Here is a 144,179-nt window from a genome sequence, read left to right as displayed (position 1 = left end):
AAAGGCCAATGACTTTATTGGTCTGTATTTGGATAGGGTGCTGCTGCCATCATTCACCAGCAGCAGATTGGTACTGTGTTGAGTAAATTGCCCACATTGGCTGCCTTCAACAGAAACCTGCCAATAAGGTTGCCCTGGGCTCCCCCACTCAACAAAGAAGCAGCCATTTGTCACTTTGGTTAATTGAGTGTTAATAGTCACTGCTTTTTGGCCACCACAGGTAATCAATATATCACCTTCTTTGTAGAATCAAGTTTACAAATCTGACAATTTCAGTTTCTTGGTTTTTCTCTCTTCAGTTCAGTTCTTCAGATTTCCACATCATTTTTTTTTCTTTACGTTCTCCTGAAATTTAGTATGAATTTATCCTAGGCAACACATCATTGCCTAGAGTTTTGTCTTATATTCACATTTTGTGCAAACTAATTTCCCGTAATATGATGCATTTGTGTATGTTATTTTCAGTATTATATGCACTCTTTACTCCATAATATGTATTACTGCACACATTAGTTTACTAGAGAACTGCATTGCAAAATTCAGAGAACAGTGAATTCTGGATGACTTTATTTTGGTTTGTGTATTGTTTTGGAATGTGCACATTAGGTAAGTTCACGTTTAAATGTGCACTGAATTGAATTTCTCCCCCATCCCAGCAGATTCCTATGTACACATCTAAAGAAAAAGAAAATGTATACTTCGGACCATTGGAAACATTCATATTCCCCAAATGATGTTTCTACTCACACATCCTGCCTGCCGGGTTTTTTCTACATGCTGAATTCCAGATTCAGGATATGTTGCAAACAGAATTAAGGGCAGGAGCTGCAGGGTTAGATATGGGATTTTCTTGGCCTCCATTGAGACTTGTTTTTCTGCATTGCTTGCGTGCTCACTTTAGCTGAATACAGTTTGTTCCAGAAAGCAAAAGTACCATTTCTGCATCTAGAAAAGTGATTTACAAAATATATTGTGGTCATTCTCACTCTGTTATTTGGGGGCCATTTCCATGGAATTCAGCCTTTTTTCCAGTAACAGCATATAATTTACTTTTTGTTTAGGAAGGACTTCCAGTCATGCATGTATTGAACAAGCAAAGAATATAGCAGACAAAAATAAGTACTTTCCAAACACAACAGTATTTATATAGAAGGTCTGCAGAAAAGTGAAGTAACTATGTGCAAGATTCCAGAAATCCTGCTGGGCAGTACTAGCCTCAAGTAGATATAGCAAAAATAAAAGTAGTCCTGTCAGAAAAGCAGAGACTTGATATTATTTAAATGCACTGCCTCTACCTTGACAACCAGGTCCTTTCCCCTTACAATATGCATATGTTACAGCAGTTGTGTTAAGTTGCCAGAATGTGGTAATTTTACCTCCACACCAAACAGTATGAGAAATCTGTTCACCTTTCGCAGTGGGTAGCATTGCAGCTGGGCATCCAGGTCACCACAGTGATCCAGCGTAGAGCCGAGAAGTCGACACGCCCTCTCGTGCTGACCCCGGACATGCCACCAGCACTGGGCAGGGCCTCCGGGGCCCCACAAGCCAATCAGCACCAGGAATAGGTGTGCCCATGGGAAATTTAACCATGCCAGGGGGCTCTCCTCTTTCGTCTTTCGCCGGATCTCCCAACCCACCTGCTCTCTTTTTATGCTTTGCTGTGACAAACCTAGACAGCATCTTAAAAAGTAGAGACATCACCTTGCCAACAAAGGTCCGTATAGTAAAAGCTATGGTTTTCCCAGTAGTGATGTATGGAAGTGAGAGCTGGACCATAAAGAAGGCTAATCGCCGAAGAATTGATGCTTTTGAATTATGGTGCTGGAGGAGACTCTTGAGAGACCCATGGACTGCAAGAAGATCAAACCTCTCCATTCTTAAGGAAATCAGCCCTGAGTGCTCACTGGAAGGACAGATCGTGAAGCTGAGGCTCCAATACTTTGGCCACCTCATGAGAAGAGAAGACTCCCTGGAAAAGACCTTGATGTTGGGAAAGTTGGAGGGCACAAGGAGAAGGGGACGACAGAGGACGAGATGGTTGGACAGTGTTCTCGAAGCTACCAGCGTGAGTTTGACCAAACTGTGGGAGGCAATGGAAGACAGGCGTGCCTGGCGTGCTCTGGTCCATGGGGTCATGAAGAGTCGGACACAACTAAACGACTAAACAAAAACAAATGACACGACCTTACTATGGAGAAAAGTTGGCCACCATTTTGTGGAGCCGGGTAGGATTTTTGTCCACTTGGCATCAGCCATTTGGTTTTCACCTACCTCATAAAAATCGTCACAACTTTGTGAAGTTAGGCAATGGGCCAAGCCTTTGTTTGGTTGGAAGGGAGGTTGTAACCTCCACCTGCCCCTCTTCATTAAGGGTATCCTGCTAAAAGGATCTGGGGGTGTGGATCCTGTCCGATGCCCGGACATGGGCTAGGGCCATGCCACAACCCCAACAGGGACCCCTCAGGGTGCCTCTATTTGATGTAACTCATAGGGCTCCCCCTATTGGTGGTTTACCCTTAGATGGACTCCCTGCAGATGGGCAGGAGTCAAGATATAGCCTGGCACCACCCAATGCCTAAGCCAGACCACTCGCATCTGTAACCAATAAAGCTGTGGCCTATTTGATCCCATAAACCTAAATACTCATGTCCATGTGTTTATTAATCACTAGGGAACTATGGGTCATGGGGCCTTGGCATGCAAGATAACTTGTAACTTCTTGCTTTAAGTCAATATACATCAGAAACAATTATGATCGTGTGTGTGTGTGTGTGTGTGTGTGTGTGTGTACACCACTGAGTCAAGGGAGTGCAAAATTGAGAAGATCTATAAAGTGGACGTGGGTGGCGCTGTGGGTTAAACCACAGAGCCTAGGACTTGCCGATCAGAAGGTTGATGGTTCGAATCCCCGTGACGGGGTGAGCGCCTGTTCCTCGCTCCCTGCTCCTGCCAACCTAACAGTTCGAAAGCACGTCAAAGTGCAAGTAGATAAATAGGTACCGCTCCGGCGGGAAGGTAAACGGCGTTTCCATACGCTGCTCTGGTTTGCCAAAAGTGGCTTAGTCATGCTGGCCACATGACCCAGAAGCTGTACGCCGGCTCCCTCGACCAATAAAGCGAGATGAGCGCCGGAACCCCAGAGTCGGTCACGATTGGACCTAATGGTCAGTGGTCCCTTTACCTTTACCTTTATAACTGAGAAGATCAGATTTTGGCTTCACACAGGGCACCATATTACCAAACACTACCAAACTGCCCTGCTGTCAGGTTCAATTTAAGTAGAAACAGAGTAGGCTATGTAAACTTGGCCTGTCACTTAGTGCTAAGGTAGGTTCATCTCTGCTTCTGACCACATTTCTGGTTGTTCCTTCAGACCATCACTTAAAGGAGTTTTACTCTCACAACTACCAGAGATACTTGGGATGAGCACTGGTTAATCATTCATAAATATTTTGTATATTTCTTCATTCAGACTCCGTTTCACGATCACCTAAACACATTTAACCCAGTTTTTAAAATGCAGGACACAGATTCCCATTGACTGGGGGGGGGGGGGAAAGCCCATCTACAAAAGCAGATGAACCATGAAGCAGCTTTCGCTGTGCCTTTTGCTGTAAAACAGACTGCTAGCTTTATGATTTGAACATTAACCATCCTTTGCAGAGGCTCATTTGGAAAATCCTGTCAGACAAAATGTTAGGCACCATGCACAGGAAACCACTATCATAATCAAAGGATTGTACCATGTTGGAGACAGATGCAAAACAGAACAGGTCCAATGTTGTTTAATGTTGCCATGTGAAAAAAGGAAGCCTAATGTATTGCCTATCCATTATAAATCCCTTCATCCCATTCCAAAAATAAAAGAAAAAGTGTTGGTTTACATTTCTTCAGTATTGCCCGACAAAGGAAGGGCCATAGCTTAGTGGTAGACCATGTGCTTTGTATTAATAGGCCTTGCCTTTGATCCTAGGCATCTCCTTGTAGGGCTGGGGAGGATGGATATCTGAAATTCTGAAAAGCTGCTGCCTGTCAGTTTAGACTGTTCTAAGCTAGGCGGGCCAATGGTCCTACTTGACACAGCCCTTTGGGTTTGGCTACATCACTAAGGGCAAAGTCAACTGAAAAGTAAGGTTCTTCCCAGTTCATTTGAATAGGCAATCTCAACCAATCAGGGATCATGTAGTGAATAAAATAACATCATTGTCACTGCAATTGCCAGATTTGGATATTTGAAAATATCATTGAGAGCAAACAAAAGCCATTTGAAGAGGCGGCAAAAGAAAGGAGTGAAAATGGACAAACATATTTATTATTAAATGGCAAATGGCAAGCTGTTACCGAAATAAATGTGTACGTATGACTATCTAGTCTCTTTTCTACATATTTTCAGTCTAGCCATTTCATTCATTGATTCTAAAGCCACAGAACCTTCACACACACACACACACACACACACCACTCCTTTCGGCCATTCATTTTGTGCTTGGCTGTGGGAGAATGAAAGCTATTTTAATGTCTCAAAATAACTCTGGTGTGAATGTACAATTTAATGTGTGAAATGGCATAAATAATGCAGTATGAAAAAACTGTCTCTACCTTAGAGTTGCAACTACACTGAATTATTAATCTTCTTAGATCTTGTTAGCAGAGCTGTTAAATGTATTTTTGGGGTCTCTCACTTAATTGTTCATATTTAATTAATACAAGAGCTTTTTTACTTCTTTTAAAGAGGTCATGAGGGTCTTGCAACATGGCCTGGCCAAGCTTAGTTAATCAAACACATTCTTTAAAAAAGATACACCCCATGAACCTAATTATATACAGCGGATTTGTTAAATAGCCACTTGTTTCCAGGGAAACAATAGTACATTATTGTGATTAACAGAACAGTATTTTTACAATTTAAGTGTCAAAACGTTTCCGCTTCTGCCATCATCAGCTGCTCTGATAAAAATGAAAAGGCATAATTTTATTTTTATTAGGTGATGAAGGCAGAAGCCAAAATATTTCGACACATAAATAAAAATTTTCTGTTTTGTTAATCACAGCAACATATATATTATTTGAGTGATTAATCAAAGCCTAAAAGGGAACCACAGCAAGCTTGCCTGAAGTACAGTTTGACACTCCCACACCCCCACAGATATCTATGTCTATTGCTTTGCATGTGTGGCAAATAAGCTATTGTATATTTCTGTGATCTGCTCACAGAAGTGGATAGTAAAGCTATAGTTTAGGGCCCCACTCTCTTGGGGGCCCAAAAAAATTATGAGTCTTTGTAAATTGTGTTTCTAAAGGAAATTTTGTTATTGCCAAATGCCAATGTGTTTGCATTATTAAGTTTGTTATGAATAAAATTCAAGTTAGAGCTTAATAATTATTTCACTATTAATATACTTCTTCTTAATTGTATTTCAGTTCAGCAATTACTTTGATAAAATACATATTTTGTTATGTGCAAATGGCTTTAGGTACTTATTCTGTCCATAAATTACCATATAGCATATATTCAGCACAAAAAAGCAACAATTTGTTGTTGACAAAGGACAGCTGGACATATAAAGGGCCCCCTTACGTTCAGTAGCTTAGGGCCTCATCAAACCTAAATCTGGCCCTGAAGGGGAGACTTGGTGGCAAGGCTGACGCGACACACTACATATGTGGGGAGCCTCAGGCCATGGGACCAAATGCACCCTTCTCAGCCTCTTATTCCTGCCCCCAGGATTCTCTCCAGACCGCACCTTCTCATGAAGCCACACCCCTAAGTGCTCCTGCTCCATACCCACCTGAAGTGCTTTTGCCTGCCTGGAATGCATCCTTGGACTGACAGTTCACCTTGCTTAATTTGAATGGAGTTGGAGAGCTATACATACATACATGTACCAACCTCTGACTTTTGTGCAGCTCAAATGTAGCCCACAAAGATAAGAGCCATATTAATTGCACCTCCTACCTCTGCTAGTACAACCTGTTCTGTGACCTGGTATCTTTACAAAGTGCACTGAACTGCTATTGCTCAGTATTATCAGCTGGTAAGAATTTGGGGCATTGTACAATGGTGGGTACATTGTACAAGCTTTGGAGTTAAAGAGTGGGACTCAGTTCAACATAGGACTGCCATCTGGGGAAGCAGACCCATCTTCTCTGCAACGTTTAATTCCACCTAAAGGTGGAATCCTTTGCAAACCTGAAGCTAAGGATGGACTGAGCAATTAATGCCACTCCATTTCAGTCTTTCTGACATTCAGTCACAGCTCTTTTCTGTTCCACTCCATGTCCTTGTGTGCTTTTCCTTCTTGTTTTGTCCCAGTGTACACATTTTGTGCACAATTTTTACAAAAAATATGCACTTCTAAGTAAAATACATGCCTTTCAATGCATTCCCCAGAAGAATACGCATTTAGTATATATATATTACAGCAAAATACATATTTATATGTGCCCTTCCTGTGCATCAAAAATGGATTGCAAAATCCAGAAATGTTTAATCCAGCTGGGAGTTGCATTCCAGTCTGAAGCAAGTTTGGGAGTGTCAGATTGGGTTGGTTTGGTGTGAAAAGCCCATTACTCTCCGAGCCCTACCTTAGCAATTATTACCTGAGTATTTGACAGGATAAGTGTACATGCAGATATGCACAATGAAACTGCATAAACAGAATTTTAAGATAACCTAGCTTTTGCATCATGAATGCCCATAGACATTTGCATGCTTTATATCCTAATTCACCTTCTGTTGCATTACAGTTCTTAATTCCAGTTTTTCCCAACGGGATTGAAGAGGAAAAAACTAAGGTACAGTGGTACCTCTGGTTACGAACTTAATTCGTTCCGGAGGTCCGTTCTTAACCTGAAACCGTTCTTAACCTGAGGTACCACTTTAGCTAATGGGGCCTCCCGATGCCACTGTGCCGCGGGCACACAATTTCTGTTCTTATCCTGCGGTAAAGTTCTTAACCCGAGGTACTACTTCCAGGTTAGCAGAGTCTGTAACCCAAACTGTTTGTAACCCGAGGTGTTTGTAACCTGAGGTTACCTGAGGTGTAATTATATCCATAACCCAAGTTACTGACTCTGGCAAAACGTTGAGCTACTTGACTCTTAAACGTTTAAAATAATATTATGCTTGGTTTAGAAGAAGAAGAATTTGGATTTGATATCCCGCCTTTCACTCCCTTTAAGGAGTCTCAAAGTGGCTAACTTTCTCCTTTCCCTTCCTCCCCCACAACAAACACTCTGTGAGGTGAGTGGGGCTGAGAGACTTCAAAGAAGTGTGACCGGCCCAAGGTCACCCAGCAGCTGCATGTGGAGGAGCGGAGACGCGAACCCGGTTCCCCAGATTACGAGACTACTGCTCTTAACCACTACACCACACTGGCTCTTTATGGAAGCATTAAAAAATAGCAAGACATCTTGGAACAATGTTTTAAATCTAGCATGTGTTTTTTCTCGTTGTTTGAAATCCCAGATTAGAAACTCCTTGGTTTCTGGAAAAGAATGTAACATTTTTTTTCACAAAGTCTGTGGCATTTCAAAATGATGCTGTTGTGAACTACAAGACAAAAGAAATGCTGGCTACCATCCCAAATGCTTTCCATGCTGGCAGAGAACTGCATGTGGAATGTCTTCTAGTGGGACAACTTGCTGAGCCTTCCCTGCTGGCATGCTGTAATGCAATAGTGATTAATGTGTGCATCTGTGATGCCCCAAACCACAACCTTATAGTGAAAGGGAGACTCACACTAGGAAATTGTTTTCAAGGCCAAGCCTTGGCTTGAGAAGCAGGAAATCAAGATATTAATCAATTAAACGAGCTATCACCACATCCTACTGTGTTAGGCCTTGCGAGAAAGACTGTGAGATACTGAGAGCATCTTTGCCAGATACCATTACTTCTCTTCAAGGATAGATTGGAACAAAACACTGAAGGCTCCTCTTCCACACAGGGAAATACAATATATTCTTCAGCTAGGTTTATGTCACCAAGTCACTTTTGCTGCTAAGGCTGCAGTCATATACACACTTACCTAAGAGTAAGCCCCATTAAACTCAACAGGGTTTTTTAATAGGCATGTAAGGAATTCCACTGTAAGAGGCAGAAGTAAAACTAGTGTCAGAGATTAATTTTCATAAGGGCTCACCAGTGTTATACTCCAGAATCTGATCTGGTTCAGGGTAGTTGGAGAGTCACTGGATAAAGGTGGATGACAGAATGAGTACCATAAGCATCTTCCTTGCTCTTGGAATTAAAAGACATTAATTTGGATGAAGGCAAGCTTTAACCACAGAAACTAACGTTTTCATGAATTAACATAACAGAGTCATTTATTCATGTGCAATACACCAAAAAATGCATGCATGCTCAGCTCTAAAAGGTTGCTTGTGTATATCAGGGGCAGTCAACCTTTTTATACCTACCGCCCACTAATGCATCTTTCTTGATGGTAAAATTTTGTTACCGCCCACCAATGCTCGATGAAAGGAGGATTCAGTTTGTGCCGTAGAACCCTCTACTGCCCACCTAGAATCCTGGGCAGTAGGGACAGGTTGACAACCCCTAGTGTATATTGTGTACATGGGTATAATAGTCTGGTTTGTTGTGAGGGAGAGTCTTATTAGAACCTGTGGTGTTATCTTTGCTGATACACAACTGGACTATTAGTATTGGTTTTTCAGCATATCTGAAATATGTATTGGTTGCCTGGCACTTGAACAGATGGTAATATGAGTGGGATATCTTGCACTGTAACACATTACTTAAAATAAAACAGAAGCCTGTTTTCCACATTGTGGCAGATGCAGGCATAACATTTTCCAGCGATGCTGGGCGTGGGTATCTCAGTTTACTGACTGATTTACGAAAGGAAAAAATCATGTTTATTCTCTTTTCAGGTAGTCCTATGAAATGCGACTATAATTACAAGGCAAGGCAAATGCAGACAGTTGCAGACTGACATCACCTCTTCTTTCTGTAGCTTCCAACAAAATACTAAGAGTACAATTTTTCAGATCCAATTGCACAAACATACCCATGCCAGTTCTCTCTCCCCGTGTTCCCAACCCAAATGGGATTACCGAAAGCACCTTAATCAAGGCAAGCATTTCACATAACCATTTAATGAAAAGCATGGCAATCACCTGCTCTGTAGAATGTCAGGCATAAATAGCAACACCCCAACTTCAGTATATTCAGTATCTCTAAAAATATACACAGAGTCCCTTGATTCAACAGTCTCCATGTGACTATGGATATACCAGAACTATTGAGTTCATATTAGGACATAGTGCTGAACTTAATGTGTCAGCAATGTTTTGTTGTGTATTAATTTTAGTAGCCAGGCTGATGTCTGGATAGTATACTGTCTGAAATATAAATCAACAAGTTCCTTCCGCTGTGGATTTACTAGGTGGACTTGCCACATAATCCTAACCCTCTGCCCTCCTCACATTGTTGGTGGGTGAGGGGGATATTAGGGTTGGTGAGAAATGTCATTCAGTTGGCATTTCCCAATCCATTGCACAAACTGCAGCTGATCACACTTTTCTGAATTTTGTGAAGCAGTCCTTCAATGAATAAAAATGTGCAAAAAATACGATTAGGGTAAAGCATAAAATAATTTTGCTGTTTTGTTCTTTTTTTGTAAAGTGCTTTGAGGTTTTCTACAGTCAAACAGTGTATAATTTTTATGAAATCAATCAATCAATTGCACAGTCCCTCATTCCATACACAGACGTAGAAACTTTCTCCAATCCCTTTTATGCATGTGTGAATGCAGCGCTCCCTGGACCTCACTGCTGTTCACTCTCTTGCATGGACTTACACTACCGGTCAGAAGTCCTGGGCAGGGGTTGACTGCCACTGGTGGACAGCAGCTAGCTCAAAACTGGTTGGAAATGGGAGGAAGCTTTCATTTTCATCATGTGGGAAGGAGGTGCAGAAACCCCCACTGAGAGACCTACAGTACTCTGAGGTACATCAAATTCTGAGCTTCCATTTCCATGCATCTCCTATGGCAAATCAGCATGCTGATCTCATTGAAAATGGCTGTTCATCTCACTGCAAATACATTTCCCTTCAGAACCCAAATGCTAAGCTCTCTTGAATTCAAATGCATCACTGAGTTGTTATAGAGTCATAAAAGGCTATTGCAAGGGGTTTCCCTTAAAAACAGTCCAGAAACTGCAGCTGGTTAAAAATAGGAGTGCAAAATAGTTAACTGGGACCAAGCATTTTGATCATATTGTGCTAGTGCTTCACCAGATGAGCTGGCCCTCAATTTCCGGGCCCAACTTAAAGTGCAGTTTTTAACCCATAAACCATTTTGAGACTAGACTACCTGAATGATTGCTTATACCCATATATGCCTCCCAGGACCTTAAGATTCTATTCTGTTCTGGGTGTCCCCACCAAGTGGAAAAAGGCATGAGAGGGCCTTTCCAGTCACTGCACCCCAACTGCAGAAGAACCTTCCCACAGAGACTAAACCTGGATCTTTTGGGAGAGGTTCACCTGGCGCTTTCTTAATGGGCTTTTTGATCTTTGCAATTCTCCAACCAGACAATATGTTCAAAGATGTGCATATTAGAGGAAAGAGTGCATACAAATGCATGTGTTAGTGAAAATGACATACATATTTGCATACAAAAAACGTGTATATGGGTGAAATTTGCACTAAAATGCCAATGAAATTTCATGAAGACATTTTTTTAAAAATCTGTGAACTGATGCAGAACTATGAAGAATGGAACTTATGACTGGAAAAATGAGAAACTAAAAGGAACCAATTTCTCCAGTGCTTCTCATATCTCTGACCAAGTTCCTATACTCTGGAAATCACTTAGCACTGCCCCAGCCTAACAGATACAGATACAGATCTCGAATCATTTGTTCTTTATGTTTTGTCCTGCCAAGAAATTTACAGGAACAGCGTGCTCCTTAAGTGTTCCCTGAAGCTAAGCAGAAGAACTGAAGACAAGGAAGTAGGGAGCAATGACCCCAAGTCTATAGCCAGAAATGATGATAACTGCTTTTAAATTTGAGCCTGCTCCTGCTGAGGTCACCACCAGCATGTCATAAGGATTCCAGTATCTCGTTCATAGATCTTTCCGGCAAAGTCTGCATGGATTTTCCATTCCAACGAAACCTTTTCCATATGTATTCCTCTGCAGGAATCATTCCAAACCACTTTCATTAGAGGGGAATATATTGTGTTAAAACAGCCCTTGTGTCAGTTTCCCCTGAAGCAGGATTTGAGCCTCTTATATTGAGCCCACATCACAGGAATGTGGGACATACCTCAAGCATCTTACATTGGTTACGCTACAGCAAGCTTTCTCCAGAGCTGCAGGAGGTGAATTGCAACGCTTGTGAACAGCTCCATTTTTAAAGCTTTCTGTTTTGTAGTGCCTACAACACAAGATCACCTTTTAATCAATGCTTGGAGAACAAGTAATATGCTGCCAAGTAATATCTTTTGTAAATGCATGAGGTTGCTTGAGAGGCAAATTGTAAAAACATGAGCACTGCAAATTCCACGTGTTTACTCTTTTTGGGGGAGGGGGACCAGAACTGTTTCCCCTACACAAACATCATGCGCCCCACCAGCTCCTCTCTTGATAGGTAAAGGGACCCCTGACCATTAAGTCCAGTCGTGACCGACTCTGGGGTTGTGGCGCTCTCTTTATTGGCCGAGGGAGCCGGCATACAGCTTCTGGGTCATGTGGCCAGCATGACTAAGCCGCTTCTGGCGAACCAGAGCAGCGCATGAAAACGCCATTTACCTTCCTGCCAGAGCGGTACCTATTTATCTACTAACACTTTGACATGCTTTCGAACTGCTAGGTTGGCAGGAGCAGGGACCGAGCAACGGGAGCTCACCCCGTCGCGGGGATTCGAACTACCGACCTTCTGACCGGCAAGTCCTAGGCTCCGTGGTTTAACCCACAGCGCTACCCGCGTCCCTTCCTCTCTTGATAGACCACGCATTAAATGCAGATGTCAGAAAGAGGAAATCTATATGCATAGAACTGTCTGTGTGGAGATTTACATGGGACTGAGAAACTTAGGTTATTGGGCTACCCAATTGCATGGTAGCCTATGTATTAAGAACATAAGAAGAGCTTTGCTGGATCAGGCCAAAGGCCCATCATAGGCCAGCATCCTATTCTCACATTGGCCAACCAGATGCCTATGGGGAGGCAACAAGCAGAACCGAAGTGCAGCAGTATTCTCCTTACTTGCCTCCTCACTTGCCATTCTCAGCAACTGGGACACAAAGATATACAGCCTTTGGCTGTGGCGGAGAATATAGTGATCCTTCATGTTGAAAATCTCCATTTAGTGTGCACAGTTGGGTGCACCCTTGCTGGTTACGTAAACCAGCCTTGCTAGTTGCATAAACCAAGGCAATGCATATAGACCTTAACCACATGTTGAATATTCTCAAAGGGGTTGAGCAAAAGGATGTCAAACATACAAAGTTATATACATGTCAGTTTAGTTTATCCTTGGGCTGTTAGGCTTCTGAATGGAAAATAATATAGTGCAACTGACTTTCGGGGTTGGTGTGTTGTGTGACAAGCAAACAGAGTGCAATGAGATTGAGTGTTTGGGGCGGGAGGCTCGGTTAATTTCATTGTACACAGGATGTACATTGACAATACAGTGGTGCCCCGCAAGACGAATGCCTCGCAAGATGAAAAACCCGCTAGACGAAAGGGTTTTCCGTTTTTCGATGCGCTTCGCAAGACGAATTTCCCTATGGGCTTGCTTCGCAAAACGAAAGTCTTGCGAGTCTTGCGATTTTTTTCGCTTTCCCCCCACTTTTTCTAAGCCGCTAAACCGCTAATAGCCTTTTAGCCGCTAAGCTCCTAAGCCTTTAATAGCCGCTAATCCACTAAACCGCTAATAGCGCTAATCCGCTAAGCCGCTAATAGGGTTGCTTCGCAAGACAAAAAAACCGCTAGACGAAGAGACTCGTGGAACGGATTAATTTCGTCTTGCGAGGCACCACTGTAAAGGTATTATTATAATATTATTATTATTGCCGTCCTCTTTTCAATGTCAAACAATTATTTCATGCCACTCCATTCTACAAGGCTAATGCCTGTTTTCCATGAAAATGCATTTGAGGGGGGGAACTACAACAACCCATGAGGTAGACTGAAACATAGGCCTCCTATTAATAAAGTGTGGTCTAGCCAGCAACTAACATAGCTTTGTATGCATAATTCTATATTACCATCTCTTACTATAGATCAAAATAAGCTGTAATGCTTGGTTTCAAAGCAGTAGCCAATGTGCTGAGGGCCACCCACTGTTTCCAATTAACTGATGAGAGACCTTAAGAGGAAACTGCCTCAGGGATGACCATATAATTTGATGCTGGTGGTACCTTTTTGGATGAGCATACATATTATGCTTCTCCCCAAACTAAAATGTGATCAGGTTTATGTTACATCTGCCAAGGTTCGGTAATGAGACAGAAGAAAGCTTAAGAGGCTCAGTAATAAGAAGAACTACTATCTTTCATTTGTAGTCCTTTTCCTTTTAAAATAAATGTAACATGAACTGTGCAAGATGTGTGAACATACAAAGCAGAATAAGCTCACATCATTTTAGCGTTCGGTTATGTACATATGTACATGCAGGAGCTTTCTACATTTCTAGTGAGGTGCTTATGTGAAACACAACCTTACACACTGAAGCAATAAAACCAACTGTTCAAGACTCCAAAATGATGAAGCTCTGGCCATATGGCTTGTTATGCCAGAACAATGTGGGTCAGGGTGTGGTACACCAGGGGGGCATGGGATTACAATGATGGGACATTATAGATGTATGCTAACATGTATGATTCCAGTATCCTCAGCTTTACGGTACCTAAAGTTTCATGTTTTTTTAAATACTATTTTCTAGTTGTGCCGAATATTTTCCCTACAACCGTGATACTGGCCACATCTGGCCAGTTTGTGCAAAAGTTTTATCTATAGGCATGCAGTTCTGATAATCCCAAGCATGCCTTTTGATGGACACAATGTAATATGAACCAGGTAACAATAAATATATGTTAGACTACAATCCTATGGTCCCAGTGTGTTGGAGATATGATTTTCTGAATCTCTGTCTCTCTCAGGGTGTAGAGAGATGTACAAACTTGCAAGCCTCTTCTCTGATGCCACAGAAGGGGCCATGGCCAGTGTTTATCTAGCATTGAAGCTCCAATGTTGGAGAGGGCAGAAAAGAGGTTTTCAGCAGTGCGTTGGGTGAAGCTGGGAAACCACAGGCTCGAAAGCTCTCCTATTCCAAAATGCCCCCCGTAACTGAGGACAAATTATGGAGCTTGTGTAGCTTATCAATGCGAGCCAAATTGTTTTTTATAAATAAAAGCTCCCAGATTACGGCTGGGGATTCCACACAACCCACCCTGCTGGATTTTAATAGAGTGGTTCCTCAACTTTCATCTCTTTCTCTCTCTTCCCCAGGAGATACTTCTGCTTTTCAATTGGTTGAAAAAATTGCCACTGAAGTCAGTGCACTCCTTGCTAAAACTCTAGTGTCTGATAACACTAGATTTGTCCACATGAGCCCCAAGATAGTTAGGACTATTTGAGTGTCTGAGTGTATGTGTTTATATGACCTTTAAAAACTGGACTAAATTAGACAGCCCTATAACATTTATTGCTAGCCAATCTATGGTTAAATGTTATCCAAAGAGCATTATTTTAAGTACTCATAGAAGCACACCCCATCTGATGCTAACTGTTCCAGCTGATCAAATGTGTCAAAATCAGATGTGACAATTCCCCCCCCCCCCATCTTTTCCACCTAGAAAATTAATTGGGCTGTGTGTCATCTATCACAGTCTCCACTAAGCTATGATACTTTGATCAACAGTCACATGGTTCATTAGTGGAGAGAAGTCTAGATTGACTTGCTGTCATGGTTTTTTATTTAAGGTACACATAATAAGAGGCTATTCTCCTAACAAAACTGCATTGAAGTCAGGAAAGCAGTTCAGCTTAGCCTTAGAAAATTGCTTATTAGCTCTCTCTAATTGGAATAACTCACAGCCTGAGAAGATTTATCTTTCTGGCCTACATTTCATCTTCGATGTGTGCATTTTATTATTTTATCAATCTTCATAAATTTATAATAGCCTGGTTAAAAAGAAAAGTTTTCTAAACTAAACCCATTTCACTAACAACTCTTCAAAGACTTGTTCAGGTGTCACAAATGTGCTTCAGCCTTTTCTTTCTTAAAGCTAGCAAAATCTATATGAAACAGAGAAAACATTTATATTTTAATTAATTATGCCTCCTTAGTCATAGTATTACATGGGGGGAAATAATAACATTTTGTCATTACTGATTTTGAAGCAGTAATGGCTGGCAGGGCAGTACAGGCTGTGTTACTAATCTGCCGTCCCACCCAGTGCCTTGCATCACTGCTGCTTACAGTGAGGAAGAGGAGAAGGTGAAAGGGAGTATGAACTGGGTGTGGAAGGAAACTGATGCTAGCCAGTAAACTGAACTCCAGAAAAATGCAAGAAAAACAGCACTGAGGTATACAGCCTGAGCTAGTATGTGGAGGGGATTCAATCACATATCAACAAATTCCTGTTCAGTTAAACAGCAAACTTTGTACTAACAAATCAGGTTGAATACTCAATAAATGCTCATCTAGAGGTGACCTTAGTCCAGGCATAACCACTCAGTAGAGAAACTATACAATTAAAGATTTTTCATTCATTCATTCATTCATTCATCATCTTCTTCTTGGGTTTTTGGACCAAAGCTAACAATTTGACAGTTAGTACAGATTAAGGAAAAACTACTGTCTAAAATGTATAAATTATTACTGGAATGTGAAACAAAGGAAAAGCTGGCTAAAGCTTCAATGCACCACTGGGCAATGGACATAGGGCATAATATAGAACTATTCCTCTGGGAGAAACTTTGGAAGAACGATTTGAAATTTATTGTTTGCTACACTTTGAAAGAGAACTACAAGAAAATGATTCATAGATGACACTTAACCCCGAGCAGATTGGCTAAGTGGTATAAAGTAGAATCAGATTTGTGTCGGAAATGTAAAGAAATGGAAGGAACTCTTTTCATATTTGGTGAGCATGTAGAAAGGTTAAAGAATATTGGGAAATGATATATAATGAGATAAAAAATCTTTAAAACAACCCTCCCCCCCCCAAAAAAAAAAGAACCAGAGACATTTTTGTTAGGAATTGTTCAGACAGAGGTCCCCAGGTGTCAGAAAAACTTATTTATGTATGCAACAGCGGTGGCTCAGATTTTGTTAGCCCAGGTAAGGAGGATTTGCATCTTAAGATAATAGAATATACAGAGTTAGCTGGTCTAACGAATAGAATAAGAGAGAAGAAGAACAGGTATTTAAAGAGGAGTGGAAGCTTTTTGCTGAGTATATGGAATATGATTGTGTACAGTTGAAAATGCTGGCAGTATTAATTCAACAGTAAAATAAATGTTGGAGTGATGTAAGATAGGGGAACTGAATTAGATGGTTATAGCAAAATATGCAGGAATGGTGGGTAAGCTAAATGAACCATGGAAGGGGAAGGAGGGAAGTCACTGAATGTATGGTATATTGAATTATGTTTAATTTGAGATATAAAACTGAAAACTTAATAACATCTCTCTCTCACTGTCTCTCTCTGTCTCTCTCTCAGATTTTTCCTTCATTGAGCTTGGCTCAGTTGATAAGTCGTAGCATTAAAAACAAAATTCTCTAGGTGGCATATACTGTAAAATAGAGAAAATTAAAACATACCATACAACTCAATAAAGCCATAAATCAATAAAACCCCATTCAGCAGCCATAAAATCAGCCATAAAATCCAACAGACAGACACAAATCAAAACACCAGCAACCAATCCAACAAAACACAGCCCACCTACAAAAGCTAAAAACTGCCCAAATTAACATTATTCTACAGATTAAAATAAAATAAAAATAATAGCAATGATATTAAAGAGGTAGTAGAGAAGTTAAAAGACAGGTGGCGGAGTCATCATCTGGTGCAAAAACCCTCAAAACACTGAAGTCTCTCTGGGAGAATGAGATGCTGAGATGACCAGTGATGGTAGGTAATTTGCAAAAGGGAAGACATATGTGGGGGCGGGTTGATAGCCAGGGTGACATGACAAATCCAGAGCTTGCTACATCATCAACAGCTAGCTGTTATTGTTGTGTTTTTATTGTTGTGATGTACACTGCTTAGAACACATTGTTATATTTAGTACAAATTTAATAAATGAATGGCTTTTATACTTTTACAGGTAAAGTATAAAAAAAATATTTAGGGAAATACTAGGGAAACCCCCAAATTAAGGTAGAATAGCCTTGGCTTAATGTAACTGCACTTCATTCTTCCCATCCATATGGTTTAGAAGGACCATAGCTCAATGGGCTTGATGGTAGAGCATCTGTCTTGTATGAAGAAGGTCCAAACTTCAACCTCTGGTGCTGCCAGGTAAGGCTGGGAAAAGTTCCTGCATGACACCTTGGACAGCTGCTGACAGTCATAGAATCATAGCATTGGAAGGGACTCTGAGGATCATCTAGTCCAGTGTTTCCCAAACTTGAGTCTCCAGCTGTAGTTTTGGACTACAACTTTCATCATCCCTGTCCATTGGTCCTGCTAGCTAGGGATGATGGGAATTGTAGTTCACAAACAGCTGGATACCCATGTTTGAGAAACACTGATCTAGTCCAACCCCCTGCAATGTAGGAATATGCAGCTGTTCCTTATGGGGACTGAACTTGCAACCTTGGCGTTATCAGCACCATGCTTCAACCAGCTGAGCTATGCAGAGTAGGCAAAACTGAACTAGATGGACCAATAAGAACATAAGAAAAGGCTGCTAGATTAGGCCAAAGGCCTATCTAAACCAGCACTCTGTTCTCACAGTGGCCAAGTAGATTCCCATGGAAGGTCCCATGGTGTTCAGTAGTATTTACTTCTAGGTAAGTGGGTACAGGACTTCAGGTTTAAATAGACCCTTCCATCTGGTCTAGCTGTGGTGTTATTATGTTTTTGTATTACGTGGAATACCCAGTGTGGCCTCTTTTAGTTTAGTTTAGTGTTTTTTTTTACTTTGAGCTCACATTCCTATTTCTAAATCTCGAATGACAATTTGATATCCAAGAAGCATAAGGACATGAAATGAGCTCTGGTGCATCAGAACAAAGGTCCAACATGTCACCATAACTGACAAGGTGTCTGTAGGAAGTCATAGGCAGAACCTGAGTGTTCCTGTCCTTTCCCTTCCCATGATCCCTAGCAAATGGTATTCAGAGACAAATTCTCCATATACAGTTTTGAGACATACTTCACCATTATTAAGTGTAGCACAGTGATTCCTCATAATGAATATATTTCCAGATCTGAGTAGGACTGTCAATGCCTCATTAAATAATAAAAATTATTTCTCTTCTAGTACCAAATCTATGTTAATTTGAATCTTCATCTTATGTAGATGTATTGCCTTCATTATTCTTCTTAGAAAGGAGAAATGGGAGTTGCAGTGGAATCTGTTTCACTCAGATTTGGTCACATGCATAATCCCCTGAGCTTGGTAGGGATAAAGAAGTTGGGTAGGGGGAGAAGTTCACCTCCTTAAATTTTTCTTCCTTTAACTTTGGATTGAAGCTATGCTTAGCCTTGAGAGCTTGTCTTTTAGCATTATGACTAATAGCCTTATATGGTATAATGCAATTGGCTGGTATTTTACACATTTTTGGCAAGGTTAGCTGTTTTCCCTAAGCAAAGATTAAATCATTTATACATACATCAGATCATTCTGAAATGTTGGATTTCAGAACCATCAAGTGGGAAACATAGACCAGTTAGAGGATTGACAGATGACATTCTTTAACCTCCCCTTGAGTGAAGTAAAAATACGTGTAGCCCATCAGTTTCCATGGCTAGTCCCAATGTCATTCTCAAGTAACAACAAACATGCTATTCAACTGAGTTCCATATCTTCTCATTCTATTGCCAGAAGAAACACACACTCTCTCTAAAACTCCAGTATGAGCTCTCCCTCCCTCCCTCCCTCCCTCCCTCCCTCACACACGCAGAGTGCAGTCTCACACATTTCTACTTAGAAGTGGACATGGGATGCAGGTGGCGCTGTGGTCTAAAGCACTGAGCCTCTTGGGCTTGCCAATCAGAAAGTCGGCTGTTAGAATCCCCATGAAGGGGTGAGCTCCTGTTGCTTTGTCCCAGCTCCTGTCAACCTAGCAGTTCAAAAGCATGCCAGTGCAAGTCAATAAATAGGTACCACTGTGGCAGGAAGGTAAATGGCATTTCTGTGTGCTCTGGCACTCATCACGGTGTTCCATTGCACCAGTAGCAATTTAGTCATGCTGGCCACATGATCCAGAAAGCTGTCTGCGGACAAACACCAGTTCCCTAGGCCTGAAAGCAAGATGAGCGCTACAACCCCGTAGTTGCCTTTGAGTGGACTTAACCATCCAGGGGTCCTTTACCTTTTTTTTTATCTTAGAAGTAAATTTCATTGACCTCAGTATGCAGCTCCTTCCTTAAATGAAGCTCATACTCTTCCAATTATTTCAACTCATCTTAACATACACTTAAATGTGTGAGTTGAACGCTGAATCATTAAGAACATAGGAAGAACCTGTTGCAATGAGTCCGAGGGAACGGGGGCAATTGGCAGACCCCCAGCTGGCTCCAGCCCACCGGCCGGCAGCCGGTCAAACTCCAGTCCTCTGTTCTGCATCAAAAAGTGTGACTCAGAGCTTCAGAAGCTGAGCACGCAAGCCAGCAGAGATAACAAACTCCTCGCAACGCAAGGGCGGACAGAGGCATATGTAAAGCATATTTACAAGCAGTTTATTCAGCATAGATCAAGACAAAGAAAACATGTCTGCTCTCCTTCATGTCTAAGAGCAAAAAGCATAACGCAAAATCTATACACAAACGGAAGTTCCCAGCAAGCTGTGCTGGAATGTAAACAGACATGTGACATACACCTCTACACATCTGTTTATGTGGAACAGAACCTGATGGGTCAGTTGAAATGACTTATTGAGTTCAGCATCATGGTCTCACATTGGCCAAATAATTGACTACAGGAAGACTGCAAACATAGCCTGAGTGTAACAGCCCGCTCCTCATCTTGTGATTCCCAGCCACAGGCATTTAGACTGTCTCTGACAGTGGAGGCAGAGCATAGTCATCCCTGCTAGTAGTCCCTGATAACTTTATTTTCCATGAATTTGTCTAAACCTTTTTTAAAGCCAGCCAAATTTGGACAATACATATTGTACACTGTAATATCTGAGCCAGCCCAGCTGTCCTTTCTCACTGAAGGCCTGATGTTGTGGTGTTGGGTTCCAAAGCATGAACTATTCATCTGAAATGGAAACTTCTTCTGCGCTCTGGACAAAGATGACATTTTGGGTGGAACAAGTTGCCACATACACATTTGTGGATCAAACGCTGCTGGAAGTCAGTAATCACTGGGTGCCGCTTTTTGGATTGTACACTGACCTCAGAATTATTTCCTCTCTGGGTGAGTCACAAAATGTCATAGCTGAGGTAAGTTTCCTGACCAAGCTGAATACATCACGGAGTGCCCTCTGAATTATCTGTACTTAACTTACCAGCTACTGCGCACGAGGTTGCCGCCAATCTTTTTATTTTCCTTCCAAATTGATAGTCCATCATTTCCAAAGACGTGAACATAAGGGTGGGGTTCCATGCATTCAAATGTAGAAAGGACAGCAAGATCTTCAAATCACTGGGTGACAGATGGTGGACATTTGTCCTTACAACCTTGTAGTAGAAGACTCTTAGCGTCCATAAGGTCTCAGAGACTCACTTGTTCATCTGTTAGTCCCCATGCCACCGGAATATAATTTAAGAGTGTGGGAACACCAGCTTATATGAACATAATTTGTGTAACGTAATTTGAAAGGGATATACTACAATAAACTGAAGTGTCCAAACCTTTTGAAAAGATTCTCCTTAGAATCAAGTTATAATGGGTAGTGGTTTTTTTTTATCTCAGAAACCTTCCACCTTGGACTAGATTATCCTCAGGGTCCTTTCCAGCTCTGCAATTCTAGGATGGAAAGGCAAGTTAGAAATAGACCTAAGGTGGGTCTAGAAATAGAACCAAAATAGGCTATTCTGTGCATTAGCAGATGCTCACTTGAAGTCCACAGTCCTTAAATATAATGGCAGCATCAATAAGAACTGAAGAGTCCTGTGGCACCTTAAAGACTAACACATTTATTATAGTATGAGCATTGATTGATTGCCTTCCCCTTCACCAGATGCATGAATCATTATCCTGAGTTACCAGTATATACTGTACTGGTAAGCTTATTGACACTTGCAGTATGTGGAGATAGATGATAGATAGATAGATAGATAGATAGATAGATAGATAGATAGATAGATAGAGATAGATAGATAGATGATAGACAGACAGACAGACAGACAGATACAGTGGTACCTCGGGTTAAGAACTTAATTCGTTCCGGAGGTCCATTCTTAACCTGAAACTGTTCTTAACCTGAAGTACCACTTTAGCTAATGGGGGCTCCCGCTGCCGCTGCGCCGCTGCTTTGCGATTTGTGTTCTCATCCTGAAGCAAAGTTCTTAACCCGAGGTACTATTTCTGGGTTAGCGGAGTCTGTAATCTGAAGCGTCTGTAACCCGATGTACCACTGCAGATGATAGATAGATGATAGATAGATGATAGATAGATAATTCAAATAACAGGAGATAGGATTGAACATACTGATGAATTCTAATTCAGCTGTTTCACGTGGCAGTCTCAATAAGTGTCAATAAATGCCATCCTCAAAGCAAAAGGGAAGAGATGGGATATTTCATATCTGCCTGCAGTGGCTCTTTATAGTATATTTTCAGCTTAGTTGTTGCCCTACCGCTACTAAAACTTTATCCTGGAGAGACTGAGACAGAGAGAAAGATTGCAGAGATAAAGCAATAATATAACATGCCTATTTTTTTCCATATTCCTGTATCGTGTAGCATGAGTTTGAACACTGACTGCAGATTTAGTCTCTTTTGTGCCAAAACAGCATGTTTGAAATCCTCTGGAGAAGCCCCAGGCGCCCAACTGCTGCATGATTGATCAAATTAGCCTTCTGATAAATAGCAAAGGGGAGGCCTGCCAATAGCTTTAGACATTCCATTGCCCACAAAATATGCTGCTACAGCTCTGCGCATCTTTATTTATGCTCTCGTAGCAATGGATGCAAGCCAAAATAGATAAGCAATGGGTAGAGAGAATATTTTTTCGGCTGTGTGGATCCAAATCAAAGTTCACCTTATGCACATATACGAAATACAGCGGTATCTTGGTAGTCAAACAGCTTAGTTGTCGAACAAATTGGCTCCCGGACATTTCAAACCTGGAAGTGAGTGTTCTGATTTGCAAACGTTTTTTGGAAGCCGAACATCTGGCGTGGCTTCCGATTGAGTGCAGGAAGCTCCTGCTGCCAATCGGAAGCCTTGCCTTGGTTTTTGAAGTGTTCCAGGAGTCGAACGAACTCCCAGAATGGATTAAATTCGAGAACCAAGGTACCACTGTACTACAAAATGGTCATCATGGCCTGATGAACAGAAAGTCTCTCTCTCCTCACAGTTCTTCGTCTGGAGCAGCTCCCAAGTCTCTGTGCAGGTTTTTGCAACACCAGCCCATAATGCTTAGAGGAGGCAGTGGTGGAGCACATTCCTTGCATGTAGAAAATCCCTGTTTCATTTACTGGCACCTCCAGTCCAGCTTGAAAAGACCCCTGTCTGAACCCTAGAGAATCACTGCAAGTCAGTGTATGCAATATGAGCCAGATGAACCATTGTTCTGGGTATAATGCTTTCCCATCAGTGTTTTATGGGAAAGATGATATATTGTTTCTAACAGAGAAGAAGTTACAACATAAAATAATGCAAGAAGGTGGGGAAAGGAGCTGCAGAGTTATTTCAACAGCCTCTGTGCTTAGTGGGTATAAATCAACATATGGTGACATTTCCCATGATCAAAATGTAACCCTCAAAACCATCCAATACTTTTATACCTTTGACTAGCACACTTTTTGATCAATTCATCAAAGGGACTAAAATGATATTTGCACCTCTTTAACGAATCACATAGCTCTCCATATGTCCGATCACTGCAGCTCTAAAATGGTTGCAGATGAGCACCACGAGTGGTTTGAAAAAGGCTCTGTTCCACTACAAGTCCTTCAAATATGGCCTGTGCGGTAAAAGATTCAGTGACTATTCTCTAGATGTTTTAGGATTTCAGAGGTGCTAACGTATACATTGCAATTTTTAGAAAAATAAAACCAGACAATAAACTTGTTAACATGAAACTCGCTTGATATATTGTCAAGCTCAAGGCTTTTCTAACAAAAGCTGTTAGGAAAGCAAAACAAAGGGAAAGAGCGCCATAAATCCTCTATTTATAAAACTGTTTAGTGACACTGAATGGGACTCCAGCGATTTTGCAACAATGCCATCAGACACAACAACGTCTTCTTTTACATTCAGCTGCACACATCCCCCCCCCCATGGCATAAAAGTGACATAGTTTGTTTCGAAGAAAAGACGTGAGCTGCCATTATACTTGTGCATTGGGGAGAGTATTACCACTCTGGTTTATATAATTAAGAATTCTTTGTATTTGGATTAATTTGTATAATTTCTCAAGGTATTGCTTGGTTTGTGGGTGGAAGAAGAAGAAGAAGAAGAAGGAGGAGGAGGAGGAGGAGGAGGAGGAGGAGGAGGAGGAGGAGGAGTTTGGATTTGATATTCCGCTTTATCACTACCCTAAGGAGTCTCAAAGTGGCTAACATTCTCCTTTCCCCTCCTCCCCCACAACAAACACACAGGTGAGTGAGGCTGAGAGACTTCAAATAAATGTGACTAGCCCAAGGTCACCCAGCAGCTGCATGTGGAGGAGCAGAGACACGAACCCAGTTCACCAGATTACGAGTCTACCGCTCTTAACCACTACACCACACTGGCTCTCAGTAAGATTGCTTCAGTAATGGTTTGTCTCATGGTTTATTTCAGTACTGTAATTCCACACGTCCAGGCTGATGGGTGGGTGATGTTTGCAAGCCTGAGGTCATGCTTCACCTGAAATATTGCCCCAGGTTCTCAAGCGTAGTGATAGGCACGAATTCAGGAATATCGGGATGTGAGGTCTTCCAGTTTGAAAAGCCTTGGGACAGACTTGTTCATAGTAAGATTCCCAACCCCCATCTACACTCTACACCACCTCTACAGATTCTCCTAGGTTGGAGCATGGTGCTGATAAAGCCAAGGTTGCAGGTTTGATCCCCATATGGGAGGTATTCCTGCATTGCAGGGGATTGGACTACATGATCCGCAGGGTCTCTTCCAGTTCTACAATTCTATGATTCTATGAGCACAAGAAGAATAAAAAAGCTTTGCTTTCGGAAAAGAAGCAGGTAAGTGGTGCTAGGGAGAGATTATTAGTGGCAAGTGAGACCTGTTTAAGGGCTTCATTCTTAGCTAGAAACAATACTACTGAGTATACTACAGGAGCAGCTGGGGATTTTGGGACTGTAGTTCCCTCCATCAGTAAGCTCAATTCAGAACACAAAATAAAAATAAAAACCCATGGTATCTAGCTGAAAGCTATGACTACTGAGAATGCTCAGGACCATTAATTCCTGCAAACAAGAAAGCAGCAAGAAATCTCCTGACTCTAGCAGCCCTTTCCTGTTGCTGATGACAATCTCACACTTCTCAAGTGTGTTTTTTGTTTTGGGTTTTTTTCTGCTGGTACTGGAAGAAAAGGAAAAGTGGAGCATATCACCCATTTGTCTTTCTCAGAAAAAAACCAGCAAAGGCCAGATATATTTTCTTCAAGCATTCTCTATGAAATCTCAGAGGAAATGGAATTTCAAAGTGAACAGGGGAAAATCTCACTCATAACTACTCGAGGAAGTGTCAGGTTTGTGAATATTCTGTCTGGCCCGTCCAAGAAACACTGTGGATGTGCCATTTCAAAAGCAGTGTTCTCAAACCTGACAACCATCCTCCAATGTCCATTTGAACCCTTACAGAAGTAGTAGCTCGATAATGTGGTGCCATCCATATATTTTTGGAGTCGGAGGCACAAACACCCTCTAGACCTGTTTCCACAATTACATTTTCTAGAAGGGCCTCAGAGCCACAAGATTCAATATGGCACCATGCCACTGTGGAGCCATTCCGGAAGTGTGACTGGCTGCTTTCTTCCTGCCACACTTCCTGGAACTACACAGTAGTCTGAAGCCATTGAAGTGGAAGGAGTGGGAATAGAGGGACTTGTGCAACTGTAAGCAGCTGGAGGGACACAGGTGGGTTAAACCACAGAGCCTAGGACTTGCTGATCAGAAGGTTGGCGGTTCAAATCCCCGCGACAGGGTGAGCTCCCGTTGCTCGGCCCCTGCTCCTGCCAATCTAGCAGTTCGAAAGCACGTCAAAGTGCAAGTAGATAAATAGGTACCGCTCCAGTGGGAAGGTAAAGAGCATTTGTGTGTGCTGCTCTGGTTCGCCAGAAGTGGCTTAGTCATGCTGGCACATGACCCGGAAGCTATACGCCGGCTCCCTTGGCCAATAAAGGGAGATGAGCGCCCCAAACCCAGAGTCATTCAGGGGTCCCTTTACATTTACCTTAAGCAGCAAGAACCCTTGACTTTAAAGTTTTTTTCAAAAAGTGCAAAATGAAAATCAGCCGCCTCAGAAACTCAGCACCAACCCTCACCTAGAGTGGTGGGCAGCATGCCGAAACTTCTATAAGAGGTTTTCAATAAAAGTTAGGAAATGGGAAAATATCCTTCTTCACTGTCTGGTAAGAACAGGGGGAGGGTGTCCTTTCCCCCTTTTTTTCTGATGGGCGAAAGAAACAGGGGGCCTGCAGAAAGCTGTGGGTGGGGCGGGGGATTGAGAATTGATTTCTCTCTTCTTTTTTGCTTACCAGAATGAAAAGGGGATTCATTCTCTTTCCCTTTTAACCAGGATCTGGACAGCATCTTGCCTGGTAGGGAGCTATTTTGCATGATTAAACACATCATTTATGTAAAATAACTTATTTCTGCAAACCCATATCAATAATGGCCCTGCATTTAATTTTCCAAGACAGAATAAATGAGCACTTCTGTAACTATGAAAAGAACTAAGCTTATGAAAATGATCCAAGAAGATACAGAACTGCTAGACTATTTTGTAATCTTTATTGGTATATGGGTTTTTCCCCCTGTTTATTGATAGCTGTTTAAAACTGTATAGCATAAATCTGTATCTTTTGTCTCCTGAATTGACTTGGTTACCAGGGGAAACTATTTTCTCCCTAACCAGTAAGAAGCTCTGTTGCTCCCAGGTTGACTGTAATGTTCTGTCTTTTTCAGGGATCAAAGTTTCATGGTTCAGGATAGACAAATCTCACCATTTCAGTTTCTTTCAGTTTCTCATTTTTCCAATCCACATCAGTTTGTAATTTTTAGAGTGAATTTCCCTAATAAAATGATTTGTGTGTGCAACTTTGCCTAATTTTTAACACAATTTTCCCTGGCACAATTCAATTTTTCACCAATGAATGCTTTCAATGCTTAACTTCCCAAAATCTGTTCATTACTTGACTGGAGGATCTTATCACAAAATTTGGAGAATTGTGAATTTTGAAGGATAGCTGTCTTTCGGATCACATATTGTTTAGACTCAGCAATGAATATTAGGTATATTCATATGAAAATGCAAATCAAACTTAATTTCTCCCCAATCCCCACTATTAACAGACTAAGACTGGTCCTTAATATAATAATAACCTTTATGGGCTGGAAATAGAGGCAAAAGAATCAGAAGCAGTCAGAGTTTTAGTTTTGTGACAAGTTAAGTAAAACTAGGCAGAGCACACAATAATATGGTTTTCAGGGTTAAACACAGAAATCATGGGTTTACATGGAATACCCTAATTAGATCTTTCAATGCAGAAACACGTGTACATTTAATTGAGTTTCATCCCAGCATGCCTCAAAATAAATTGGGTTTAAAAAAGCAAACTTGCTGATTTTCACAGGGGGGAAATGGTAGTTACGTTATTGCTCATTATACTGTATGTCAGCGGTTTGGAAGCTCATTCTGAGTGACTGAAAATAGAAATTACGCTCTGCAACTTTACTTCATCAAGCATATTGGATTTGAAAACCATATGCTTCAAGCTTTGGAATACTGGTATTTTCTATTATTGTCAATCCATGAATAAGGGCTGAAGTTCTCCAAAATGAATAAATCAAAAGGGAAAATCAAGCAAGGCTCTCCTTTTACATAGTGTACTGAGGATTGAAGAGAATGAATTTTCTGAAGAACTGAAACTTTGATTGATAAAAGAAAAACAGAACTTACTTTTCCCTTTGTACATTTTCCTTATGCAACTTGCTGTGCTTTCACTGAGTTCTCCTACTGAAATTGTCTTTTAATGTTCTCTAATAATGTATAGAGGGAGAAACACTTTTCTATTCCACTACTGTAAATCATGGTACATGGGTGCATACATGTGATAGCCATATAACACAATCCTTTTCATATCTTCTCAGAGGTCCATTTGACTGAGTTTAATGCGGCCTCCTGGGATGTGTGTACAGAATTGCAGCCTTAGTTTTACTTGGGAATAAGTCCCATTGAATGGAAGACTTGGGACCTAATTATGTTAACTTAAGAAAGTCTGTAGAGGGAAGGTTTCCTGTCCCCTCATCTTCCTTGCAGCCCTGAAAAGCCTCTCTGAAGGGCAGAAGAGATGATGGGAGACCCTTTTTTGGAGAATTTTCTTAAATTAACCCATCTTAGGGTCCAAGGCATCACTGCTTGGTTCTAAGTAGAAATGTATAGTCGCATTGCACCGTTAAGAAGCAGGTATAAATCTGCAATCATTTTCAAAGGATTCGTCCAATGAAATTATGGTTGTTGTTTCCACTGATTAGAAGGCTATTCAGTCCTCTTTATAAGAACAAAATATAAAACAGAATGGATCTTCAATTTTACAAGGGGCATACATATCTATGTCTAAAACATGGGAATGGCCAGGATTTATATTAGGAGGGGGCAGGACTTTTGTTGTGGATGGGGCAGAACCAAACTATCTGTGATGTGATTGGTCAGTTAGTTAACTGATTTTACTTGTTTTGGTGAGGTCAACTGCATCTAAACTACGTCTAAAGATGTAACCTGGTTGGGAGAACTAACATTCCAGGATCATGATTAGGATGGTTAGCAAGCAGAGACTGCTGAGAGTCAAAGAATGTACATTTGTCTCAGAGTAAGACACAATGATCTACAGAGCATATATCTTTTCAGTGTATGCTATACCTATCTTTATTGGAAAAAAAGAAAGAATTGTGTTTCTGTCAGTAGTTTTCTTTTTAAAAATCAATTTAGACATCAGCTTTGTAGGATGAGCATTATGATCTTAGTACTTCAAAAACCTCAGATGAGTTTCAGAGGGAAACAGAATTAACTGTGATCAAAAAAGTGAAATACCTGGGGGTCAATTTGTCTTCCAAAAATTTGAATTTATTCAAGGACAACTATGAAAAATGTTGGTTAGAAGTTAAGAAGGACTTAGAAATTTGGTCAAGACTGAAACTTTCCTTGTTGGGTAGAATTGCAGTGGTAAAAATGAATGTATTGCCAAAGATGTTGTTTTTGTTTCAAACACTACAGATTGTGGACAGAGTGGAATGTTTTGGTAAATGGCAGAAGGATATCTCGAAGTTTGTTTGGCAGGGCAAAAAGCCCCGAATAAAATTTAAAATACTAACTGATGCAAAAGAAAGAGGGGGGTTTGCCCTGCCAGACTTAAAGTTATATTATGAAGCTGCAGCCTTCTGCTGGATGAAAGATTGGTTACTTTTAGAGAACACTGATGTCCTGGATCTGGAAGGGTTTAATAACTCTTTAGGATGGCATGCATATTTGTGGTACGACAAGGTAAAGACTCATAAAATGTTCAAAAACCATATTGTCAGGAAAGCAATATTTATGGTCTGGACAAAATACAAAGACTTACTAGAAGGTAAGACCCCGAGGTGGCTATCACCAGTGGAGGCCAAGGCTCGAAAAAAACCCAATATGGAGGCCGGTTGGCTGAAATATGGGGAAATAATAGAAAAAGTTGGTGAAAACTGGAGGTTACAGAGCTATGAAAAATTAAAGCATAAGGTGCAAGATTGGTTTCATTATGCTCAAATTCAAGAGGTTTTTAAGTTGGATAAAAAAACAGGTTTCCAGGTGGAAAAATCGAAACTAGAGACAGAACTGTTAGAACCAAAAACTAAGGTTCTTTCGAGAATGTATAACTTGCTGTTAAATGGAACACTCAGGATGAGACAGTCAAATCAGCCATGATAAAATGGGCTCAAGACATTGGGTACAACATTATGTTTGAAGACTGGGAAAGGTTATGGACCACTGGTATGAAATTTACGGCATGTAGTGCCTTGAAAGAAAATATTATGAAAATGATTTACAGGTGGTACATGACCCCAGTCAAGCTTGCTAAAATATACCATTTGTCTGATAATAAATGTTGGAAATGTAAGGAGGCTGAAGGGACATTCTTTCACCTCTGGTGGACCTGTCCAAAAGTGAAGGCCTTCTGGGAAATGATTTATAATGAATTAAAAAAGGTATTTAAGTATACCTTTCCCAAGAAACCAGAGGCCTTCCTTCTGGGCATTGTTGGCCAGAAAGTGTTAAAGAAGGATAGAACATTTTTTATGTATGCAACAACAGCAGCAAGGATACTTATCGCAAAGCACTGGAAGACACAAGAATTGCCCACACTGGAAGAATGGCATATGCAACTGACGGACTATATGGAACTGGCCGAAATGACTGGCAGAATCCGAGACTTGGGAGAAGAGAAGATGGAGGAGGACTGGAAAAAATTTAAGGACTATTTAGAAAAACATTATAAGTTATATGAATGTTAAGAAATTGCATGATTTGGAAAATATAGCTCCAGCAGTAAGATTTGGTATATTGGAAATTAAGATATGATTATGAAAGGATTAAAGTTTAAAATAACATGGTATTTATATCAGGGTAAAAGTAAATGGATAATAAGTATTTTGAACCCAAAAGAGATTTATTTGAAAACACAAACAACACATGAAACAAGGTATTAATTTGCTGACATTTTTATTGTAAAGAAAGCATGGTGAGGAAGATGTGGGGAAGTCCAATTGGTTATGAAAAATGTACTGGAAAGTTGGATTTCTTTTATTCTTATTTTCTTCTTTCTTCTTTCGCTATCTTGTTGGATATCTGACTTTATATCTGTATTTGGAAAAGAAGCAATAAAAATATTTTTTTAAAAAAAACCTCTGTTGCCTGCCATAGATAACAGCTCGATGAAAAGAGATATTTTGGTATTGTCTATGATGTGTTGTGCCCATTATATAAAAAACGCAAGCCCTCTAGCAATGAAATGCCATGCTCCTTCATTCCACAATGTTAGATCATCATATCATTCCGATTCCCTCATTTTCCTTTGTGAAAATGTCATGGACTCCTTAACTGTCAATCCTCCATACTAATAGCAAGCTCATTATTGGAACACAGGTCCTTGTGTAGCCAAACGATGCCATCCATGCAAGAAAGGGAGGCATCACCATGTCTGCAAGAACTGCTGAGGTACAAAAAGATACTGAGGGGCTGGGGAGCCTAAGTGGAACACCCAAAAGGGAGTGAGAAAGAATGTACCACCTTCAGTATCAGGTGATGAATACCAGTTGCATTTGCAAGGAGTGTGCAAATGGTCAGGGATAATGAGAGTTGAAGCCCAGCAACTTCTGGGTGGCTACAGGTCCTGCCCAACAAGATACGTATAGGGAATATGACTATGTTCTACAGCCACAGTCAGAGGTAGCATGCCTTTGAATGCCAGAGCCCCAAGTCTCAAGAACTATTGACCCATACACCACTAATCCTCTGCCACCAATCAGGTTCTCCCCAGTAAATCACTTAGTCTCAGTCGGGTTCTCAAGTTAACAACAAAGATTGTAGTTTATTGCAAACACAAATAAACTTTGAATGCATTAGAAACGCTGTTACCCTTTACTCTCTTAGTCTTGTTTTATCCTGTCTCTAACTCTTCTACCTCCCCTCACACAAGAACCAACTACACTAACTGTCTCTCTATTTCCAAGTGTCTTCCAACTGCTTTCCCAACTGCTTTTCCCAACTGTCTAAAGCTCTGGCTAAGACTTTTTAAAAACAGGTAGGCTCCACCTCTGGCTTTTCTATTGGTCTACCTATTAACCCTTTCTTTCCCCCTGTACAGACATTTCCAAAAGAACGGGCAAACACCACAGCCAGTTGCAGGGAATAGCAGGTAGAGACAGTACTGTAGTGCTCAGGGCTTCAATGGGCACCTGGTTGGCCACTGTGAAAACAGCATGATGGACTAGATGGGCTTTTGATCTGATCCAGTAGGACTCGTCTTGCCTATTAAGAACATAAGAAATGCCCAGCCCACAAGAGGCTCTTGTGCCACTTTTTCCTAGCTTCTGGCTGACTGTGAAAGGAAATTCCAAGAACAGCAGAAACTCCTGAGTATATCAACTGCAGTTCAGATTGTAGGTAAAGCAGATGTCAAATACAATATGAAAGCCAATTTGTAAATGATGTTAAATAAATGTGAGCTAAGCAAATAACTTAACATCACTTTGTATAGAGCAAGGTTCAGAGAGGGTTCAAATTCAAATATTTGTTATGGGAGCTGAATAACTGGCTTTTTTGTGAATCGTTTTAGTTATATTCCACATGCCATTCATCAGCTCTTTAGCTAACACATATTTACCAAACCCCAACTGTAAACTGACCCGTTCTTTTACTCTGGCTTTCACATGGAAGTGACTTGAGTGAGGTGGTAGGGTGACCTTCAGCTTGTTCAACAAGCTTACTTATATTGAATGCAAACACGCCATTCTGCAGCAATTTTTCATGAAAAAAATAAGGTTCTTCAGATGAAAAGATGGTTGCCTAGTGGTAATAACAACTGTGAGAGCTGAGTATTCTGAATATACAAAATACTGGAGTTGGGTTCTGAGGATAGCTTCATATGTAATAAGCAGCAGCAACTAGAAGCAAGTCACCCTGCTGTTAGATTTACCCACTTTTACCAGCTGCACACACTTTAAGTCATAACAGGCTAGAAACTGGCCCATAAAACCCTGGGATCCCTTATTTATTAGCCACCTCCCTGGTCAGATGAACCCCACTCACCATACCTCCATCATGCCAGTAAAGGTAAAGGGGAACCCTGATCATTAGGTCCAGTCATGGCCGACTCTGGGGTTGCGCCGCTCATCTGGCTTTATTGGCCAAGGGAGCCGGCGTACAGCTTCCGGGTCATGTGGCCAGCATGACTAAGCCACTTCTGGTGAACCAGAGCAGCGCATGGAAACACCGTTTACCTTCCCGCCAGAGCGGTACCTATTTATCTATCTATTTGCACTTTGACGTGCTTTTGAACTGCAAGGTTGGCAGGAGCAGGGACCGAGCAACAGGAGCTCACCCCGTCGCTGGGATTCGAACCACTGACCTTCTGATCAGCAAGTCCTAGGCTCTGTGGTTTAACCCACAGCGTCACCTGCGCCAGTAGCAAGCTTCAATTTATTGGCTCTCATCCAGTCCTTTCTGACCACATCAACAAGTTAGTTAATCACAGCTAAGAAGTGAAGACTAGATGGCATATCTCCAGGGGGATGTTTGCTCTCTGTAAGAGGGCTGTGCAACAAAAGACTGAATGTTTAAAGTGATGGCCACACCATACATTGAAAGCTCTGTAGCTGCCATGTTTTCCCTTAAGGAATTCTGGGAACTGTAGTTTGCCCCTGTAATGGCCTAGGACTCGGGCTTGGACTCAGAACCAGAGGAGACTCAGTCTGCACCAGATCCTTTGCCTCAGGCATCACCTGAATCAAGTCTGGGGCCTGATCCTGAAGAGTCCCAGTCTGCATATGTTCCCCTGCAACAAACACCAGCTGGGCCGAGTCAGGGGCCTGAGCCTGCCCTGGCTCCAGATGCAGGGATTACCTCGTTGCCTTCAGCTGGGCCATCACTTACAGCTACTGGTTTGGTCAGTAGTGAGGCATCCCTGGGTCTAGTAACCCACCAACATCTCCCGAGCTGCAGAAACTAAGGTCTGAGAGAAGGAGAGACCTGAGTACTTGCAGGAGGAGTGCTTGCCTTCGGGCAAAACAGGGAGGTGAGTCACTGGGGGATCAGAACCAGCTGCTACCCTGACAATCATAAAAGGCTGTCGGACCCCACCGCAGGTTGTGGGAGCAACATTGCTGTATGCTAGCTTCTGCCTAAGATCTTTTACCTGTCCTTGCCTGGTTTCCTGCCTTGTGTCCTGCCTTGGCCCTGTCAGACTGACCTTTGGATTCTGGACCAGTCCTGGACTGCGTTTCACAAGTTACCCCAGGCCCAAAACAGCCCCTCACAGAGCTACAATTTCCAATAAACTTAACAAACTACAATTCCAATAATTCTTTGGAGAAGCCGCGTGCTTTGAATTTCTGGTGTGTGGCTGTATCTGGGCAGTTCACTGACTTTAGGAGGGAACAATTGGAAGCAAATGGAGACTAGTATACACAAAGATCAAGGAAGGAGTCTAACCTCAAACAGAAGTCACAACAGAAATAACTGAAATGAAGTTTACAGCTTAATACACATCAAACCAGAGGGTTGTTGTTTTCTGTCACTAACTTGGGCTGCACCCAGTGTAAGTAGCAGAAGGGGGTTATTACAAGCCAGAGAAAAAAATCCTAAATATATGTTGGGCTTCTTCTCTCTGCATAAATGGTGCCTGGCATGCCCTGAACCATCAGTTTGTGTGTCAAACCTATTATTGAAATGTGGATAATCTCATCTGATAAAACGTGTTGGGCTCTTCAGATGGAATGTACAGTTGGAATTGTAGGAAGCTGTGGCCCATGTAGCTCAGTATTTCTCTATATCACAGATGGGGAACTTTTCCAACCCAAACTTTTTCAACTGATTTCCCCTCTGGGTAAATTTCTGAGGGCCACATGCCAGGTATTCCGTCCTGAGACTTCTCTTATCAGTCTGGATAATATTAGACAAAACTCCAGAAAGCTCTCATACATAGATTTATTGAAGATAATTAAGGCACATGTAGAAATATTACTCACATTCCAGTAGGCTGTTCTTTGGCACAAAAGTGGGTGGAGCAACAAATGAAATGTTTATCTTTGCCCACTTGGCTGGTTTCTGTGTGTGTGCGCACGCCCACCCACCCACCCACCCACCCACCCATTTCTATTCTCTATCCATACATGCAAGAGGCTTGATTAGAGCTGAAGGAGACAGTCCAGCCAAGCAAAAACACTCAGAATGCCAAGCAGTACTAGTGAGGAGAGTTCTGAGGGCCAGGTGGAAAGACCCAAGGGCCATATTCCTCAACTGCCTGGTGATGCAAGGGATGGAACTTGTAACCTTCTGCATACAAAACACTTGCTCCACCACAGAGCTATGACTTTACAGTTCCAAACTGTATCAAAGAATAAAATGCCTGGTATCAAAGAAGTTCCATCAAATTGTATAAACAGGAAGAAGCTGGGGGTCATTTTTTATTTTATTTTTACAATGGGGGGGGGGGAATCAATTTATTTTTCAGAGTCATACTGGCAATGAACTGGCCTGGTGAAATGAAAAAGTTGAAATGTCTCCAGGTTTCTGTTTAGACTCTTTCTGCCTTTCAGGGCACAAGATATTTATTTCAAAGTAAACATGCTGGTGCTTTTTTGCTAACAACAGCCAAGTTATAAAGAATATTACCGGAAATTCTTCTGGCTGAAGTGAACAAAGTCTGGAAAAACTGGGTTGTAACTGGGTTGTAACAATTATGACAAATTTATCTATTTGAAATGAAAAGCTTGCCTGGGTTATTCCTTGCCTATTGTCATGGTCACCCTGACCCTGCAAGATTGGTAATATTTATTCTAAGGTGACCTAGAGGCTACAAGAGGACACGATCCTAAATGCTTCCAATATGACACAATGTTAACTTGATAGAGAAAAGCCCACTGTTATTATGAGAATGGTGAGAGTGAACATATTTTAGTCCTACTGTAACCAGGGCAGGATTTGGGTTTGATGAGGCCCTAATCAACTGAAGGTAATGGGGCCCTTTATATGTCCAGCTATCCTTTGTCAACAACAAATTGTCACTGTTTTTTTGTGTTGAATATATACTATATGGTAATTTATGGACCTAATAGGTATCTAAAGCCACTTGCACATAACAAAATATGTATTTTATCAAATTTGTTTTTTTTTATCTTATATTTGGGAAATGTACATCCAGGATTTTTTCTTTATTTTGGGGGGTGGGGGCAAGAGAGTGGGGCCCTAAGGTATAGCTTGTTTAGCTTATACATAAATCCAGCACTGACTGTAACATTGACTTTACTCGTACTGAATTTTCTTTTCTTTTATTTTTCTATAGATATGGGAAACAGCCAAACATGACGAATAAAAGGGATCTACTCAAGTGACAGTACTGTTTTCAAGCTAAACTTGCTATCCTATGATCAAAACTACATATTTATGTTGAAACTCTGTTAATAATTGTGTGTGCTAATTCTCCTGGCCCCCATTGGTGGCACACTTTCTCCTCCATGCAGTTTTAAGGAAGCAATCTGAATAACGGCTTCAGCATGGAGGGGAAGTCTTACACATTCTTCATCTTTGGCCTTCTTCCTGATTTCTTGGATAGAGGTCCTATGTAAACTTTCAGGTCAGGTCAGCTTTATCCTGCCTAGAATTTCCCTTCCGGTTACACAGCTGTGTCTTGATTTGTAAAACTCCACTTTCTACTTGCCATTTGTTGCTTTAGACTGGCTAGATTCAATTGTCCCACCCACCCTCCTACGATGCCATTCACAGGAGGGGGCAGTGTGGGAGTGCACTGACTGGTCCCACCCCTTGTGCTGTGCTCCCAAAGGCCTAAACTTCGGCCACAATCTTTCGGAGCGAAAATTCTGCAGCAGGGCAGTCTGCTCTGGATGTCTTGGTTCCCAATACAATTTAGAACCCTGCCACATTCTGAATTGGTTGCAGTTTCATAGTCACCTTCAAAGGTAGCCCCACGAAGAGCACATTGCAGTAGTCCAAGCGGGAGATAGTCAGAGCATGTACCACTCTGGCAAGACAGTGCACAGGCAGGTAGAGTCTCAGCCGGATGAAGCTGGTAGGCAGCCGCCCTGGGGATGCAGATATTGGGTACACCCAGTGGTGTCTGTTCCCTATTGGGACTGGTGGAGTGGGAAGACCAACAGTAGATGGAACCAGAGTCAACCTATTCTGGTTTTCGACCCATCCTCCTTCTCTCCGTTGAGTTCTACTCAGGCAACACTGGGACTAAGGAGCAGACAGCTGGCAACTGCCTGGACTGCTTATAAGTAAGAAAGCACATGGGTGGGGGTGACTGAGGGCAATCTGTGATTGGTTAGCCAGTGTTTTATTCATTCTAATGGATCAGTCTCTGCTGATATCTACCTCATGCAAATGGAGGAGGAATGGCTCAATAGGGTTAATAGCCTCTCCAGATACTGAGCCCTGGAATTTTTTGTCCATAGTTGTTTATTTTTATGACTTTGTTCTCCATTTTCAGATTGAAAATATTTAATGAACAGCAGGCTATAAATACTGCCAATATATAAATACTGCTTGGATACTGTTGTTGTTGTTGTTTAGTCATTTAGTCGTGTCCGACTCTTCATGACCCCATGGACCAGAGCATGCCAGGCACTCCTGTCTTCCACCGCCTTCCACAGTTTGGTCAGGACTTGGATACTAGACAGTATTAAATAATGACAAAATACACCTGGTCTCAGAGATCTGGCTATGATATCTGACTTTGTCTTATGAAATTTGCTCTAAATTTCATGTGTAGAAAAGTTCCAGGGTTGTTTAAAAGTTTTGCAAGTAAATAAATAAAAATATGACCCTGCCTAAACACCAAGCTCTTCTCAAATAATCACGGAACCATGGATAAAACGTTTAGGGCCATATGGGTGATAAGTTCTTTGAAGACATCTGTTTTATACTAAAGGAAAAAAGTGCAGCTGCAGAAATGCTGAAAAATGAATGTCTTTTTGCTAATGTATACATTGCAATTCAAACATTTGCATGTTGTTAAAATATTTTGAATCTTTCTGCTTGTAGAATAATTACTGTGTACGCCAGAAAACTTAGCCCAAGCACAGACTTTAACAAACTGTGTATTGCATTTGAAATACCAGCCCAGCCATTTGCTTATGCAAAACAGCTACAGTTGCAAGCTTCAAAGAGCTTATGAAAGGATAGCTTCATTAAAATCAATTGCACTGTGATTAGCAGATTGCTAGTTACGTTTCTCACATCTGCAGATAAACCTTTGAAAGCATACAGAAGTAACAGGTTGCTGGATTAGATACTTCATACTTTTGAAGTAAAAAGACAAAACATAATTCATTCCAAGGTTTAAGCCAATGCCAACACTGGTAGCCACAGGAGTTTCATTCCGGTCATCCATTTGCTCATTTTTTGCACTTTGTTTTAAAGAAGGCTTTTTGTTTCAATATGATGCATAAAATATCAGTTTTGCAAAGTCTCCCCAATAAATATCAGACATGTTGTTTCTTCTATTTCATTGGAATTTCCCCACTAAAATAATAGTTGTTGATATATATATCAGATTGAAAACAAACTTTATGGGTAGCTATAAAAGAAACCCCACTTCAAAGGCTTGGCTTTAATTCTCTTGGCTCTTTAGATGTTGCTATTGTATTCCATCCATGCAGGAGGATGAGTCACAAACTACACTATGCATGGGCACTTTTTCTCTCTTGCTGCATTGCCCAGTGCACATGGAAAATGGATCGGCAGAGTCATTCATTATAAAAACAAACCGTCATTTTTGCATGCTAGAATAGACCTTCCTAAAGCAGGCAAACTGGTGCTTGGAACTTCATTTGTAGCAAACCATCCAGATGGACTGGTTCACCACCAGCATGAGATAAAGCAGGCTACGGAGAAAGATGTTGACATGGTACTGGGTTAGTTTCAGAGATTGGCCTCACTGGCCATTTGCCAAGGCCCACGCCTCAGCAGGGAGCCCAAGGCTTAACACTCTCCCCATGGCTCTCTGTGTTTCAGCTCCTTCTCCTTGCTATTTGTGTCCATTCACCTGCGGTCTCCAAGGAGTGACAAGAGCAAGGAGAAGGGTGACGGCCTCCACTTGCTTTGCTGTCTCTTTCTGGTCCATGGGGTGCATTCTGCACAAAGGAAGAACACAGGAAGCTGCCTTATATTGATTCAGACCATTAGTTTGTCTACCTCAGTATTTTCTATGCTGACTTGATCTCCGGGATTTCAGACTGGGACATCACCAACCCTACTGAGCTATTTCAGGGATTGAACCTGGGACCTTATGTATGCAAGGCAGGCACTACAACTGAGCTATGGTTTTTTCTAGAGAGCAAGCAACTTGAAAGAGTCAGAAGTTTAGGAAGATGGCAGCATCTTGGAACCTCCAAAATCAGAAGCAGTACTGTGAACTGATATTTGAACTTTGAGTTTATTATGGCTTGTCTTTCAACACATCGGCTGTATGTAATTCAAGATCAAGGCACTCCAGATCACTTCTGTGTGGTTTGGCACACATTTGTTGTTTGCATATGCCAGGGAAACTTTTCAAAATATACTTCTAAGTACTACTATCAAATCTTGCTATGGATCTCAGATTTCATAGAATTATAGAGTTTGAAGGAATCACAAGGGTCATCTAGTCCAATCCCCTGCAATGCAGGAATCTCAACTGAAGCGTCCATGACAGGTGGCCATCCAACCTCTGCTTAAAAGCCTCCAATGAAAGAGAGTCCGTCATCTCCCAAGGGAGTCTATTCCACTGTCAAACAGCTCTTACTATCAGAAAGTTCTTCCAGATGTTTGCATGTCATTGGGCATGGACAAAAATGTTCATTAACCTAATAGATTCCTAAACTTAAAATTGTGGAATGGAGAAAAGAGAACATCAAGTATCACCTATACCCAATAAGTATGTTTTATTCTAATATCTTTCTGTATATTTCTTTGTTACCTGTACTGCACTTATTAAAAAGCACTGCAGAGAGAGAGGAAAGCATAATTTCAGAGGACTGTATTAAATGCTCCAACTTCCAGCACATAGAAACATTTCAGCATGTCATGTCATAAAGGTGTTTTTCTTTAATGCAATATTTTCACAAGCTGTATTCTGAAGTTCTACAAGCTCATCCATGTTTCATGCAGCTACTGCTACACATAATTAATTGAATTGAGCCCCAACACCCCAGCCTTTTAAGACGGCTTCCAGAGTCCCTGGCTGCATTTGGCTGTATTGTGTGGGCTTGCTATTAAACAAAATTCAACTATTGTAATTCATTAGAATTCTTTCCCTTCTATCCTAGTATCTTTTCACAGCATCTGTCTTCATCACTCATTTTACCAGTGAGAAAAGTGAGGCCCAAGGTCATTAACTGAACTTTGTGATTATTTGGATAGTTCTGAGTGAGTATCCTGCAGCCAAAAACCCAACCCTCTTATCTCCTTCAGTCAACAAACAATCAATCTGGACAATGTAAAAGCAGAAAACATTCTGCTTCAAGAAACTGATAAGCTGCATGAGAAAGTCCAGCCTGTGTAAGGCTGACCACTTACACATCACCTTCCCCAAAGGAAATGCATCACCAAAAAGGAGAAGAAAATATTATGCAAATTTTCATAATAATTGACTGGATTGAAGGGAACAAAGTTGAGGAGGAATGGTGGAGATGCCCCCCCTTTCTCCTGAGGCTTCCAGAGAAGAGGAAGGCAGTATTGAATTACAGCAGTGGTTTGAGGAAGGTCACAGCTCAGAGACAGGAGAACAGAAGAGTTGGGAGGTGTTGGGAGAAGGGAGGGGGACAAAGAGCAAGAGCAGCCGGCTGACACGTTATCACTGGAGAGTATTTTTGACCCCCCTCCTTTCTCCCAAAACACGATATTCATTGAGAGTGCAAGAGCAAAGGACTAAGAGGCAATCACCCACTGGCAGCCACTGTAAGGGGAAGTGATGTTGCTAGGAAGGGAGGAGTTCAGTTGGAGCAACGCCATGAATGGGAGGCAGACTGCATGCCTTTGTCCTCGCTGAGATGACTGAATAAACTCATTAGTAAGAACTCTTCCTTGCTTTTCTCTGTTCCTTGCTGCCACCGGGGGAGGGACAGAATTCCCCGAAACCTCATATTGCCTATGTACATTTGTACAAATTTCAAAATAGTGTCCATCATTTAAATGGTAACACATTGCCTTCATGCGAATTTTAACCCACAAATGATTTCTTGTGGGTTTGAATGCAGAATTACAATTCCATGACAATCCAAGCTAAAAACAGCTGGAGAATAAGGGAGTGTTGACACACCCATAGGGGAATATTTCGGTTTAGTTCACATTTAAAGGCAAAACCTACCTAATTCACATGTTCTAGAACAATGCAGGAATTGAAACACAGCGATCCTTGAAAAGCTGCACTTTTCTGGATTTTGCAATGCAGTTCGCTAGCCATATAAAGTGTGCAAAAATGCATATCCTGAGGCAAAGTGTACAAAAAAACCCTAACATAATTAGTGAAAACAGCATACAAAAATGTATTCTGTTAGGGAAATTGCATTACAATGCAAAAACATGCACATATGTTAAGAAAAATCACACAGAGACATGTATATTAAGAGAAACTGGCACTAAAATGCTGATGAATTTCATGAGGTCTTTAAAAAATGATGTGGAAATGTGAGCTGAACTTTCCTAACAGAAACTGAAATTGACAGGTTTGCCCATTTCTATGGCAGCGCGGACATTTTTTGGTTATGATGTATAATTCCTCCACACTCTTAACAGTAAAAAAACGGTTCAGTCCTGGGTATAATATATTAAGTGGCACATGTCATATTGGAAAAATTACCTGAGGGGGGAAAACTGGGCATTTAAACAGTTGCGGCAACCAAAGATAATGGCTTGCATCTGTTTTTTCTGGGCTTTCGTTCCTGCAACTTGGCTTCAGAACATAGATCTTACACCCGTCGGAGGGAAAAGCCATCTGGCCTAGTCTGACCACCCACTGAGTCGCACTGGTTCCATCGCAAGGCAGAACTGTGATGCGGCCTCACCCTGTCACTCAGGAAAGAGGACCAAAATCTGTGTAGAGGTAGGAAAAGCCTTCTGCAGAACATTTTCCATTGTGAAGGAAGCATTTGTCGTGCACTAATTCAGGAAGAAACAGCTTGCTTAGCGCTTAGGCTGATGCTGACAACTTACTGTGACTTGCAGCAGCCGTGATTTGTTTAGCAGTAATTTACCTCATTGTATTAATATGTGCAAAAGGGGGAGAGGAAAGACATGACTACCAGATGAGCTGCCCCTTTTGCCCATGGCATGCACAATCTTGTTTTCAAAGCAAAAGCCATGCTAAAAAAGACCAGCCTTGTATTCCAAGAAACTCACATAGAACCCACTCCGGAAAATGGTGGCATTGGCAGGACAGTGCCAATTCTGAATGTACAGTGGTACCTCAGGTTAAGTATTTAATTCGTTCCGGAGGTCCGTACTTAACCTGAAACTGTTCTTAACCTGAAGCACCACTTTAGCTAATGGGGCCTCCTGCTGCTGCCACGCCACCGGAGCCCGATTTCTGTTCTCATCCTGAAGCAAAGTTCTTAACCTGAAGCACTATTTCTGGGTTAGCTGAGTCTGTAACCTGAAGCATATGTAACCTGAAGCGTATGTAACCTGAGGTACCACTGTATCGAAATTGTGACTATGAAGCTCATTTGCCTTCAGTCGCAGTAAAGCTCTGCTGGATGAAATATTAATTGCCTCTGGTCTATTTTTGGGGAATCCTGCAACGTGTTTAAGTTGTTACTCTGCTATCTATACGCTGGAATCTGCTCTGGGTCAATACTGAGTAGAATTTCATGACAATTAAGTTAATTAGAATGGAATACATCTTACTTTAAATGGGGAAGATTGTGACAAGGTGATCTGTGTTCCTTCTCAGTTTGCAGGGCCACTCCAAAGAGTCCTGCTGTTCCTTCGTGTGGCACTTTATCTTTATATTTGACTTGGGATTGTCCCCTGGCAGCCCTATAAACAAAAGATTGTCCTCTGCAAAGTAGGGCACATGACCACCCGACTCTTGGCAGAACTCCCTGCCCACTAACCTTTCCCTCAAGTCCCACAGCAAGGCAAATGTAACAAATGTATTTTCCATTCAAGGGTTGTTGTCAAATATTAATTTAAATAATTAAAAACAATCAAAATGTTGCAAATGCATTGAGGGGATAATAATAATAATAAATTTTATTTATATCCCGCCCTCCCCAGCCGGAGCCGGGCTCAGGGCAGCTAACAACAATAAAACAGTACAACATTCTAAAATATTTATAAAAAATATTTATAAATTCTAAAATTTATAATAAATGATTATAAAATTAATTCAAATCAAATTGATGGCAACCATTGGGCTAGAGTTCTGTGAAGATTGCCACAGGAGGGAGTCAGGCTGTGCCCTGACCAAAAGCCTGGTGGAACAGCTCTGTCTTGCAGGCCCTGTGGAAAGATGTCAAGTCCCGCAGGGCCCTGGTCTCTTGTGACAGAGCGTTCCACCAGATTGAAGCTGCAGCAAAAAAAGCCCTGGCTCTAGTTGAGGCCAGCCTAACCTCTCTGTGGCCTGGGACCTTCAAAATGTTTTTGTTTGAAGACCGTAAGATGAGAAATATGGGCTTGTTCCAACAGGCACATTCTGTGACCAAGAAGAGCAACAAATGACCAGACACAACAACAAGTGTTGGGATGAAATCAGGCCAAATCTTCGTTGTTGGCAACAGGCAGAATAAGAACTGGCCTAGCAGTAGGAGCAGGACCAGTTCATCATCCCGCTCATCTCATGCTGGTGGAATGTGATCCGCTGGGGCTGGACAGTGCCAAGCCTGTTCCATGGGCGTTGGCCAGTGTTCAACCCTGTCAAGGTGCAATCCAAACTGGCAAGGTCTCAGTGGACAACGAGGGTGAGGAGACAGAGACCCCCAACCCAAGCTTTCTTATATCTGTCTCCAGCCACAGCAGTTGCTGCAACCTTCCAATAGTTTGACTTCGCCCCCGAAGGCACACTCCTCCATTGTCTCCTGAGACAAACAACAACAATAAGGCTGCAAATCCTAATCCCACTTATTTGGGAGTAAATTCCATGAAATTCAATAGGACTTACTTCTGAGCTGACATGGTTAAGCTTGCACTGTAAGCCAGTAAAATCATATATATGCAAATGTATGATTCCTAATTTTTCAGGAATGTGTGTGTGCCACCTAACCTGCTTTTGTTAAATTCAGTCTGTTAGGAGTCTGAAATCATTGTCAACAACAACAATTGCATATGTTAATTGATTGATACAAAAAAAGTCTCAAAGCAAAGATAAAACACAAATTGATTAAATCAATTAAAAGCCAGAAGATTTTAAAGCAACAAAGAATTCAAAATTCAAAACGCTCATCTAACAACACAAGAAGGGCAGGTTGCACCCCACTCCAATGAAAGGGGAAAGCTGTAGTTGAGGCTTACTTAACCAGCAGAGGTAAATTAGTAAAATGGTTTAACCTAAAAACTGACAATGACGACACCTGGTGTATTTCTCTGGGGAGAGCGTTGCACAAACAGGAGGCTGCTGCTCAAAATTACACATTAGTCTATGGTAATACCCAGAGTAAAAAGTATACACTTTATAAGCTTTTGTTTTCAGGTTACATATTAATTACTGGTTTTAAAACATCTGCACACTTGCTTAGAGGGGATCTGGAGCCACTGGGTGATTTTTGTATGGAAAATGTGCTTTCAGAAAGGGTTTACTTTGTGCAGCCTGAAGCCAAGCAGTTACACTACTAAAAATAAAAGCTAAAGTCTCCAGCTGTCATATGTGTAAAACAGATTTAGGGATGAGTGACTCACTTTCATACAGACTGTAACTTCCCACCTGAACTGTCAACCCATCACGCCATTGGTAAACTTGCCAGATACCAACCAACTTTATACCACCAACCTGTGCTCTCTCTGTATAAGAAAATCAACATGAGAACACAAGAGCCCTGCTGGAAAAGCCCGAAGGCCATTCTAGTCCAGAACCTGTTCTCACAGTGGCAAACCAAATGTCTAGGGAACCCCACAAGCAGGATGAGTGAACCAGAAATAAAGGCAAACATATTTGAACAGTGTACCAGTCTCACTTCAGCAACATCTTAACATTTATAGGTCCATTAGGTCCAGTCATGACCGACTCTGGGGTTGTGGCGCTCATCTCGCTTTATTGGCCGAGGGAGCTGGTGTACAGCTTCCGGGTCATGTGGCCAGCATGACTAAGCCACTTCTGGCAAACCAGAGCAGCTCACAGAAACGCCGTTTACCTATTTATCTACGTGCACTTCGTGCTTTTGCACTGCTAGGTTGGCAGGAGCTGGGACTGAGCAACGGGAGCTGATCCTGTTGCGGGGATTCATACCGCTGACCTTCTGATCGGCAAGTCCTAGGCTCTGTGGTTTAACCCACAGCACCACCCGCGTCCCTCTTAACATTTATGTATGTGCAAATATACACCTTATTTGAAATTTACAGATCTAATTTGCCTTCATTGGTTTCTGTAAGACAAGTGAGTCATGAAAGCAGTTGAGAATATGCCAGGCTGAGAAGGAAGATCTACCCCAAGAGGACTCTTAGATTGATCCAGGATGTCTCTGCAGCTTCTCAGTTGGAACATAAATGGCGGGAATTCTCCGGAAAAAAGAAGGAGGATCTTTCACATATTGAAAAAAGAAAAATTGGACATTATTTGTTTGCAGGAAACCCATGTGACTAGGCTCCATAGGAAAGTACTTATCAACAAAAGACTAGGCCAAGAATTTATTTCATCAGACAAAGTCAAGAAAAGAGGCGTTGTGATTTATGCAAAGGAGAACCTGTCACCGAAATTTCTATTTAAAGATGAACATGGAAGAATTTTGGCAATTGAGATACAAACACAAGGAGAAAAGTTTTTGATAGTAGGAATTTATGCACCGAATGAAGGGAAGTCAGAATTTTACAAGAAGCTGCATGAGATATTGCTGGACTATTTGGACTATTCTAACATCATTTTGATGGGAGATATGAATGGGGTTGTCTCTACTTATATGGATAAGTCGCAAAACCAAAATCTAACCAAAGATGGCAGACTACCTAAAACTTTCTTTGAATTGACTGACAGTATGGATTTGATTGACATTTGGAGGACAAAGAACCCCCTAAGTAAAGAAGGAACATTTTTTTCTGAGGCTCATTTGTCATGGACAAGAATAGACCAAATTTGGACATCTAGAGGACTGGCACCTAAGACTTTAAAAGTGGAAATCTGCCCAAAAACCTGCTCCGACCATAACGCTTTGAAAGTGGAACTGAGACTTACTCCAGCTGGTTCCTTCAGATGGAGAATGAATGACACTCTGTTAAGAGATCAAGAGATTGTGAAAAAGGCCCAAAAAGCTTTAAAAGACTACTTTGAAATAAATTTGAACACTTCGGTGGAAAAGAGAACAATCTGGGACGCAAGTAAAGCTGTAATGAGAGGGTTTCTGATACAACAGAACACGATCAAGAAAAAACTCTGGAATGGAAAAAAGGATAAGATACTAGAGAAGATAAGAGATGGAGAGGAAAAATTGAGACTAAAACCAAAATCTAAAGAGATTCTGAGAGAAATCAAGCTTTATCAAGCACAATATGCGAAATTAATAAATCAGGAAGTGGAATGGAAAATTAAACAAATGAAACAAAGATCTTTTGAATTGGCGAACAAATGTGGGAAACTGCTAGCATGGCAGCTGAAAAGGAGACAAAAATTGAACTTTGTTACCAATCTGGAGGTCGAAGGGAGAAATATACAGAAACCGGAAGAAATAAGAAAGTGTTTCCAGAAATATTTCAAAAAACTTTATACACAAGGGCCTCAGGAAGGGACTGAGATAGACCAATTTTTAAAAGCTAATGGACTACCAAAACTATCTCAAGAAAAGAGAACAATCTTAAATCATCGAATAACACAACAGGAAATCGAGAGTGCCATCCAGAATATGCAACTTGGCAAATCTCCAGGCCCAGATGGACTTACCTCCAAGTACTATAAGACTTTAAAAGATTACTTGACACAACCACTAATGGAGGTTTGCAACCAGATTATGGAGGGGAAGAAGGCACCGGAAACGTGGAAAGAAGCTTTCATCACATTGATTCCTAAATCGGAAACTGAAAAGACTCAACTAAAGAACTACCGTCCCATCTCACTCCTAAATGTGGATTACAAAATCTTTGCAGACATTTTGGCAAACAGGCTTAAAAGAGTGTTAAATGAAGTAATTCACAAGGACCAGGCAGGCTTTCTCCCAGGCAGACATTTGTTTGATAACACGAGGAACATTATTGATATTTTGGAACTTCTGCAAACAAATATCAATACAAAAGCAGTTTTAATTTTTATTGACGCGGAGAAGGCCTTTGACAACATTTCTTGGAAGTTTATGAAGAAAAATTTGGAAGGGATGGGAGTGGGACAGGGGTTCGAAAATGGTATAGAAGCAATCTATTCAGAACAAAAAGCTAAACTGATAGTGAACAATGTGGTGACAGATGAGTTTAAAATTGAAAAAGGAACACGACAGGGGTGTCCCTTATCCCCTCTTTTATTTATTTCAGTCCTGGAGGTGCTTTTGAGCATGATAAGGGAGGACCGGTCGATACAAGGAATACAGGTCGGAGCGAAACAATATAAACTGAAAGCTTTTGCAGATGATTTGGTTTTAACATTACAGGAGCCAGAATCTAGTACAAAAAGAGTTTTAGAACTGATTAATGAGTTTGGTCGGGTGGCGGGATTCAAGTTGAATAAGCAAAAAACCAAGGTTCTGGGTAAAAACTTGACACCTTTAGAAACAGATGAGTTCCAGAAGGAAACAGAATTAACTGTGGTTAAAAAAGTGAAATACCTGGGGGTCAATTTGTCTTCCAAAAATTTGAATTTATTCAAGGACAATTATGAAAAATGTTGGTTAGAAGTTAAAAAGGATTTAGAAATTTGGTCAAGACTGAAACTTTCCTTGTTGGGTAGAATTGCAGCAGTAAAAATGAATGTATTGCCAAAGATGTTGTTCTTGTTTCAAACCCTTCAGATTGTGGACAGAGTGGAATGTTTTGGTAAATGGCAGAAGGATATTTCGAAGTTTGTTTGGCAGGGCAAAAAGCCCCGAATAAAATTTAAAATACTAACTGATGCAAAAGAAAGAGGGGGGTTTGCCCTGCCAGACTTAAGGTTATATTATGAAGCTGCAGCCTTCTGCTGGATGAAAGATTGGTTACTTTTAGAGAACACTGATGTCCTAGATCTGGAAGGGTTCAATAACTCTCTAGGATGGCATGCATATCTATGGTACGACAAGGTAAAGACTCACAAAATGTTCAAAAACCATATTGTCAGAAAAGCAATATTTATGGTCTGGACAAAATACAAAGACTTACTAGAAAGTAAGACCCCGAGGTGGCTATCACCAGTGGAGGCCAAGGCCCGAAAAAACCCCAATATGGAGGCCGGTTGGCTGAAATATGGGGAAATAATAGAAAAAATAGGTGACAATTGGAGGTTACGGAGCTATGAAAAATTAAAGCATAAGGTGCAAGATTGGTTTCATTATGCTCAAATTCAAGAGGTTTTTAAGTTGGACAAAAAAACAGGATTCCAGGTGGAAAAATCGAAATTAGAGACAGAACTGTTAGAACCAAAGACTAAGGTTCTTTCGAGAATGTATAACTTGCTGCTTAAATGGAACACTCAGGATGAGACAGTCAAATCAGCCATGATAAAATGGGCTCAGGACATTGGGTACAACATCATGTTTGAAGACTGGGAAAGGTTATGGACCACCGGTATGAAATTCACGGCATGTAATGCCTTGAAAGAAAATATTATGAAAATGATATATAGGTGGTACATGACCCCAGTCAAGCTTGCTAAAATATACCATTTGTCTGATAATAAATGTTGGAAATGTAAGGAGGCTGAAGGGACATTTTTTCACCTCTGGTGGACATGTCCAAGGGTGAAGGCCTTCTGGGAAATGATCTACAACGAGTTAAAAAAGGTATTTAAGTATACCTTTCCCAAGAAACCAGAGGCCTTCCTTTTGGGCATTGTCGGCCAGAATGTGTTAAAGAAGGATAGAACATTTTTTATGTATGCAACAACAGCAGCAAGAATACTTATCGCAAAGCACTGGAAGACACAAGATTTGCCCACACTGGAGGAGTGGAATATGCAATTGATGGACTATATGGAACTGGCCGAAATGACTGGCAGAATCCGGGATTTGGGAGAAGAAACAATGGAGGAGGGTTGGGAAAAAATTTAAGGACTATTTACAAAAACATTATAAGTTATATGAATGCCAATAATTTGCATGAATTGAAAAATTAAGCTCCAGCAATAAGATTTTGTATATTGGAAATTAAGATATGACTATGAAAGGACTAAAGTTTAAAATAATATTGTGTTTATTTTAGGGCAAAAGTAAATTGATAATAAGTATTTTGAACCCAAAAGAGAATTATTTGAAAGTATCAATAACACATGAAACAAGATATTAATTTGCTGATATTTTTATTGTAAAGAAAGCAGGGTGAGGGAGACGTGGGGAAGTCCAGTCGGTTATGGAAAGATGTAATGGAAAGTTGGATTTCTTTTGTTTTTCTTTTCTTCTTTTCTCTTTTGTTATCTGACATTATATTTATATTTGGAAAAAAGCAATAAAAATATTTTTTAAAAAGAGAGAATATGCCAGGCTGGATTTGAGACATAAGACCTTTTCGCACCTTCACTTGAACATGTGAAAGGGAGCAGGAATGCACCTACTGACCTCAGCCTCAGTCTCTGTGCATTCAGCAGAAAGTGTACAAGAAGGGGTGGCTTCTACATAGCACGTGATTCTGTTTCCCTGGCATACATTCAATATAAGCTACAGTTTTAACCTTTTCACTGCTATTAGGCACTCAGAAATTTTCTGTTATCTTTGTGCCTAAAGGAATAGGGTTGTGCATGTGGTAGAGAATAGCATCAGAGGTTAGGCTGCAGTCCTAGACACACTAGACTGGGAGCTGGTTCCATTGAATTTAGCATTGCTTAATTGTGAGTAGACACACACAGAGCTGTGTTGCTAGCTCCAGCTAATGAAACTCAAAGTCCCTCATGTCTCTACCTCTGCAATGTTAAGTATCGGTATAAGGAACCTGTCACCTATTTCACTGTCATTGTAAAGAAGAGTATAAGATACAGCTGCAAGTCTCCCACATTCAAGCCTGAGACTTCCATCTGATCAGCTAGACTATGCATGCAGGCACCTGCACAGTTATAGCATTATTATTGTGCAGAACAGCCGGAAATAAAGAGCAGCAAAAGAAAAAGTCATTTTCCTGGGAAAGCAGCAAGTGAGTTGAGTGTCTTGCAAAGACTTAAAGCTTAGTTTCTTATCACATGATCTCCAGAGACAGATATTGAAGAGAGTCATTTAAAAGAAATTCCCATCAACTTTCATTCTTCCTTCTTTCACCCTCCAAAGCCATACCCTACAGCCTGTCACGATGAAAAACTGTGATGCCATCTTCTGGGGTCCACACTCCCAGGCAAGGCACATGACCCCTGCAAGATCACAGTCCCGAAAAGTGTTTTTTAAGGGCCAAAATTGCAGTGCTAAATTGTGCTCTCGTGAGGAAAACATGGGGTGTCCTGTTTGTTTTGGGAGCATTGAGGGGTATGCAATGCTGCACCCACATTGCACTGAGCTCCCTACTGTCTTCTCCTCCCTTTCCCTCTCTCAGTAACCAGCATGGTATTGGGTTGCTAAGTCGGCAAAACAGCCCTGCCTATGGAGCCCTACAGCAGCTATTGGTCATCTCCAGATAGGGCTAGAAAAGTCTGTCTGAAACCCTGGAGAGCTGCTGCCAGTTAGGGTGTGTGTGTGTGTGTGTGTGTGTGTGTGTGTGTGTAGGTAAGTAAGTACCGGTAGGTAAGTAAGTAAGTAAGTAAGTAAGTAAGTAAGTAAGTAAGTAAATAAATAAATAAATAAATAAATAAATAAATAAATATACCCCTCCCATCTGGCTAGGTTCCCCCAGTCACTCTGGGCGGCTCCCAACAGAATATTAAGAACACAATAAAACTTCAAACATTAAAAACTTCCCTAAACAGGGCTGCCTTCAGATGTCTTCTAAAAGTCAGATACTAAGCTAGATGAACCAGAACATTGTTCAAGGCAGCTTCCTATGGTCGTATCAGTGCACTAGACTTGCAAAACAGCCTTCTATTAAATGTACCATTTGACTTGAACCAGTGAGAAGCTGCTGAACCTCAGCAATCTGGTTCATTTTAAAAGCCACAGGTAGCATCATCTCTAAATAAGTTCTGCAAGAGAGTTTAGGACTGCGCAGAGTTAGCCACGTATGGCTAAACATTCATTCCAAGACAATGCAAGAGCAGCAGAGAATGCTGCGAGACTGGCCTTTTACTGATTAGCTTGCTAATATGAAAAAAACAAACAGATTTTTAATTAAAGCTAGAGGCTTTGATGGCCAAAGATCACAACCATGAGGTCCCTTTAGTGCAAAAACCAAAGTCCTTTAAAAGAAAAAGGAAACACTTTATCTAGCATAGAGAGAAAACAAGGAGTTTTGAAGTCAGTTCCCTTTTGACACCGAAAAAAGAAAGATAAAAAAATAAACAATCAAAAGCTCTGATGTAGGAGGATTTCTGGCTGGTACACCCAAACCTAGCTGGTTAACGAATAGTTGAAGGAAATTAAGGGTTTTTCCTGTTTGGATGTGGTGGGTAACTCACTCTAGTTAGCTTTTGAAAGGAAGTGAACATTGCTGAATTCCGCCCTATTACCACATTGGAGAAGAGGGAAGGGAGAATCGATGTTTTCTCTTGCTCATCCAGGTGACAATAGAGTATGGCTATTGTCATATCCAAAATGGGCCACTGTATTCCAGCTGTCAATTTCATAACAGCTTGCTACTGGTCCTCCTTTTGAAGGGCAATCTGGTCCAAGTCCAGTTTGATGATGAAGACCATAAGAAGGGAGAGTAGGAGACTTGAAGCTTCTCATCAATAGTTCTCACCTGGACAGCAATCTGAGTAGACACACAGGTTGTCTGGCCATGGTCTTCTCCATTCTGATACAATATACTGTATTTATAGGGGAAGATGCTGCCTTGTGGGATAGGAAAGGATTTGTGTGTTGTTGCCCAGAAATGCTGAGAAATGCTATGTTTCAAAGAAACTGCTGGATCCTTGTCTGCAGGCCTCTAGTTTATATATGTTAAAATTATTTGTCTCCTGCTCCATTTATGAGTCCTTTCCCGGTAATAACATTTTATTTTTTAATAAAAGGAAGAAGAGCGCCTGTTCTCGCTTCCTCGTTAACAGTCTGGTTTCTCAGAAAATGAGCCTGCTCTCCATTTCATTCTGTGTTAAAGGAAATTTAACCTGAATCTTTTTTATTATGTGCTTGCAACTATGTTAATATTTTAACCAGAAAATATTCCACTTCATAATTGCCCATTTAGTGGAGCTATTTAGAAGAGGTTTCTGAAAGCATCTGAATCATTAGAATTTCAGAAATTCATTATCTTTCTTTTATTCGTGCAGCCTTTTATACTGGAGACAATCTGTCCCTAAATCTGCAATCTAGGCCTGGATGAGAGCTGAAAGAAGGTAAAATGAAATCTATGAATCTTTATTCTAATCTCAATATTTTATTAGAACAGATTCTTTCCTCGCTGGGATGCGGTCATCAGTGCCAAAGCTTTGCCAATACATTGCTGTGTTTTCTGTCTCCACCGCTTTTAGGATAATGGTAACTATGGTAAGTACATAAGCAAAGAAGGAGATAGTGGAATTTAATGCCAAGCTTTAAGAACGTCGTCTTCTTCTTCTTCTTCTTCTTCTTCTTCTTCTTCTTCTTCTTCTTCTTCTTCTTCTTCTTCTTCCTCTTTTGCTTTATTAACAATCTCTTATATCATATGACCCATTTCATATAGCATATCTCATATAACATATACCACCAAGCTTTAAGAACTTCAAGAAGTTAACATAATGAAGAACTGCTAATCTTTTGGAAACCTGGGTAGAGTGTTGCATTTCTGGCCAGAAAATTCATAGACTCCATAGAAATGTATAGAAAAGAAACCGCCTAGGCAGCAGTCTTACAGTGCCAGACCATACTTCCATCTATCTTCCATCTGTACTGATAGCAGTAGCTCTCCAGCATTTTAAACTGGGGATATTTGCAACCCCACCTGGAGAATGGCAGGAATTGAACCCAAGACCTTCTGCATGCAAAGGCAATGCACTACCATTGTCTTGGAAGCATAGTACTGTAGAATTGGAAAGGACCACAGGGATCATGTAGTCTAACCCCCTTCCAATGCAGGAATATTTTGCCCAACATGGGGCTCAAACCCACGACCCTGACATCATGAGTCTCATGCTCTGCCAACTGAGCTATCCCACCTTGCAGCTACCTTACTGGCTGACCATTCTAGGGAGTCGCACTTACTTGACTCCTGCTCCATGAACTGACAGAAATTCATTGAGAATTCTATACATATCTATTCCATGGCGGTCATCTGATCCTCGGGGTCACATTCACACCATGCATTTAAGGGACGATGATACTGCTTTAAACAGGAATGGCTCCTCCCTAAGATTTTTAGGAGCTGTAGTTTGTTAAGGGATCTGAGAGTTGTTAGGAGAGCCCTATTCTGCTGCCAGAGCTGTGAGTCCTAAAACAGTATAACAATCCATCTCCCGACACAGAGAGAACTGGAAATGCTATTCCCTGGGGGAATAGGGGGTCTCCTAACAAATTTCAGCTCCCTTAGCAAGCTAAAGCTCTGAGAATTTTTTGGAGGAAGCCACAACTGTTTAAAGTAGTGTCACCATGCTTTGTGGTATGACTTGGTATTATGCTACATACTGCTGCTCTTGGTGGGTTCAAGAAGAAGAAGAAGAGTTTGGATTTGATATCCCACTTTATCAGTACCCTAAGGAGTCTCAAAGCGGCTAACAATCTCCTTTACTTTCCTCCCCCACAACAAACACTCTGTGAGGTGAGTGAGGCTGAGAGACTTCAGAGAAGTGTGACTAGCCCAAGCAGCTGCATGTGGAGGAGCGGGGAAGCGAACCCGGTTCACCAGATTACGAGTCCACCACTCTTAACCACTACACCACACTGGCTCTCAAGCATGGATATGTACATATGGAGCAACATACACAGTTGCCTGCAATTTAGACTCTCCGTGGTGGGGCAGCAGTGAGCTACAACACTTCAAAATCTGCCATTAAACCACTTCCCATTTCATCTACGTGCCCGTACTTTGCTATTCAAGCATTTGCTCATGGATGCTGTCAACTGAATCCTGCATGTAACAACAGATGCCCACAGCTGGTTTGTCAGAGGATGAGAGCTAGCATCTACCAGCTTCCTTCTCCATGCTACTATGCATCCAATAGTTGTATGAAATGACACTTAGAAAACATTTGTGAAAAGTGTTTTTCCAGCTACTCAATTCCTACCTATGGGACTTGCAGTGTTTCATGTTGTTCAAACTTAAAAAGACAGGAAAGAAACTAACTATACTAAGGTGTTTTTTTTATCTGTTGTGGCTCGTCTTCCTTCAGAGGTGTGTATGCAGTGGCGTAGCGTGGGGGGTGCCAGGGGTGCCGGCCGCACCGGGCGCAACATTTGGGGGGGCGCGTTTGGCCGGCCCTCCTCGAGGAAGCAGGAACCCCACTGTCCTCGGACCTCCTCCGAAGGCTGGCGGTGGGGCGGAGAGACCTCCTCCCGCCGCCAGCCTTCAGAAGGCTGCTCCGAAGCCTGGCGGTGGGGTGGAGAGACCTCCCCGCGCCAGCCTTCGGATGGCTGTCCTGAAGACTTGTGGTGGGAGCAGTGGCGTAGCGTGGGGGGTGCAGGGGGGCCTGCTGCACCTGGCGCAACATCTGGGGGGGGCACAGAAGAGACTTGAGTGCTAAAATCCACGGGTTAGGGGGCGCAAATTACTTGCCTTGCCCCGGGTGCTGAGAACCCACGCTACGCCACTGTGTGTATGGCCTCTTCTGTAGAGATTTTTGGAAGGTTTTTTAAAAATTCTTCTTTTCCAAAAGGCTTTTTCCACAGAGTTGTATTGCAAAATACAGCTAATGTGGCTGCCTTATTTAATTTTGATTATTTTGGGACATTCTGTTTATTGCACTACTATAATTTTGTGAGCCACCTTGGATGTGCCATGCCTAAGAAGGCAGCTTATAAATAATGTTTAAATAAATAAAATATAGCAAATAAGATAATCAATAGCAATCTCTTTTTTTGCTGTTTATGTTTCATTCAGTATCTCTCCCTGCAAAATATATTTCGTCCCCACCCCTTCCAATGAAATAATTGAACCTTTGCTAGACATTTAGCTTTATTTGACTCTCTACATCATGCAATTTGCTATTTCTTATTGACAATGGTAATTTGGAATAATTGAGATATTAAGTCTAAATAGATACCAACACAGGAAGTGGGCCTGGATGCCGACTGGCATGGTATTAAATATCTATAGGGAAAGTGAAATGTTTTATATTTAACTCTTTTGTTTCCAATCATTAATTTTTAAATTAATCAGTCTACACCTAACTCAACAAAGGCTTTGTCAGCTTTCAACTGTAGTTCAATGTTGCCCTCTTCTGGATTGACAGAAGGAATAACTAGAATGTTCAAACCCTTTTAAACCTTAATTTAAATTGTAAATGTATGTAGCTTGTAATTTGTGGTTTGTGACACAATAGCTTCAGAGATACTGTGATTACAGTAATCAAATTACTTTAATCCATTTGCTCAAATCTATTATTTCTTTTAATTCCATTACATATTCAATACAGAGGAGCTTCTTATATTTGTGGATTGCTTTAAAAAACATTTTCTGTGGTGGCTAATGGCACATAATTGGAAGCACATAACATTCTGTGGTGATTGCGAATTCAGCTACATTTGAAGGAACTAACGGGGAGACCCAGCCAATAAATTGTTGCTATTATTATTATTATTATTATTATTGAAGCCAAATCAAACTTAGGTGGTCAAACTCAAGGATTCATACCTCACAATTGCTCACTATTTCCAGCAATCATGACCCTAAAATAACTTAGAGCAAGGAACTGTACAGTGGTACCTCGGATTAAGTACTTAATTCGTTCCAGAGGTCCTTTCTTAACCTGAAACTGTTCTTAACCTGAAGCACCACTTTAGCTAATGGGGCCTCCCACTGCCGCCGCGCCACCGGAGCACGATTTCTGTTCTTATCCTGAAGCAAAGTTCTTAACCCAAGGTACTATTTCTGGGTTAGTGGAGTCTGGTAACCTGAAGCATCTGTAACCTGAAGCATATGTAACCCGAGGTACCACTGTACCTTGGATGGTAAAATGTCACATCCATAACTATATAATTAATAGATAAGATAGAAACATAGTTGAAGGAGTGCCCTTCATGAAATCCACCCTCTCCTCAAGCTGAGAAATTGTTGGTTAAAATGTTTCCATTTATCCTACAGGCAAGAATATTGCTCCCATGTTGGATCTCGACACATCAAAGAAGTGTTTCAGTTTAAAGCGTTGTAAATTTAAACAGGGAAAACAGGTAGAGAAAAACAGGACTCCACGTCACCATCTGGTGGCACAATGTTATATCGCACATACAACACATATCAATCGCTTTTTCTCTACCAGTCTAACTGAGTCCTGGTTTATGACATTGCCGCATGGTCCAATCTGGTTGATTTTGTGGAGTCATCAAGAATGATTTCTTTTGTTTTGGCTTTATGTCACTATGTAGCCAAATTTAACTGGTTCTGTGATATTGTGACATCATCACAGTGATCCATAATTGTTTGAGATAATCTTACAAGTAAGTCCTTGTTTCAACTAAGTATTGAATGGGAAAAGCAGCAGCTGTGAATAGTTGGTGTCCAGTGTATCAAAATTAAAAACAAGGGTGTATGTAAAATTTTCTCCAGACATCCACCTTTAAACCCCCAGATTTGATAGGTGATATCCTGTGACGGGCCTGCATTTAATGAAATTAGTTGATGTTCTAAAGGAAGCTCTTAGTAAGGATGAACATGTCAAATTACTTCTGGTCTTTGCCAAATTCACATGAATTCACATATAAATCCATTTCATTTCTGCCTAATCTGTGGGTTTATTTTTATTTTTTAAAAAGAATCTACATGAAAATGCATATTTAAGTAGCACAAGAATATATGCAGATGCATATTTTGAATGCTATACAACTCCCTCATCCCATCAGTGCAAGGATTTCGGCCTGTGTCCATCCTGCACCCTCCCCAAATTTGCCCCAGAAGATTAAAATTGTACCCAAAGGATAATCTAGTCCAACCCCCGGCAATGCAGCAATCACAGCTAAAGAATTCCTGACAGATGACCATTCAATCTCTGTTTAAAAACCTCCAATGAAGGAGAATCCACACACTCTGAGGTGGTCTGTTCCACTGTTGAATAATTCTTACTACCTGAAAGTTCTTCCTAATGTTTAGTTGGAGTCTCCTTCAATGGAATTTTAATCAATCGGTTCAGGTCCTACCATTGAATTGGCATAAAAAAGCTAGAGACATCTTCTTTGTGACAGTCTTTCAGATATTTGAAGATAACTATCATATTACCTTTCAGTCTTCTCTTCTGCAGGCTAAAAGATGCAGCTCCCTCAGCCATTCCTCGCAAGGCTTGGTTTCCAGACCATTGATTATCTTGGTTGCCCTTCTCTGCACACGTTCAATATCCATCTTAAATTGTGGTGCTCAGAATTGGGTACAGTATTCCAGGTGTGGTCTGACCAAGGCAGAATAGAGTGGTATTATGACTCCCTTGATGCAGCCTAGAACAGCATAAACCTTTTTTTTTTTTTTTTTTTGCTGCTGCTGCTGCATCACACTGTTGACTCATGATAAGTGTGTGGTTTAACGAAGACCCCTAGATCCTTTTCACATGTATTACTGTCAATCTAGGGGTCCCCATCTTATATTTATGCTGCTGGCTTTTCCTGCTTAAGTGCAGAACCTTACAATTGCCCTATTGAAATTCATTTTTTTAGTGTTGGCCCAGTTTCCCAGTGTATTAAGGTCATTCTGAATCCTGATTCTATCTTCTAAGGTTGGTAGAACCCCCAGAACAGACTAGGGAGTGGGGTGAGGAGAATAGGGACAAGGGAGTTAGCATTATATTGGATTCCACACTTTATCACAAGATATGCATTTCAAAGCATATTTTATCCCAATACATTTTGATACTGTTTTGAGCTCAAAACAGTATTACAAAATTCAGAAAAGTGCAAAATCACATTATCACATTACTCCAGGAGGTTCAGATCAGGGAACTTAAAATTGGAACTGACAAAAATTGAATTTGTCAGGAATCCCTAATATGTTAATCCCATAGCAAATGTTAACTCCATAGTAAAAGATGAATTGCAGTGATGACTTTACAGTAACTTCTGTGTATGCCATAATCAGGCACCCTCATGTTAAGCTAAGGTAGTGTAATAAACTTCAGAAACAGGCCTTTGAACCAAGCCTGAATGCTGACAGTCATCTTGTGATATGCAAAAATTCACACAGTGTTTCACTGAGCACCATGTTCCGAATGCAAATTCTTAGGCATTTGAGAACTTGAGAACATCTGCAGATCAGTCCACACACTCATTAAGAGAATAGTTATGCTATCCCTTCTAGTGACAATGAACAATTTGGTATGAAGGAATGTCAGTGAGAACAAAAATAGAGCTGAAATCTTTAACCCACACACCCCACCCCCGATTGTGAAAAAGAGAGAACAAAAATACTAAACCAAGAGTCTGAATCACTTTGAGCATTGTTGAACTTCACATCTGCATCCACATCCAAGTTTTACCGCAATATGTAAAGCCAAAACCTCATTCCCATCAATTTTAAATTTTGGGAGAAGCATAGATATGAAATTAGGGAGTTGGAAATGTGTTTTCTAAAGGCTTTCCTTTGAGGAAGATGGGTGTTAAAAATCAAGCGAATAGCCCAGTGCAAACAGGGTCATAGGGGAACCATCCAGGGGAAACATCTGGAAGTAGTAAGGAAGGACACTGAAAAGAAAATCACAAGACAAGGCCAAGTGCTCGGTTGCCAAGGATGAAAACAATGTTAACAGTAAGAGAATTTCCTCCTTCCATCACAAAAGGAAGATTTTGTAACTAATACAGTTGTGTCGCCAAAGAAAGACAGCCCTCTCCTAGCAAATGTGTGCACAGCTGCTTTTAAACAGGGCATTGGAAAAGAACTAGTGGGAGCGGGAGGTGCAGTGCTGGACTTATGTATAAGCTAACCAAGGTATAGCTTAGGGCCCCACTCTCTTGGGGGCCCTCCAAAAAATTAAGAGCACTTCACTATTAATATACTTCCTCCTAATTGTATTTCAGTTCAACAATTACTTTGATAAAATACATATATTGTTATGTGCAAGTGGCTTTAGATACCTATGAGGTCCATAAATTACCATATAGCATATATTCAAAACAAAAACAGCGACAATTTGTTGTTGACAAAGGACAGCTGGACAGATAAAAGGCCCCATTACCTTCAGTAGATTAGGGCCTCATCAAACCAAAATCTGGCCCTGAGGAGATGCATCTTTTAGGGTGCAGTTTGTCTGCAGCAGGCTGTCTTAATTAAATAGAAGGATCGTCATATGGAAGCACCTATACCTCTATCTCAGAAGGTGGGTCTTGCTTTCCTGGAAAGTAGCATGAAAATCCCACATTTGTAAGTGGCGTCCATTGGCAAACTTCCCTCCCCTTGAGGGGTGTGTGAGCTGTGATGCTGCAACAAACACGTTGAAAAAGTTCCTGAGCACAATTGCAGAACCATCTCAAAGTCACCAGAGTAGCATATTTGGCACACAGAAGAAGCTTTTAAAATTCCATAGTGGGTGGAGCGAAACCCTTTTTAGTCTATACAGAAGGATTAAAAAACGAGATGTGATGAAAGAGACAAATGACTTCTATAACCGGCATCTTGAGTCTGATGATCTTCCTTCACAATTTGTTCATGAGCCAGTATTCTTAAGCTTTGTAGGGAACAGATGATATATCAGCTTGCACAAAAGAGGCCAGCTGTAGATTCTGAAGTCAAAGACGCAATTATGTCTACTTCAAATGCACCAGGGATCATTACTATACGGTTCACGAGAGGCCCCTTGTATAACATTTTCAAGAAATCTGGTAATTTAAAAGTTCTGTATACTCCAAAGGGGAAAAAATAGCAGAAGAGTTTAGTTGACAAAGTAGTTCTACTCTTTTCTTTTTTCGCATCTGTTGAGAAAGGCTTGCTTCATCTTTATCAGGCTGACCAAAGCTAGTAATTATTATCTTACCATTTTTTCTTCCTTTCCTCTCCCTTCTTGAACTGGCATAAATGCTCCCATTTAAATGAAATTCACTGTGGAATTTGTTTTGAAGCTGTAAAGCTACAAAATCATGATTTCTGAGAACAGTTCTATGGAGATGATGGCATAAATGTGAAGCACCAGTTATATCTTAACACAAACTATGATTCTCAGGGCAGGATGCCATTTTCTGACTCGCCTCAGGTGGCAAAATGTATTGGGCTGGCCCTGGGTGCAACCACCCTTCCTGACCATTGTCCATGCTTGCTGGGGTCTGATGCCTGGGGGGTGATGCTCAGAACATCTTGGGATCAAAGGGTGAGGAAAGCTGGTGTAGACAGACACATCACAAAGAAAAGAAAAAGATGAAATAATAATAATAATAATAATAATAATAATAATAATAATAATAATAATAATAATAATAATAATAATAATTTTGTTATTTATACCCTGTCCATCTGGCAGGCTGTCTCCAGCCACTCTGAAAAGACAAGATTGTCCATTTTCTCCAAACATTGGGGGTGGAAGATGGGTAACAAAGAACTGGCAAAAAATGAGAAGAAACAGACAACCAGACAGTGTGTATTTGTTTATAGCTCTTACTTTTTGCCAGGGCTTAGTGTCAAAACTAGTGCTTCACTTTCACTGAAAATGTATCTGTTGACTCATTCCTCCCCAGGCTTTGTTTAGATTTGTTACATAAGACATGCTAAATCAATTCTCTGTCATGAGATACATTAATCTGCTGGATGAATCTAACCTGCCCTTTTAAGAAGGGCATGTAAACCAGCTAATCGCCATTGAGGAGCTAATGACTACGTGGAATCCTGCTTTCCATTAGTATGGATTCCAAAAGCAGCTTTTTGTTGTTGTCGTTGTCACAAAAAAAGTGGTTTCTCCCACAGCTGCAAAATTGCTGAACGGCAAAAGGCTGCATTTTCTGTCCTCTTATGACACTGTCTGAAGGATCAGCCATGCCGGTTTCATTTTGCATTTCCAGAAATGGAAATGCTAGCTCAGCTCCCCACAGGAAAATCTTTCCAATCCTTGCTGGTAAAACTGCTTAATATATTCAAATTTACAACTAAAGCAAGATTTTCAACATGCAGCCTAAATCTCTCCCTGCTCCCACCACAGCCACCCCCACCACTCTGTTGGAAAAACAACCTTAGCTGATTCCCTTTACTATCTATAACAAGAAACACAGGATACCTTCACTGCAGAAATATTGTTCTTTGTTCACATGTAGTCTGAGACTTTTTTTAAAAAAAAAACATTTTAAAAATACTGAAAATTGGATATTAACACTGTTGCTGTCTTTGGTTTTTATGTGATTGGTGACTTAGTATCCTAAACCAATTCAGCTTAGCCACATAACCTGGCAACCAGGTGTAAGTTAAGCTAGAAAAAGGGACAATGTGTACCTCAAACTCTATTGTAAAACCTTATTTTCCCCTCCCAGGCTTAGTCTGGCTCAGCCTGAACTGGTGTGCTTTACCCTAGCTTAATTTAAGACAGCATAATTTATGTTCCAAGGATGGTGCTGTGGGTTAAACCACAGAGCCTAGGACTTGCCGATCAGAAGGTCGGCGGTTTGAATCCCCGCGATGGGGTGAGCTCCCATTGCTCGGTCCCAGCTCCTGCCAACCTAGCAGTTCGAAAGCACGTCAAAGTGCAAGTAGATAAATAGGTACCACTCCGGCAGGAAGGTGAACAGCGTTTCTGTGCGCTGCTCTTGCCACATGACCTGGAAGCTGTACACCGGCTCCCTCAGCCAATAAAGCGAGGTGAGCGCTGCAACCCCAGAGTCGGTCACGACTGGACCTAATCGTCAGGGGTCCCTTTACCTTTAATTTATGTTAGTTTCCCATTCTTAGGATTTCCCCCTTAGTGTGCACCCATAGTGCGCACATTGAAATCAGTGGGCATTACTAACTTAATTAATTTCGGTAGTGGCGCCCGCCCTGTGGAACGCCCTCCCATCAGATGTCAAAATGATAAACAACTACCTGACATTCAGAAGACATCTTAACTTCAGGGAAGTTTTTAATGTATGATATTTTAGTGTTTTTTGGTTTCTATGGAAGCCGCCCAGAGTGGCTGGGGAAACCCAGCCAGATGGGCGGGGTACAAATAATAAATTATTATTATTATTATTATTATTATTATTTGAACAAATCTACTATGAATACAACTTAGTTGAATACTAACCCCATATCTGAAAAGGCTAATGTGCAAATCACTCTGTTCTGCCAAGGGGAGTTGTCCTTATGCGTCTGGAGGTAATAGGCACACTTTGTGGCAAAATTTTACAAGTTCTCTTAGCTACACAGCAAATATTGGACATAAAATGTTCATACACAATAACTAAGGCAAACTACTAAACATTTATCAGAACATAACCCTTCTCAGATTATTTCATTCGTAGGTTCCGTCGCCTGTCAGAAGTTCTATCACTCTCCATCACAAGATTTTGTCAGGACCTCCATCTATGATGAAATCGTTACATGTCTCTGGTCTCTGATCGCTTCGGTGCTCCAGTCTCCTGAATTTATATTATTTGGGCATGAGAATTTGGCAGGCAGCCATCTCCCTGTGGTCAGCCAGGGCAGGTACCAATGGCATCATCCCAGGTACATCAAAGGCTTGGCAAACTGCCCTCCCCACTATCAGCATGGAAATCACTGGCTCCTGTCATTCCCGTGGGCTTGATCCTGCAAACCCATGAATTAATCATCAGCCTTGGCATTCATCCCAGATTGACCTCATGTACTAATAATTCAGGTTATGCCACCATCTTATCTTTAAAAATAAGATCACTTTCCATTATACGGCACTTTATACACTGTTATAATTAACCCCTTAAATGATGCAGCCTAAAAGGTCCAACGTGACTAGTAAGCAGATTCAAGGTCTTTCACAGCCCCTAAATAAAGCCTCAAAGAGATAATTGTTGGATATCACATTATCACAGTATCCTACTGGTTATTTCCATACAGCTCTTGCATCATTCAGAAGATGTTTGTGAATTGACTCTGTGAACACATTCATAGTATAGGGTGATGTTATGTTATTGCAGTGGTGGTGATGATACTGAGCCTTATTAGGAACGGTAGTTCTGTTCCAAAACTTATTATAATACTAGAGGTGTCTTTAGTCAGTTCCCTTAAGATAGGAGATTTCTGACTTCACTTGTATTCTAGACAAATAACAGGCTCTTTTAAACAGGGACAGTATTAGATTCTTTAATAAGGCTAAGAATCTCATACCAAGGGAATAGCAAAAGAAAGTGTGAAAGAACTCTGAATAACAAGATGCACAAAACTGACCACCTGAGATTTCTTTTTCGTTTTTGGCTTGGATGTAAACAGAAAAATCTTTGGGGGCCTCCAGCCTGTGGAACAAATTCCATACAGTAGACAGAGTTAATGACTCAGAAGCAGAACTGGGAAGCTCTAGCACCACTCCAAGTTTCAAAATTCACGCCAGTTTTCCAGAAACTTTGTGATGCCTGCAAACCAAGTGTCTGCATACGCATAATTTGCACCTGAAGGCAGCCTTGCCATAATTTACAGCCAACAGTGTAAATATCCCTGATCAAGAACACATCTGGCAGCCCAATGATGCCTATAAACAAAATGTCCTTAGCCAATTTTGCACAGAATCAGTATTTCACACAGAGGAATGTATATACCCCACAGAAACATAATCAAATGGCACGGAGACAATGGCTTATTCCAATTGCACCACGAACCACAGAAATTGGTTTCCAGCACTGGATCCAATCTATCCCTCAAATTTCTAAGAATCCTATTTTTAAAAAAGATTGTGCTATAGTTTCAGATTGAAACTGTGGCATCAATAACAATTCCAGACATTCAGTCCACCCCCCCCCCCAATAATTAGAATTGCATGAAGGAGAGAAAGGACAGGCTGGCTGTTTTGGTGCTCATGTTCCACACATGGTTTTAAATTGCATGGGGAACTGCCATACCCAATGGAGGCCAGAGATGATAATGTAATGGAAGGGTGTGCAGCCACCCTCTTCTTCTCTGAACTCTCTCTAGCACATAAAAAGAATGTTTTAATAATAATAATAATAATAATAATAATAATAATAATAATAATAATTTTATTTATACAGTGGTGCCCCGCAAGACGAATGCCTCGCAAAATGAAAAACTCGCTAGACCAAAGAGTTTTCCGTTTTTGAGTTGCTTTGCAAGACGAATTCCCCTATGGGCTTGCTTCGCAAGACGAAAAACGAAAACGTCTTGCAAGTTTGTTTCCTTTTTCTTAACACCGTTAATACAGTTGTGACTTGACTTCGAGGAGGAACTCATAGAACACGGTGTGGTAGCCTTTTTTGAGGTTTTTGAAGACTTTGGTGATTTTTGAAGATTTTCCAAAACTTCTTTTGAACTTTTAAAACTTTTTTTGGGGGGGTTGGATTTTGGGTTGGGGTGTTTGGAATTCAAGGACTTGGTGTTGGGGAGGGGTTTGCAAGATTCTGGAAGCTTGTGGTTTGTTTTTCTGCATTTTTATGATTTGCTGTGACCATTGGGACACTCTGCTGTTTTTTTAAAAAAATTCTGGATTTGAATTTCTGTGTGGTGGGTGGCTGGGGGAACAGTTGAGGAGGGGTTTGCAAGAATCTGGAAGCTTGTGTGGTTTTTTCTGCATTTTTATGATTTTCTGTGACCATTGGGCCACTCTGCTGTTTTTTTAAAAAAATTCTGGATTTGAATTTCTGTGTGGTGGGTGGCTGGGGGAACAGTTGAGGAGGGGGTTGCAAGAATCTGGAAGCTTGTGTGGTTTTTTTCTGCATTTTTATGATTTTCTGTGACCATTGGGCCACTCTGCTGTTTTTTAAAAAAAATTCTGGATTTGAATTTCTGTGTGGTGGGTGGCTGGGGGAACAGTTGAGGAGGGGTTTGCAAGAATCTGGAAGCTCGTGTGGTTTTTTTCTGCATTTTTATGATTTTCTGTGACCATTGGGCCACTCTGCTGTTTTTTAAAAAAAATTCTGGATTTGAATTTCTGTGTGGTGGGTGGCTGGGGGAACAGTTGAGGAGGGGGTTCTTCAGCAAGAAGCAAAGAGTGGAAGAGGAACCTTCTTCGAGTTGTCCGCCAGAGTCTTAGAAAATGTACTGTACACTTTATTGATTTTTAAATGTTTTTCTGTCATGTTTAGAAACTTAATTTATTGTTCCTTCAATTTTTGAAATGCTCTTTACAGTATGTGTGACTTTAAGGAGCACTTAATAAACTCTTGTTGTACCAAATTTGGCTTTGTTTGGACTTTTTTTGACCATAGGAACGCATTAATTGAATTTCAATGCATTCCTATGGGATTTCGTGCTTCGCAAGACGAAAAATTCGCTAAACAAAAAAACTCGTGGAATGAATTAATTTCGTCTTGCGAGGCACCACTGTATCCCGCCCTCCCCAGTCAGGACTGGGCTCAGGGCAGCTAACATCAAAGTGTATAATACATTAATACATTAATACATTAAAACATAAAGTCAAACAATCAATTAAGATACAGCTTAAAATCACGTTAAGATCAGAATGAAATCAGATGGCAACCCATGAATTATATCTATGGGGTTGAGGCAATTAAGTGCTCACCAACACTTTTAGAGGATGGGGTTGAACTAGATGACCCTCTCCGTCCCTTCCAACTCTACAATTCTGTCACACACACACACACACACACACACACACACACACACACTGCAGGAAAATGCAGTGGAGAAACCACTCTAACCTTAAAAAACTAATGAATATGAACATTGTTAAGTCCCTCTCTGTAAGTAAGACTCTTCTTGACCCAACATTTCAGTTGGGCAATGTACTTGTCAGGAGAAAGAGAACTGATGAGTACAATAGATCGAAAAACCAGATCTAGCCTATGACCTCCATCTCTCCTGCTGATACAAAATAGCCAGGGATTGTATAGTATGGTATGGAGTGAAATACAAAACATTCCAGTTTTGTTTTATAAGGGACCTTCTCTGCACTCTTTCAAATATATGTATTGTGGCAGCACTACTCACTTAATTCCTGACTCTTTTTTCTTTTAAAAAGTTCAGCAGGGATGAATTGGGAAACATGCCAAAAACAATCCCAGTAAAACAGAAATTCTGTTTGAGCAACAGTTCAATTGATGCAGGCATGTACAATGAAATGAGCAACAGCCTCCAACTGAATATTCTCCAGTTGACTGGTGAAATTCCTGGAGAAAAACTCTTTATATCAGCCAGGTTGTAATTTGCAAAAGTGTCACTGACAAGAAGACATGGCCATGATGGTTTATTCCGCTGTTGCTGATATATTGTGAAAACTCTGGCACCTCCTAAAATGAGAAAGACCAGCATTGGACAGACAATGTACAATGTCTACTGAGGCAGTCTTCTCAATATATCAAGGCTTCTGTTATTTTCCAAAGCTAAATGTGGGCCAAAGACATGAATTTTATTCATGTAGTTCAGCCTTCCATGGGCAAGAGAGATGAAGGGAGAGTGAACCTTTTGCCCTGAGTCAAAACTGGGGCTCTCTGTGTCTTCCATGGATTAAGGAAGGGAAGAAGGCTCTCATTGGTACAATCCACTCATTGAGAAGAATAGTTGCACGGAGTCTCTGACTTGGATTGGGACAATGGCAGGAGCAAAGAGTTCAAGATTCCATCCTTCATGTCATGATTTTGAACTGGGAGGCATCCTTGCTAGATATTTGTTGAAAATGAAAACATCAGCCATCAGGCCAGACAATAGGAATAAAAGCACACGTAGTTCGCCCTAGAACTGATGGTCTGTTTGCCTCTTTTTCCATCACCACCACAATGCCTGTGGGAAGACTGAAACTGGGACATGAGTGCAACAGTGAATGCTATTTCTTAATATGTGGAAGTATTTTTTAAAAAGCAATTAAAATACAATTAAAAACCATACAGCATCTAACACCGGGTACTGAAACTGTAACAACAACAACAACAACAACAACAACAACAACAACTTTTATTATTTGTACCCCACCCATCTGATTTGTGACTAGTATGCTCATTTGCCTTCAGTAAATAATACTGGATGAAGCTGATTGCCTCTGAATTATTTTTTGGGACCCTGCACCATGTTTACTCTGCTAACTAAGTGTTGTGACTTGCTCTGGATTGTTATGGAGCAAAACCACGACAGCCTCAGCCACTCTGGGCAGCTTCCAACAAATATAAAAGCATAGTAAAACATCAAACATTAAAAACTTCCCTATTTATTTATTTTTTACAACAGGCAGAAAAAAATCATTAGGAGATCCACCAAGACCCCCAGCAATTTACAAGTGGTCTGTGGGGGCATTTGGGAACCACAGGACTACATGATCTTTGAGGTCCTTTCCCAATTTAGAATTGTAAGCATCTGGAATCCCAACCTCAGAACGTAGCTTGATGGGGTTCCTCTGCCAACAGAAGCTTTTTTAAAAAAACAACAGCTTGCCAATTGCAGTTATCAAGATGAAGGAAAGAGCTTTCTAATGTGCTGTTTTTGAAACCGTGTTTTATGGCTCCAGTCAAAGAATTTTAAAAAGGTAATGGAAATCAGATGATGCACAGTTAACAGCAATTTCCAGGCATGACCCCAAAACTGATACTATTATTTGTTTTACATTGAGCATATTATCTTTGTTGTGGACAGGCTACAATTACTAGTTGTTTATTTTACACTTAACAGAGCTTTTCAGTGCTTGCCATGGTAATTTTTTTAGCAACCACTAAATGAATTAAATTAAGACTATTATTGTGGCATGTTTTGCTTGACGGCTATACCCAGTTTGCATTCTTCCTGGCAAGTTCAAGCTAACCCAAAGGGGTACCAACATTGGTTTTATTTTATTTTATCACACAGCTCAGTTTGATAAAAAGAACTTTGATGTATTTCTTCCCACTGTTAAAGTGATTCACATTAACAGTGGCCACACACACACACACACACACAGAGAGAGAGAGAGAGAGAGAGACTTTCGGCATGTCCAAGGGCTTAGTGAGCATAATTTTGACTATAAAATCCAGAACAGCTACAGAGGGAAATTTTTCAAGATAAAAATCAGTTCAACAGAATATTAAATGTGCACTTCTTTGCATTTGCGCTTAAAAAGACAAATAAACAATGTTGGGAAGTCACTGAAGAAAGACCCAGGCATTTTCTTTGGAAAATTAGATGGACTTTGCCTATGGAACACTGGTTAGAAGACTTCTAGGTCAAGAAGACAGTGGTAGCACACATGATGAGGAAGGACTCTTCCTCAGATTCTGGTCACATCTACACTATACATTTAAAGCACTCTTATATCACTTTAATAGCCAAAACTTCTCCCAAAGAATCTGTAGTTTGTTAAGGGTGCTAAGAGTTGTTGAGAGATCTTTCACAAACTACAGTTGCCAGGGTTTGGAGCTATTTCAATTTTTACCTGTGCTGGACATGCACATGATATCACACAACTATTTGGTCATGATTTGTTTTATGTTCTATTTTGAAGAAAGTTCTGTGAGCAAAGCTTTTGGAACATATTTATGGATCTGGGCAATTTTTGTTCCAAGAGGAGTCAGCTTTTATTCATCCAATTGCTTCAAGCTACACGTTTTTAATATCTGAAATAGTTTTATCCTCATGGAATAAGACCTTCTCATGGTTTATTTCAATGCATCTTAACCTTTAATCCAGAAGCTACCATTTCCTTGATTTGAGCATCTCTGGGCACATGCTTAAAAAATGCCTTAAGTCAAAGCTTTCATATCCTAAAGGTTGTTAAATAGCCAGCTGCCCTAATCTGGTGAATGTAGAGTTTGTCTTTTGGAGGTGTTTCACAAAGTGTAGTTGGAAAAAGATTTGCTGGGGTCATACAGAATGCTGTGCTTTGAAGCAGATGGTTAGACTAGATGGTCTATTGGGCAAAGATCTGGGTTAAAGGAACAACCCATCATCAAATGTTAAAAGAAAAAGCCTCTGACAATTATCTGCAGATCTGAAGTGGACAGAGGGTTACACTTGTCAACCCAACATGCAAAGCAATTGAAAGCAGCGGGCCTAACGTATAAAAAAGACTAATGCCTGTTAAATACTGCAGTCAATGAAATAAGATTATCAAATAGAAAGCAAATGAAAGAGAAATTCCAGTGGAGTTGATTTTAAGCATCAATGACAAATCCGAAGAAGTGTGCTCAAGCCTGGGGAGAAGGAGTTGCTGGCAATAAGCCTGGGAAAATGAGATTAACAAAGAAATTTCTCAAACGGTTGTTAACAAATTTAGCAAGTGAGCCAAAATGCAACTAGAATTAAAATACAGTGTGTTGTATTCAGAATGAGAGCAGTTACTTAGTTCTAAATGGAACCCTAGCCAGTAATCTGGCTGCTGCAATTTGGATCAGTTGATGTTTCCGAGCTGTCTTCAAGGTCAGCCCTTTATAGAGTGTGTCGCTATAATGCAATGTGGAGCACAAGGAGTACAGTGGACAAGTCACCTCTGTCCAAAGGGGACTCTAGCTGGTGAACCAGGCATAGCTGAAAATAGGCACTCCCAACTACTTAGGACACTTTGGTCTCCTGGACTGTGCTGCATCCGGGACTACCAATAGTAATAATAATAATAATTCATTTATATCCCGCCCTCCCCAGCCGAAGCCGGGCTCAGGGCGGGTAACAACAATAAAATAATACAACATTCTAAAATCATTTTATTATAAAATTAATTCAAATCAAATTAATGGCAACCATTGGGCTAGAGTTCTGTGAAGATTGCCAAAGGAGGGAGTCAGGCTGTGCCCTGGCCAAAGGCCAGGCAGAACAGCTCTGTCTTGCAGGCCCTGCGGAAAGATGTCAAGGACCACGGAGCCCTAGTCTCTTGTGACAGAGCATTCCACCAGATCGGAGCCACAGCCGAAAAAGCCCTGGCTCTGGTTGAGGCCAGCCTAACCTCTCCGTGGCCTGGGACCTCCAAGATGTTTTTGTTTGAAGACTGTAAGTTCCTCTGTGGGACATACTAGGAGAGGCGGTCCCGTAGGTACGAGGGTCCTAGGCCGTATAGGGCTTTAAAGGTTAAAACCAGCACCTTAAACCTGATTCTGTACTCCACCGGGAGCCAGTGCAGCTGGTAGAGCACCGGGTGAATGTGATCTCGCAAGCTACAGACCTGCACATTCAAGGATAGTACTACACTATCCAAAACAGACTTGTGTTCCCAACTCATAGACCTGAGAATTTGGAACACACAGCACCTCTGCTTTTCAGGATTCAGCTTCAGTTAATTGACCCACAGCCAGCCCTTCACTGCCCCCAAACCCCGGTCTAGCACCTCACTTGCTTCAGATGGAACAGAAAGATGGTTGAACCTGCGTCCCTCAATAGTCATTTATGGTTACATTCATGATATAGTCATGTTTTTGCTAATGCTCCAGTTACATTTAGCATTCATGTTTATATTTAGTGCGCGGCTTGTTAAAATAGTTTGTCATACATATTGCACTGATCTATTTGCAGACTGAAAATGTATGTGTAACTTTTCCTGCATCCCTAGAAAGGGTTACAGCGCTGCCTCCTCCACAGAAACAGCATCAGGAAGGAAAGTTCCACTCCTACTAATAGATTCAGCAAAATGAATAAGAATCATGCATTTAATTATTTGGTTCTCTGGATCTATCCTCTGTAATAATGAGCTGAAAAAAATTCTCATTACACCGAGCGCTGCATTTTACTACAGGATTTTAATTACTGCAAATCAACATGCAGAGAAAATCTTTAAATATGTAGAAAAAATTGATTGCAATTTCAATATTGTGCTTTTCCCCTCCAGGCTTAGGAAGCCATGCCAAGTCTCAATTGAATTTTAATATATTCTCTCCACTAAAATCATTTGCACAGTTAATTATTGGAAGGAAATCTTTTCAGATGACTACAAACTTTGCCCAATCACCCTATCCAGCAAGAGTGATCAATACATGTAGACTGGATTCTCGCTGAGTGCAGTTCCATAAAAGGGAAAATTGCTGAGTGAAAGAAAAAAGAAAAAAGAAACTTCCACTTACTACACCTCCCGAATTGTGTCCTCTCAGTGCAGTTTCGTGATGGTCTGGTGAAATCTGCTTTATGGACATGCTATGAACCTGTCCCTGTCCCTGGAGCCAATTGCTTGCACAGAGTGGCTTCTTGTTGGCAAGGCTTGGTGAAGACCTAGTGAAAAGTTTGGTGCTTCTGGTCTGTACCGATATAGGCTAAGGCCCAGACTTATGCAGAAACATGGGAAGGGTACTTCACAGCTATCTTGCTGAGGAAACAAAGAGGTCAGTGTTAGTTCTGACAATATCAACAGGAATAGGAGCAACCTCAAGAACACTTTCCTTCTCCTCAGCACATGGCCAGCAGCATGGGAAGATCTTACAATGGAAGAACATGCAGTGGACAGCCTGTTCAGTTATTTTAGAAGAGGGCAACTTATTCCATGGGTGTTTTCAAAATCGAGGTGCTGTTTGTAGTGCCTTTGTTCAATAATTGCACTGCCTTACTTGGATAGGGACAGGCAATGTTGTACAGGGAATAGGGTGTTGGACTGGATCTGCAGAGGCCTAGATTCAAATATACACTCAGCCATAAAGCTCACAGAGTCACCTGTTACCCATTAATCCCCTTCAGAAGGATGAGTTTGGTTTTTTAAAAAAGGAAAATAACTTTTCTCACATAACTTCTCTTGAAGAAGTGTAGGATATACAAATATGATCAACGATTGTTTTCTTTAGAGTCAGACCATGCAGAAATTTAAACTGGAGGCCAGTTTGTGTCTCCAGAAATTTGAGTAACAGATACTCATTACTCTCCTGTGGGAAAACTGGCAAATATTTTCAATACAAATATGTCCTATATAAATAATCTTGCTCTTGGAAAGCTCTCTCAAGAAAAAGTCTAATATAGGAAAGGGGTCAATGGAACTTTGTGGTGGCAAAATTTGGCAGCCTATGAAGAAACTCTATGCCCAAGAAATATATAGAGGATAATATAGAGACTAGCTGACAGGACTTGATTTACATGCATCTCTTCTTCTAGATGTCAAAGCCATTCATTTATTTATGTTTGATATTTGCAGCCAGTTTCATACAGTTGACATTTAAAAAAGCACACACTCCAACAAGGAAGTTTGTTGCTTGTTGTGTGTGAGCTGCATGACAAAACAGAGCATCCCATTGGTCAACTTTTTGGATTTCACAGTCAACTTCCAACTCATAAGATCCCTGGCCTCAGCTAATCCTTATTTGGAGATTTTGTTTTTGTTGATCATCAGTAAACTAAAGGTCAGTCGGTTTTCATCTCCTCCTGTACTTGCATTTTACAACATTGTACTTGCATTGCTAGACAATTTCCTTAAAAATAAAGTTTGATTTAATTGGAGGAAGTGAAGTATGACCCTGGTTGTGCAAAGAAGAAAAGGCATGTGAATGATTTTCAGCAAGAGGAAAGCTGAGCTGTTTGTGATATACAACACTTTGAAATAATAAAAATAAAAAAAGTTTCACTTGTTATAGATACACCCAGTGATGCTTATTGTGTTGGAAACAATTAAAAGGCAAGTCTTAGCCCAAGTGGGATGTGCTGTGTGTGTAAGTAAAACTAAATCCCAATGCAGACATTAAGGTTTAATCTGTAGCAGGTTGTAGAGTTGTGTGTTCCTTCTTGAAAAATTGTTCTACTTTACCTTCACATCATGTATGACATTTCTTAACCCTGCTGAAAACGAAGGAGACTTCCAAACCCCTTTTCAAAACTGACTTTTTAACAGACAGTACAGTAAAGCCATGAAATATAACAAAAATATGGAAAAATGGTTTGGAAAAGCTTTTTTGTAGTTATTGGGTTGAACACCTGACTCCTTGCTATTAAGTTTAAGCTTGTTTACTTAGAAAACTTCACCACAATGCAGACAAAGGCACACACTTTTAAATACTATTGATTTTATGAGAGAGTTAAGTGTGTATTTAACTTTATCAGACTGAAAAACCAATGGAGCTGAAAACTCCCTTACTGTGGGTGGATCAGGCCCTTGAATTTGTTCAAAATAAACCAAGCAGGAATAGGCAGGTAGCAAAAATAAACCTTGCAGAATTGATGTGGTTCTTCAACTATATTCCTTCCGTACCTTTTCTGGGCATTTGGTCATGCAATAGTTCCATTCATCTGTTCCTGTGGAAACTATGAAACTTTCACATTGGATCAGAAAATAACTTCTTTGAAGTTATGGGAGGATTCTGATTTTCCTCAGGAGCCCTAAATAGAAATGCATTCTGCCCCACCTCCCCAATGCTGTGGCTTGGTTCCTTTTAGATTTAAAATAAATACAGAGGAATGATTTGCTTTTAGTTCACAAAAAAAATTCAAGAATTTATTTTGCTCACCCTATTCCTAAAGCTCAGATAAACCAACACTGTGTAAACTCAACCTCTATATTTTTAAAACTCTGTATAGGTGTAATGTCTGCTCATATTTTTATACATACTCATATTTAAATAGAAACGAAATGTACCAAACATAAATATGTACTGGGAATATAACTGCAGTCATTAAAATGAATTTTTCACATAAGCCATGGGGAACCTATGGCCCTCCAAATGTTGTTGAACTACAACTTCCATCATCCCTGACCACTGTTTCCCTCTTGTCTTTCATCATGTCTGGAAGAAGTACAGAAGCAAAGGCTGATCTAGGGGAACACAACCAGTTTGGTTGCATCAGGCACAGCGCTTCTAGGGTGCTGCAGCGAGTGCTGCAACTACGAAGTTCACTGGAGGGTGAGAGGCAGGGGGCAATGGATTTTGGCCTTGTGTAGGAGATCACTGAAATTTGAGGTGCCAAGGTCCACCACTGACAAAAGTCTTGAGTTTAGAGAGTGGAGGCATCCATGATCCTTGCATCTGGAACCTTTCTAGAGCATGGTTTTGGTGCAGTTGCACAGACTTGAGTAATGATATAAAGGACTGGAAGCCAGCAAGGAGGTCAGCTTAGCCATTCCCCATCCTCCCTGCCCCTCTTTTTCTGTTTGCTACTTACCTAGAAGCTGTGGAACAGATTAGACCAGATAAAGAGGTTTTCTAAGGAGCTTGCTGCAGAATAAATTTGACTTGAGGACTGCAGGTTAAAATGTCCTATGTGGTGACCATGGAATTACAACTTAGTTTTTATTTTATTTTTTATTTTTTTAAATCAGGTTCACAGCATCCATTTGGAGTCAAGGCCAGAAAAGTGGCAGACCTAAGGCATCTGTGCCAGGAAAACATGAAGACTTTCCCTGCTCCTCACCTTCCATCCTAAGCCAGTGCAAGCAGCAGGGATCTGGATGTGGCAGCAGATCAGCCATTCTGCCAAGCCTTGCGCCTCCCCACCAAGTATTAGGATTGCACCCTCCAAGTCATTTGTGAGGAAGTGATGCCAGGCAGGCCAATAGTTCCACCTTTTGACTACACTGGGGGATTTCTGTACAGTGCATAGTTAAACCCAGGCACTTGGTCCCACAGGAGGCAGTCAACGACACCAACTTGGATGGATTTGAAAGAGGATTGGGCAAATTCATGGAGGATGGGCCTATAAATCGCTACTTACCATAATGGCTATGCTCTGCCACTGTGGTCAGAGGCAGTAATAATAATAATAATAATTTTTTATTTATATCGTGCCCTCCCTGGCCAGGGTGGCTAACACCAAATATAAATTACAATGAAATGTAATAGGAAAACAAACAAACAAAAACAGTTAATTAAAATACAGCTTAAAATGCAGCCTCATTTTAGTAGTAGCCCATAAATAAAGACCACAAAGGGAGGAAACATCAGATATTCACCCGAGCCAGCTACCCATGCTGGTCCTACATGGGCCAGCAAAAAAGCCAAGGGAAAATTTATATACTAAACCCCATATAAGGGGTCAGAGTGAGTCTAAGCCAGGTGGAACAGCTCCGTCTTGCAGGCCCTGCAGAAAGATGTCAAATCCCGCAGGGCCCTAGTCTCTTGTGACAGAGCATTCCACTACATCGGGGCCAGTGCTGAAAAGGCCCTGGCCCTAGTTGAAACTCCTTGAAGCTTGGGACCTCCAAAGTGTTGCTATTTATGGACCTTAAGGTCCTCCGTGGGGCATACCAGGAGAGGCGGTCCCATAGGTATGAGGGTTCTAGTCCGTATAGGGCTTGAGCCTGTACTCCACCAGAGTAATGCTTCTGAATTGCAGTAATGCTGGAAATCATAGGAGAGGAGAGTATTATTGTCCTTGAGTCCTTCTGGAGGGTTCCCCTCAGGAATCTGAGTGGTCCCTGTGAGTACAGGATGTTGGCTTGGATAGGCCACTGACCTTATTATTATTTATTAAATTTGTATACCACCCTTCATCCGAACATCACAGGGTGGTTTACAGCATAACAACACAAAATACATGATAAAACAAAGCAAAACCAATAAACCCTCCTCTCACAAACACATTTAAAATGCCATAGAATGTTAATCAGCCAAAGGCCTGGTTATAGGCAAACATTTTCACATGGTAACTAAAGGTACCTAAGCTGATGCAGCAAGTTCTTATGTTCTAATGTTCAATTATTTTTCTTGAGCAAAACAAAATAACACCTGTGGAACATAATATATTGGAGCCCTGCCTGGAATGGTGATTGGCAGTGGTGACTGAGTCCCTGTCAGGGAAAAAGGTAGGGAATAAATTATTAAATGATAATACAGTGGTACCTCGGGTTACCTACGCTTCAGGTTACAGACTCCGTTAACCCAGTTATAGTGCTTCAGGTTAAGAACTTTGCTTCAGGATGAGAACAGAAATCGTGCTCCGGCGGGACGGCAGCAGCAGGAGGCCCCATTAGCTAAAGTGGTGCTTCAGGTTAAGAACAGTTTCAGGTTAAGAATGGACCTCTGGAACGAATTAAGTACTTAACCCGAGGTAGCACTGTACTGACTAAATGGCTGTTTGGTGGCTATGCAGACCATCATAGCCCACAGGGCTCTGAACTTTGGAACCATTATTATAAAAGCAAATGTATTTAGAATGACTAAATGCAGAAGCAAAAGTATACATCATAAATCACTCATACTGGGGGGGGGGTGGAATGTAAATAAAATTGTTCATTTTAATTTGGGAGCTCCAACAGTTAATCATTAGGGCCTGCTCAAACAGTCTGAAGCACTTTGCCTGCAGTTCAGTAGAGATTGTTTTAATAAATACAGTTCTTTTACAGTAACTCAGCTAGGTGGGCCACCACAGGGTGCTGCTCTACCCCAACAGATCACAGTGTAATGCCAAAAATAACCTCATGGAAACAAAGATCACTTTCACGATCACACAGAGATGTTTGAGTTTCATAACTTGCAGCGTAAATCTTATTAAAAGAGGCCAGTCATTTGGTAGAGTTCACATTTAAAGGAATCTGGCCAGAGCTGAGAATCCACTAAACCAGTACTCTTTTGCAGTCTTTAGGAAATGGTAGAGTAGGAAACAACCAAGCTGCCCTGAAAAGTAGGTTAGGTTTCTTCTTACTGTAGCTTTCAGCAAGCTAGACTATTGCATCTTTTCCACAGTGGTGGCTTCTGATGTGGGGGATGCAAGACAAACAGCTTTTCTGAAAAGTAAAACGTTTGTTAAGATGTAAAACATTTGTCAATTTACCGAACACACTCCAAAATGTAATAAAAGCTATCATACTCTGCTTATAAAACAGAAACCAAACACTGCATATTTTTAAAAGCAGACACACCAAAAACTTTTCTTAATTTAAGACTTCTTTATTTTCCATAAAACTTAGAAAATCTGTGCATTTTAGCACCTCAGGTTTCATGCTTCAACATTCTTTTTTTCAAGTGTAACCTTTAAATTACAAACAGTAGGCACAGCAGGAATAATTTTAAACTTAAAAACCCTTAAAAAACAAAGGCAAGTCAAAACCCTGCACGTTTTATAAAAGAGCAACTTCAACTTCTTGATCTCCTGATACAAAATTCAAGTAAGAGTAGACAAATTTGGTTTCCCAAGACATCTTGGTATTAGAAAGTTTGCAAAAAGAGAGCTTGGATTTCCAGCACTGAACTGATGAAAAAAAAGTTGCAGAATAGTTCCCAGCCTGATCAAAGGACACTTGGTGAGAAGAAAAGATTTCCAAGTTGAGGATTTCTTCTTTTAAAGGCTTTTTTTAAAAAGTACCCATATGTGTATTTTTACCAATGCTTTGCATTTATCTATCATTCACTTCTTTCTTAGAAGAACATTCATAGATAGCTGGATATGCAAATATTTCTTTCTTTAATCAAGATATGTACAAAAGACATATTCATAATGTTATTGTAATGGATGGAAAACCCACGTGAAAAGTTTTATAGATCATTGGCATCAATGATTTTCCCCTTTCCTTTTAGACTCCCTTTTCACAAGGGAGCGAAATTATAATTATTTAACTTTGCAACTCAAGGCTCAGATCAGATGCTTGAAGGTTTATATTATTTTTTTAAGAGTTTGGGTTTCTTTTCCTGCTCATTCTTTTAGCCCAAAGCAAAGCAGCAATCTAGAAGAAGTTTCTTTTGTCACCATCTTCTGGGAGTAGAACTATAAATAAGAGTTTGTCATAGATTGCCAAACGTTGTCTGTAACAGGCCAGGGAAATAAGATTAAGGGTCAATAAATGATACTGCGATGTATCTTGTTCCTTTCAAAATGGGAAGTCCTTCATGTAAATGGGTAAGTCTTCCTGGATGCATGAAACTCCATCCTTTCCTGGGTGATTCTATGGAGCAGTTGTACCTCAGAAATTTGCATCCACCTCCCTATAAAAAATCAGAAACAAAAGTCTTTAAATCACCATCTGGCAGAAATCAATAGACACTGGGAGGGTTTTTTGGTATAAAGCCCAAGACAATAATCAGAAGTACAATCAATCCCAAGTGTATTAATTTACACCAGGAATATACTGCATTTGAACAATAACACACCTTAGCATTTCCCCATTCTAATTCATATATAGGTCAACATCATTGTGGAAATTGCATGATAGATGATATCATGTTTGCATCAAATACTAAGTCAAACCATGCCTTAACATCTGTGATCCAGGAGCAAAGGTTGCAGCTACTACTACTCACCTGATCCTGAAGTTGTTCCACCCAGGCATAAGCCATGGTTTGGCTTAGTGTTGCATTCAAACCTGGGTGTGTAGTTTATCTATCCCAGAAAACCCTCAAGCAGTTAACCAAGAACAAACTTGGGTTACAACTCATGGTTTGTCCGGAGTGAAACTAATCATGAGCCCGGCTTTGGATGTAGCACTAACACAAACTATGACTTAGTGCTGGATAGCACAGCAGCAGCAGCAGCAGCTGTGATCTGCATGCCAAGAATCAACACATGTGCTTGTTTGTGCTAAGCCAGGCTTCCTCAACCTCAGTCCTCCAGATGTTTTTGGCCTACAACTCCCATGGTCCCTAGCTAGCAGGACCAGTGGTCAGGGATGATGGGAATTGTAATCTCAAAACATCTGGAGGGCCGAGGCTGAGGAAGCCTGTGCTAAGCCATTGTTTGGTTTAGCGTTACATGCCAACCAGGTCAATAGCTTTTCTAGTCTAGGCATCAGTAGTGGGAGGTCGCTAGGCCTACTCCATCCCTTCAAATGCTGTATCTGAAATCATGTAACAACCTAGAGGAAAAAGATTGGAGGGGGTGGTTTCCAAGGCAACAAGTCATACCACTTGGAGAGACAAGGGAACTTTGCCTCTATTCCTTAAACTACCCTGTGCTAAACTGAGGGATGTGGTATCTACTTTGTTTTTACTGCTGCCGTGTGCCAGCTACTGCAAATCATTCTGCAATCTACCTTCTGCTGGCCACTGTCTTAAACTATTTGTAACATGATCCTTCAAGAAAGCATTTTTTTTTTTTGGTGAGGGATCTTCTCCATCTCCTCCTCCAACAAGACACTCCTCAGAGGAAAATATTTCACCAGCCATACAAAATAATCCTATCACTGATTTCAATACTGAATACAGCTGTCTGCTTAAACTGCCGTATCACCGCAGCTTGATGCAATTATACTGTCACTGAAAGAAATGCTGTTCTAATACTTTAAAAGAACCAAGAATTATCATTGTGGTGTCATTTTCTTATTTGGGACTTCTAAGCAAGCTTAGTGGGAAATGAGTCAGAGAAGTTGAAAGTCATTGCTGGAATAAACAGATTTGCTCCAAACATACTTCAAAATCTCTTCCCACTTTGTTGAGAGCTATGTTGATAGTAAATGTTGAGGCGTCGTGATGAGGTCTGAGGGAACGTTGTCTCTCAGTAGTGTATTTCACAACAAAATTCAGCAAGGCATGGCCCTATAAAGAAATAACAGGACAGTTAAGAAAGGATAGCTCATGGGAATCCCTCAAGCCTACTCCCTGTGATAATAAATATCTGTGATTTACTGTCATGGATCTCCTCCCACCCACTGTTTATAATAACTCCTTCACTTCCAGATGTCCTTAACTTTTGTCTCTCTCTTCCTTTTTTAAAGATTCTGAGCCTGCAGACACAGAGTTCACCTAGCACATACTTCATAGGAAACTACTGATAAATGGAATAAATAATACTTAGCGTCTAATTTTGGCTCCTGAACATAAGAAGAGCCTACTGGATCAGGCCAACAGCTCATCCTAGTCCAGCATCCTTTTTTCATAGCCGCTAACCTGATGCCTGTGTGAAACCTGCACACAGGACTCAAGCAAAAGAGTTCTCTCCTCTCCTGTACTTTTCAGAAATTAAATAATTTGCATGGTGCAGAAGCTGAAGTAGGGATAGGAGAGGCATGAATAGCTCTCCTAGTCTCTGCAATGCCCCCTCATGTTGCTTGAATGTTCTTGGTGCATCCACATTGGCAGAAGGACCTGTGGGGTGGACATACTGGGTCTGTCATGACTACTCTGTGTTTGGGTACTGCACCTGAGCTTGAGCCTTTAAGTCTTACTTTTTAATAACCATTTTAACCTACCTTTGTATAGTAGCCGGCAAACACTTTTAGTGTTACAGGCGCTATGTATTCTCTAATGAAATGTAGCCACACGCTTTCCAGCCCAATTTGTTTCATGTGAATGTCATCAGTTGGAACGTTTTCATATCCTCCAGAAATGCGGCTGTCCTAAAACAAGACATCACAGAGATGTTCAGATACATAGGGCATAAAGTTATGTTTTCAAATCATATGGGACACTTTGTAAAGTAGCACATGCCTGTCTAATTCTAAAGCTTTCATACTCCGGTACCTTGAGACACATCCCAGTGAACAAATATACTCGTCGTATGGCTTAGTTTATGGGACCAAAATGGCACTCTCTTCTTCCATCCAATGTATTGTGTAAGGAATTGGTACAACAATACATTGTTTTGTTCACCAGATAATTCAGTGGTGGCTGAATGCATCAATAGATGTTTCATTTATAAAAAAAACAGCACTTGAAACTACAGCTGATTATTAAAACCATCTTAGATTAATGAAAAGGAGCTTTTTAATATACAGAAAGTGCAAACTGCCTTACAGTGTTGAAGAAAATAGTAAAGATGTCCTTTCTTTTATCATTTGTTATAGTAACATAACTAGACCCACCCTGGGACCTCATGCTGAAGACTAAGTAAGAAACCTAATAAATAAAAAAATCACAATCTAACCCTTTATCAAATTTACAAAGTCAAAATGTCATATGGATTTGGATCTAAAGCTAATTGTGTACTTTGAAGTAGATGTATTATGAATGGACTTGTAACAAAAATAACACTGTATCTCCATTATTTCCATAATACTGTCAGCATTGCATTGTGCTTGGTATTTTTTCCACAAATAAAAATAGTGACATAAAAGCAAAAGTGGTTTTTTTATAAGGTAGCCCAAAACTCTTAATATCACTGATTGAGCCCTAAGCTTCATTTGCCAATCTAAAATTATTTTTTCAGTCCTGATGGAAACATTGGGCACTATCCTGTCCCAACGAACTCCCCCTTAGATGAGTGTATGTGTGTACCTGCAATGACAGTCCCATGGGTGCCTCCCACAGGGGACATCTGCATGTGCATTGTGCTCACCTTTTGTCAGCGGCCCATGCTTTATTTTCAAAAACACCCATATAAAAAATAAATTAAAAGAAGTTTCCAACTATTATGCTTACATGGTGTTTTCCACCTGACCAACGTCCATAATGTTCCATCTCCTGGACCAGTTCATCACAGGCTGTCTCAGAAAATATGGGGAACCAAAACACATCCGGACATGGCTATAGGTGGGAAACATAAACCTGTGTGTTAGCATTTTGTGCTCCTTTGTGTGCCAGATAAAGCTGTTGCGTAGCTTATGCTTTACATCTCTGAATCTAAGGTGGAGGAGGGCTGCAGGAATACTTGGTCCATCACTACAGCAACTAGTCTCACCCCTTTGATTTTGTTTTGTTTCTTAAATGTCATTTCTTGTCTTTTAGGTTGTGGATACAAGAGTTATGCAGCAGTTGCTCTGCATCATGCACTTGGCCAGCTACGTAAGAGAAAACACAGCGAAATCTCTAATTATCTGAAAGGAGAAACCATTTCAGTGGCTGTTTGGGTCAGTCACTGTAGAGCAGTTTCCTCTCATGTGCCCACAAATACCCACAGCAGAAGGTTACATTTGTACTGATCTACCCAGTGTTCCCATATTTGAGGAAAGGAACATTTTCGGCTGTGGTGATTTGGTTTCCCTAGCAGGACTGGCACTACAATGTAGTGAAGAACAGCTGCCCAGGCTTCCAGCAAGCCCATTTCTCCAAGCTTATGGGACTCTTGATGCTAACCTGCTGATTCTTCCCACATACACATGAGAGAGAGAGCACAAATTAGCATGGCATGGAAAGCCAAGTCTGTTGAAGAAGAAATGGTTTTTCAGTGTCAAAGCAGAGAAGTATTGGGCCACCCCAACCCCAGGTGGTTTCCATTATTAGTGGTGCTGCTGCCAAGTTTCAGGTGGGTGTGGGAGTTACAGAAACACATACAGAGCCCATAAATAATTAGCTCACTCCAATCCAAGTTAAAACCCATTTGTATTTTAGTTCAGCTCATCAATGAAGTTCAGTCCCTTTGTGAGTCCCCAAATAGTGGTTTTCCTTACCTGTTCTACTATGTGCTCAGTGAAAATTTTTGAATAGTTGGGGTTTATGTAGGTTTCCTTCCAATCCTGAGAACAAAGATTTGTTTGTTAGATTAAAAATAGAGAGAGAGAACAACCCACACAGAAGTGCTTAGAATGTAGGGTTTCAGCAAAGGATAGTCCTACTCAAAGCAGACTCACGAAAATTGATGAACATGACAAACTTTGTTCCATTTCAGTGGGTTGGGTCTGAGTAGGGCTTAGCTGGATACAACCCATAGGATTATTATTTTTCAAATTGAGCAATGAAGGTTAATGTTGAAAAATTAAATGGATTAAGATCCCCATGTAAGAAAGCATTTTGTGATTTGTTTGCTCACAAAAGAAAGAGGTTATGGGGGGGGGTTTAAAGAGAGGAAAATAATTATATTGCATTCTTTGATACATACCACTGGATTTTCAAAGATCTGCCAAAGATCATTGTTGTAGTGAGATATATTGTAGTTGGCAGTTGATAGAAGTCTTCCAAATTCATGTCTGTTAGTGATGTACATAAAGACACCCTACCACCAGACAAAAAACATCCTTATGTTAGTTTACATTTAATATTTAGAAATACAGAAGAAACTATATTATCCAGTCTATATTAATACTCATCACCCAAACTCACTATCATCCCCATTCTGAATATACAAACTACAGTCCTCTTTATCTGAAATTCTAACTAAGCTGTACTGCCAACTGACCAGATATAGTCAGTAAACAAAGCATGGATTCTGATATGGGCTGAGGTGATTAGTTTCTTTTCTACATGCAGTCCATGCATACAGAGCATTCCCAATTCATGAAAATGTAGGGAGGAGAAGCCCTGAACAATCCATACCTGTATCAGAGACCCACACACAGCAATCTCGGTTATGTTCTTAATATCTATACATTTATATAACTGATGATGAGTGACCAGATTAATTTATGAAGGAAAAGTGGGTATATTTCCGTCTACACATTTTTATGTAGTTGTCTTACATCCTAAATATTTAACTAATATTGATCTGTTGAATTCAGGTAAAGACATGAATAGGGAAGCAAGTGTCAGAGCTCTATAGAGTGCCAATTTCAGCCCATTTCCTACCAGATCCTTTGACGAGTTGACCTGTAATGAAAATGTTCCCCTTCAAATAGTTATTTTGATGAATATGATGAAAACAACAAACCACTGTGCAATGCTTGAAGAAGGATGAAAAGCAAAATGAGCTGGAACAGTAGCAAAAGCCACATGATCCTTGTAGGACCGATTAACTTCATATTAAATTGAACAAATCAAATTAAGTAAATGGGTATGTTGTTTTCCTTTTCAATATAAACAGGCCCACATTTTCAAACTGATCAAAGATACTGTTGCGTTTGTCACAGCCCAATTGCTTGCCATTTTGAATAATGGTGCTTCAAGACATTTGCTGTTTCTGACACTTGTGGTTTTGTGAATGGCCAGCATGCTGGTCACCTACAAGCCAGACATCAGCCACACCAGTCCTCATGTTGATGATGATCTCTGTCCAAGCAGGCTAGTAGGACCAGCTAGGGGCAGCACCAACTGAACAAAATATGTAATAGTAACTTCAAACCTACATGGCAATACAGGCCTATCCTATAATGAGGTACTTCCTGGTTTGCTTCTGGGTCTGTGGCTACTGTCTCTAAGGAAGCAGATGTCTATGAGTTTCCTCAGTGATCAGGATAGGGCAGCCTTTCAGACCTGGAGCTGCTGTGATGGCATTCCAAAACGTCTGAAGGCTACCAGGTAGACATAACAAATTCTGTCGCAGACCATGTTGTATAAGTAGTGAGGCAGATACACTATCTCAAGTACATAAGGGTTGGGTTTAAGTCTTTTGGGGGGATTTTTTTTTTAATGTTGTAATGTTCTTTTTTAAAACACGAACATAATAAACATGTACTCAACCCATGGCTCTTATTAAACAATAAATACGAAAAGCTGAATCCAAAAAGCTCTGCCAAAAACAGTTAAGTGATGATTATGTAACACTTCCCTCTGCTACAAAAATACACCACACCACTGTCCAGTTTTATGCTCCATTACTTCCAATGGAGTTGTGTCAGCATAGAACTGTAGAAATACAGTGGTAAAGCATGCTTTTGACAGTGGGTGTATTTAAAACCATGTCACTGCGTTAAAGACATAATTTCTCATGAGAAGTGTAGGGAAACCACAGTATGTTCTGTTTTTACAGCATGGGCGAGCTTCAGTTTTAATCATAACAAGATATTGAAAAATGTGCATTAGGGGAACAGGGAACAGCAAGCAACCCTTATTAAGCAATGGATTTTCTGGTTCCTACAGCTACAATGGATAACAGAGTGTGGGTAACTTTGTCTCAACAACAAAAAGCCATTGAATTACGGTACATCCAGTTTTAACTAGAAAGAGCCCATTAAATTGTATGCAACTGTATGCAGTTTATGAATGACTGTTTGGTTCTTGACTTCAAGACTATTTTGCATTATATTTTATATTTTATTATTTTTTCTACTCTTCCATAAAAAATTTCATTCTGAAATTTGACTTTATTATGCTGCTAGCAGCTGTGGCTTCTTCTATTTGCTAATGGTGGGATTACCTCTCGAATGATGTGGAGTGGCCCCAGGCATAGATTCATCCATTTATTAATTAATAGGGTCACATAATTTGGGTTCTACCAGCTGATTGTAAGGCTTCAGGGAATGAAAGAGTTTCCTGCAATTAATCCTCTCCCTGCAGCCTCCCTTCCCCTCTAAATCTGGGTTAAGAGTCCCTCTGGGGTTTTTGGAAAGTGGGACAGCGTGGGAAGGGAATTTCCAAAAATCCTTTCCCTCTCAATTCTGCCAGCAGAAGCTTTACTGTCAACTGAGTGAAACCCATTGGATGCAGCCTTTTGACATTCAAAACAACTGAAAGTGATATAGCTAAATGAAAGACAAAGAAAGTTCAAAAATGAAATCTTCAATCTCCATTAGTCTCAATGGAACATGAGCAGATGCCCGCAATGAAATTAATGGAGATTGAATCTTAGAAACAATGGTCAATGCTAAAATGAGTTGCTACTTAAGACGATACCACAAAATTTGTGATTCTCACATGTACTGTATATAACTAGGAAGCAGGGACTTGTAGCACAAGAATGATTTGCATTAAAAGAATGAGGATAGGTTGATTTTTGGTGATTATACCACATCAGAATTTTGTACACTAGCATATTGGTTTACAAACTCAACAATGTGGAAAACGTGCTACTGTTTGGGCTGAAACTTGCCCTCCTGCATGCCGAAGGCATCTTCTGCTCACTATTTTACGTGAAACACAGAAGAAGCAAAAAAGCATGTTCTTCCATTTGGACAAAAGGCTTCACAAGGCTTTGGGCAACCTCCTATGCAAGCATAATAATGAAAACTGCCGATCAGCAGTGGTCACTGGAGTGGTGGCACTTACCTGACCTCCTGACAGCCCCATTGCTGGGGCATGCCACGGAGTAGGGACAAGGCAGAGGTGAAGTTGGTTTGGTGCAACCCACCAGGCAGAGAGTGCTAGATTGGCTTTGCCAGTATGTCTGCATCACAACGGCCTTTCCTTTCCTAATACACTGTAGCGATGTGGGTGACAGGAGGTCAGGTAAATGCCGGCAGCCAATTGACCGCCATCTATAGAACCTACTCAACATATCCATGTGTGAATTCTTGTACACAGGTTTGTGTGGGGCAGCACTGACAGCTGTTTTCCTTCCATTCATGATTTAATCTTTTGAACGGCCACAGGAAAAAAACCAACAGATTGGTTTTTGCAAAAGTTGTATCCATGGGGCTAAAAGCTCAAGACAAAACAATGCCCAGTTATCACTGGGGTACAGGGAACGGAAGGAGATACCTCCCTCTAGGAGAGTAAAACCGCATTGTAATAAATGAGTAAAAAAATGAAAAGAAAGAAAAACCTTTGGGGGTCTGAGCATATGGAATGTTTCCGCAGAAGGGGAGTCTTTTTCCCTTTGTAAGGTCTAAAACGAAGGAGGAGAAGGACCACATCAGTTGACCTTTCATTGCTCTCTTTCGCACTGTTAGAGCTGCATTCGCTTTCTGCTTCCATGTTAGATAAACAAGATCCTTTAATCAAAAGATGGTATTCTGAAATACCATTTACGGACATCATGCAGCTCTAAGCAAAGCTTAAAACGTACGGGTTAAAAGCTTGAACTCTCAGCCTCTTATCTGCTGCAACAAATATATACATATATATGTATATGTATTTTTAAAAACATACACACAGAGACAAGCTCGTACCAGGCTGCTTCACAGCATAAGAATGAGAAAAAGAAGACTTTTTCTGATGAGCCACCAAGTCAGATTAGTTGAACGTGAGCACATGGTAAGCACAGATTGCAATAACTGATGCAGGAAAGGTTGAGAACAAGAGAATGTTGATTGGACTATTCTGCAGAACGAGTACAAACAAAAGAAAATCATGCCTTGTTAAAGGAGGGAATAAACTTCAATACTTGCCAACTTTTCTTGTTCAATTCAGCAAAATTATTTTTCAATGCTACATTGCCTGGAAATAGCTGTCATTTGATTCTGCTCTGGAACTAGTGTAGATATCAGTACAGATACAGATTTACATTTGTATTGCAATGATATTCATATATGTTCTCATAATGCTAGCATCCATTAAACACTAATAACGACAAGGAGCATTGGTCCTGTTTTGCAAAATTTAATCTGCCTTGAAATAACAAGATCAATCATTCCTGCCCTTGAAAAAGACAATTCTAAAATGCAATAATGTGACATAAGTTCTATTGTATCCTTCATACAATATATAGCATTTGCGATGGTTTATTAACTCAAGAAGAAAATTTAGAAAAAATAGAAAATCAGTGCTGAGCTACAATTACCATTTGAAATAGGTATTGATTAAGTTCACAAGTAATTTTGCATTCAGAAACAGGCAGCACACAATATTTATGAGTGTTAACTATACTCAAAGCCAAAAAGTTGTGATGTGAATTGGTTTAACTGCTGCCATTGTGAAGAGGTAACAAAGAGTCAGAAAAGTGATTGTAACTCACAAAAAAATTGGCTAGTACTTTAAATTGGAAAGAAAGAACAACCAAAGTGTAGCGAGACATTTTCAAAGCTCATGCAACTCACCATTTCCCTGGCATTCCTGCAGAGGGCCATATCAGGATCCAATCTGTCCCTTGCAAAATAATTTCTCTCTTTCATCTCAGATCTGAGGGTTTGTCCTTTGATCAAATATATGTTAGCCACATAAGGGATGTTCCATACACCCCTGGGGGAAAATGGTAAAATGAGTTGGGTGTAAAATACACTTGGATGAATTTCATTCAAGTTTCATCATTTTTTCATCATTTGTTTCCTATGGTGAGAATTTTCCACTCATGAAACAGGATGAAAATACTATGGAGCATAATTCTTTTTTTTTAATCATTTGTACTCTTGTTGCGGAGAAGCTCCACAAAGCTCCACTATACAGAACTGAGAGAACATTATCCATTTGTAAACAAGACTAAGGAGACCAATAAGTTACTGTGCAATATTTGCTAATGCAACCACATGGAGAAAGGCACAAACTGAACCATTCTAAAATTATATTTAACACCCAGCTGTAGAACCGCATGTCCCAGAATGCTACTTGACCCTGCGGCGGGTTTATAAAGCTGGACAAACAATAAACAAGCAAAATCAATCATTTTTTGCTTGTTTTTCAGGTCAGGTTTCTCGCTCACAGACCCATATACAACAATAAAATCAGGAAATAGCTGAATTGAGAACATTCACTTTTAAATCTCCCTTCCATTTTTTATTCAATTAAAGCTATTGACAGAGCACATAGTCTTCAAAATCAGCTTATAAATTAAAATATATGGCAATTACAAGGAAACAGAATTAAAAGCAGCCTTTCCAATAACTAACGTCTTTATATGTCACTTCTTTTATGGTTGTTTTTTTTTCAAATAATTTTTTATTAGTTTTCCAATATTCCCCCAATAATAGCCAGCTTATAACAATAACAATTAATTTCTTCTTTTATGGTTTCTGGCTGAGGAAAAAGCCAGAACTGAAATATGTGGGAAGTATGGGGAAAGTAAATTGTTTGGGGTATGCTGAAGGAATTTAATACACAGTCAATGCAAGCAGTTCAAAGTAAGTGGGTCACACTATCGAGAGCCCCCCCTTTTTTTGCAACCCAGGGTTATGCAGAACTTTACAAGTGTTAAATAAAGTCCTTCTTACTGGATTCTTCTTTGGTTTCTATTTTTTACTTTTATTGTGGGGCATGCATGGAGACGGGTTTTGAGGATATCCACAGGATATTTCAACATGTTACAGGGATTAGTTAGCTGAAAAAGGGCTGAAAACCACTCACAGCTGACTGTGTCTTAAAAATAACTCACTTTAAGAAATGTTCACTCAAGCAATAGTCAATACAGCCACCACAATTGTGTCCATCCGTCCCCCAGAACCACCTTATTTAACACATATGTTGATGTGGCATGTTATGTATGTTTTATACCCCACCATTCCTCCAAAAAATTCAAGGTGGCATACATGGTTCTCTTCCTCCCTATTTCATCCTCACAACCACCATGTGAGGTAGGTTTGATTGACTACGACTGGCCAAAGGTTACCCAGTGAGTTTGCTGCTCAGCCACGAAGCAGCTCCTTGGAGCAAAGCTGGAATACAGTGGTACCTCAGGTTACAAACACCTCGGGTTACAAACACTCCAGGTTATAGACTCCACTAACCCGGAAGTAGTACCTTGGGTTAAGAACTTTACCTCAGGATGAGAACAGAAATCGTGTGGCGGCAGCAGGAGGCCCCATTAGCTAAAGTACCTCAGGTTAAGAATGGTTTCAGGTTAAGAACAGACCTCCGGAACAAATTAGGTTCATAACCAGAGGTACCACTGTATAGACATGATCAATACTTACATACGTGCCAAATCAAAAAAAGTATGAACTAGGTGGTTTTTCAACAACTACTATTGGGATAGCTGTTGGATGTCTGTATGTGGAATTGCATGTACACAGGGTGTGCTCATGTGCAACTCTGGCACACTCGCGGTGTGCCAATGTCACTCCTGCACATCACAGGGGTGTGTCGATGTGACATAAACATGCTCCAGAGTGTGCGTATGCCACCAAGTCAAATCGGGGGGGGGGGGGTAGCAGCCCCTTCATTTTAAATTTGTGGGACTTCCGGGGGAGGCGCCTCCGGCAATGGCTGGATTCCTCTGATCGGGAGGAATCAGCCCCGTGGAAATCTGGGTCTGGCCTCCACGGCGAAGGCGGAGACCCGTTAAAAATCACAGGTGGGAGTAGCATGTGAGTGTGGGATTCGGCGGGCACCTTTTGCGCCTCCCCCATTCGCGGGGAAACCCGATTTCGGGGATCCGGAGCGACGTGGGGTGAGCGGCGTGGTGCTTCGAATCATCTGCTTCTTCCACAGAGCGAAGCCGCATAGCTGTTGTCGGAGAGCGCTGACTTTTTCCTGTGGACAATTTGACTCTAAAGTAACTACCCGTGAGTAGAGCTTAATCGGGAAAATTGGATTTTTAAAAAAACGTCTAATTTGGCATCAAAACGGGGAAGGTTCAATACAGGAAGTCCGCCTTCCCCTTTTGTAAATAGACTGAAGCAATTGAGGCTGCAAGCTGAAGTGTTGGAAAGCCTTTTGTAAAGACTAAATTTCCATAAGTAAAGAATATAATCCCCCCCCCTTGGAGGCAGGAGAAGGGGGGGGGAGTTGTGGACTGAGTTTGCCTGCGGAAGAGACCAAGAGAGGCAAAATACTGCCGCTCGGACCCTGGGAACGAGCTGCTAGTAGGTCCGACATTTGGTGGGATGTTTATTGACAGCGTTTGGATCGTTCATTGACAGCTAGCATAAGAGAAGATACATTGTTTCTGTTACAATATTGAAGCAATGCAGCCGCGAGCTGCTGGTAGCTTGAAAGCAAAACTGTCCGTGGGAAACAGAGGGACAGTCTATTCACAGTGTGAAGCACCGGAATTAGCTCAGAGTGTAATATGAGCTGTACAGGAAGTACAGCTAGTGTTTGTTCTCTCTCGACTGCAGGAGTATGAAGAGAGCAGTCATGTTTTTTGTAACGCTGCAAAGACAGAAATAAAGGCATGTAAATACGTTTCTGTCTATCTCTTTCCCCTGCCGGGGGGGCAGGAAAGAGGGGTGTGTTCTTCTCACGCTGAGAAGGATCGCCTATCGTGACCTCTGCCTGGATCTTGCCGGGAAAGCAGACAGGGAGGTCAACAGGAAACCAAGCTTGGTGCCTGGGAGAGTTGCCAGTTTCTCCTGATAAAGGCTTGATTTCCGACAGTTTCTACTGTCTCCAGCAGTGAAAGTAACTTTGAAATTAGTTTTGGGTCGTTTCAACTGTGCCTATAAGAGGATATTATGTATCAATACAAATAGAAACTGTTTCCCTCTAGTGGAAGTTCTTGAAACTGGCGGCTACATAAGATCTGGGCTGGGAAATTTCCAGCGGTAAGATAACACCCGTGAGACTGTGAGATTGACCTTGAATCTATTGAGTGTTATGGCAGATGTGAAAGACGGAATGTCGTCAGAAGAGGCCTTAGCGGTTGTATTAGTGAAAATAAATGACTCGCTAGAACAACTTCACAAGAAAATGGACGTGATAAATATGAAAGTGGACATTGCAAATATTAAAACTGACTTAATGGTAGAAAGTTTAAATAACCTGGGACAAAAGGTGAATACTAATATAGAAACCACCCAGAAATTGATACAGGAATCTATCCTGATACGGCAAACTGCGGATGAAGTTAAGGAGAAGACCCTTGCTGCTGAAGTTAAAGTAATTCAACTGGAGAGAGTCCCATCCATTCAAGGACAACTTGATGAATTCAAGCTGACACTGGTTATGACTGAACTTAAAGAGAAACAGATGAAATTGAGGATCAGAGCCCTACCCGAGGAAAATGTGAATTTATTCAAGGGCAATTGTGAAGGACGTTGGCTTGAAGAGAAGGGGGATTCGGAAACAGGGTTAAATTGGAAGTGGTTATTGTTGGGCCGAGTTGTTGTGGTGGGGATGAGGGTTGCTGTGATGTTGGGGATGTTGTTTTTGTTTCAAACATTGCAAGCTTTGGATGGGAGGGATTGTTTCAGGAGGTGGCAGAGGGACATCTCTAGATTTGTTTGGCAGGGCCGGAAGCCCCAAGTAAAACTTAAGATATTAACGGATGCTAAAGAAGGAGGCGGACTTGCCCTGCCAGACCCCTAAGTTTTGTTGTGAATCATATGCTTTTTGCTGGCTGAGAGAATCGGCAGAATCCGAGACCAGGGAGAAGAGCCGGTGGAAGAAGACTGGAAGTTTAAAGACTATTTATAGAAATATTGCAAAATTAATGAATGTTAGAACACAGTTGGAATTAAGTTATATGGCTTTAGCAGAAATGTTATAAGGAATTAAGTATGAATAGATCGATAGAGAATTAAAAGGAACAAAATAAGGTTAGAATGTGTTAAGATAATCATAGGATAGAAAACGGGAAGATGGAAAGGAATTGCTGAAATAATTAATTGATGTGGAATACAAAAAGGGAGGCGTGAGGAAGTCGTGAAAATAAGCGAACGAAAGATATGACATTGAAATTGTTTAATATGTTTTAAATGGTTTTTGTTTTGTTTTATTTGTCTTATGTGTTAGTTTTGTAGTGTTTTTGTATTGTATTGTGTTGTTTTTCGTTTGTTTTTTCTTCTTTTTTGTTTTTGTTTGTTTGTAGTGTTTAAATTTAAATTTTTGGAAACTCAATAAATATTATTTTAAAAATAATAATAAAAAACATTTTAAATTTGTGGGTGCCTGGGCACCCAGGGCCCCACATAGTCGGCACCCATGCAAAAGAGCAAACAGTTAACTTACACTCTGTTTCCTTGGACAATATCCACGTAGTCTTCAGACCGAGCATAATATCCATCAGGGCTCAGCGCCCCCCAAAAGTTTGACCAAAGCTTCCCATGGCGCAGTACAAGAGGGGCAATCATCTTTCTGTTTTAAAAACATGATTGCATTGAAAGTTAACAAAAAGATTGAAATGTGAGGCAATCACAAGGAGACACTCTATAACTGGGGAAGAGACGAGTGTTAATAGCTGTCACTTATTCTAAATAGGCCTCTTTGCTTCCAGTCACTGCCTCTGGGATAGCGAGAAAAAACCAGTCTTTCTGAATTCTGAATTTGTAAAGCAACAACTGCAACATGAAATTTCAAGGGCCATAGCTCAGCGAAGAGTATATGTTATGTATGCATGCATGCATACATAAAGTCTTATATTCCATCATTCACATTCCCACTGAAAGGCTTCTGCTAGAATAGCGATGAAAGATCTCTGCCTGATGTCTAGGAAAGGGGCTGCCAATCAGGATAAAATGGATTAACGGTGTGAATGATAAAATAGCTCTTTAAAGCCTTAACTGGCACATAGTGAAACTGAGTCTCTCTTGTAGACACATTGTCGTCAAAGTCAAGAAAGCTGACGAGATCAAAAAGCAAACATGCTGAAGGAAGTGACTTTATTGCAATATGTGCAGAGAAGCATGGGGGAAAGGGTCTCCATCCCCACAGCACATATCCACCAATGACAGAGCATTCACATGATTAAAAAGAGCCCCCTAAATCAGAATTTTAAAAAAAGACTGGGAACCTTTTATCATGTATTTACAGAAATACTGTAAAGATATGGACTCACTAGCAGGGTTTGATTAAACACTTACAAGTAAGAAAATAATATCAACGGTTAAGTAAGGACAACATGGAATGAAATTGACTGTAAGATGTAATCATGAAAGAAAATTTGGTATACAACTGATAAGAAAATACAAGTATTAAGGTATAAGATTATAAAAATAAGCTAATAAATACTCAGAAGTAGTAAATATTTAAAGAACCAGTAGGGCAAGTTGAGGGAAGTCACGGGGAGGGGGGGATTTCTTTTTCTTTTATATGACAAATGTTATATTGTGTTGTTTTATTGAATATAAAACTGTAAAAATCCAATAAAATATATATTATTATTTTTTTAAGAAAGAGCCCCCTAAATCATAGTGGAAGGCTAGTTTTCACATAAAGTACATTAATATTCTCCTCTGCCCAGACATAATGGCGATATCCAGTGATGCAGAAGTAATTTTCCTCTCCTCCCCCACTGCAGCTCTCCACAGTTTTTAGGTACAGAGATAGGAATGGGAAACACCACTGCGCAAATGGAAATCTACTCTACCAGCAGATGAACACAACTGGATGCCACCCGGTATATCTTCTTTCATGAGAAATCTATTTCAAGGAATTATGAAACAAACCTGTAGTAGTAATAAAAGAACCTAGAATTGATAAGTTCCCCAACCCCTCCTGCCATAAGCGTACCGATTCTGTTCTATCAAGAGTTTTAAAGTCCTGGGGTTCGTTAAAACAACATCCGCATCTATGCTGAAATAATAGTCACATCCTTCATTCTGCCGACAGATGTCCCTTGAAAAGGAAGAGACACACAAGGCATTAGCATTGCAAACATGTTCCATTCCAAAGAGATGATAATAGTTTTAAGCATACAGCTGCAGTGTGCATTTAAGAAGTTCCTTTGCTTAATAGCTTAATAGCTACCTGAATTGGCAACTCCTGAAACAAGTCTACTTAAAGCAACCGTTAGTAGTTGAAAGTAATAGGTTTTATGGCTAATAATACAATCTGGGTTTCGCTTGATTTATCTATCCACCAGAAGGAAGTTTTTCAAAATACCAGTCTCACTCTTTGCACAGACGTCTTGGATTTTTGAAGGTGATGTTACTACCAATTTGGGGAAATTTGTCCATCTTCTGGAAGATTTGCATAGTGAAATTTCTCTATTTCTCCCAGATTTGGACAGCTACATTCCCAATATTTTCAAAACCCCATTTTTTTTCTAAATTCACTGTCATTAACTTGTCCCTCCCCAGTAAATGAAAAAAAATAAATCTTAATAACAATGCTATCAATTAATACAACTGTACACCTATATGTTGAAAATTAAATCTGACAATACAATAGCAATTTACGGATACCTATTTACCATACCTATTTCATACCTATTCCTGAATACATGAACGCAAATATAAATTACATATTAATACAACCATTGTCCTCTATGTACAGCTCTAACTTCTGTTCACAATATTATCCCCCACATGACAGACAGGTAGGTAAGTGGTAAACATAACACTAGTTTACTGTTTTACTATTGGACTGGAGCCTCACCCAATAGCTCAGTTGGGAGGGCCATGGACTTGAGCCCCACCTTGGGCAAAATGATTCCTGCATTGCAGGGAATTAGACTAGATGACCCTATTGCAGTTAAGCTGTGGGTGTTAACAACATACTGACGTAGATAGCTGGCTGGTTTAATACCAGGGAATTCTGTTGGAAAATAAAATGTGATATTAAACTGCTGTGCTGCACTGTTAAAGTCAATGGCCAATCCAGTGCACATGTATGTGCGCGAGAGACAAAGAGATGTGATACCGGGATCTGATTATAAAAGCTATTGAACATAGATCATTCTGAAGGCTATGAACATTCTCGTTCCCAGAACTTTCATAATTTATAACAGCTGGATCTCCCCCCCCCCCCGTGGTGCAACCTTTCAATGAAAGAGGAACCAGCTGTATGTTATCATCCCAAACATATGTTGCAGGTCATACAATGATGAGGGAGCTATTCTGTTCAGTGGAAAGGTTGTTTGGGAGTGAAAGCCACATAGATTTTTTTTCCAGGATGCAGCCCCACTCCACAGCAAAAAGACACTCTGTTGAGACGTGGCAGCGTCCACCTCTGCTAGAATTGCAACTAGCTTCTCACGTTCCAGAGGCAAGTGTCTGGGCCTTGGGAGAGGCAGCAAGAATTCACAGGATCAAGGTGTGCAGGCCAGTGAATGCTTGGAAATAACAAAACCACAGCTCACAAGCATGGTAACAGGTGCCTTACTTATGAACATCTGAGCAGAGCAGCCCACACAACACTGTTAGAGATGGGTAGAGGTTGGAGAGAGTAGTTTGGGGAGGGGGGGTTGGTGGTGCGGACCAGTTCTGGACCAGTTTCCCTAGAGCAGGCACCCCCCAACTCAGTCCTCCAGCTGCTTTGGGACTACAACTCCCATCATCCCTAGCTAACAGGACCAGTGGTCCTAGGGATGATGGGAATTGTAGTCCCCAAACAGCTGAAGGGCCGAGTTTGGGGATGCCTGCCCTAGAGGCACACAGCTGGTGCCTATGTTGTTAGTATCTTGGTGCCAGATCAAGACAGTTTTATCATCCTGAACTTCTAATAGATGATTTATTTTATACCTGTTGTTTCCCTATTTTTATTGCTAGTCTTTCTGCTTTTTAAATGCCTTTTACAACTGCTTTATTACTATTACTATTTTACATTACTTGAATGTAAATGCTAGATGTTGAATTTTAAAAGAAGTTAGCCAACCTTCTTAAAAAAAACATACCTAAAAATAAAATAATGATCTTAACAGAGAGGCTGATGAATAATCTACAACATCTGCTGAGTTTCAACATGAACTATTAGTCTCAGCACTCTAAAAACATATGTTGGAAGTCTCAATGATGAATCATTAAATCTTTGCCAACAAGCAACAGCCCTACAAGAAAGCAGCAGGAATTGCTCATAAACACAATACATTGTTGGGGCCACTGCATCAATGATTTGGTTGTGTGTTCATTTTAATTAGACATCTTCCTGTCTAAATCTACACATTTCGTTCCTGTCCATATACAGATCTGAGGAGATACATCATTAAAAATAAAATTACATTCCCATGTTCCTGGCATCAGCTTGACTCAGATATTCTTCAGGCCCCACAATTTGTATCATTTTGAACACGTGCTTGGCTTTTTCCCAAAACGTCTTGATATGTCTTTCATGGTGAACTTCCTGAAAAAGTAATGAAATAATTAATGAATGAGAAATCGGTAATACCATGTAAAAATTAAACATGCAACAGAGCAGGCCAGTACTAGCCTGTGGTATAAGTTCTCCATAGAGGTGTAGCAGGTGCCTTCACTATACCTCCTGCAGAAGGGCATCCTTGACCTACGGACATTTGGTTCAAGGTCCAAAGTAAGACTAGTTGCATAGACTTGCTTCAGACACTGAAAGAGATGCACACAGATTGGTGGTGGAGCCCCAGGCAGGAATGCCTCTCCTCCCAATACACAAGCTGGTTTCCACCAGGGACACCAGAAATCAGGAACAGTAAGAGAAAGAGAGAGGAAGATATACCATATTTTTCCATGTATAAGATGCCCCCTATTTTGGGGGGGCTCCAAATAAAGAAAACACCCCTCAGCACTACCCATGTATAAGATGAGACCCAATTTCAAACCTACCGTAATTTTCGCTCCATAACACGCACTTTTTTGCTCCTAGAAAGTAAGGGAAAATGCCTGTGCGTGTTACGGAGCGAATGCACTCGACCGGAGCCATGGCTGCCGTCAATCAAGCAAAGGAGCCGCTTGCAGGGCTTTGCACGGCTCTAGCTTTGCTTGCTTTACAGCCAGGAGGAGGGGGAGGAGCTGAGGAGGAGGGAGGGAAGGAGAGCCATGCCAGCAAAGCGGGCAGCAGCCGCTTACACACGAGGAGGGACAGACGGGAGCCATAGCGAGCCGGAAAAAGCGCCGCGTAGCCAGCAACAGCTGCTGCAGCCTCAGCTAGCAAAGGTCCGTGCGCTCTCTAAACGGAGCAATGAGGCTGCAGAGGGACGGCAGGCACAGGAGGGCTCTGAGCCACGAGCGCAGTGAAAATCAGTAAAAAAGTTTTTTAAAAGGCTGCTGGGGACAGGAGGGCACGGGATGAGGGAGAGGGGGAAATTACAATTCTCCCAGCGTCTCAGCTGATCCGCTGAGCAGGACTTGGGTTGCAGGGGATTTGCCATTAGCTGCGTAAAGCAGCAAAGAGGGAGAGAAGGAGGAAAGCGGGAGAGGAAAGGAGCTGCTTACACTGCTGTAAGTGGCTGCTGTCCGGTTGGCTCCTTTAAAGCAACAGTGCTCTTTCCCTCCCCCCTCCCCGCTCAGCTCTCCAAAAAGCTCCTTCTCCACCCACCCCACGCGAGCTCCTTTTCCCCTTAGACCCCTCTCCTTCATCATTAGCCGCATCCTTCTCCACCCACCCCACGCGTGTTGCTTGTCCCCTTAGACCCCTCTCCTGCATTATTAGCCACATCCTTCTCCACCCACCCCACGCGTGTTCCTTGTCCCCTTAGACCCCTCTCCTGCATTGTTAGCCACATCCTTCTCCACCCACCCCACGCGTGTTCCTTGTCCCCTCTCCTGCATTATTAGCCACATCCTTCTCCACCCACCCCACGCGTGTTCCTTGTCCCCTTAGACCCCTCTCCTGCATCATTAGCCACATCCTTCTCCACCCACCCCACGCGTGTTCCTTGTCCCCTTAGACCCCTCTCCTGCATTATTAGCCACATCCTTCTCCACCCACCCCACGCGTGTTCCTTGTCCCCTTAGACCCCTCACCTGCATCATTAGCCACATCCTTCTCCACCCACCCCACGCGTGTTCCTTGTCCCCTTAGACCCCTCTCCTGCATTATTAGCCACATCCTTCTGAACACACCCCACACGTGTTCCTTATCCCTTTAATACTTTTCCTTCCCTCCCCACTTAAAATGTGGTTACAAAGCACGGATCCACATGGATCCTCAGGATTTTTGCACTGGGTCACCCCAAGTTCACCATCAGATCATATAGCATATGCATCGCTACAGCCTGCACCAAAACACACCCACACACCCACTGTTTCATGGGGCTGCAATGGCGCAAAAACATGGTTACAAAGCATGGATCCACATGGATCCTCAGGATTTTTTCATTGGGCTACCCCAAACTCACCGTCAGATCACGTCTGTGGCCACAGCATGAACCACAAAAATCATACATCCACTGTTTCGTTTAGAATATTTTTTTCTTGTTTTCCTCCTCTAAAAACTATGTGCGTGTTATGGTCAGGTGCGTGTTATAGAGCGAAAAATACGGTAACTTTTTGGTAAAAAAACCAACCTAGTCTTATACATGAAAAAATACGGTATTTTCTTTAGCAAGCAATAAAAGAATCAGAAGAACACACAGACCAGCGACAGGAAAATACCAGACCTGAAAAAAGAAGGTGCTAGAGGAAATAATATTTTAAAATACTTTGTTTTAGCTGCAACACATCTATAACACAACTAAATCTCTGACAAGTGATTTTATATAGCTACTCATTTTTATAATGATGGTGAAAAAATAAGAAGAGCAACAATCATTCTAAAAAGTTAGTCCACCTTTACAGAGTTCCTCTTTAAATATTATTTCTCCTCAAATAAGTTCCACTTTGAACTTGGATGTTAGCACTTACTAAAAATATTATGATAATCAGCAGGAACCGTCACAGTAAAAAATAACACTGGAAATTTAGCAGCAGAATAAACAAGCCCAAGATCAACTACTATTTTAGGTCACTCCTGCTATTTTACAGATGTGTTAACTCCTTAGGCTACAATCCCATTACAGCTCAACCTGAGTGTATGCCCCATTGAACACAATGGGAGTAAATCTGAGTAGACATGCATAATATTAAGCTGTTAATGTATTGGATTTTCTCATTCTTAAAAGAAGGTGGGTGGAAATGGAAGGGAGTAGCCAGTTTTTGTTAATTAATGTAGAATATATGGTTGTGATCTTTTGCCCATGGCATTACCTTCTATACTAGAGTGACACTACATATTAAATACAGTGGTGCTTCGCAAGACGAAAAGAATCCGTTCTGTGATTCTCTTCGTCTAGCGGTTTTTTCGTCTTGCGAAGCAAGCCCATTGACGGATTAGCGGATTAGCGCTATTAGCGGCTTTTAGCGGCTTATCTGCTGATCGGATCAGCTGATAAGCGGCTTAGCGGCTTAGAAAAGGGGGGTGGAAACCAGCAGGAACTCACAAGACATTGTCGTCTTGCGAAGCAAGCGCATAGGAAATTCGTTTTGCGAAGCACCTCCAAAACGGAAAACTCTTTCGTCTAGTGAGTTTTCCGTCTTGCGAGGCATTCGTCTTGCGGGGCGCCACTGTATTCCCTAACTGGGATTTATTATTCCTAGAGAGCAGTGGCGTAGCGTGGGTTGTCAGCACCCGGGGCAAGACAAGTAATTTGCGCCCACTAACCCGTGGATTTGCGCCCCCTAACCCTAACCCCCAGATGTTGCGGCCGGTGCGGCCGGCCCCCCCTGCACCCCCCACGCTACGCCACTGCTAGAGAGATCTTATCTTTTTACACATCAATCAGAGTGGTTAAAAAGTGATAAAGGGGTGGACCCATTGCTTGTGGAAATTCAGTTTCATTGGATAAGCTCTAAAATCTAGGTTTTTTTTGGGGGGGGGATAAAACTATTTCAGTACCTTCCCTGAACCACTAAATCCATACTAGTTAGCCAATTAAAAATATGTGAAATTGTGCCAGGTATAAATTTATAAAACTGTTTGTTTTCAGTTTTGTGACTCTATTCGAGTTGCAAGCCTCAGTATATATATAATTGTTTGCATTTGTAAAAATGAATAGCAACGGTTCTCCATAATTCATTATTTGCTCATGAATAAATTGGGATGTAACCTAAGCAAGGTCTTTCACTGGACCAACCTTTTTTTAGGTGTGGCAACACGCAAACATCAATTCCACAGAACTAACTGCTCATCAGGGTGTGGTGGTGGACATTGCTGAGGTCAACCCTATGTAAGTGTGCTGTTGCCGGGTGGATAAACTGTCCCAGCATGGGTGCAGGTGCCAGAAGTCATCAGATGGGAGTATCCAGCCATACACTTGAATGGTGCAGCTGCAGCAACCCATTTCTCTACTTCTCAGCAATTACAGTGGTACCTCGGGTTAAGTACTTAATTCGTTCTGGAGGTCTGTTCTTAACCTGAAACTGTTCTTAACCTGAAGCACCACTTTAGCTAATGGGGCCTCCTGCCGCCGCGCCGCCGGAGCATGATTTCTGTTCTCATTCTGAAGCAAAGTTCTTAACCTGACGCACTATTTCTGGGTTAGCGGAGTCTGTAACCTGAAGCGTATGTAACCTGACACATATGTAACCTGAGGTACCACTGTATACTTTCTATGAGGAATAGGTGGCAGTGAAGTTAAATGGAAGGGATAAGCAAGAGATGAGGAACCTTTTTAACCCATTGGGCAGAGATCCTTGTCTTCTACTGAAAACATTTGGAAATGGACTTCAAAGTAAAGGTGGTGCCTTTACCTCCTTCCCATTGGACATCAAGGGTTGAAGAGGTGGGCGCGGTTTGTGGGAAATGGCCTCATAGGAAATTAGGCCTGTGGGCCATTGGTTCCCCATCCATGGTAGAAAAAGAAGGGGGGCAGCAGAGAGAGAAAGAAAGAGGGGAACTTTCAGATCTGAAGGTATACTGGAAAATAAACGGGAGAAAAGCATCTAGAGGCCACACAATGAGCAGACCAGATAAAATGCTCTTTCACAAGTGAGGAGCTATACCCCCAACACACACCAACATTCCCCCCTCTGGTTATACTTATAGATGCCAAAACACAGGAGCTTTAACAGCTGCCCTTAAAAATTATTTAGAGGAGCTATTTAATATTTATTGGTAGATAGTGTAATTCCACCACTTTCAAGAACCAAAAGAACAAGTAGTTTAAGTCGTGGTGGCATAGCTGCATGTCTTATAAACAGTACTGAACTGAGGAAGAATGGAGAAGTTAACATGCTGTTGATGAAATTTTATTCTGAACGTGTGTGCATGTTCATACATGTATGTGTATACATATATGTGCACACACATTATTTTTCTGTAATAAGAGATCCATTTAAATGTTTAAGAACTTAACTTTGTTGTCAATCTACATAACTAGACCAACTTCATTAACTAATTTACAAATGTAACTTCAATTACCACCTAAAGTACTTACATTATTGTGAATGAAGAGGGTAATTTTTTCCTTTGCATAGTCCAGAGTCAACAATCTGTCTAGAAACTTAGGCAGGAAAGGAGTTGGTTGTTCAATGAAAACACCAATTGTTACTGTTGGAGTCTCCTAAAAAAAAAAGTGCGCAAAAATAAAAGAAAACCACAAAAAGCTTTTACTTTAAAGTTTAAAACAGTATGAACAATCTTACATTTAACCAAAATGATCCATATTATATATCTTGGGAAATAACCTCCAGTTTTACACAAGTTATAAGTCTGAATACACTTTTAATTGCTGTTTTGAGATACTAATAGCTGAAATGAAATGATACAATAAGAATCCATGAAATTCCTCCTGATATAAGTGAGCAAAATGCTGTCTGAGAAATTAGTAAGTTTTATGCTGCATACCCATATTCCTGAAAACAAGCAGATGTTCTACCACTGAGCTCTGACCCTTCTCAGGCTGTATATAAGTGTATTAATCATGTAATCAGAATATATAATATAATAACTAAGGGGTAGGGTGTGAAGGATGGGGTGGGAAAACTCACTGAGAATTTTGAACAATGGAAATAGTTTCCTAGAGTTCTAAAGTTCTTATGGGATCAGGGGTTTTTCCTGAAGACTATGGTAGCCTGCCAAAGTAGCTGACCCAGATGGCATTCAGAAGTTATCTTACCCCTGACACTGATGGAAGAACTGCTGCCAGAAATTACAGTGGACTGCAAACGCATAGCCAATAAGCTTAACGATCCAATTAGCCAGTAAGAATCCTGACGGTTGCATATGTAGTGTAAGATTTGATGATGTCTATGAAATGCCAGCTAGCAGTTGTTTCTCTTTGAGTGAGTGCAAAAAAGCTTTGTCAGCTATTTCCCCCCAAAAATGATACTTTGAATCATGACTAGCTGTCAGTGCCAGGAAAAACATTTCGTATACTGTATTATCTGAATCAGTGAAGACCAAGAATGTACTGTAACCTGCACAAACATGTGGCAAAAAGACAAAAAAAAATATGTTTCTACCGCTGTACCAGACATTTATATAAACATCTGGAAACTGTGAAGCATTAAGTGATTCAGACCAAAACTAAATATGGGCATGAAGGGCCTGGAAGAAAACTGTGAAGATGAGGGAAAGGTAGGTGGTAGCAGGATGGGAAGGGTTGATAAAAGTAAGGAGGGAGAAGCTGGAACAACATTCCAGGTGCACAAGGAGTAGACAATGCCATGACAATCAATATGTAGCTCAACATTGAAAGATTTCAGCCGCATGCAACAGATACTTACATCAAGTGTGGCGAAGTCTAATAAATCTGTATCACAGGCACCACATCCAGTTTCACGGGTCCATCCATTAGGGATATAATTTCCAAAGTAATTGAGATTAAGCTACAATTGGGAGGTGGAGGGGGAAAAACAGCCCTAATTAATTCAGCAATATAATAAAATCTTGTTTCTGTACCTTTCAATTAAAGGCCAGTTCCACAAGGCTCTGCTGTCATGCTCACTCAACTTAAAGGAGTGGAAACCAGGGGTGAAACAGAATGCGATAATTCTGCCCTACTGCCACTGCCAACTCATCCTCAGTAGGCTGCTAGTATCGCAGTATCATTAAATAAATAAAAAACTTAGCTGAAACAAAGTCACCGTCACTCACTTTGGTTGGGCCGTTTCCATGGAGAGTGACTGGCAAAGTGTCATACAGTGAATTTCTCGCTCTGGCTCTTCCATCTTCAAATTTCAGGAGCACTTCATCTGCAGCCCACCAGGAAGTTAAAGATACATCATCTGTAGTTTACTCAAACAAGACTCTCACAGCATTCTTTGCATTTCCCCGAGCATCCATTTTTTTTTAAAAAAAAGATCTCCATATTTCCTGTCATTTCAGCCTACGATCCACAGGCTGTTAATTTCTACGTTCACTAGGAACATTTCCAGTTGCCAAATAAGAACCACAATATTTTGTTTGTTTGTTTGACATATCATTATTATTCCTATCCCAAGATCATATTTATGACAATGGGACCCCCTGCTTCCTCAGAGGAACTGGGTTACAATTTCTCAACACTTGTTGTAAGTCAGGCCCTGTCCAGATACAATCTTTTCCCCTCAGGGCTGTTGTGGAAACAGTGGAGGCAGACTTTCTTCCTGCTACCTCTCTCCCTCTCCTTTGCCTACTTCTATTGTGGGGAGAAAAAGGCTGGGATATCTTTCTAGGTTTTATTTTTTTCTGGGATGAGGAGTGATCCAACGTTCAGATAACTGCATGATCTTCCAGTTGGTCAGTCAGTTCTCCCACTGGGAAGCCAATGAAAGAACACATAAGCCAGGGGGCCTGTAACCGATTGCCACTTGATGTTAATTCCATATGAAGAATAAATGTACAGAAAGCCCCTTGGATGTATTGTATTATATAATAGCTAATGCAGAAATGGCAAGGAAGAAATCTGAGAGGCATATCCTTCATCACTCAATAGACACTTCAAAATACATACCAACTGCTCCATTTAGAGTCTGGAAAATGTTGCACTTGTGATCCAACGTGATATTAATGTGTTCCTAAAATGTAAGTATATAAAATATGCTAAATGAGGCATTATAAAATCAAGGGCAATACAGGGGTACCTCGGGTAAAGTACCGTATTTTTCGCTCTATAACACGCACCTGACCATAACACGCACATCGTTTTTAGAGGAGGAAAACAAGGGAAAAAATATTCTGAATGAAACAGTGGACGTATCATTTTTGTGCTTCATGCTGTGGCCACAGACATGTGATCTGATGGTGAATTTTGGCTGACCCAATGCAAAGATCCTGAGGATCCATGTGGATCCATGCTTTGTAACCACGTTTTTGCACCATTGCAGCCCCAGGCAACAGTGGGTGCGTGATTTTTTTGGGGGGGGGGCAGGCTGTAGCCATGGGCATGCTGTGTGCTCTGATGGTGAATTTGGGGTGACCCAATGCAAAGATCCTGAGGATCCATGTGGATCCATGCTTTGTAACCACGTTTTTGCACCATTGCAGCCCCAGGCAACAGTGGGTGCGTGATTTTTTTGGGGGGGGGGGCAGGCTGTAGCCATGGACATGCTGTGTGCTCTGATGGTGAATTTGGGGTGACCCAATGCAAAGATCCTGAGGATCCATGTGGATCCATGCTTTGTAACCACATTTTAAGTGGGGAGGGAAGGAAAAACACAGAAGGCTAAGAATGCAGGAGAGGGCTATAACGTGAGGAAAGGAAGGCAAAAGTTTCCCCCCATCCACCCACACAAGCCAGCCAGCGTGTGCTCTCTCTCTCTCTCTCTCCCTCTTTAAATGGAAGAAAGCATATTTGAATGCTGTGTGTCTCCAAAAACAAAAAGCAGGAAGTCAAATCAGAATTTTAAGCCGAACCTGTAATCTCTCTTCCCTTCACAAACATTGTTCCTCCGGAGCAGGGACAGGATAGAAGGACGGACGCTCTGCTTTCCCTCTCTACTTGCCTGGAGGGGAGGGGCTTTCCCTGCTCTTTGTTCGGACGCTCTGCTTTCCCTCTCTACTTGCCTGGAGGGGAGGGGCTTTCCCTGCTCTTTGTTCGGACGCTCTGCTTTCCCTCTCTACTTGCCTGGAGGGGAGGGGCTTTCCCTGCTCTTTGTTTGGACGCTCTGCTTTCCCTCTCTACTTGCCTGGAGGGAACGGGCTTTCCCTGCTCTTTGTTCGGACGCTCTGCTTTCCCTCTCTACTTGCCTGGAGGGGAGGGGCTTTCCCTGCTCTTTGTTCCGTTTGAGCAAACACAGCAAGGAAACAGAGAGGGCGGGCAGTAAGACCCTGAGGCAGAATGCAGGAAAGCTGCCACTTCCTGTATCACGGAGCTCCCTTCTCCCTGAAGCGCGGTTTGATTTTTGCCTTATTTTTCCACACATTCGCTCCATAACACGCACAGACATTTCCCCTTCCTTTTTAGGAGAAAAAATCTGCGTGTTATAGAGCGAAAAATACGGTACTTAATTTGTTCCGGACGTCCGTAGTTAACCTGAAACTGTTCTTAACCTGAAGCACCACTTTAGCTAATGGGGCCTCCTGCTGCTGCCACGCTGCTGGAGCACAATTTCTGTTCTCATCCTGAAGCAAAGTTCTTAACCTGAAGCAATATTTCTGGGTTAACGGAGTCTGTAACCTGAAGCATATGTAACCTGAAGCGTATGTAACCCGAGGTACCACTGTACAAACTGAATTCTAAACATCTTGACAAATGTAAACTATCTAAAAACATGACTGCATGTTTTCACTGACAATTCATGACTGCATGTTTTCACTGACAATTCATTTTAATATCCTTAATTCTTATGCCAGATGTTTCCCAATCTCTCATATATCTTCATAGTTCAGCGTGTCATACAGATCTGTCCCTCGTCAAGAACATACGATTCATTTAGCCAACAGTTTCTATCATCCTACAAACAAAGGCCTGCTTTCTGTTTTGTAAGCCAAGCAAATTAAGTTCATGACTTCTCAAAGAATGATGAGTCAGCGGTATAGGAGAGGAGCTGCCAAATGACACTAATACATTGACAGCTTGAAATGAAGAAAAGTTGGGAATATACCAGGATATATACAGAACAATTTGGGTGTAGATGCTGCTGCTAGACATATTGACTTTCTTGTTTGTGCCTTGCTTTGAAAAAAGAGAACAAGCAGCAAGCCATGTTCTTCAAAGGGACCACTGCAATAGAATTCTCACCCAAAGATCTGCTAAAATCTCCACTAAAATCAATACAACACCCATGCAATACTGGAATCATGCAGGAGTTTATTTCCTGGATGTCCAAAAGTCGTTAGAGAGACTATCTCTAATTTAGGAGGATGACAGCATGAAACTAAACACATCGAACCTACAACAAAATGTTACAGTGAGGAGTGTTCTTGTCCAGGTTCCTATTGACCAGGTCCTTTTCCAGAATACTCCCATATGCAAAACCCCACACACATAATCTGCCAGCATTCCACCTGGCCACTGAACATGCACAGTCATCATTGGAAAAAAGAATTCCATCCCAATGAAAAATCTTGAAATTTTGGGGTTCCAAAATTTTCCAAAACCTGCATCCAAACCCTCTTGTTTGTAGATGCCATTTGAGCTAATATAGGATATTTATAGAAGATAGAAACTTTCTTTCAAGTGACCTAAACATAGCCAGAATTTCAGCTTGGTTCATCACTCATTTTTCACAATTGTGTGCAAAGCTGATGAACTTCAGGAGTCATAAAAATGATTCATAAAGTGGTTCAACATACCCTCTTTAATTGGTCGATATAGATTTTTGTATAAAAAAGCTGATCGTCATCGTTATCTTGGAGGTTCCATTGTTGCACAATGCTGTTTACAGCTGGAGAATATCCAATAAATCCTGAAAGAGACCATAGATTGAACTAAATAAAGACATCACTGTTTCCACTTGAAAATGAGCTGCCTGCACCTAACATCTGACTTCAGGAAGTCCCAGTAGATGAAACTACGCAAAGTTTCCGCATTCATTTATGACCAGAGATTTGCCTTGGTACAAATTCTCTGAATCTCTGTGCTTTCTTTAGATTTCCTCCATATGCCTAGAAAAAAAGAGCTACAGTGGTGCCTCGCAAGATGAAATTAATCCGTTCCGCGAGTCTCTTCGTCTTGCAGTTTTTTCGTCTTGTGAAGCACGGCTATAGCGGCTTAGCGGCTATTAACGGCTTAGCGGCTATTAACGGCTTAGTGACTTTAAGAAAAAGGAAACAAACTTGCAAGAACTCGCAAGACGTTTCGTCTTGCGAAGCAAGCCCATAGGGAAATTCATCTTGCGGAACGACTCAAAAAACGGAAAACTCTTTCGCCTAGCGAGTTTTTCGTCTTGCGAGGCATTCGTCTTGCGGGGCATGGATCCAGATCCATGCATGGATCTGATTTATTAATTTCTTCTGAGTGACAATTCAGACGGGGGGGGGGGAGAGAATGCATGGATTCTTCCGTCTGTCATTGCATTTAAGATTTGGCTTTCATTTTGCAACAGATGCAATGCTATGCATCTTCACTCAGGGCTCCTCCTTTGTGGCTGCTTAGGCCTTCTAAGAAGTGTTGTCGATGAGCAAGTAAAATCCTCAATGATACACTGGGCAATAGATATCAGTCATAATATAGACATGGAAGCATGAGAACAATTGTGGAATATGGATATAAAATTTACAGCACGTAAATGATATAAAAATGATATATCATTGGTATCTAACACCGAGTAAACTAACAAAAATGTATAAATCTAAATCAAACAAGTGTTGGAAATGTAAAGAGAAAGAAGGTTCTTTTTATCATATGTGGTGGTCTTGCAGTAAGGTTAAAGCATACTGGGAAATGATATATAATGAATTCAAAAGGATGTTCAAAATAACCTTTGTAAAAAACGACAACACCAGAAGCTTTCCTTTTGGGAACTATAGAGACAGAACTACCTAAATAGCATACTATATGTATGCTACTACAGCGGCAAGAATGCTACTCGCCCCAAAATGGAAAGAAGCAGAAGTCCCAGCAAAGGAAGAATGGATACAAAAACGTATGGAATATGCAGAAATGGTGAAACTTACTGGAAGAGTAAGAAATCCAGATAGCAAACTTTTTATAAAAGAATGGAAATGGTTTATTGAATATTTACAGATAAATTGCAAGCAGATAAAAACATTGGCAGGATTAATGTAATAACCTGCAGTTTCATAAGAGTATCCATTTAAAGTAGATAAACAAATGAGCAAATTAAATGTAGTTGGATATGCAGAAGGTATTAAAAAATAAATTTAAGGAACTGCAGAAAAAGAGGGAAGGAAGTCAAACTTTGAAATGTAAAAATGATTGTAAAATTAATGAAATATATAAATTTGAAAATATAAATAAATTAAGGAGGAGGAGGAGGAGAAGTGGTGTGGAATCTGTGGTCTTCCAGATAATGTTAGGCTCCAACTCCCATAATCTCCAGCTAGCATGGAGTCAGGAGTGATGTGAGTTCTAGTCCAACATGACATGGAGAGCTTTAAGAATGGGATCAAAGTGTAAGAGTATGTCAGAGTTCATTAGCCACTAGATAAGTCCTGCCCTGGATAAATAGAAAACATCTAGTTTTCAAAGTGGGTGGAATCTGGAATATAGAATCACAGAATTGTAGAGCTGGAAGGGACAACCAGAATCACCTAGTCCAACCTCCTGCAAAGCATGTTCTCCTTCATGGAAAGCACGTGTTGCAGTGGGGTCTAACAGGACACCCCCTCTTGGTTACTTGGTGGGACCATTTGGATGGCCATGACTGTGATTGGGCCAATTTGGGTTGTTGGGGAGATTTTGATGTTACCATTTAGAGGGTTGACCCGAAGGTTATATATTCTTGACATGCAGCTTTTTTCAGTCTCTTTTGCTGCGTGCTCCCTAATTTAGGGCTGTTGCGTTTGACCTTGCTATGCCTGTCATGGGGTCGTCTGCTTCTGGGGCAGGGGCCTGGTAGGAATTTTGTCCATTTGGCAGATTGGCTGGTGCCATTTGGTTTTTGCCTACTGCGTAGCAAATCGTCACAACTTGTAAGGTTGTGGTTAGGCATTGGTTAATTTTTGGTTGGTGGAGGGGATGTGGTTGGCAGTGCCTGCCCCTCCAATGCTGCTGCTGCAAGGGAATTGTGTTAAAGGAATCCAGGGGCTCGCCATGCTTTTATCCGAATCCCCGGTCTGGGGCCGCGCAAGCCCCTGGGAGCATGAAGAGAGGTGAAGGCCTGGGGCTCAGATCCATTTTCTCCCCAATATTGTTTTCCCTTACTGGTTTTTGCTGGAATCTGGGAGTCAGTTCTGTCCCTGGCCGGGGGCAGATAGTCGGAACCAATGCCTAAGCAACCACTCACGTTTATGTATTTTAATAAAGTTGTGGCCAAAATTATGCCAAAAACTTTAAACAAAAATTCTGTGTGAATTGTGATTTATTTATGGGGTGGCTTGGAGATCTCGACACGCAATGCAGGAATCTTTTTGCCCAATGTGGGAGTCAAACCCATGATCCGGAGTCTCATGCTCTGCCAACTGAACTCTGGGCTCAGCAGCTGCCACAGACTCTCCAGGAGCAGTAGGAACACCCTCAGCACTAAAGAAGAACCGTTTTTGAAGTTTCATTACGATCAAGCATTAAATAAATATTGTGAAATAAATCAAACAGTTTTTACGAAACTACCTACCTCCTGCATTAAGGTACCGTTTTCCACTGCGAACAACAGGGTACTTGTCTGCTAGTCGTTTATCAGGCCATATCAATCCATCTGCTGCAAACACTACCTTGTGATTAGCTTGCTGGAACTTCTTTAACAACTCTTCAGGCCCCCCAGCAAATATAACATCATAGCTGAAGTTTGGAGGGATAAAAGGATGACCAGTAAGGGCATTTCTAGGCTTAACATAGACATTCAAAACAGGAGTAAGTGAGTGTACACATGCACAGACAGACACACACACACACACAATTAGAATAAATCTCATTTTCAAAAAGTTATTTCATGTGCATATTTTATTATTTAGAAAAGATGGTGCATGCAACCTCAAAGAGATGCATACAATTCATTTACTCTGAAAATCTGGCTAAGTGTCACCATACCATTCACTTGGGCTGCATTCATACTGCAGTTTATTCCATTTTATTGACATGATATTTTGTGCATTATATTTGAGCTTTCACACAACATAAAATGTACTTCCAGAAAACCAATTTTCTCATCATGTATCATTTCCCAGAATACCATCGCTGGATGCCCTTTCTTCAGTTCTTCCTTTCGCCACCACACAACAAAACCAGTTTGCTTCAACTTACACAAGGCACACTGAAGTATGCAAGTCTAGTTTCCTGCAGTGAGCACAGATGAGCCTCCACAAGAAGCAACATATTGGGATATAAATAATAAAATTATTATTGCTACTACTACCTATACACTACACCAGGAATAGCCAATGTGGTGCGCCCTCTCTCTCTCTCTCTCTTTCTTTCTCTCTCTCACTCTCTCTCTCTCTCTCATTAATCCTTGCCAGCTTCACCAATAGTCAGGGTCCTTGGAAGTTGTAGCACAACAACATGTGGAGAACACCAGCTGTTTGTCTATGCCCTAAAAAGTAACAGCCAACTATTACCTCAGTCCTCTAGATGAGGTTTAGGGCAACCACAGGCACAGCCAGAAAGAACTAATTAGAAGCCATTTTTCTTCTTCCAAGTTTGTTTTAAATTAAGTGAGCTTTGTACTCTAGAAACTGGTTTCTATTCAAAAGATATGGTGAAGTGGAAAAAGAAAAATAGGCCAAATTATCTGTGTTCTCCACACCTGTACTTGACATAGTAGAAGTCCTAAGAAACATTTGTAGTCTTGTCTCAGAAACAGTAAGGTTTTTTATTATTGTTATTTTAAAACATTCGTTTTCTTGTAAGAATGCCTTGTAAATCTAGAAGACGGCAATAGGCAGCTGCAACAAATTTAGGAGAGCCACCCCTGTGTGCCTCTTTCAAAATTTTATGAAGGAATTTTTAAGAACCGATAAGCAAAATCATTCTAACAGAATGTTCTTTCACAGTCATTTTAACCTTAGGAGTCAGCATAACGGTCATTAATGTGATTAAGCTTAGCCCCAAACTTTTCCATCCATTTAACGATATTGTTTTGTTTTTACATATTTGTCTTAAATGCAGGAGTGGGAAGGCATTATTTTCTGCAGCATCTCCTTTCTGCTAAGGCAATGTGGCTCTCAACAGAAAAGGCCAAAGCCAGTCAGAAGTGGGCTGGTCCACTCTTTCTCCTTCTCTGCCCCCTGCCACTTCCCTCCATTTTCTTTCTAACAGCCACTTCTCTCCCTTCCTTGTCTCACTCCCTCCCACTCTTCCACCTTGCCTGTCAATCACTTGCAGAGAGCTATTGAAATTATGCAAAGCCTCAGGACTTCAGGTTCCCCACCCCTGTCTTAAAGCTATAGCTGCTAGATTGATTTTAATAATATTTATTTATCACTGAAGAGAAATGAATTTCACTCTTCACCTTTGTATGAAGAGGATCTCAACTTAATGAGAGTGCATACCCCACAGTAATGGTTGTTGTTAAATAATCTTCTTTGATCTTTCCCTGAACTTCTCACTTTCACCTATTTTCTTCTTCTTTGGTGATCACTTGTAGCCAAGTTAGATTGTCTTCCATAAACACGGTTTTAACAGTGAGTCCACAAGTGACTGTGGAGGCTGATTCTGGATCCACACATCCTTCCACGGTGGGGACATAGATTTCAGGACGGGAGTTGATCATGGTGAAGCTTTGCCAAACGTGCATTTGTCTTAGCTTGTTTCGTTCCTGCTCTCATGTCAGTTTTGTACACAAATGGGGTGCCTGAAAGGGGCTAGTGTAGGCTTCCTCAGCCTCGGCCCTCCAGATGTTTTGGGCCTACAACTCCCATGATCCCTATCTAGCAGCACCAGTGGTCAGGGATGATGGGAATTGTAGTCCCAAAACATCTGGAGGGCCAAGGTTGAGGAAGCCTCGGCTAGTGTTTGGGGTTTTTGTTTTGTTTTTTGTATCAGATTGCTTGCTCTTTAAGTGCCTGCATAAAATACCACCGCCTTATGAGTGATTACAAATTCCCAAATCTGTCTGCTCTATCATGGTTGTACTTTTACACACCAGTTCCAAACATCAGTGATAATATTCACAGTGGCAATACCCGTTCACAAACAGTTTTTCAGAGACTGAGGCTCACTGCTGATTCCTCTGCAGAAATAGCATGTTTAGGATGTAACATGCTGAATGTTGTACCGCATGATATCACAAACTATGGTATTTTTGCTGATGCTGCTGAGATTTTACAACTAACTGGAGACATATTTGAGAAGCAATGTTTTAGCAGTGCAGCATTCAGTATATACAAAGCATTACTATGGTCCTTTGACAAGGATTGATACCAATACAAAAGGGCAGCAGAGTGCAAAATGGGCTGCTTTCATTAAGGTGGTTTATAACAACCACTTGTTGTGTTCTTCCTTTGCCAACGCATGTTCCCTGGAAGAAAACCGATATGTTGGCTTTGGCATGCCAACTTTCAGTAGAACAAGGTTATTATAGACGCTACCGCAGGTCTTAAGACACAGGGCTCTGTCACAACACACACGGTTTGCAAAAAGAAACCCCTGCTTTCTGTATAAAAGCATGAAAAGGGCTAACAATGAATGAGCCCCTGTTGGAATCATTGCACTGCAAATTCATTAACTCAATGAGGCCTTTGTCTAGGAACCGGAGCAATTATTGACTTGATTCCACTCAGGCAAATCTCTATTCTGCCATCACCATGCCCTTTTCATCCAATGTCTACCTTCTTTGCAAACACAGTTAATAAAACTCACTAGTCAATAAAACACAGACTACTTGCCTCTCTGAAAGTTACTTAGCTCAGTCATTACAACCAATGCTACTGGATTACATTTTCAGCTGCACCTATTTTAATGGCCTTTGGAAAGCTTAAGAGAACAGAATTGCTCTTTTGGATTTTAATAACACTGTTTTACAGCTTGGTGTTACATGTGCGCATCTGCACTCTCTTATTACAGGGTCCCCCTCCCGCCAAAAATAAGTTTCATTCCAGGTTGTCTCTAGTTCTCCCTATACAGCACTTCAAATATTTTCTGGACACACGGATCCATTACCAGGGAATAAAGAAGACTTATGCCTCCTTTCATTTTCCTCTCCCCGACCACAAGCTTGCCAAACTGTATTCTCCTGCATCTGGTAATTCAGCAGTCCAAGATCTTGGCTGCTTCTATCCTTCCCCTCCTTGTCTCCCCAGCTCCCTTTCTCCACCAGTCTCTCTCCAGAGAGTGACTACCACAAATGCATAAGCTGTAGAGGTCCTTGTCATTTGGCAGTTTTAAACCACATGAGGGGAAGAAAAAGAATGCCTTGTTCTTTTCGTTCTTTTTGCAGTCATGAATATGCACTCAAACAGGTTTCTTCTCTACTAAACTTTCAAACGTAATCTGTTCCAGAAGACCATTTGACTTCTGAAACATTTGAAAACCGAGGCACAAAGGGCGGTCTGCAAATTTACAGAGAAAATTGAGAAAAATACAATGCCCGTTCGACTTCCAAGACACATTCGAAAACGGAAACATTTACTTCTGGGTTTTTGGCGTTCAAGTTCTGAAATGTTCATCAATGGAGACTTTAGAAAACTGAGGTACCACTGTACAGTATTCTTCATTTTATGTTCTGCTTGTCATCTTCTCCACAACCCTATAATTTCTTGCTGCTGCCATACCTTGGTTTCCTCCATCATCAGCCTGGTAATTGCCAGATGTTTTGCACTGTAACTCCCATCAGCCCCAGTGAACATAGCCACTGGTTACAGACTATGAGAGTTGGAAACCAAAACATCTGGAGAACACAAGGTGTGTGTGGGGGGGGTTTTTGTGTGTGTGTGTGTGCTTTCTTCTATATAGACTTCCCAGACAGCTAGTCCAACAACAGAGGCAAGAGAAGGAAACCTCATCCATGGGGCCAACTCAGCCTAGGGAGGGAGAGACCTATACTTTATAGGACAGCAACTTATTATTATTATTATTATTATTATTATTATTATTATTATTATTATTATATTTATTTATTTATTTATTTAATTTATTTATTTTTATCCCACCCTCCCCAGCCAAAGCCGGGCTCAGAGTGGCTAACAACAGTAAAATAATACAGCATTCTAAAATCAATTCATTATAAAATTATATAAAAGTGCTGGCAATGTTGAATCCACAACCAGCTCTGATGGTAGAGAAGGAGCCAGGAAGCATTTCTCCAGGAAATGAGACATTCTAGGCATCACAAAGGAAAACAATGCCTCTTCAATGGGGCTTTCCCAAGAACAGGAGTGGAGGACTGAGCAAGAAAAGGATTTGAAATGAGCATGTCAAATTACGTTTAAAGACAGGTTATGTGAAAAACAGCAGGCACAGGATCATGGTCTGGCTGCATTTCAGTGACAGAAGCTTTACAGCAGCGTCAGGCAGAACATTCCATTGCAAAATATTATTTTTTCTCCTCATACTACCAGACTGCTTTTTTAAATTATGAAGTCCTCTTACTTTTTGTTAACTCCGTTTATGTTTAAGCTGGAAGTATTGCTGATCTGCATAAAAGGATGATGTCATTGTACCAAAGTAGGTAGAGTTACATTTCAGACATCTGTGAGCTACATATGCAAGGTATGTTTGTCCTTTGGCTACAACTGCATGTTATTCTGTCTAGTTCTGGCCAAGCTCTCTCTCCTGGGGGCGGGGGGTGGGGGACATTGAACTGCCACTGGAGGAATAGAAACACTCCAGCAGCACTTAGGAAAGGCTTAAGGGCCCTACTTCTCCTTGGCAGTGCTACAACACCTGAGGGCCATTAACACAGTGCTGATCTAACAAGTCCAACAACATCTACCGTATTTTTCGCCCTATAGGACGCACTTTTTCCCCTCCAAAAATGAAGGTGAAATCTGGGTGCGTCCTATGGGGCGAATGCAGGCTTTCGCTGAAGCTTGGAGAGTGAGAGGGGTCGGTGCGCACCGACCCCTCTCGCTCTCCAGGCTTCAGGAACACATCCGCAGCCTGCCTCCCAGAGCGCCGGGCGCGCTGAAAGCAGAGCGCCCAGCGCTTCGGGAACGCATCTGCAGCCTAGGCAACCCTGCGGGAGGTTCCCTGCTTCAGAGCGCCCCTCGCGGATAGCAGCCTGCCGCCCAGCGCGAACGACGCCCTGAAGCAGAGCGCCCCTTACGCCGGGCAGGCATCCGCAGCGTGGGGAGCCCTGCAGGAGTTCCCCGCAGGGCTCCCCACGGTGCGGATAGCAGCCTGCCACCCAGTGCGCGAGGCGCAGAGCACCCTGCGCGCCGGGCAGACATCGGCCAGTCCCACAAGCTTGGGGGACAGCAGGGAGGCGCAACGCCGCCATCCCGCTGTTCCTCAACCTGGTTCAGTTTCCCCGACTTGGTTTTGGGGGGAAAATAAAAGGAATTTTTTTTTCTTTATTCCCCCCCCCCCAAAAAAAAAAAAACACTAGGTGCGTCCTATGGGACGGAGCGTCCTATGGGACGAAAAATAAGGTAAGTGAGCAGAGCATTCAAAGAGACAGAACCAATGCAAGACAGCAAGGCCACTCCTCACGGTGTGGGGCCCTTCCACCAGACATTATGCTTGGATATCAATCTGCTTACTATAGAATCAGATGGTGATGGGTTCAAAAGAGGAGGAGGGACCTTGGATCACAGAACAAGGGGCCTATGTCTGAACATCTGTGCCTTACATTTAAAGGACTATTATACCACTGTGACAGTCATGGCTCCCCCGAAAGTCTAATGTGGCCTGAAAAGAACAAAGAAAAACAATGTGATGTGGGCAGGGGTGTCAGACTAGACCCAAGGAAACCCTCATTTGAATGGCTACACAACCATAAAGCCCAACTTGAGCAAGTCATTATTTTTATCCCAACCTGTCTTAAAAGGTAGTTTTGAAATGGGTGAAGGTACCCAAGCATGCAGCCTTCTGCTTTTGAAGAAAACTGGGATAAAAATCTAATAGACAGGTGCAGAATTGGGCCTGTAGGAAATGTATAATATGATCCTTCAGAAGGTTTACAACTGTTGAAGCAGATAAATGCTTAGCAAAACATAGCAGACCTAAAAAAAATGTCCCAAGGAGCATTAGCATTCTCTGAAGAGTTGAAGGATATAAAGAAAAGGAATATCTCTGGTTACGAACTTAATTCATTCTGGAGGTCCATTCTTAACCTGAAACTGTTCTAAACCTGAGGTACCACTTTAGCTAATGGGGCCTCCTGCTGCCACCGTGTGATTTCTGTTCTCATCCTGAGGTAAAGTTCTTAACTTCAGGGTTAGCAGAGTCTGTAACCCGAAGTGTTTGTAACCTGAGGCACCCCTGTACTGTAAATGCCATGTATTTCCTGAAGGGTGGGGGAAACCAAAAATTCATTCCAATCAAGTCAAAGAAGTACTGTATAATGAAGCCCTGTAAGAGTAATGTGTGAAGAAAAGTTTTTCAGGGTTACCTAATCTGAATTAAAACCACTGGCAGCATGACAGTAGTGGATCATATAAAAAAGCCACACTGGCCATGGTAAAGTTCCACTGCCAAAGGAATGCCTTGCTCAGAAGTTATGATGTGATTTGGCGATGTATTTTCTGGCCTTTACACTTTCTTTTTTAAAAAAGAAATCCTTTGTTGGTAGGAGAAGAGGGAAGCTTAGCTAGCAAAACAATACTGATTTCACTCATAGACTTGAAACATGATATTTTAGTTTGAAAATCTATCCTTCTTTCAGCTGCAATACTGGTGTCATCTGCAAACTCAGGAACACGTTTCTGAAATGGTGTACTTGAAGTCCTTTATATAGAGCCAGACTGTCAGAATTCAGTATTGTAGTGGAATAAATTATTGCTGTAGCCGGTCTCCATTTCCCTGACAGGACTGAAACCTGTGTGAAAATGCACAGAACCCTTTTACATAGAAAGATAAAGCTTTTACAAGTTTTCCCTGCTATTTTATTGTATATCACCTTGGAACGATTATAGAAATGAACAACAACAACAGCAACAATCTCCACACTTAGGTTTTAAATATTGTGAATCAGGGACGAGGAACTCAGCACCTGGTATTGAAAAGTATTGTCTAGATTGGTGCCTCAAAATGTTATTGCACTGCAACTCCCATTGCCCTTGAGAATTTGCTTTCCTGGCTGATGGGAGCTGGAGTCCACAATATCTGGAGCGCAACAGGTTACCCATTCCTGCTGGAAACCATAGCAAGCTATTTTTCACAGAAAAACAACAACAACAATGCCTTCTCTGAAGGCGAAGGTATGTTCAAGATAGAGGGCACTGACTTTTGAGGGGCATCTGCACACATTGGATTGATCCAGAACGTGTTATAAAGTTATGCCATTCTTTGCTGAATTTATTGTCCTCTTGGTGCCTCAAATCAGCAGATTTGAGGCACCAAGAGGACAATAAATTCAGCACAGAATGGCATAACTTTATAGACTATATTAAAGATCACTATAAACATTTAAAAACGTTAGCAGGATTGATATAGCACTTGCAATTTAAAACGATAAAGGATAAAAATGGAAATGTAATAAGTTAGATAAATGCAATTAGATGCAGCAAAAAAGGAAGGAAAATTTTGGAAGCCATGGGAGGGGTAGAAAGAAGTACAGGAGTTCAGGGAACCCCATAAATGTATTGACATGCATTATGGTTTTAATGTAAACAAGTGTATGTGTGTGTAGAAAAATGTTATTTCAAAATTTGAAAATTAAAAAAGAAAAGAAAAAAAGAATGCTGGTTTGAGATTTGGGATACATACATATTTATGTATGTATATACATATACATAATTACATATGCATGTACAGAATTACATACATAATTCTATCTATCTATCTATCTATATATAGAATTCAGAAGTGAAGTGTTATTTCTGTCTCTATAGCAAGGAACTGACATACCATCAATCAAGTATACAAGGCTATATTGATTATTTGCTTCAGAATCAAAGTCAGAAATAATTCATCAATTGATTTATTACAATGTATACCCTGCCTTTGGTTGCTCCAAAAATATACTACAAATAGCATCTTCTTGCTTAAAAACAGAACAGAAAATAAAGCACAAGAAAGAATATAAATTGGCAGGTGGGTGCCAAGTTAGCCTCTCTGGAGAATATGTTCTAGAGTGGAGGCACAATCAAGGAAAAGGACCTTTCCCTGGTAACTACCTCCCCCACTCCCATATGATGGCAGGGGCTATGGTCTATCATGCAGTTCTCAAAAAGCTTAAACACATGGGAAAATAGGCTATTACACAGGTAAGGTTGACTGACATGCTGTGTTTTTCGTAGAGGCAAATAATCTCACTGCAAAAGAAAGCTGAAACAAAAAGTTGCTGATTTACAGGAGGAAAGGGGGAAAGGCAAAAGCTCATCTTTTGCTTCAAGCGGAACGGCAGGTATTTAGGAACTTTGCAGGGAAGGAAGCCTATTAAGTAAGCTGTATAATGTTACCCAGTGGGTTTATGAAGACTCCCACTGTTTTGCTTTTCCCCAAAGTTTGGCAGAATATATGTGAAAAGTGTGCCTTGGAGTTTCTCCAGCTCTCAACAAAAAATATAAAATGAATAAATGAAAATGGCTGGCTTGTACTCCAGACAACCCTCCATTCAAGCTGGCTAACCCCAGAGTTGGACCTAAAGCACAGTGTGAAACAGGGGATGCTCTGAGAGGAGAAAGTGGTGCCTGGCTCAGAGCGGCATTTTCCCTTTTTGCAAAGTTGTAGCAGGAACCTTCAGGCACTGACAGGAACCAGATGCTCTCTAGAGTATGATCTCCCAGACAGCATTTTTCCACCACAAGACGGAATGACCTCATGTTATTCCTTTGCTTTTCTGTGTCCCAGAGTGGCAGCATATTAAGGCATTCAGACAACTTTTGAAGTGGTAACAGTAGCAGCCATATGACAGAGTGGAAGGGCTTAAATATTTAAAGTATGTTTACAAATTCCAATTCCAGATTTGTTATCAGTCATAAATAGCTATATCAACCATGGCGTTAGCTTTGAAATTCTGCCTGTTCCAAAGTGGCCAAAGTGAGTATTTTTCCTATCATGAAAACATTTGTCTCATGGCAAAACACAATTTACCAGGCTATACTTTTTGTGTCATGAGCTACTGGGAGAATCTGCAAGTCATCTGAGGTTTTTTTCTACAATCAAGGGGTATATAAATTTTATTAAATAAAATAAAAAATAAATTATTGTTATTATTGTTGTTGTTGCTAATTCATGTGTTGCCTTATACTCAAAGGTCTCAAGGTGACATACATAGTAAATATTGAAAATATACAACGACATCTAAAAATGATCACAGTAAACAGCCCCCACAAAGTACACATTTCCTGCCACAACTCACTCTCCCCCCCTCTCTCTCTCTCTCTCTCTCTCTCTCTCTCTATCACACACACACAGCAATAAAACAGAAAGCAGCTAAAAACCACCAGATATCAACATTCAAATGCTTGAGGTGTATAAAAGGTCTTTAGCCTGAATGTACCTAACAATATAATGGGACGCGGGTGGCGCTGTGGGCTAAAGCCTCAGTGCCTAGGGCTTGCCGATCGAAAGGTCGGCGGTTCGAATCCCCGCGGCGGGGTGCGCTCCCGCTGCTCGGTCCTAGCGCCTGCCAACCTAGCAGTTCGAAAGCACCCCCGGGTGCAAGTAGATAAATAGGTACCGCTTACCAGCGGGAAGGTAAACGGCGTTCCGTGTGCTGCGCTGGCTCGCCAGATGCAGCTTTGTCACGCTGGCCACGTGACCCGGAAGTGTCTCCGGACAGCGCTGGCCCCCGGCCAATAGATGTGAGATGGGCGCACAAACCCCAGAGTCTGTCAAGACTGGCCCGTTCGGGCAGGGGTACCTTTACCTTTACCTTTACCTAACAATATAAGCAAGACTCGAATAGGTTTTTAAAAAGTAAGAATATGCATCTAATTCTTATGGACAGAAATTGAAACTCTAACAGCATGAAAGTTTCAGAAGAAATGTGCGGCTCATTACATTGCGCATCAAGTCTTCCACTTCCTTATTATTTGGGTTTCTCGCCTTGAGAATGTCTTAAAGCCTGTTTTGAAGTCTTGGAGAAGCTGCTCTGCTAGCTTATTGTGGGAAGCAGAGAATGCTGAGCTGCGGTGTTAAGTTCAGCCAGAGGACCTGCCATTTCTCCCATAGGAAGGACGTTAGATTGGCAGGCTTCCACAGGCAATGTCTTAAGTGACTGAAACCAAGTCCAGACAGTTATTCCCCATACAGCTAGATATTCAGGGTGGGGAGGGCATTACCAAGTAGGCTGGCTCATTCATGGTGCCCAGCCTCCATGCTTTGGAGGCGATGTCACACACTTGAAAAATGAAGGTTACACAAGGGGCTTTTTTGAAGAGGGAACTCACAGGAACTCATTTCTGGCATCTCTCAGGTGGGTGCCATTGCCATTCTAAGGGAGGTGTTCATGGTGAGTTCCGGCACCTCTTTTTCTAGAAAAATAGCACTGGATATTCATCATTAAGAATCCACACCTGCTGACATGTAAATGCCTAGACACTTTTGTGCAAATGTCATCTTCAACATGTGAAGGACTGGTGCAATAAGTGAGCCAGAAGGCAGGATTCAGACCTTTCCCTTCCACACTCACCACTGTAGCACAAATACCACATGCAAAGGCTCTGAATCTTTATGCTAGTAAACCAAACAGAACAGACCGGGAACTGGCCAGCTGTCCCATGCTGTTAAGACCATTACTCCCATCATCCATGACTATTGGTTGGTACTGGCTAGGGTTGATGGGAGTTGTAGTCCAACATCATATGGAGGGATTAGACTTCACTGTGATAGTCTTTATTGCAACTCTAAGTCCATTAAACATTTCCTTGGGATTATTTGCCTCTGATTCTCTACTCGCAAACTCCAAGCTGGGTGAAATTCCCACTTTCACTATAAACCTGTACAGAATACAGGGGGAAATACATGTGTGTGTGTGCACGCACACACACAATACAAAAGAATGTCTAAAATATTTTTGAAAGGCGACACCAATTAATTATAAAACATGCACCCTAAGAGTTAGGGCTCCAAAATAACAGCTTCTACTTCTGAGACACATATGAATTATGGGTCACCAGGCTCAGCCCTGCAATTTTCTTCAATAGGAGGGCCTGGAAAACATGGGGCTGGGGAGAAGATCTAGGAGATTGTATGAAGGGCATCATTGAATAACTTCAGCCAGTTCCAACACAAAACATCTGAGACTGGTGGAGGAAGTCTCCCAAGTCAGAAAGAATTACAACATCAGGAAAGCTTGCATCCCAGCACTGGACCTCTGAATTTTAGAAATTAGCCAATATGCTGTCTTCCAGATGTTGTTGGACTTCAGCTCCCATAAACCCCTGCCAGCATGACCACTGGTCAGGGATAAGAGCTGGAGGGCACCAGGTTGAAGGAATCTGCTGTAAGTTTAACATGAATTTGCTGCTACCGCTCACTGTGCATTCTTTATAAGAACACTTTCTTATTTAACTGCCAATTGTGCAGGTCATTTACCCATTTACTTCTGACAGGAACTACTAACTCATAAAGCAGGAATGTTTATTTTAGGCTGCGTGTCTCACAGCTTCTCAAAGCTAGATAACATCCACTCCCCCCTCCTCCCTTCAATGAACACAACATGCCCTGCTGACAGTTTCTGAATCTGTAAATCTGTTAAACAAACAAAGCCTGCTTCTTATACAGCCTAAAATCTCTGGAAGTGGAAAGAAGCACTAGCTTTCCCCATTTAAAAACTAGGACACAGGGAAATATATGCATGTTAACCAGCAGCATGTCACAACAAAACTGATTTTCCCCCACAGTCCAAAGTACAGGATACAAAATAAATAAGTTCTCTTACCAGTCAACATACATAACCACCAAATCCTCTTGATCAGCATACAATTCCAATGCAGACTTCAACAGGCGTACTTTCTGACCTCCTCCGATAGAGTTTAGAATATCTCCTCCTTTCCACTCTTCACCTTTACCCAGCACCTAAGATAAATAATGAAGGGTCTTAAGCAGAGTGTGCTGTCACAACTTGGACCATTATTGATAAGCCGTGAGACAGTATTTGGTCTTCATCCCATAAATTAGTGTCAGCTCCAGGGGGACTGGCTAATGTGTCCTCTGATGGGCTTCTTCCTCTGCCGGTGGGTCTTGGTATCTCCTGGTATTCTCCTGATGGACATCTGCTACAACTGCAGACATCTCCAAGCAAAAACACAAGCAACTGTCAATGGCAAAAGCCACTGACAAGGGCAGTCCATAACTCCAACTTGCTTGTTACAGGTACCAGAGAATACCTTCACCCAGTGAACTGGCTGTTTGTCCATCAATGGCTTTGACTTTGGCCAACCGCCCCCCCCCCCCAAAAAAAAACCCCAATACCTGCTGCTGGAACTAAAGGCACTGGTTGCAGCAAATCATCACAAGCCCTACTGTCAGCAGAGGAGGCTGTTGGTGGTATTGCTTCTGTATCCTGCCTTTTTGGCACTGACCCATGACCCATGAGTCTTCTTAGTGGTAGTTCACCATTGGTGGAATGCCTCCATGGTGAGCTATGTCTGTCTCCCTCCTTATCAACTTTCCAGAGAAATATAAAGACATTCCTGTTTACCCAGGCATTAGTAACTGTGAGGGTCTGTGGTAGCTTTTAAATGTTTTTAGGTGTTTTAGATGTTTTTAAAGGTAAAGGTAAAGGACCCCTGACAGTTAAGTCCAGTCGCGAATGACTCTGGGGTTGCAGCGCTCATCTCGCTTTACTGGCCAAGGAAGCCCGCGTTTGTCCACAGACATTTTTCCAGGTCATGTGGCCAGCATGACTAAGCTGCTTCTGGCAAAACTAGAGCAGTGCATGTAAACACTGTTTACCTTCCCGCAGGAGCAGTACCTATTTATCTACTTGCACTTTGACGTGCTTTTGAACTGCTAGGTTGGCAAGAGCTGGGACTGAGCAACGGGAGCTCACCCCGTCATGGGGATTCGAACCGCCGACCTTCCGATGGGCAAGCCCAAGTGGCCCAGTGGTTTAGACCACAGCACCACCCGCGTCCCCCTTAGATGTTTTAAGGTGGTATTTAATTGGATTTAAATAGGGTTTTTTATTTTAAATTGAATTGTTTGCCACCCTGGCCTCCTTTGGGAAGAAGAGTGGGGTACCAACACAATCAGTCAATCAATAAACCACACAAGAAAGAGCTGCAAGTAGATTATGGAGGATTAGTAAAAAGACAGCTATCATTTTATCAGCCAGTTTCTCAGGTCTTATAGGGCCTGTCAAATGCTCAACCCTTTCTAAATCAGACTTTTTCTTAACTATGATTACTGTTGTCCTATCTAGTGGATTGGGGGGGGGGGGAATCCTCAATCCACTTCCAAAGAAGAAACACTGTTTTCCTATGACATTTTAATTCTCGGTGCATTTTTTGTAAGTCGGTGAGTATCAAAGAAACTTATTTTGAAGTGAACATGTTTAGGCTGAAAACAAGTTGCAACAAAGCTCAATGCACACCTCCCGTGCCTTCCAACAGTTTAGGCATATTAAAGACAGCATTTCACTGCCCATAAATTTTCCATGTCCCAAGCAGTCCTGAGCACTATGACATCACTCTAGAAATATGAGAGGCGATTCCTAACCAAACAGTAACCCAGCAATTACTTTCCACCACATAAGTCGCTCAAAGCACCAACTTGCTGAGAAAGAGAGGGGAAAGCTTTTGATTCTTAAACTAGATAAGTAGAGTATTTCCAAGGATAAATCACAACTGGACTAGGACACTGTGGACAATGGAGACGAACACCACTAATCTGCATGTTGGAGGAGTTTTGTTGGGCAGTGGTAATTGTAAATTTTGCCTCATTTGCAAAAAGGAATTCTGCACAGCTTGTGTTTCAATCCTGGCCATCACAGTGGGATAAACATTCATGCTATCACAGCTAAAGCACCTTCATAGTGCTGAGGTGCCAGAACAGATGGTACATTCAGGATGGAATAGTATTTGTTTAGTTGGTTGGCTGGGATTTCTTTTTAATCCATTTTAGCTGAAGAAAAGGGATAAAGGCTCTGAGAACGGAATTAAGAGAACTGCATGTTGCCTACACCAGCCTCTTCCTTCCATGCACAAAATAAATTGTGCACGTATAGGCAATGTCCACACAACTGGAAATTACCTTTTTGGGGGTTGCTGAATCCTGATTGTGTGGAGAGACCTTACATACACAAAAGTTCTTAGCCCTGCTCACAAAACAGCATGCAGAGCCTGATTGCGATGGCAGGCATAACCCAGCTTCTTTGTCTAAGTAGCAACCAAATACTGATGATTTTAAACAGGGCTTTTAAAAGGAGGCAGGGCCATATCTCAGTGGTACAATAAGTCCCAGGTTCAATCCCTGGTTGGACTGGGATCTAAAATGCAGTGTAGACTGCATTGAATTAGATGGACCATAGGACTGACACGGTGAAATGCAGTTTCCTAAATTTCTTACATTCACTGGCAGAGAACAGGCATTGAATGCAGAAAGTTCAAAGTTCAGTTGCCAATGTTTCCAAGTAGGAGTGAGAAAATCTCCTGTCCCAAAACCCCTGAGAGCTGCTACTGGTCACTGTAGCAAGAATAAACTTAGATTAGCCAGTAGTCTGACTCAGTACAAGTCATATCTCTATGCCTTGCAGTCAGGCCCATAGGAATCTGCTAAGCAAAATATTTTTTATTGACCTCCATTGCCCTGGACCTCTCTGATAGGAAATTCCCTTTAAAGTTGAAGTACTAAGTCCTTTACAGCCTATTTCAGTTATCAGTGTTTTCCTACAGAACCAAGTGGAGGAGCACATATTCCTCGCAGAAGTAACTTTTTTAAAGCAGCAGTTGGGATAAGGCCAAAAATAAGGAGGAGATATAAATTCCAAGAAATGGATGCATTTTATTCTGAAAATGCAGAATATAAGGGGGATGCTTTCGGATGAAAATAGTTACCAAGCATAAGCATAAGTTAACTGGAAAGGAAAAGAGATAATATTTACACAGACTGTGGATAAAACCTTGCCAGCCCTTAAATCTATAAGCCTGTGGAATAGCCTCCTGAGCTAAGTAGAAAACTCCACCATCTGGAATATTAAGAGGTAGACTAGGTGAAAGATTACTAAGCCTACAGTAGGGAGTAATTCTGAATTGGCAAAGGGATGCAGCAAATGACCGAAGTGGTATTTTCCATGACTTCATTCTACAGTGGTTTATTTTATGAGTGTGTGTGTGTGTGTGTGAATTCACACACAGAGAGAAACTATTTTCCATATTCTGAAAGAGCAGAAGGGTTCACAATACCTTTATAGTGTAGTTGAAATGCTTTGCTGATTGCATGAATCTGTGAAAGCCGTCCGTCTCCTTTGTTGCAACAGTTAGAATTAGTAGCTTATCTAGGAAAAAGGGGGAAAGAGAGAGAGAGAGGTGAGTTCTTCACAGATGAAATAACAACAACAATAATTAATGGATTTCTAGCCTGCCTTATCTGACATATTGGAAACATTGGACTGCCCAATTCAATATAAGGCAGCTTCATACATGGCATGCATATGGCATGAATAAAAAAAGTAGAGCTAATTCTCTTCTGATTTACAAATAAATATTCTTCCCTTCTGACCAGGAGGCAGTTATTGCCATAGGCAATGAGCTAGGTAGCTATTTACAAGTGACTACCATCTTTCCAGAAAGTACCATGTACTTTGCAGAAAGTACCATGTTCAATCTCTGGCATCCGCAGGTAGTGCTGAGAGTTCCCTGCCTGAAACTCCGGAAAGCTGCGGCCAGTCAGTGTAGACAGCACTGAGCTACTTGGAGCAATGGTCTGATTTGGGATAAGGTAGCTTTCTGTGTTCCAGATTAAACCTATCCAAAGCAGTCAAGAAAGCCAAGCTTGTGTCTTTCTTTTGCCCTGAAAAGTGGCATACAAACATTAGGAATTATAGAGGGAAATTCACTGGGGAGCTCAGAGCTACCCACCCTGTGTGGTATGTTAGTCTGACAGATAAACCCTTGGCCATTCAGGAAGCTCAGCTGAACAGGAATTTGAAATTGAATTGGCTACTAACCGCTGCACCACATTGGCTCTGTGGTTACACCATTAACTTTCTCTTTGATTCAAACTGGATACAATAGAACTAAGCATTTCAACAGCTCACTAGAGAAAGTGCAGCCATTCAAGCTCATGAACAACTTTCACTTTAAATAATGTACTGAAAAGCAAGTTGTCAAAACCACATGGCAAGAAGGGGCCCCTGAATGATGGTTTTGGAAATAAAGTTGTCTAAATGAATGTCTGTGCCCTATTATTCAGGATGCAAGGAGTCACAAGCCCAGGCCAAAATCATAATTTGCTATCCCTAATGTGCCACTGCTGACATAAAGACTTGGAAATGAAGCCATTTGGAAACCCTTCAAACTCATGGAAAATTATACATTTTCAATAAGCTAGATTTTATAGCGCAAAAGAGAAGATCCAGTTTGCGCAATCAAAGTCTGTTGTTTCAAGCTATTATGTCACCAGCTTGAACATTATTGGGGATTAGTTAGTTAAAAATGCATCTCTGTTTTCAAGCAGTATTTTAAAATAGGATTGCTACTAATAGTGGGTATATTTCAGCAGCAGGAACAAATTAGGTTCACAACAGCATCCTATAAACATGATAAGAAAAATCAGTATTCTGTCTAACAGGTATGGTTGGAAGTTACAAAGCAGCTATTGGCAGTTTCCCCCTATCTTTCCCTTGTCCTCTTGGCTCTGAGAAGGCTGAGCAAAAAAAAGGTAGCAACTATGAGAAACAAACTTGCGACCAGACCACCACCCCACTTTGATTTATGGAGCTTTTGGAAAGAAAGCACCAGCAATAGAGTATACTGGAAAATGTGATCATAGAAGACTAAGTAAGCCAAATGAATTCCTTATTACATTTCCCTGTGTGAACTATTTTGATTTGAGAGCAATTTCAGGTTTGGATTTGGGAAGATATACCATATTTTACAGCTACACTTGCCAGCAAGTTGGAACAAATGTCAAGACACTTTATAATCACTCCAAAGGAAATTATCATAGGCATAGCAGCCAACATATAAACACTCAGTAGGCACCTCTTGTGACAGAGATGGGAAAACTGTGACGTTCCAGATACAGTGGTACCTTGGGTTAAGTACTTAATTTTTTCCAGAGGTTCGTTCTTAACCTGAAACTGTTCTTAACCTGAAGCACCACTTTAGCTAATGGAGCCTCCTACTTCTGGCATCAGAAGGAAGGCATTTTGTACAATTTCATATTTGTGTGAAGGTTATTACCTCTCAGTAGGTTCGTTTCAGCTTTAAAACTAATAAAATGTTTATGTTACAGTACTTCAGCTGTCATCGACCAGCTCTATTATGTAGCAGAGAATGTTCATGAATACACAGTTCTAAACTTTGGAAGAAATTATTCTGAGGGTGCTTAAAAACTGAATGAGTTTACAGGAACTCTCTCCTTAGACAGATACAGAGCAGACAGAAAATGCCGTCATCCCGTCTATTATGTGTCTGGAATAACACTGTAATAAAGAATTAAGTTGCAGTTACATTCCCTCCCCCAGAGTGCATTACTAACCCTCTGAAACAGGGAACTGGTTCTCCAAATAAGCTGTAGAAAAAACACTTTGCAAATTTCATGTTCCTCATCCATGGACTTCCTTTACTTTCATACTGATTTTCCAGCACACAATTTTAACTGCAACTAATACCATTAAAGGCAGAGCAAAACATAGAGTGCGCTTTTCTTTACAAATATGGAAGCAAGCTGATATTTGCAGTTTTCTCCCAGCCTGAAATTTGATAAATCTCGATGGCATCCCTGCAGCTTTTTCCAAACATTTACCAGGTGTGTGTGGACAGGAAGCAAGCAGAAGAGCCATAACTTAACAAATCAACCATTTTGCCTGATTTGGGCACAGCAAAACTCTATACCTTTACTGAAAAAACTCCTGCTTCTGTGCCTAACGAAAACAAGGCTCTTCCAGCATTTGATTCTAATGTGCCACCACACAGTCCTTGGGACTAACAAAGCATTGTTCCATATGCAACGCTCTTCCATCACATAAGGGAGAGATGGGAGCCTATGGTTGAAGGTTGCATGAGACCATTGGCCTAATTTCATGCAGGTGCTGAGAACCCAGAGAAGATGAGAGGATGATCAAGCAATATCTCACATATTGTGCATTTTAAAGGCATGTTTACTTAGGCCTTTCACAGGTGCTGTAGACTGGTATCAGTGGGCACCACATTGGTGACCCCTGTAAGGGTTTCCCCCAGACACAGCCAACTTCTAAAAAAAAAACAGATTCTTCCCTAATAGTCCATTTCTCAAGGTGTTTAAAGAAGTTTTATGTGGTTCTGTACATTGGCATCCCAAATCCATTTTTTTTAAAAAATGATAATCTAAATGGGGGGGGGGGACGATGATAAAATCTGACTGATTTATTCCAATCTAATTTTCATTTTATTTAAGACAGACAGACAACTGGCAACATTTTCCTTAATTATGGCTTGTTCAAAGGAAGACCTTTATCCTTCCCTTTGATGACATTTCCATTGACATGGAAGCTGAAAGCAGAAGCATGCCCCTGAAATAAATACAAGATGTGACTCATTTATTCTGTTTAGAACTGGCAATTTGTGTGCCCACAGAACTTCGAATTACAAAGCTCTCCCTACTGCAGATTTAGGGATGAGAGAAGATTAGCCAGAGGCTTTGCTCTTGCATTCCCTACCCCAACATATTCATTTTCTAGAAACAGGAAGACTGATATTGTCATGGAAAAGCATCTCTCCCAGGGAAACACACTTGCACTCTGAGATGACACATGTCTGTAATGGTTGTACTATATCCATATGTATTTACTGCTCATTTGAATTCACTGCTGCAGATTTCCATGCTTGAGGTAGGAAGGAACTGACAAACCCGAGGATTCATGGTCATTGTACTATTGATTTAATTTTCCTTTGTACTATGCCTTATTTGCTTGATTTTTTTCACTGAGGTGCTGCTTGAATTTGCAGATTGTTCTGGTCTGTTGCATTCATTTCTGCCTAAAAGATCCTTTGAGCCTGGTATGCTGTTTGTATTTCAGTCCCACCCACAAAAGGGATGCAGGTGGCACCGTGGTCTAAACCACCGAGCCTCTTGGGCTTGCTGATCAGAAGGTCGGCAGTTCGAATCCGGGTGAGTTCCCATTGCTCTGTTCCAGTTTCTGCCAACCTAGTAGTTCAAAAGTATACCAGTGCAAGTAAATAAATAGGTACCCTTGCGGCAGGAAGGTAAATGGCATTTCTGTGTGCTCTGGCTTCAGTCACGGTGTTCCATGTGCCAGAAGAAGTTTAGTCATGCTGGCCACATGCTCTGGAAAGCTGTCTGCGGACAAACGCCGGCTCCTTCGGGCCTGAAAGTGAGATGAGCGCCACACCCCATAGTTGTCTTTGACCAGACTTAACCATCCAGGGGTCCTTTAGCTTTACCCCATCCACAAAGCAGTATGATCACAAATTACACGACATCTATCTCAGCTCTGAAGGTTCAATTGTACTTAGCTTGAACCTTGGGTGCACCCTATCATTAAAATTTGATTCATACAGATTAAGCCTGGTTGACACATCACGCTAAACCAAACTATGGTTTAGCAAGCCCTCACAAGCATTGGAAGAAGAAATCATTGCTGCTTTGCTACTCTCAGGTCATTCTGCTGCTGTGAGGTGCTGAACCATGGTTTGATTTAATCATAGAATCATAGAATCATAGAGTTGGAAGAGACCACAAGGGCCATCGAGTCCAACCCCCTGCCAAGCAGGAAACACCATCAGAGCACTCCTGACATATGGTTGTCAAGCTTCTGCTTAAAGACCTCCAAAGAAGGAGACTCCACCACACTCCTTGGCAGCAAATTCCACTGTCGAACAGCTCTTACTGTCAGGAAGTTCTTCCTAATGTTTAGCAAGTCTTCAGAACACAGCTCTCCCAGACAAACCATGAACTACAAACCACAAGTTCAGGCAGCGTGCTAAGATTGTTCTGGTTCAAGCAGGATGCGAAGTCAAGCTATGGTTTAGCGCAGGACAGTGTAACAGCAGAATGACCAGAAGAGGAGGAAAGTTGCCATTTTTCGGAAAGTGACAATCCAGACACAAAAGTTGTTGAGCTATGGGTTGCCATAGGTCTGGATTTTCCTGGACATTTAAGCAATTTCTGCCCGGACACTGCTCCTGAAGGCTGAACCAGGCCTAAAAGATGACCATAAATTCATCTGTAGCAGGGGAAGCGGAATGGTTTAGCAGCAATGCATACACTGCATGGTCTGGCTTGCATAAAGTCTTTGTTTCATTCCCTGCCATTTCCAGTTAAAAGGCCCTCTGGTAGCAGAGCTGTGAAATATATCTTTCTACATTCCTCTGTGGATGCAAAGAGAGGATTCCGCTTCAAGTCTGGCTCAGGATTTTAATTTTATGTGCCATTAAATCCAGAGCAATTCTGGCAGGCAACCAAGTACTGATTCTTGAATGGTGCAGCAGCTAAACTGAATTTAAAGTTCATAAGTTAGGATCACACTCCATATCTGCATGCAATGTGAGGTCACTTTTTGGAACCCAACCAGGAAAGCCAATATGCCTCATGGTATTTCATACACATCAAGCTAAATAATCAGGATTTTAATAAAGGACAGATTTAATATATCCTGGGTATTGCTTTTCTTACTATTTAAAGGGGGTAGGGAGTGAACATTTGCTTTTTCTTTAGCATGAATTCCATCTAGGTTCACCTTTGCCTGTGTATTTCATGGAATATCTGTTACATATTTGTACATCAAAATCTAAAGGGGGAAATCTAAAGCCATTCCTGTAATGTGCTTTGAAACAAAGGTAGAAAGGGCATTCCAACATTTCTATAAAGCAGGAGTTGGGAACCTCAGGACCAGGGGCTGGCTTCTCAATCCTTTCCCTGGCACTCTCCCCAGGCCATGCCACTCTCCAGGCCACAGCCCTCAATGGCCAGCTCTGTGCCCTCCTTGAGTGCCTACATTGGCTCCCAGTACATTTCCGAGCACAATTCAAAGTGTTGGTGCTGACCTTTAAAGCCCTAAGCGGCCTCGGCCCAGTATATCTGAAGGAGCGTCTCCACCCCTATCGTCCAGCCCAGACACTGAGGTCCAGCGCCGAGGGCCTTCTGGTGGTTCCCTCACTGCAAGAAGCAAAGTTACAGGGAACCAGACAGAGGCCCTTCTTGGTAGTGGCACCCGCCCTGTGGATCACCCTCCCATCAGATGTCAAAGAAATAAACAACTATCCGACTTTTAGAAGACATCTGAAGGCAGCCCTGTTTAGGGAAGTTTTTAATGTTTGATGTTTTATTCTGTTTTTTAATCTTTTGTTGGAAGCCGCCCAGAGTGGCTGGGGAAACCCGGTCAGATGGGCAGGGTATTGTATGTATGTATAAATAATTATTATTATGCTTGGGTGGAATGTGTGCTAGAGCTGTAATCATGCTTTTTGCTTGCCTGTATGGAGGACTGAGAGTTTTGTGTATGCAGGTGTGGGTGGGGTGGGGGGGTGGAAACACCAGGCATTTGTATGGATGCAAAGTAACCCACTGCAAAAATGTAAAGAGACACTCTCTTTTTTTTTGCTCCACCCACTATGCACCTCTGGCATGAGGCTACACTGGAAAAGAATGAGGCCCCCAATGAAAAGGGGTTCCAGCCACTGATGTACTGAGCAAGGTGCTTAAGGATTTGCCCAAAAGTGCACATACCTATTAAGAACCAACAGACATGCCACCATGTCTTTTAGTGGAGAAAATGGGAAGGAATGCAAAACAGACATTTCATGGTCATCCCACAGCCAGTACTTTCATGGGTTTATGTGTCCATAAACATGCAAGTTGTTTACTCAGATCTGTCTACGCGTATATAGCAAGACTGACGAATGTGAGCTACTTCTGCACTGACTAACAAACGAAACAGAAAATGTTCAAATCAAATGCAGGGCTCATAAGGCTGAGCATGGAAAAACACTCTACCAGAACATATTCTTTCCCTGGCAGGAATCTGAAGCCAACGGTGTATATATTTATGCTCCTAAGTGATCAATGGCCAAACATGGTGCCTTCTTCCTTCTCTGTCCTGAAACCTGGCTAGAATTCTATAACTCATCCCACATATCTAGTATGGAGTGCTGATAGCTTATTCAGGACTATACCTTTGGATATGAATACATTAGGAAAGAGACAAGGCTGTTTATAATGCCTTGGAATCCAACTTATAGATAAAATGGAAAGGGGAAATCAGGTTCATTACCTTGAGCTTCTTTGAGGAAAAGTGGGATATATTGTAAAAATGAATGAATACTACATTACAATTCAAATTTGTTATAGTATAACATAAAATGTGGCCGTGTTTTCTTTTGGAACAGAATTATAGTGACCACTAGGTCTATCTTGCATTTAAAGCACCATTATACCACTTTGAACAGACAGAGCTTGCCACAAAATAATCCTGGGATGTTCAGAGTGCTGAGAATTGTTTGGCGACCCCTATCCCATTCACTCGGGGACGCGGGTGGCGCTGTGGGTTGAACCACAGCGCCTAGGACTTGCCGATCAGAAGGTTGCCGGTTCGAATCCCCTTGACGGGGTGAGCTCCCATTGCTCGGTCCGTGCTCCTGCCAACCTAGCAGTTCAAAAGCACGTCAAAGTGCAAGTAGATAAATAGGTACCGCTCCGGTGGGAAGGTAAACGGCGTTTCCGTGCGCTGCTCTGGTTCGCCAGAAGCAGCTTGGTCATCCTGGCCACATGACCTGGAAGCTGTCTGCGGACAAACGCCGGCTCCTTCGGCCAATAAAGCGAGATGAGCGCCGCAACCCCAGAGTCGGTCACGACAGGACCTAATGGTCAGGGGTCCCTTTACCTTTACCTATCCCATTCACAGAGCTACAATTCCTGGTTTACAATCAATTCCTCTTCCCAGGAAGCTCTGGAAACAGTAGCTCCGTGAGGAAAGTAGGTGTCTCTTAACACCTTTTAGCATCCTTAACAAACTTGGAGTTCCTTTTAATTTTTTGTGGGGAGCCATGGCTGGTGCCATAGTGCTTTAAATGTATGGTGCACAGATGGCCTTAGTGGTGGGAGACCTCTAAGTTAGTCATTCTTAGATTTACACAAGGAAGGCCACGTCTCTGCAGTACAATGATTTAACTATTTTGTTTCGTGTTAAACATGTGGATCACTGATGTTAGACAAGCTTTAAATCTGTCAGGATTTTAAATCAAGCCAGCTTAACAAGGAGCATATTATCTGAAAAATGTACATTTTAGCAGCTTACTGGGTTGGAAATAAATTGCTGGCACACAGCTGCATTCCAAATATTAAAATATGACCTTCAATTTCCTACCCACTCCCATGTTTACAGAACTGCCTTGTGAAGTGTGAGTCCCAAAAGGTGGGCAAGAAATTCATTTGGGTTTGTACCCAATGGGTTGTGTGCATGGGATACAGCTCACACAACTGATTTCTCTTTTCCCCGTCTCTCCCTATCACCATGGCACTATCCCATCAGAGGGTTGATGAGGGGTTCCCCCTGAGAATAAGGGGTTGTGTCACATGGGGCTGCCATGGAAGGGAACAATTGACTGGAGAGGTTTGCAGAAAAATCCTTTCAACCATATTCAGGTGATTCCTCTCTCCCACCTCAGAATTTTCCAGTAGGAATTTTCCCATTGGCTGATTGGCTGGTGCCACTTGGGTCACAAATCGTCACAACTTTGTAAGGTTTGGCAGTTAGACATTGGTTCAAGATGTGGTGGAGGGGAGGTTGTCACACCTGCCCCTCCCAATGTGCGATAGGGTATTCCGTTAAAGGAATCCAGGTGCTTGCCATGCTTTTGTCCGATCCCCTTCCAGGGGTTAGGGTCATGCCAGAGCACCTGGGAGCATTTTGGGGTGAGGTTGTGTCTGCAGTAGGACCAATGCTCCCCCAGTATGTTTACCCTTATTGACTTCTGCCGGTGTCCAGTTGTCAGTGCTGCCCTGCCAGAGATGTAGGTGCAGCTAGTCGAACCAACGCCTAAGCAAACCACTCACATGGTGACAACTGTGTCTTTCTTTGGGAGGTCTTTGGGGGTCTTCACAAGCAATGAACGTTTCAAGTAACCAACCAAACAGCTTCTGCTCTACTCAGGGCCAAGGCAGCACCAGCATTACAAGCTATGCCTGGAATAACCCTCAGTTACACGTATGCTGAAGCACTAATCTTAATTCTTCTAGGATGCAATGTCTGAGGCAACAGATAATTTTAGGTAAGCACGTCATTTGCTGCTACGTCTTATTGCAGTTGCAGCTCCACAGTGTATCAATGAAACATCTACTGCAGGGCTGAGAAAGTTCAATCCCGGGTGCTGAAAGTGGCCCTCCAAAAATCATTATCTGGCCCTTGGGACTCTCCCCATGTCACATCCTTTTCCAGCCTTGCTCTGCGCTCTTTTTGAATGCTTTTCCCTAGCTGGAATAAGTCTTTGAACGGAGATCATGCCTCTTATTTGCCTGGATGCCTGAAAATTCAGTTTGACTTTTGTGTGGCTGTAATGTAGCCTACTAGAAAAAGAAAAGAGGTAATGAGTCACATCTGTTGTGCCACCCACTTCTGCCTCTGGGTTTGCTGACCACTGTCCTGCTACCACTGCCACAACCACAAAGGTTGCCACAAGGAAATGGAGACTGAAAAAGGTTTCCCACCTTTTAGTTACAGTGTAAGTGGCTAACATCCTTGAAATGTGGGTTGATATGATTAATGGTTATCCCTGATATAGCTTCCAAAGCTAGCTCAAATACCATGCACATGCCAGCATTGGCACAATAGTTCTTTGTATTGGCTCTGCATTGATCAGAAGCATGACCGGAAACACCCAAAATTATCAGTGTCAGGCACTTAGCATCAATTATATTCTGCAGCTAGCATTGGAGACAAATAGCTCCAAAAGGAGCGAGAGGCCTTGCCAAACCACGTCTTGCCTTCCCTTTCCCTGCTTAGGCATGCTGAAGTCATGGTGCTGAGTTAAAGTAAATAAGCTACAGTTCTCTGGTGAACACTGCAATTACACACTGGCAATTTAGAGCCCACATATATTGCATCATAAGCCCGGTACATACTACCCCGACAGGAAATTGAATAAATCCATGTATGCAATAGCCAAGTGCGTGTTTTCATAACCTTTTGTGCTTTCGAAAGCTACATCCGTAAAGTTGCAAAAATACCATACGAATGTAAGGCTGTTATATGGAGTCAGACTACTGACCCATCTAGCCAATGTTGTGTGCCCTGACTGGCAGCGGGTTTCCAAGGACTAAGTTTTATGAATAAGTGCTCCTTTTAACTGAAGATGCCAGGACTGGACCTGTGACTTTCTACATGCAAGCCTTAAATTCTTACCTTGTAAGCTCCCCTAACTAAATCTGAAGCCAGATATTTCAGTCACATTTCCAAACACAGAAAAATGAACCACCAGGAAATGGCTGGTTTGGCCCAAGTGTCTGTTCGGGTCTGGAAGGGGTGGATAAGACTGGAACTGTCAGACAACCGGTTCCAGCACCAACACATGGTTTGTTTGGCCTAGTGAGGTACAAAGACCTTGACTTCAACTTTGCCGCCTCTGCTCAGAAGCCAACAGAACAAGACTAACATCGCTGCTGCATTCTTAGTTTAACATACTGTTCTGTGTTTGTTTTTTAAACAATCAATATGACTACAGTTTCAGCAACTGGCATCACTTTTACAAAGTGAGAAGAGTTTACTGGCACAGAAGGCTTTGTGCCCTCAAGGTATTTTCTTCTCCTTTTTACAGGGCCAGCTGTTTAAACAGCAGCTGTAAAGCAAGATCCCCAGAACACTTCAAATTACTCTTTTAGCACCCAGTTTATTGACTTTTGACCGGGAGTATTTTTGTCTGCTTCCACATTGATACTTGATCACTCACCCAGCCAGACTTTTTCCTTTTCACTCTCTTCCTCGTCTCTCTCACTTCACTCTAATGTCACACATATTGGCTAAATCATAGTTAAGATGTGAATGGAGCACTCACAGAATCATGCAGCAACCAGATGCATAAGAAGCCACCTCAGACCTTAGTCAGAACATTGATCCATTGAGCCCAGTATTGTCTACACAGACTGGCAGCACCCCTTCACAGTTTCAGGAGTCTTTCCCCTGGAGAACCCGGGACCTACCACTGAGTTATTATAGATGCAGATCTATGGAAGCAGTAACTTTTGAAGAATACAAAAGCACTCCTGTATATCAGTGTGTCGGTGGTGTATTAGAAGTGCAAAGGTTTTTTCTTCCTATAGTAGATGACATAAAAGGGGTCTCTTCTCGCATGCTCCCTGCAGCTTGGAAACCACTTCTGAGCTCTAGGAGTATTATATATTAATTCAATCTCAATCTCAAACCTTTATTGGCATATAGACAAAATTCCAAAAGGTTCAGTACGATAAAGTCACTCCGCAAAATCTGCATCTAACAATTAAAATACTGTAAATGGGATTGGCAATGTGTTATGGCCCAATCCATGCCATACATGCTCTTTGTACATGCTCTTGGACCAGAGTTCAAAACCCCACTCAGCTATGAAGCTTGGACCAACCACTGTCTATCAGCCAAACCTACCTCACAGAGTTGTTGTAAATATAAAAGGGAGAGAGACAGCTACTTGGAGGAAAGTTAAGATATAGATGTAAAATAATAAAATCACAGTAACCAATCTGTCTGCCAACTACTGCCATCTGTAGGGCAATAGGCCCTTCCTATGACTTATTCATGCCACTCATATTGTCAAAGTTCTGGTGAACCTATATGGTTTAATTGTATTCTGTGCTCTTTGCTTATATTTTGGTAAATTGTCTCACTGTTGTTGTTAGCCACCTTGAGTACAGGAAAAGTAAGCTACAAAATACTTTAATTAATAGTTATCTAAATGAAAATGGGCTGTTTTCAGTTACAAATTGCCACATTACCCACAGTTGCAAAACCAAATAAGACATTCTTAGTCATATTAAATTGGCTCATGACTTTTAAAGTGTCCAGTATTAAACATTTACCTAACAAATTCTACTTTTTTTTAAAAAAAGAGAGCTGCACACATATTCTATACTTGTTCCAACTCTATTATGAATATTCAAAGCCATATAAAATGCAATGAACACAAAAAACCCAATGTAGGTATTTTATAGAAGTGGCAATTATAGTTTTCTGAAAGAAGAAAGAAAACTAAGAGCCTGGTGTGCGTCCAGTCAAGAATCTAAGTCTCTGGAATATAATAGGACTGTTAGTTTAGGTTCACAGGCTTCAGCAAAACTTTTTGTGGGTCAGATTGGCACCTGTGCAAGCAACTAGAATAGATGACTGAATTTTGCCATTTCAAAGAGGCAGAATGCAAATCTACTGAAGACACACCAGCTTTCAAGTTTCACTCAATTTTGATCGTGTCGAGAGACAGGTATAAGAGACAGCAAGAGAGAAGGAGGTGTAGCTATGCATATAATTGCGGTTTTATCAATAACCACAAATTATTCCATGTCAGAAATAGATGTGAAGTTTACAAAGGAGACTTTGTAACTCAGTTTTTGCTCTGTTTCTGGGTAGCTTTTCAGGACCAATAAGGTCTCTTCTAACAAACTCTAGCTTTCATAAACTCAATAGAACTTTTGTCGCATAAATCAAAAGTTACACCGTAATCCCTGAATGTTACGTATCTCTTTTTAATGAATAACACACTTCCTGTAGGTTTTCACATCAATCAAACAAGCTCATTTGTTTTAATTGCTATAAGATGAGCAAGAACAGTTTCCAGGCTTATATAGAAACCTTTATTATTATGGCTACATCAACATCGAAGGACCTTGTCAATTTGGGATTCACCTCACAAGGCATTTCTCCTGAACCATACAATTAAGGGTGTGTGGGTGTGTGGAAAGTTCTTTGCAGCTTAAACACTGCTCAAATCAGACTTAGAAGCATTTTATTAAGTATGAATAGGATATAAATTATGCAGAATAAAACAGAACCTACACCAAGGTCAGTCTCATTAGATTTTGAAACATCTGATCGATGGCAAAGAAGTGTATGTAAAACAACTCAGAAAATTAAACAAGGATTAAAACTGGAGTCTGTTGTTAACAATCCCTGCATTGTCTGGGGTCCTGGCAGAAGTGGAGTTTGCACATCAGGAGAGTCTGCTGTACATCAGTGAAGATTTTCTTACTGTTTATGTTAACCAGAATCCACTATTATTATTTTTACTCTGTAACATGCATTTTATTAGCACTGCTTCAGCATTCTAGATCATTGCCTCTTCATTAAGATGGCTTGAACAGTACCATTCCATAATAATTTACAAATAATAAACTTATTTGGGATTAAGTTATACATTTTCTGTTTATTAGCCTGGGGTGGACTCCAGGGAGTTACAAAACAATGTCCTGTTCACACAACAGTTCCTTCTGCCATGGGGGGGGGGACATGTGTTTGTGTGTGGGGGGGGGGTTATTAACAAATCTCATGCACAACTCCCCCCACATACAGAATCTGCCTGTATATGTGTACAGCCCTAAAATCTGTAAACTTCAGTAAAGGGATTGGGCAAATGATGCATCCATGAGACATCTGGATATCTGCACATAGAAGGCAGATTGCAAGCCATGTTGTACATCTGTGCCTGCAGAGATAAGGAGACAGAAGCTGCACACAAGAGTCACTGTTCTGTATTGTCTTCCAAAAAGGGGACTGTGTGAACCAGTGTTTCCACTAAAAGTCACATTTTGATTTGAAGAAGTGATGTGATGTGGCTTTTATGATATGTGGGTACCTTGGTTCTCAAACTTAATCCGTTCCAAAACCAAAGCGTTCCAAAACCAAGGTGCACTTTCCCATAGAAAGTAATGCAAAATGGATTAATCCGTTCCAGACTTTTAAAAACAACCCCTATAACAGCAATTTAAAATGTACAAGGCCATTGATCCATAAAATGAAAGCAATAAACAATGTACAGTGGTGCCCCGCAAGACGAATGCCTCGCAAGACGGAAAACTCGCTAGATGAAAGAGTTTTCCATTTTGGAGGAGCTTCACAAAACGAATTTCCTATGGGCTTGCTTCGCAAGACGACAATGTCTTGCGAGTTCCTGCTGGTTTCCCCCCCTTTTTTTCTAAGCCGCTAAGCCGCTTATCAGCTGATCCGATCAGCAGATAAGCCGCTAAAAGCCACTAATAGCACTAATCCGTCAATGGGCTTGCTTCGCAAGACGAAAAAACTGCTAGACAAAGAGAATCACAGAACGGATTATTTTCGTTTTGCGAGGCACCACTGTACTGCAGTCACACAATCAATCAATCAGTAGTTGAACTGGGTTCCACAAAGTCTCACACAAAAAAAGCTGCAAAAGCAAAACAAAAAAGCCGCAAAAACAAAAATGCTAAATACATAGCAAAAACAGACCGACATCAGTGTAGCACTCAAAACGGAAATGTGGCACTCAAATCGGAAGCATAACACACAAAACAGAGCACGTTCAGCTTCCAAAAAAAAAGTTCACAAACCAGAACATTTACCTCTGGGTATGTGGTGTTTGGGCTCCAAGTTGTTTGAGTACCAAGGCATTTGAGAACCAAGGTACCACTGTACTTATATAAGCCCTTATACAAGTTATGTAGTTGAGCAGAGAAGTGATTGCCCTAAAAGTATTTTAAAGAAGAAATAAAGCTTACAAGTGCTATTATTCCTTATAAGACACTAACCAATAAGTGAGTAATCAGACAAACTACATTACATGCAATCAGGCACAGCAATTCTATGGGGATGAGGCCTCCACAGCCCACAGCCCCCAATTCCACAGGGATGGGGCTCAGTCCCAATCTTGAGGGGGCAGAGGAGACCTGGCGGGAAGTCACCCCATGCCTTATATCATCAGGAGGTGCAGCACAGCCTGGCCAGAATCACCCCAGGCCGCACAGCGCTGGGAGGCGCCATGCAGACCAGCACAGCCTTGAGTGCAAATGTTGCATCAGGAAGAGGGTCTTCAACCAAGCAATGGGTACAAAAAATGCATATGCTGAAGTAAAGTGTGCCTAAAAAGTCATATATTGGTGTAAATAAAATTTTGAAAATGCATCATATTAGGGGAAATTGTTTTGCAAAAAATGGGTATATTAGGCAAAATTGCATATCAATATGTGTATATGTGTATGTGCACAAAAATACTGGTGAATTTTCATGAAGACTTAAAAACACACACACTCATAAACTGATGTGGAAATGTGAAGTTAAGATTGGGGGGAAATGAAAAACTGAAAGAAGCAACAGTGTTCCATCTGTGTGGCAAAACAATCACGGCAGAGTTTTGAAGCAAGCCATTTACTACCTCAAAGGTGTGAATCAAAACTCTGAGCTCTTTTTATTACCATGTGAAAAATATAAATCACAGATTATGGTTGATTTCCCAGGACTGATGCGAGTGAGAGCTGGGAACGCAATCAAAGGCCTGCTCAGGATCCAAGCAAGAAGCAGTGTATGGCAAGCAACATGATGTGTATTTAAAACCAATTGTCTCTTTTGACTGGAAGCACTAGAACACATTTCGGGCCCTTTTCTTTAAACAGATTTTATGCATGTCTTTCCTCTTCTGTTTTGCACATTGAGGATTGAATTTCTTCCTGCCTTCCAGCTCCCTGGAACAAGCACTTTACACGACTCAAGGAGCAGAATGCGAACAAGGATGGGAAGGAAACTGGTTGAAAATCTGACCAGAAGAAAATGTGGACAGGGTCACAAAGTAACACCTTTCATGTTTGAGAGACTATTGAATGGAATAATCATGTCTTCCAGATCTCTTCTGCCAAGCATCATGGCTAACAGTGCAGTTGTATATTGTCTACTCAGGAGGAAGCCTTGCTATGTTCGATGGGGCAAATAGGCAATGGTGTCCCTATGGCGTAAACTCCATTACACACAGTGGGATTTACTTCGGGCAAACATGCACAAGATTGCACAGTAAAATACAGTGGTACCTCGGGTTAAGTACTTAATTCATTCTGGAGGTCTGTTCTTGACCTGAAACTGTTCTTAACCTGAAGCACCACTTTAGCTAATGGGGCCTCCCACTGCCATCGCGATGCCGCCACACAATTTCTGTTCTCTTCCTGAAGCAAAGTTCTTAACCCGAGGTAATATTTCTGGGTAAGCGGAGTATGTAACCTGAAGCGTATATAACCTGAGGTACCACTGTACTGGAAATGAGAGAAGTTTCTTGCAGGGCAAAGAATCAGGATTGTATTTAAGGCTTAGCAGGGAAATAGAAGTTTCCCCACGATGCCCAGCTCAGAATTTGCATTTCTATATTGCTTGCCTTCTCAAATGCATCCTAAATATTGATCATCGCCAGTATGAAAGTCATGATTCAACTCTTCACCACAGACAGGAAAAGACAGCTCATAAGGTTACAAGGTGCTTAGAAGTAAGGACTCTTTTAAAGGATTGTTGAGATATCACAAGGATCGTTGGGAACAGGTTTTTCAAGCTTATCGCCCACCCCCAGTAAATTCGGATTAAATTAAGGGGGTACAAGCTGGAATTCTGATGGCAACAGCATTGTGTGTGAATGCTGCAAAGAAAGAAATGAGGAGCGCAAACCTCACCCATCTCCCTTTGCTAACTCTCTCTGCATTTTCCATGTTAAGGAAATTGCCAGCCTACATGAGAATGCACACCTAGTGAAAATGGACCTAAGCATCTCGGAGAAACTGTTTTCCTCTTGAAACTTGGAAACTTTGTTTTTGACGCTACTGTATCTCAAACGGACTCCTTTTAAAAGACTCAACGTGGAACGCTGCTTGCTGCCTGTAACTTGTGTCTGGGTGGGCGGCCAAGGAAACCTTCGCCAGACGTTTATGTTCCACATGAATGTTACAAGGAAAGTGACAGCGAGAAGGGAAAGAAAGAAACACGCACAAAGCATGTGCAACAAATTCAGCGCTCAAGAGGCAAGCCAGACCCGCCTGAGAGCTGGGGAAATCAGCTGCAGTTTGAACAACGGGGCTTTTGTCTGAAGATCCCGAAGCAGGGTCTGAATGAGAAGGTATTTTTTTTCGGGGGGGGGGAAGGGTCTCACTCCCCGTCTCTCAGAAAGTAACGGACTGGCAAAACTCGCCTTGCAGCAAAAGAAACTCATTTCACCTAGGGATATTTCCTCTCTCTTCACGAACCCAAGCTAAAGAGAAATCACTTTCATATTAAAGGGGTGGGGGAAGCGTCACCTTTTAATTTTAATGTAAGAAAATCAGGATTTTCACTAGCAATCCATTCATTTACTCGGTCATAACGTGGACCTAATCAAATGTTAAAGTGTGGGGGGGGGTTGGGGGGGAAGGGTGGATTTCATATAAAAGTACCAGGGCGCAAATCCACACCCCACACCCTCCCTTCTAGAAGTGAACCCGTCTCAGAAATCAGCTTGGTCTATGTAACAACTCTGCACATGGCAAGGAACCCTCTCGCCTTCTGCCCTGCTCACCGCACGCGCGCTAAGGTTAAGCTTCGGGGGAAAAAATGGAGGAGGCCCGGCTCAAATGAAAACGTGGGGGCGTCGGGGAAGCAGGAGCGGGTGCGTCAAGTTACCGGTGGGAATGGGCGATCTCTCGGCCTCGGGCTCTGCGGGGTGGGTCGGCTGCAGGAGATGGATAGCGAAAGCCAAGAGGAGGGCGAGGGGTCCAGCGCTGCGGCTACTGCTGCTGCTGGCCATCTTCGGCGCTTCAGCCAAGCCAGGAAACGAAGCAGAGCCAAGCAGAAGACCCGGAGAGGCTCTTTCCCTTCTTCCCTCCCTCGCCTGCTCTCCCGCGACAAGAGTCCTGCGAGGCGCTCGGCCGGCCGGTTTCCCCGTTCCCTTGTTCGAAGCGCGTGGGGCCGCCGTGAACTCCAGAAGGGAATTGCTTCGCGGGGGTGGGGATCCTCCAGAAGAAGGGTCGTGATGAAAAAGTGCCGGGAGGAGAAAGAAAGAAAAAGATCCGCTCGATCCACTCGCCGAAGGAGCAGCGGGGAAGCGTTCCGGAAGATGCGATCAGGTGGAGGCAGCGCCGCGGATCCCGCCGCCGTCTGGCCCTCTCTTAAGGGCACCAGGCAAAGGGAGCCGTCGGTGCGCGCTGGAGCCTTTATAAGGCGAGCGGGAGGGGTGGCCGTCGGGGAGCCCCGGGCGCGGCCAGAGGAGAGCAGCTACCCAAAGTGCTGCCGGGTCCTCCCAGCTATTGGCCGGGGGGCTGGCAGGGGAGGGGGAGCAAGCCCGAGGGGTGGGTGGGGTGGGGAAAGGGGTGTCTCCCTCCTTGCGCGTCCCCCAGGCGCGCCTGGACCCTGCCGGTGCGAGGACATCCTCTGGCGCCCTCGCAGGAGCAAATGGGAAGCCTTCGCACATGCTCGGTAGAGACGTGAAGCCCTTGCCCAGACCCGGACTTGGACTTTTGGCAAGCGCCGTCGGTCCTCTGGCGCCGGGCTGCTTTTCCCATCCTAAGAGGTGCTCTTCTCGGTCTCTGCAGCTTTAAGGGGGCAGGAATGGCGGCGAGCTAACAAGTGACAGCTGCTGCCTAGGGCGGCGTTGGGACGGAACTGGTGGCCGTGGGATGCTTTAACCGTCGGTTGATGCAGTTACGTTGGTGTTACTTTAGAGGAGCAAAGTAGCGCGTGGAGTAGAATAATAGAATTGCAGAATTGGAAGGGACTCTGAGGATAATCTAGTGCAATGCAGAAATTTGCGGTTGCCCCGTAGGAGAATCGAACCCGCAACCTTGGCATTATCAATACCATGCTCTAACCAAATGAGCTATCCGAGTAGGATGCCTGTATTGCAGAATAAGTATTATTCACGTAAAATGTGTTGCAAATGATAAGCAGTTGTTACTAGTTATTGTTGCCTCCCCCCCCCCCGGTAATTCTAACAGTGCCAAGGATCTCCGACGTTAGTCATACTAAGAGTAGACCCATTGAAATCAGTGTATTGATTTCTGTGGTTCTAATACAGTGTGACCTGTGTGCACACCATACATTACACATTTAAAGCACACACTAGAATCCTGGGAACTGTAGTTTAAGGGTGATGGGAATAGTAGCTCTGTGAATTCCAAGAATTATTTTGGCGTAGGGGGTGTGCTTTAAATGTACAGTGTACACAGGGTTTTAGATACCACCCCCAAGTCTCTTCCTGTAAAGAGTTTCGATATTTGTTTAGGGATTTCCTGGCGTTAATTGTTACTGTCGCCAATGCATTTATTTATTTGTCGGGTTGATACCCCGCCCTTCCGCCAGAATTTAAAAACATTCCAAAACAGTTGAAACATTCTAAAAACATGTACAATTAAAACATTTAAAAGCAGTTACAGTTTACCAAAGGCTTGCAAATCCAAACATTGTGATATCTGTGCACAGTCCCTCAATTTCAGAAAATTCTTACAACCTAGCACTCCACA

General features: G+C 41.5%; 1 protein-coding gene across 2 annotated transcripts; it reads right to left on the bottom strand.

Moving 5' to 3' along the window:
- Positions 1-76,513: 76,513 nt before the first annotated feature.
- On the bottom strand, positions 76,514-142,964 carry PLOD2 (procollagen-lysine,2-oxoglutarate 5-dioxygenase 2). Of its 2 annotated transcripts, XM_081190185.1 has the most exons (20): positions 142,345-142,964; positions 124,955-125,046; positions 121,489-121,625; positions 109,177-109,340; positions 106,235-106,347; positions 103,452-103,515; positions 102,614-102,711; positions 102,244-102,345; positions 100,953-101,078; positions 95,787-95,908; positions 93,359-93,463; positions 91,859-91,984; positions 87,076-87,217; positions 85,863-85,925; positions 82,329-82,442; positions 81,901-81,966; positions 80,933-81,037; positions 79,765-79,911; positions 78,986-79,111; positions 76,514-77,566 (listed from the first exon to the last, which is right to left on the bottom strand). In XM_081190185.1, the coding sequence occupies exons 1-20, from the start codon at positions 142,466-142,468 to the stop codon at positions 77,411-77,413; spliced, it is 2,292 nt and encodes a 763-aa protein (XP_081046311.1). In that variant the 5' UTR covers positions 142,469-142,964; the 3' UTR covers positions 76,514-77,410. The 2 variants fall into 2 exon arrangements, with proteins under 2 accessions (XP_081046311.1, XP_081046312.1); XM_081190186.1 differs by lacking the exon at positions 85,863-85,925 and having other exon boundaries at positions 142,345-142,963.
- Between the last annotated feature and the right edge of the window lie 1,215 nt (positions 142,965-144,179).

Source organism: Podarcis bocagei (assembly GCF_964188305.1).
Source record: "Podarcis bocagei genome assembly, chromosome: 4".
Taxonomy (NCBI): domain Eukaryota; kingdom Metazoa; phylum Chordata; class Lepidosauria; order Squamata; family Lacertidae; genus Podarcis; species Podarcis bocagei.
This window is presented reverse-complemented; position numbering and strand designations above follow the sequence as displayed.

Bases quoted from the DNA above. Each gene is read 5' to 3' on its own strand.
- PLOD2 (XM_081190185.1), bottom strand. From the start codon at position 142,468: ATGGCCAGCAGCAGCAGTAGCCGCAGCGCTGGACCCCTCGCCCTCCTC. The intron at 103,516-106,234 runs GTATGTTGAACC...CTTACATTTTAG, and splicing joins ATATCGACCAATTAAAGAGG to GAACACATTAATATCACGTT. The intron at 82,443-85,862 runs GTTTTTCTTTCT...GTCTGGTGGTAG, and splicing joins ATATGCTCAGACCCCCAAAG to GGTGTCTTTATGTACATCAC.